General features: G+C 44.0%; 1 protein-coding gene across 6 annotated transcripts; it reads left to right on the top strand.

Moving 5' to 3' along the window:
- Window positions 1-76,700: 76,700 nt before the first annotated feature.
- On the top strand, window positions 76,701-119,861 carry INF2 (inverted formin 2; the record flags this gene model as incomplete). Of its 6 annotated transcripts, none has more annotated exons than XM_083862702.1 (23): window positions 76,701-76,718; window positions 95,403-95,811; window positions 97,161-97,276; window positions 97,819-97,978; window positions 98,974-99,007; window positions 100,030-100,171; window positions 100,275-100,416; window positions 100,917-101,810; window positions 102,978-103,123; window positions 103,209-103,270; window positions 103,893-103,995; window positions 104,079-104,164; window positions 104,657-104,757; window positions 106,069-106,139; window positions 106,252-106,359; window positions 107,241-107,311; window positions 107,953-108,073; window positions 108,633-108,797; window positions 109,494-109,596; window positions 110,424-110,582; window positions 111,547-112,260; window positions 113,731-113,790; window positions 116,945-119,861. In XM_083862702.1, exons 2-22 carry the CDS (start codon window positions 95,418-95,420, stop codon window positions 113,787-113,789), a joined length of 3,951 nt encoding a protein of 1,316 aa, XP_083718828.1. In that variant the 5' UTR covers window positions 76,701-76,718; window positions 95,403-95,417. The 6 variants fall into 6 exon arrangements, with proteins under 6 accessions (XP_083718828.1, XP_083718826.1, XP_083718829.1 ...); XM_083862700.1 differs by lacking the exon at window positions 76,701-76,718 and adding an exon at window positions 77,289-77,388; XM_083862703.1 differs by lacking the exon at window positions 76,701-76,718 and adding an exon at window positions 77,289-77,388 and having other exon boundaries at window positions 113,734-113,790; window positions 116,945-119,858.
- Between the last annotated feature and the right edge of the window lie 24,318 nt (window positions 119,862-144,179).

Raw genomic sequence — 144,179 nt, 5'->3', positions numbered from 1 at the left:
GCAGAAAGGATGGATGCAGGAGGGAGGGATGCAGGAGGCAGGGATGCAGGAGGGAGGGATGCAGAAAGGATGGATGCAGGAGGGAGGGATGCAGGAGGCAGGGATACAGGAAGGAGGGATGCAGGAGTGAGAGACACAAGGGAGTAGGATGTGAGGTGGGACGCGGGGAGGATGGAGGGATGGAGGGAGGCAGGCAGGCTGCAGCAGTAGGCGGTGGGGAGAGATGGGAGGGAGGGAGAATGCGCAGTGCAATGCAATGCAATGCAGGGCAGCCCGATGCCTCCTCCGGACACGGCTGCTCCCTCTCCCGCGGCCCGAGTAGCCCCTGGGAATGGCTTCAGGGCTTGTAGGGGAAGAGGTGAGCGGAGAGAGGAAGATCTGTTGTGAGGGTATCTCTCCCCGGGAAAATCTGGCTGCTACTGCTCCCTGGCGCCCAGGGGGTTAAATCAGTCTGTGAGTCTCCAGCAGGGCTGGGGACCGCCAGTGGGGGATCCCCCTAATGACACACGACACTGGTGTCACCCCCGTTGATGGCCATTAAACACACGCACACAGATACCCCCAAACCAGCAAACTGCCTTCGTCCTAGCTGCTAGATCCCAGGAAATTTTGATCCAAGTTTCTAAAAATCTGTCCACCAGCCTCAGACGGTGACAATAACAGACAGGGTGCACAGCCACCCCGGTGCCTTCAGATCCAGTGATTCTGCTCCCAGCGCAGGTGGCCACACCCCTACCAAGATATTGCAAGGGGGGCAAAGACTCACTAGATGTGGAATAACTTTTTTTGAGCCCTGGTGTCGTTTAGCGGCTGCCTGGGGGTGGGATCAGCTCCGTTATCCCTGGCTGGCAGGTGGAGCAGGGCTGAAAGAAAATAACTTTAAGCAAGCTCCTGCTGGACAGCAAGCTGAGAACAGACCAGCACTGGGATATGCATGGCAGGGACAATGGGACATGCATGGCAGGAACAGATGGCATTTTATTCCCGGGGGTGAGCATCCACCCCGCTCTGCACTGCCAGTGAGCAGCTCCCTGCCCCACACCATACTCGGGAAGATATCAAAGCATCCCTCTGCTGCAGGGCCCAAAACTGCAAGGCGAGGATGCCAGAAAGCAAAAGGTATCAGAGAGAGGAATGTGGGTTGTGCTCGGATAACTCTGGCACAAAAATCCAAATTAAACTGACCTCAAGTTATAGGTTCTCCACAATCCCAATTTCATTTATCCATCTCAGCATGAATCCTCTCTCCAGCACAAGATACTACAATTATGTCCAGTTCCAGGTAGAGTAATTTCCTAATCTAATTTCCTAACCACATCCAGTCTGAGATCAGCTGCAGGTCTCAAATCACTTCTTAATCCCAGGGCTGTTTACAGTCATTTTATCTCTGTGCCACTTCCCAGGCAGTGTTTAGAGAAGCAGATGAGGGACAAGGACCTCAAATATAGTGCACATGGGAATTCAGGCTGATATTTCCATTGGGCAACCAAACAATTATTTTTCAATGCTGTTAAGAGGTTACAGATACAGTCCTGAGGAAGGCACTGGGGAGATTCTCATAGAAGACATTAATTCAGCTTCATTGAAAAACATTTGTAATGCATATTATCTTGAAATCTCACTCTATCTGTGCAGGGGAAGTATTTCTTGAATAAAACCTTTTGTCAGTAGAAATGAAATGTGTCAGGCCAGTTTTCTGATCCTTACCCAGTTCTGATCATCAAGAATTGTATTTCAGTTTTGTAAAGATGAGTTATGGAACACTGACCTGACCCTGTGGGGAGAGATGTGTACTCCTAACAGAAAAGATTTTGTCAATATTTCAGCCTATTGGTAAAGAGGAAAGTTTACTGCTCTTAACTAACCTTGCTTCTGAGAAGTGCCTGTTCCCAAAGGGTTTTGTTCTTTACCTGCAAAGAAATCAGACCTGGATTGAGGTGGAAAACTCCTCTCTTTAAGATGTGGCACATCAGATTTGCCAGATAATGTTTACTTAACGTAACTTGGGAGGTCAGCACCAACATAAAAGCCCAGTTATTGCTCACACTGGAGCCCAGAGAAGGGGCCAGCAGATGCCAAGGGCTCTTTGCCTCGGGCAAACCCAGTGCTCAGATCCTACCAGCAGCAACCACAGGGCTCTGCTGCACAGGGGTTTCTGCAGAGGTGAATGTGGGGGTCACTTGTGGAGCAGATAAAGTTGTCTTTTCTGGCGAACTAACTCAAGCAAGCATTTATTGGAGAGTTTCCGAAAACACAGCCAGGCATTTACAAATGTGAGCAGACATGTAAAACAGCTGCACTTAGCAGGCTGACAGCTACTGCAGCACAGGACTGGGTCTTAAGCTGTGACCACACACTGGAGTGAGCAAAGGGATAGAAATAAAACCTGTCAGCCATCACTCTGGCAGCTGCCTGGATCTCTCATACTCTTCTCTCATGTAAATCCTAAAAAAACTCCTGCTAGGCTGGAATCTGTATCAGAAACATGGAGTTGCTTCAGTGGAGTAAATTTGATAGGCTTACTTTTCTCAGCGTGGTGAAACTGAGGGAGAAAGGCAAGGTGAATGATGATTCATTCATTCTCTTGTCACAGGGAAGGGAGGAAATTATATATACAGACCAGGCAGAAGCTCTGAAACAGAGGAAAAGATGCACGTGTCTCTCACTGCACATAATTATTCTGTGGCACACATCATGGGACACTGCAGAGGCCAAAATTAAATGCTGGTGCCAAAAGATATCAGATAAATTAATGGTAAAAAGGAAATCCATAAGGACCTGAGAAATGCAGACTTGGGGAATTAGCCTTCAGCTCAGGAAGCCCCTTACAGCAGGTTGCTGGGAAGGCGGAGTCACAAAATGATCCCTCTACATCTCCAGAATCCTCTGTTCTTCCCTAAACCAAACACCTGCTTCAGGTAGGCCTTGGAGATGGGATCCCCAGGGAGATAACTCTCTGGTCTGACCTGCTGTGGACATTTCAGGTTCTCATTACAACAGCTGGCAGCACCAGCCTGGTGTCTCAGCTTTCCCATCCAAGTGGGGAGAGCTGTCCCTCCAAAGCATCCCCATGCCTTGGCTTCTGGGACTGTCCTTAGGAGGGAATTACCCCAGAGCAGACACATGGAGGAGGCCAGTGGGGCAGTTCCTGCGGCTGCAGAGCACTGAGAGAAGAGATGGACGTGTGATGAGAGGAGACTGCACATTCCCCCAGCTCTGCTGGTGCCACCACAACAAGAACAGTTCAGAAGTGTTCCTACTGCAGCCCCACCATGAAAAACATCACCCTGACCACAGCATCCCTTGTCACCACAGCACAGAGAGGTCTCACCTGCTCCAGGGCACCCACCCAGGCCTGTTGCACAGGAGCTGAACCCCCAAGAGCACCATGTCCTGACATGGAGCTGAAGATGGCTTGCTCAGCATAAGGTAGGGTGAAGTTCAAAGTTTGTAAATTTTATTTCTCTGGGAAAAAAAAAAGAAATATCACAAAAATAAAACACGATGCACGACCAACTGCCGTGGCACCTCAGTGATAAGCAGAAAACCAACCAGGATAAATCAAGATTAGATATACCATATTTGCCTGTATTCCCTTCAGCCCCATATCTCCTTCTAGCTGTCTCTGGCTAATCCTCTGTAGATCAAGCAACACGTATGAGTTGGGCTGATGTGGAATGACTGATGGGGACTGTGTTTTTGGCTGTGCTGCTCCACGCTCCCTCTCAAGTCATTACTTATGCCATCTGACATGAGCAGTGCTCTCAAGTTGATATTTGTGAGGTATGTGATGAATTTCCTCTGTTCCTGATAGCTCATTAGGACATGTTTTATTATGAGAAAATTTGCTGAGGAATTAATTATTCAGACAAAAACATTTTTGAGAGCAGTTTTATTTGTTTTTATATTTATTCTACTTTGGATATATCATTTCTGTGGTCCAAGAAAAATAGCAGCAGCATGTCTGGAAGGCGGCTACCACCTTGCTACCAGTAATGCACTCCTTATTTCTGGAGAGAAGCACAGGGTCACTGCAGAAGGCTGCCCAGGGAGCAATATGTCTGTATTCCGGGCAGGCCAAATGGCTGCTTTTGAGCCAGTCCTTCAGTCACTCAAAGGCAACTTCTCCCTGATTTACTTTAGCTCAAACATCTGCCTCAGCCCATTTTACCAAATGGTTTAGCAAATACAGTTTGCCCCAGGCTTTGGAGTCCATTTTATTCAGACTCTGTTCTATTTTATTCAGGCTCTCTGGTCTGTTTTATTATTATATTAATCCGTTGTTATTGTTGTTGTTGTTATTCCAAAAGTCTTGACCTATGGTATTTTTCCCCTGAAATTAATGGAAAGGATCCAGGCATGTCACATATCATCTTATGATTGTTGATGTAAACAGCACATTTTGGGAGAGGTTTCTCAAGTTAATCACTGTATTTAAGAATGTCTTTGCCACTAGTTCAGAAGGATTATAGACAAAGTACCAAACTGTCAGCCACCTGTCACATCTGCATTTCTTCACAGCTAACACCACGTCATGAATCCCTCAGGGCATCTCATCTGGGAACATGCTGACATTTTGCCTTTTATTTTTTTTAGATGTATCTCCCTTCTGCTTGGAAAGCTGTCTGGTCTGTGAGGAGGTTATGAGCAGAGAGTGCCATGTCGACAGACGTTAATAGAGTAGTTACAAGGAAGCAACTGAATATCATTAATGTGTCCAGATAGAACAACCTTTCTATTTTGATAGCCAAGGAAAAACAAACATATTCAAACTTACTTACATTCTGAACTGAACAAGTGCAGGCTGTGGCTAAGATATAAATTTTAAAATAACATGAAATAATAGTAATAATAATAATAATAATAATAATAATAATAATAATAATAATGTGCTTGAGATTTTCAGAGCATCGTTAACAAAAATCTCTGAGTGACTTGTGTATGTCAGACCCTACAGCACCTTACAGCCTGTAAGAGCTGTAACAGCTGGCAGGAACGTGGTCCCAAAAGGACACATGAATTTGTCAGCTGCCTCTGCTGTCCTCTGTGGAGGATTATAGAGGTAATGACAAGGGAAGGAAAAACTCTAGTAAGGTTCTGGTCCCAGGTTCTGCACAGGTGAAGAGTGCATTGGAAAAACAGGCTTCAGGAGTGAATGTGTATTTTCTTCTGGCACCAAGGAGATGTTAGAAAAGCATGGGAGAGTTGGAGACTGCTTAAAAGAATAAAAGGAATGACAGGGAGGGGAAAAGAAGATGACAGAAGAGAGATCAGCAAATTAGGAACTCACAGTGTCCAAGCAATCAAAACCCAGCCTGAGGGTAAATATAACTCTGTCCCATTTCAGATTAAATGGGGTCATTACATATTGCATCAATATCTTACATCTGCAGCTTAACCTGTGACTGCCAAGGACTGCAATATCACCATATCCACAAGTCAAGCAGGCACTGAGGTCTCCTGTATCTGAACAGCCCTGTGTCTGCTTAAAACCTTTCAGAGCTTGTGCCTTCCCTACCTGCAGACATTCACTCCCAAAAGCTCCCTGTGTGCTGCAGCAGAATTTGTTACAGTGCTCTGCTCGATTTGAACTGCTCTTTTTAGCCTGTACAATCACTGGAAGGCATTACTTTCCTTGGTAAAAGGGCTGTGCTCTACCTCTTTCTTATTTTTCTGAGGTATGAGGGGCACTGAGCAGAATGGGCAGACAAGGTTGTGCTGCACTGCACGCCCCCCAGGACCAGGTAGATGTTTTCAAATAAGGAAAAGGGGTTTCAGTTTCACCACTGACTTTTAAGGAAAAGCACAGAACTTTCTCTTCTTCCCTCATCACAATTGGCCATCACAAAGGCACCTGTTGGTCTCTGTAGCAGCTCTTCTGAACTTTAGCTAGTTTCTATCGGGCAGCAAGCCAAAAGCCCTCCTAAAAACATTAAGTATTTAAGAAGGAGCACAGAGCTGCTCAGTGCTTTTTGGGGTGTCTTAGCGAGGTGTGAGGGTTTCACTGCACTTGAGCACAGCTTCTGTTTAGTTTCTGTACCCTTTGTTATTTTCTCCTTTATTAAAACCTTTGCTTTACAAAACACACTTGAAGAGCCATCTCACAAATATTATTCTAAGCCATTCTGAAAAGGGCTGGACACCCTCAGAGTGCATTGAACCCTTGTAGAGCTAAAAACATCAGGCTCCATGAGAATTTCAATAAGGCTCTGCCTCACTGGCTGCATGGCAACAAAGTCTCTTGGGTTGTCCCTGATCCCCTCTCACACCCCTCACAGAAAAGTGTGTTTAACCAGGATAACTCTCATGACATGCAGAAGTCTAGGAGCAATTTTAAGGCAGACCTTCAAGCTGTTTTATCCTGAGGCCTTTACTTGTGATGGAAATATTGCAGAAGAGAGGCTGGCACCAGAGTCTGGTGTGGGGGATGCCCAGAACTTGCAGCACTGCTACTCCAACTCTGAACCTGTTCAAAATGATGGTCAGGTTTTTGGCTTTTTCCCGAAACAATTTTTACTGAAACAATTCCCAGCTCTAATATGACTTGGAAAATGGACTTCAGCCTTTGCTGGTTTGGTTTGCTTTGTAAACCCATTTTTGTGTGCAGCAACTAATTTGTATCCTAAGATCGAGTCATTTCCTTGGGAAATTTTCAAGGTCAATAATTAAGGATCTGTTGCAAAGACAGCAGAAAAGAAGAAAAAAAAAACCTCTCTAAATCACATCATGGTTTTAAATGACCTATTGTGATTAAAAAGGGTTTGGGGTTAGGGGGAAGATTTATCGCAGAGTATCTCTGCTGTTCATTCTAATAAAGCGCAGGTTGGATCACATTTTAGGAGGGGGAAAAGGCATCTCAAACCCTTATCCAAACAACTGGGTGCTACAAATCAGCATTCCTCAAGTAGTTCCATCACTGCTGCACAACTTTACACCAAAGGAGGTTCTGACTCACCTGATTTCACCAGTTCCTGCTCCACTCACAGTGGCACACACTGAGAGCAGCCAATGGGGACCGTGCCAATTAATAACGTGGAGTTGCTTTATGTGTGACATATTGTACCATGCACTGATTTTTAATCTGCTCACACTAGCATTTGTCATGCAGGGTGAAAGTCTGCTGTGAGAAATAGCCTCTTCATTTTCCCTGACAACTATTAACACTGAGCCAGTCTTCAGTGCTCGTGCCGCAGGCAACCGCTCCCGCCGAAAATAAATGCAAAGACTGAGGAGAGAGACGTTTTGCAGAATTAAACTCTGCCTCAAAAGTGAATAAATCAGGACAGAAGCACATCCTTAATTCCTGGAGACAAGAGGAACTTCATGGTGACTGTTTAGCAAAAAACTCAAAACATTAAGATGTGGCTTTGCTACTGGTTGTAGATGGGGAGAACTGTAATGGGGGGAATTAGATTTAAGCTGATTCTGGAGCCGTACCAAAAGGGTAAAGTACAAGTACACAATCATGTCACAGCCCACACTCAGCATCCTAAAGACTGAGTCCCATCCTAAAGACTGAAGTCTCAACTTCAGTCCCACCACCAAAGTGAACATTGGGTAGATAGCTGTGAAAGCTGAGAGCCAGCCTCAGTAAAACACAACAGAGAAAGACTTAGTGGGAAATCAGATGAGTCTGGCCCTCAAACAGCTCTGTCTTGTATTGTGGCTTCATTAGTCATGTTGCTCATATGTGAGATAGAGACAGATGTTCCTCAGCTCAGCTTCTCAGCTGCAGGTGCTGGTACCAACCTAAAAACAGCCACAGGAGGTCTGACCTGGTACATCATCTCTCAAGGCTACTGAGGAGGAAATTTTTCCTGAGAAGGAATTTTTTTTTTTTTTTTAAGACCCTCCAGATCACCAGATTCCTGGCTTGGGGCAGTTTGCAACTCAGGTGATGAAACCACATAATCCAGGTGGTTTTGCAGAGATCAGTTTCCATATTTCAGCCCAAGCCTGAAGTAGCTGCCAGCTACCTACACAGGCTGGCCACAGCTTTTCCTGCTCATGGATGCTGCACATAGATCAGTTGCTGTCACTGAATTTAGTTATTGTGATTTAGTTATTTAGAAAATTGGATAAATCTATTTGTTTTGCAAACAATAAACCAAATAATGGGCTTTCTGAAGGTCAGAGGACTCCTAAATTTCTCGTGTCATTAGTGCTTTCTTATCATTAGCCTCTCTTGTAATGTGAGGCATTTGCAAAATGTGGTCCCACTGAGGCTATAGAAACATTAAAGATTCAGGTATTTATTCCCCTTCTCATTAGGGTATTTTTTGTTTGTAATGTGCAGAATGATGTGGTGGAGTTAGTTTAAAGGTCTGTACAGGGAGGAAAACACCCACTGATTGGGTAAATCCTGAGCACCCCAGATGTTGCTGCATGGCTGAAACACAGCTGTATTAGGGGTCAATATTGCCTCAGAGGTTCTCTAGGATGCTAGGAAAAAATTAAAAAAAAGAAAAATAAGAGGAAAAATAAAAAACAGAAAAATAAGAAAAAAGGGTTAAATAAAAATAGAGAAAAACAATGATGAGTAACTCAGAGATTCACATGAGATCTCACAATTAACTACTTTGTAGGTTCAAACAGAGGTCCCACCTTATGTGAGGGACACATGCAATTTACACTGATCAAAGCAGAGCTTTGAGTACCTGACATGGGAGATGAAATATAAATATGTGATTTGTGAAGTAAAAAGACAACACCAACAATAATGAGACATCAAACTAGATCTGAATGTCACACTCCTGGGTGCAACCATAATGATACCTTCTCTTGTGACAGAGATGAAAAGACAAAGAATACAAGAGCATTATTGTAACAATTACTTTAATAGGCATGTAAAACTGGGATTTAGTGGGGGGCTTTGCTTTTTGTTGTCATATTTGGCATTCATATTCCTTGTGATTGTTCAAAGACTGACAAATAACGCCTTTTATTAAAATGCACAGTATGAGGAAGGTTTTCAGAGGTGCCCTGTGATGTTTGGATGTTTCACTTGCACTGCCTCTAAACAGGAACAGGCAGAATTTTGAGCATTTGACTGCCTGTACTCTGAGCTTGCCATAACCAGGGCAAATTTACCAAATATTTCCATTTGAGGATCTCCTGCTGGGACCTACTATCCAGGACATGTTGTTACATGGCTTGCAGGGCAGGGGCAGCCTGTGTCCAGCCTGCTTGGCAGGGAGATTTGTGAACATCTGCATCCTGTGCTGCTGTGTCCTAATGCTCACCCTTCCAGAATGGGCAACTGAACAACCTCCAAAAATAACCCTGTCCAGGAAACTCAGATTGAGAACATAAAAATGCAATGCTCTAAATATCAGTAAACTTGGCCCAAAAGATTTCTCTCCTTCAAAAGCTAACAAACACAGTACAACCCAACTTCTGTGGGAACTCTCATCCCTACCTCTCCCCAAATGTCATAGGAGAAGTGACAAAATAGTGAAGGAAACTAAACAAAAAGAGCAACTGTTGGTGACAGAGCTGCAGGAGGTCTAAATAAATCACTTAACATCAATTTCTCCCGCTGCAAAGGCCAGAAATATCCATTGACAACAGCTGGCTGAACTCACTGGGCTGCTTTTTTCCTGTCCAACTCTCAAGTAAATTTTTGTTGTCTATAAAATTACGTGCTGTAACTATGAAATTTGTCTCTTAATTAGGGAGCGTCTTCATTCTGGAGAAAATGCTATATAAATGTGAAATATTTTTATTAACATTTAATGGAGAATTGAGTGTGATATTGACACTAGGAAATGGACTGTATTATTTCCATACTGCAATATGCAAATACAATCATTGTTATTGCAGATTAGGAGACTGAATCTGCTAATGCTTTTTAATAATGCTTATTATATTTCTCTGACAAAAATACCCATTAAAATACCACTTAAAGAGCATGAAGACTGCAGACATTTTGAAATTAATTCTGGGTTTGTTTTTTTTTTTAGAAAACAAGTTTTAAAAATTCAAATCTGCATTTTTCTGTTTTTACAAATAGCTCACCGAATCAATATTTCAGGAGAGTGAATCAATATTTCAGAACACTGTGATGTAAAAAAAAAAAAAATTGGTCTATTAAAATCTTTTTATTAGCGTGTCAATTGCAGTGCACAAAATTTGCACATATGGGTAAAGAAATTGTTTCCTGAAAATGTGCAAATTGCTACTTCACTGAATGTAAATGAAGTGCTAATTGCTCTTTGCAAACAATATTTATGCAAATTATGCCCTGCCATTACATTGCAGAGTGAAGTTTACATTTACATTTGATGCATTTTTCCCCCATCCATTTGACAGTCCCTGGACAACAGGACTTGGGATATTACTCACTTTTTTTTCAAGACATTTTATGAAGACATGAATGGGTGAAGAATGGGAAAGGACCTGCAGGCAGTAATATATCATGACCTAGAGGGGCAGAAGATCTAAATCTGTTCTGTTATTCTGGTTCATCACTCACTAAGCAAAGTATTTGCAATAAATGATTTATATCAAATTTGCCTTTTATTCTGCTTGCCTTTTGACCTATGATACATTTGGAAATTCTCTACAAAAGTAATTTAATAAAAATATCTGCTCTCTAAAATAGGAAATAACTTAAAGTAGCTGATGCCATCAGATCAAACATTAAGTTCAAGGAGATATGTTTAATCATGGGGGGCTTATTGATGTTAACTTGGTTTTAAGAGCCTTTGGGGTTTTTTTTCCTTTTAATAGATCTCATTAATTTGGAGAAGTCAACACACCTTGTCTATAATTTCCCAGTCATAAGCAAGAAGAGCCTTGAGTCGGCTGAAGAACATCTGTTTTGTAACATTCATGAACATCAATTTAATTTTTTCACTTTGAAACCTTTAAAATACCCTATACCCTTATTAATATTTTATTTCCTGAGGTGAAATTCTCCTACATTTGATATTATTAGTTTTAGTATTTGATATTATTAGTTTTTCCACCACCAACAGGTTAGGTTGGGAAAGATCTCTAAATTCATGAAGTCCAGCCATTAACTCAGTACTGCCAAACCCCTCCTTGGGTTCAGATTAGCCTTTCATAGTTTAGTTTCCTAAAATTTGTCCTCTGCTCTAAGGTCCTCCAATGATCTTAACAATGTTTAAGCCATTAACCATTTTGGTTTCTCACACACACCCAGTCACTTCTTCCTCTCAGGAGAAATGAGAAACAGGAAACTTCTCCCTTTTTCAGAGAGCTTTCCATGATGGGTTACTTGAATTTCCCTTGAATACTGTGTCACTGTTGTTGGTAGAGCAAGGCTGCATAATACAGTTCTTTTCAGACACATAAAACCTCTTCCTCCAGCCTTAGAGACTGCTTCTCTGTCTCCAGAGCTGTGCAGTCCTCAGGTGCATTCCAGGGAAATTCTCAATCATCCCTCAAATTTAGCCCAAGTTCAGCAACTGGAATTTCTTAGGGCTTGGGCACCTAACTAAATTTCTCTGGCTCAGTGAGTTACCTCACCAAGCTAAGCTGCAACAGCCACATCTCTCCAAACCCTTGAAATGCTTTAATTCAAATTTCCTTGAGAGTGCTTTAAGCTAATGTGTTTTATATCAAACTCATCTCCCTCCTTTTTCCTGATGTCCTCATTACTGACATGGAATGCAAACTCCTGCACCATCACCTGCACCTGGGACCCCAGGTAGATTCTCACCTCTTAAAGCAGTGGCTTGGCTTCAATTTTCCCCTGATAACAACATTCTACCTTCAGTGAGTCAGACTCTGTTTATGATCACATTTTTAATTACTCCATGGAACATATGTTAATGCTCATTCATCCTCAGATTGAGGAACGCTGTAAGAGTCAGGAGCCATATGGCTCCCATCTACAGAGAAGGAAAAGGTGTGTCAAATTCTTCACTCCATTAGCTCCCAACAAGATTAAATTTACATCCAAGGCTGGGCACAGCTTTGGTGCCAGCAAGATGAGGGCTGGAAACTTCAGCCAGCTCAGCATGGGCATCCCTGTGAGCTGCAAGGCTTTCCAAGCATGGATCAGAGCCACAGGGCACTGCAAGCCCTCTCTGCCACTTCCAGGGCAGAGAGCACATCCTGGATGCCCATTGGACCTGCTTCAATAAGTTATTGAATTTGAACATGTCATGTCTCTAATGCTCATGAGCTGCTTGAGCAGTCTGTGTAATGGGGTGCCTCAGCCTGTTATCTGTGGGGATGTCTTTTTGGGGCCAGGAAAGTGGTGTGAGGAGAGAAGATGAGCTGCAGCTTGAGGGAGTGTCACTGGAGTTAATATTCCTCAGGTTTAAAGCCATGGATTAGAGGCTTCAGAGTTAGTTTCCTCTGCTCACTGGGCTTAAAAGACAATTGTTGGGAACAGCAACTTTGGCATTTGTCAGTCAAGGTGCACTGAAATGCAAAACTTGTCCCTAAAGACAAAATCAGCACTCTCTCAGCAGGTGAACAACACTGATATAATATTACATCTAGTAACAGTGAGGTAATACCACATGTAATCACATCCCCATCCCTGTCATTTTGAAATTGTCCTACCCTTGGTTTTCTTTTGCTGTCGAGGAAGACACAATGCAAGGAGCAATCTGGGTCCAGCCCTTTCTCAGGCACCCAGGACAGAAATGCTGACAAGATTCCAATTGAGAACTGATCACTGGCAAATAAAGAGGTTGTAGAGGTGTCACCAAGGGCATGCTTTGATCTTCAGGTTTTATTACTGGTGAGGATATGTGAGAAGACAAGGATGTAGTTTGCTCTCAGAACTGAGATTGAATTTCTAGTGCTGGCACTTAGAGAGGAATAAACCCAAACAAATCCTTGGGAACAGAGAGCATCTCATCTGGCAATCAGAGGAATACAAAGGCAGAATGCTATTTTTAAATCAGATTTTCCAAGAACAACTGCTGCTTAAAATACATGTACAAATAGCAATCCCTAAAGCCTGGCAATGGTAGTCTCCTCCTGAACAAACAACTTCCAAATAGTTTGTAGAAGGCATCAGATTCCCTGATACCTCTCCCATTGATGCAAAAAGAATGTCACACACACATTCATAGGCAAAGCAGCTATTTGGGATTCGTGCCTCACCACTGAGAACAAGCTCTGACTCAAGCATGAGGGAATTACACGTCTCCCAGACATGAATATTTTATTATCCCATGACAAGGCCTCCACTCTCATCACCCTGGAGCACGGGGGATGCTGCCAGCTCCCCTCCCAGAGCTGGCTGTCAGTGTCCCAGCCCATGCCAGCTCTCAGCATCGTCACCCCTCTGCTGCCAGGATGGAGGCAGGAGACTTTTAAGAGATGGCAGGCATAAAACAGGTCCACCTCAGTGGGTATTTGATGACACTTTGCAATTAGGATTCTCTAATTCCATCTCTTTGCTCTCTGAGTGTTACATGGGTAAGGATGCTCTCCCTGCAGGAATTACCATCTGCTCCCCTCAGTGCACCAGGAAAGCAGCTTCAAACCAAAGCAGCCTCACCTTCCTTTTTGTTCTGCTAAAATGATTCAGGATTTCAGGTTGTTGATACTTTTCTTTTCTGAAAGAAATCAGGGGAAGGACCTAACTGAGCAATGTTCCAGGGATGCAGGTGTTGTGAGGGAGGTGTTGGATGCCCAGCCAGCAGTGGGATCACCTGCTCCATGGGAGGGTCTGTGCTGCCTCTGAGGAGGGAGGAATGGGATGCCTGAGAGCTTTGAGCTGTTTGAATGAATGAAAACAGCCCTGCACTTCATTGCCCTTGTGTTAATTCCTGACCACTGGGAGAAGAATTCCCTGGCATGGTGAACACCTCCCACCTCCCTGATGGTATTTTTCTAAATGCACAGTGTGAGTACTGCAGAGCCTGTTCCCACTGCCTTTCTTTCCCCTGCCATGCTGCAATTTTACTGCTTTGTTTGACTTTGCAACAGAAATTAACAAAACTGTGATGCTGGTAGTGGTGCTTTGCTGATGTGACTCAAGGTCTTCCATCTAGTGATAACTTCTGCAGTGCAGTTTATAATTTGGAGGCCAATCCTGTCAAAACCCAGCACAAAAAAAAAAAAAAATCCAAGGTTTTGTGTAATTAATATAATTTATTGAAATGACACATTAGACCGCAGGGTTTTATTTATTCCAGTAAAGTCTGCCTCTTTTCTCCATTTCCATTTCTAAACTGTTTAAAAACGGAGATGTTTTCAAACAAACACATAATCCACTCATCACTGCTGGCAAACATCCACCAAAATCCAAATTTACTCTTGGAACAAACATACAAATGACCCATTCCCAAAGGACGGTGGTAGCTTTAATTAGCCCAATTTTTTAGTATTTTACAGGACAGTATTTTCCAAAAGCCACTGTGTGTCTTGTAACCTTTAAATTTCCAGGCAATGATTATAGGCTAAAAACCATTAGCCTAAGCTAAGAAACTTCAACTTTTCCCCAGTGTATCTAGTGCAGTCTGGGAGGGTCCCATACAGCTCCTTTAAGGCACAGTTTGTTCTCTTCAAAGCACTTCCAGGAGAGATTCACTATGACCGGAAAGGGCCACAAGCCTCAGTAAAATATATTTTTCCAGTGTATTTTCTTGGCCATCAAAACAATTCCACCACAAAGCTGCCTCCCAGCATCCCAAATGTTGTCTTCTCAACTAAATTGTTCAGAGGTCACTTTTTCTCTTCCTTAGAGGAGAAGAAAGTGGAAAGAGAGAAAAATGCATAAGCTACAAGGACTGTCAGTGGTTAAGGGCAAACTTGTTGAGATGTGCGATAGAAAATTTGCCTTATAAAATCATATTGGCTGTAGAGAGAAACTATAAAACCTTACTAGACTTCCCTTAGCACCCTGCCTTACTGTGCTTTTATTCTCCCCATAACAGTATGTGGCTGCACTTCAGCCCCACATAGGAAACATTTAAAACAATTTCAGTGATGATTTCTGTTGGCTGAGGTTTGTGGTTTATAAGTTTTTTAATCTCCACAGTCAACTGTTTGTGGAAGAGACCACATTACTCAAATCACAAGGATGTATTAAATTTAAAATATTCCAAATTGACACATATAGGGGCTTTGTTTGTTTTATATAAGGTAATCCAGGCAGGTTCCAGTCTATTTAGTTGTTTTTCTGCTCACCTATTCTTTGTATAAATCTTCTTTACTCTACAGGATGCAGGGCACAAAAATAAAACCTTTCATGCAAAGTAAGACAGCCTTGAAGGTTGTTTCCACCCCAGATCCCCCAGCACTGTGGCAGTATGGAGACAGAGGAGGGGAGGAGACATGAACAAGAGGTTGGCATTTCCAGGATCTCTCCCACCTTCCCCATTTTCAGTGAAAACCTCAGGGCCTTTGGTTACCCACCGTTTCAGAATAGAAATGTCATGAATGAAAGCACATATGCTTTTCCAGCCTGCTCCAATAAGCAGCTGGAGGTAACTACCTTTGCTGAGTTCCCAAAGTATCTTCCTGTACTCCTGGCAAAGAAACTATTTTGCTGTCACTGTTCCTGCAGCAGAGTTCACAAGAAGAATGCTCACCAAGCTTCCTCAATGTGAGTTGGATTTTGTACTTTTTATGATGCTGTCTTCATTTCAAATAAAAATCATTTTAGCTGAAAACACGGAGCTGTTCTTTGTGTCTAGAAAACATAATGTTACAGCACTTTCTTTGACTCTAAAGGTACACCTATAAATACCTTTACACTCAGCACTCAGCACATGCTATTGTTCCTCCCACAGCAGCAGAAACTGCCTCAGATTTGAACCTTGGAAGCCAGGGAAATGTGAAGTGGGTACAGAAAAGGAACATATTTCTCTCCAGCTGACAGACAACTCAAGGTTATTTCTGAAGTAAATAACGTGTTGCTAGAGAGGTTTCTTTCTCTTTTCTGATAATAAAGTTGCAACGTGCTGAATTTGACTGCTTCCCATTAGAGCAGAGCTGAACAGGTCAGAAGGTGGGCAGGTTCAATTTGTTGTTTTTGTGTGCAAGTGTCAAAGAGCTTCTTTCTGCTGAGCTGAGGGACTTAAACCTTCAACCTCCACAACACAGACCACACGGGCCAGGTTTGGCAGGAGGCAGAGGAATTCTCCAAGCTTCCCTTCATACAAAGCATCTCCTCATTTCCATGGTTATAAAAGTTGGAAAAAAAGCACTGAAGATGAAAATTTCAAAGCTGTAAGAGCCTTTACAGCTTTAAATGATGAAGAGAAGCACTCAGAGTCAGTGTTATCTCTGCTGCAACAGGACAGCTTGACAGACTCTTCAAGCACAGCTCAGAGCAGCTGAAGGCCCCAGGTCCTGTTTTGAGCAGTTTGCCAGCATCTGACTGACATACATCATTTACTGATGTCCAGAGCCACAGAACAATCTTTCTTTTGCACCTTAAAGGCTTTTCCTGTAAAAGGGGGAATACATAACCCTTCAGGTTGTGGTGTTGTATCACCCCCTTCACAGCCAGGAGGGAACTACAGGTGAGTATTTATCTCTGAGATCAGTCAGAAGAGGCAAGGAGTGACAAGAAAGCATTTCACATGCAGAAAGACCTCTTGTGAAGGAGTTGGTATGGCCACTTTTCTCCTTTTCTGCAGATTTTTTAGTTACTAATGAAAAAGAAAATTAGCATTAACCTGATTGACTGACTTTTCCATCTAGGTCTGAGTCCCAGCCCTCCAAGTGGATAGATAAGAGTTCAAAAGCACAGATGGGCTGCTTCAATGGTTCACTGACTTGGGAAGAGGTTCTGCAGTGTCCACCCCATGGCTTCTTTCCTCCCATTCTCCTGCTGCCTGAGCTGCCCTGGTCCACAGAGGATCTCTTGCTGATCTCACAAACCCAGCAGAAAATTAAGATGCCTAATTCATAGATATACATCAATATTTGGGAGTTTCTAGATAAGTGGATCAAGTAGGTTCTGGGTCTGCAGCAGCAACAGCAACAACAGCAAGCCAGTCCAGCCGTATTGGTAACCCATCAGAAAAGGTTCTCTGTTAGGTTGGATAACAGAGACAGGAGTGGAAGGTGACAAAAACAGGTTCACAAGGACTTAAACCACTGGCTAAAAGTGGATTCCCCCCTCTCGGCAGGCAGCTCCCTCTTCCACCACACACCAACAGCCTGGCCCTGGGATGTGACTCACTTAACAAAGCCTGGTGCCAACTCCAGGCTGGAAGGGCTGGAGCCCTGCAGTGGGATAACTGCACCAAATTTTCCCACCAGGGAAAAAGGCAGAACTGCCCTTATCTGGGAAAGCAATGAGATTTTCTGTGTAGGGCAGGGCTGATGTCTCATCTGGGAGTTGCCATCTGAGGGAGGAGGGTCAGAGCAGCCAAGAGGCCACCACAGCCCTGCAGTGTGAGTGCTGCCACAACCCTGAGCAGAATCACCAAGACAGGCTTCTAACACCTGGGCTCCCCTCCCTGCCAGTCCCAGCCCTCAGCTCCAGCACTGCTGGGGGTGAAGAACTTTGCTGTTAGTAAAAGGTCAGATCAGGAATGGCTATTAAATTTACAGATCACAATGAAATGGAGAAAGGCAGGATCACTGGAGGTCAAAGATGTGGAATGAGTAATTCCTTACTGAATTTTTTTAGAACGTTCCTAGGCTGCATGGAAAAAACAATTAAGTGGTCTACTTACAGTATCTAATGTTTTAAGTTTGCTTTAATAGTCCTTTAGATCATTATGATCAGTGCTGCAAGTGCATAAATATCCCCATCTCTTCAACATTTTCTTCTTGACAGGTTAGTTTTCTACCCACAGAGATATTGATGAGACACTTTTGCGCTCCAGATATGTGCATTTTTCTGCATTTTCAAATAGGAACCACCATTATCTTTTTGCAAGCTGAATATTTTTTATACATCATTTACTAGTGACTAATGTGTGCTTCAGCCATGGGCTCCAAGGACTGTCATTTATCTTCCATAATGACCACAAGTTCTTAAAAAACCAGTAACACACTGGCTGCAAAGGATGATCACAGAAGACTCTTAGTCAGAGCCCATGGAAACAGAGCAGGATGCATATTTTGCTTTGAAAACAACAAAGAAAACCCTTATTTCTCTTATATGAAATGCAGTACAAACTAAAAGAAGGTTTCAAATAATGCCAAAATATTGAGAGCTTTTTTCTCTTCTGAATTTAGCTTGTCATCTGTAAAAACCCCAATGTCACTGCAATGAAAATCAAAAGCAATCTACAACACTAAACTTTCCAGGGTGTCTGGGATACTGCTGTTGAATATTTTCTGTATCAATGTTGTAAGCAACTAGATTTGTATATTATATCTGGGACAAAACCACTGCAGCCACAGGATACAAATTACTAACGTTGAGCCAATGCTTCTATATGAAAGCAAACTGGATGCAGTTTTCTTCAGGAGAAGATGTATCCCTCAAAGCAGTCAGATCAGCCATTTCAGTGCCCTGCATTGCAGCAGCTGGCCAAGTCTGTGCCAGAGCACACTGCCACATCTCCTGGATGGAAGGTGACAGGCAAGGAAATCTCCCCTTGGGTTAAACATGAGTAAGAGTGACAGTATTGCAGGCAGAGTTCACCCTTCAGGCCACACAAGCTGAATTTTGGGAACTCTGCCCAAGCTATGCCAATCAGAATGCTCAAGAAATAAATCTTAGGCAGTTCCATGGGTGGCAAAAAGATTTTGGGTCCTTACAAACACATTGTATTTCCAACTGTTGTCTGAGTCATTCCCAATGACAGTATGAGCTCATTTTTCACGTGTTTCTAAAGATTTCAAATGCTCTATTTGACCTTGATTTTCATGGGAAGGAAGCTCAGCGCTTGTTTGGATGTCTTCTCATAAGCATTTCCTCTTCTACAGTTTTACTGGCAGCTCAACAAATATTTTCCCTAGTGCCAAATAAGTTCCAGCTACGCAACAATTTTTCCACATGCTTTCAGCTGCTATAAAACAGCTTTATCTCCATTCTGTGTCTTGGGGTTGAGTTATTTTTTAGTATCTTTCCTCCTATTAATAAAAAGCAATGGAGTGATAAATGTGTATTTTACTCAGCACACATCACTGTGCAAGTATCTTGCTGCTTCCAAGGGCTCAGCCAGCTCCTGCTTCATGCAGGCTCTGCTCGGCCTCCTCCTGTCAGCATGAAACTCTGCTAAAAGCATAACCCCCAACCCCCTTTGTCAGTGCTATCACCAGGTGAAGGGGCAGGTTCTCTGCAGAGAGAGACCAGAGCCAAATTAACAGAAACCTCTTTCCTTGGAGACATTACCCTTTAGTAATATTCACAGAAAGGCAGCATGTCTTTCCCTGTCAGGTCTGCCTATAATCAATAGTGTTATAAATAATATTGACATAAGATTATTACAAAAATGTTTTAACATTACCTATGTAAACTTGGCCAGTATCTGGTTTCAAGTTTGATTTGTTACCAGATTGCAGCTGATTGCTGATATCCCTAAATTCTCACCCTCTCCAGCTTTCCAAGCCTGTCCACTGGAAAAATATGCCTGATAAAAACTCTGTTTTTTCCTACCTACACAGACACCATTCATTGCTTTTGGGTGCAGAGGTCCACAGCAGCAGGTTAGGATGGACATTTTCTAAGCTATTTGTAATTCAGAATGATTAATTTAAGAACTATATACCCACATTATCTATGAGACATCTGATTTTTAGAGCCTGAGAATTCAGAAAGTGAAGATCATGGCAATTCAGTGTCCCTGAAATAAACTTTTCCCATCTTTAAAAGTTACTGATTGCAAAATGTAATTGCAGTGAAGCATTTGTTCATATCAGAGCTTGTGAGTGTGTTTGCCCAGGTGTGCTCCTCCAAAATACAGTCACTGATAAAGATAGATGGCTTTTGACAAGGAACATCAGTCATCACCAGAAATTTGATGGGGCAACTGTGTGCTCAAATGGCTTTGCATGAGCCCAACAAATGCTGAGCTTGGAGAATATCCTTGTCTCCTTGTGCATTTTGTAGCATCAGTAACATGTGCCTTGGGAGCATTTAATCTATAGTATCAACAGTATTTATGGTGTCTGGAGTTTTACATGGCTAAAGTAATTACTATGATAAATGCCAGCAATATTTTAAAATTAACATTGAACTTTCTTTCCATTTAGAAGCAGAAGACACTTAATTGGCAAAGATGGGATTACAGTAAATCCTTTTGCTGTTTAGGGTCTGGTTTTGCATAGATAATGTGCAGAAGGAACTGTACTTTCGTCCTGAAGTCAGTTGGTTTTCTTGGTTTCTAGAGTGCTGCAGTGGCCAAAAGACCTGGTTTGGTGACTGTTTTCTTAATTTCTCTCCTCAGTGATTTCAGCTTCATCTTTTCCTCACTGTGGAAGAGTCAAGAAGTCTTCTTTGCCTCAGAGTGTAACCTACAGCATACCTGCCGGATGGACAGAGAAGTCCCACTCCACCTACTGTAATATCACACAACCAACAACAACAGAGAAGCTCAAAAATGGTCCCCAGTTTCATCCAAGCCACTTCCAAAGCACTTGAGTGTAGCCCTAACTCAAAACAAATAAGGTTCTTATCACCCAGAGGTCATCAGAGGATTGGGGCAATTCCCTGGCAATCTTAGGAGCTATCACCACCATCAATGAAAGACCATGACTGAACAGTGCCCTCTCCAAAGGAACAGGCTCAGCCTCTGCTAGGACTGCTCTGGTGCTGCAACAGATCATTTGCAACCCAAGAGAGTTTTTCCAGATAAAAGGTTACAGTATCACAGTCTGATTCTAATGACCATTGCATCCTACCTGTCTATTTTTCCCATTCTCCCAGCTATGTGCTCCTGCTTCTTTGTGACTGGGGTTGGTTTTCCTTGTTGGCCTGAGTGAACAATCCTGGCAGAAAATTAATACAGAAAGAAAGTTGCATTGGTTCATGCAAGAGTCAGGCTGGCAGACCAGGTCTGCTGCTGGGCTGCAGGTAGGGGTGAGGAGGAAAGGAAGAGAGAGGAAGAAGGGAGATGTCTTTCTTTAGTGAGAATTAATAATTGGGTCAGCTTGACTGTGATGTGTGATCATGCCTTCTGTCAGGGAAAGGAAATTTCTGGATGCAAGGAGTGCAGTCTTTTCCACCTTCATGATTTCAAATCTACTGTGAAGTCGAATGAGCTAGGAACTATTTTTTAGCAGGAAGATAATTTCAGGGAAAATTCAATTACCTCTGCAAAAGGTACAGATATTTGTGCTGCAAAGGCAGAATGGGGAACTCTTCACTGCTCTTAGTTCATCTCTTTCCAGGAAGACCTACAGCTGCTTAAAAAAAAACAAAACTGCATTACAAAGTGAATATTAAATTGCATAGAGGGATAATTTCCACTCCCCTGTCTTTACCAACAGTGAGTAAATGGAGCCCATCTTTCACAGTTTTTCAAAGCCTTTAGTCCATGCCTGGGAGGAAATTACAGGCCAGTTTTTATAGCAATTCAGGAAAGCGATCCTCACTATGCAAATAAAACACAGCACATCCATGTAAGACTTTACAACAGCCTCAGCTGCTGCAGAGTAATCGACAGGCTGCAGGTCTCCTGTGGGTTCCTGCATGGAACAACTTCAGCCCAGGGGAGAAGGCAGGCTGCAAAAAGTGGGAAAAGGCAGGGAATGGATGTGACATCAGCTGACCTCACTCTCTGTAGTGCCTGAGCTCAACCAAGGTTTTTAAACATGGAGCTGGTTAAGTTACAGATCATGCTTTCTACTCAGTGTCCTCCATCCCTGGGTCCTGCTCACAGCCCCTGATATTGTGAATAAAGATCTGTTTGTGCTGTTTCAAAATGAGTGAAACTTCAGGTGTTGAATGGAGTCAGCAGATACCTGATATATATTCAGCTACAAGGTCTTCATTTAACCTGAACAAAAACTGCAGGGCCTTTCCCCCTTTTCCTCAGAAATTACTCCTGTTTTGCATTCCAGAACACTTGTCACCCTGGTGAATATTAATTAAAAGTTGCAATTAATTAAAATGTCAATTAATTCCTTTATTTTATTCTTCAGGGTAATCTTGTATTCTGTGCAAGAGAGAGCATTGAGTGAGCTCAACAGAATGAAATAGAACAAATTTCAGTGTAAGTGCTGCTTTGTGGATCCTGGAAGAAGCAATTGTCTGGCCAAGGGACTGAGAGAGGTTTAGGGAGTGCATCCATGACAGCAAACAGAGCAGCACATTGCAACAGTCTGGGGACCACCTATGGCCAATTTACAAGCTCCATCTCTGATTTTATGAGCACTCTGTGCATTCATGAGCTGGGATGGTCATTTGTTGCAGGCTCACAGTTTATCCTGGAGGGATGGGATTGCAACTCGCTGCCCATCTCTGAAACAGGAGGTGGTCAGGACCATGACAACTGTGCTGTAGCAGAGCAACACCTGTTTATGGCCTCAGCAAAAGTATTTTTCTAGTCCTAAATTCTACCAGGGTAGAAACCAAGCAGGAAATCACCATTTTGGCCACAATGATCACAAGGCAGGAAGGGGGTAGAAACTGAAACTAAAGGTTTGGGGTTTTTTCCCACTGGAGCTGAAAACTTTTTTAATCAAGGAAAACATGAATGAACGTGGGAAAAACTGCAAGAGTCAGCAGAAGTGCAGTAGTTACTCCAAAAAGTTAGTTTTGGAGTAGCCAACAGCTTTGCTCTGTGGTATAGACTTATCCCAGGTGTTGATGAAACAAAAAATAAGCTGATATGTTTGCATATGGAAATTGAAAAGAAATTAACTTTTTATTCAGATTTTCACCATGAGAATCAATTTATTTTTTTTGCATTTAATATGAGAATTATGATCAATCCCTTCCACAGACACTGCAGCTAATCTTTAACTTGTTTTGAAAGGAGAAAACAAATCTCAGCATTAGCCATGGGAGTTTAATAACATACAGATGAAAATTCCCATACGTGTAAAATCAACATATTGACACCTTGGTTACCTAGAATTGTCGATCCTCTGCTCTGATATTGTTTAATTTCCTTGCAAAGTTTCTCAGAAACCACAGTTATTGTGTCTTGCTTCCTCCTCTTCCTCTCCAGGGGCAGGTCTTTCCAGATCAAGGCAAACAATGAATTTGCACAGCATCCTCACCAGACACAATGAAAACGTGATGAAATGCTGCTCTGTAAACCTTTCCTGTCAGCTCACACAGATGATTCTTTTGAGAGATCTGAATTGCTTTTTAAAATGTGCATTTGCCTTTAATAATAACTGACCACAAAATGCAGTGCAACATAAACACAGCCTTTCCTTCTCTGATTTGTGTTTTGCTACAGTATTTTTCTAAATGCAGTTACATCACCCCAAGCAGGATTTTTCTTGCCAAAAAAGTCAGCAATGTGAATGTTGCATCTAAGCAAGTAACCTTGACTCTTTCTACAGGCACAGAAATATTTTTAAGACATCACTCATCTCACTCTAAAATAGATTATGTGAACATTTGTCTTAAATATCTTCTTTTCTTTCACTGTGGCTTTTTATGACCAGCTCTGAGGAAGACACAGACATTACAGGCCAGGTGTCAGGCAACTTTTTTTAATAGTCTTTACTGGACAGAGAAAATCCGGGAACCAGCTTCATTTTTGCTTCTGATTTCGCATCTGTCATGCCAGTTCTCTAATGGGCTTCCCACAATATAGAACATAAATTTGAGTTAAAAATCCATAATTACTTTTCTTTCTGCTCGTTTTGGCTTTTATTCAAAAAACGCAGACATAAAAATAATCTGAGGTTTCTAAGGTGGTTTGTTCTCCGTTTCAGACTGTCCAATGATGTGGTTACAGGTCAGCAAGCAGAAATTGTGTTGGGTTTGTCCATGTACAATTTCACTCAGGAATTACATTCCACAGAAACAAAGGGGCGTCCTGTCCAAGGGGGCATTAGTCCCAAAGACCTCCAGTGAGTTTCTCTTAACAAGAGCAGCTCTGTATATTTCCAGGTAAGAAAGAGAGAAGATGCTCTTACAGATGTGACTTTTTAACTGGCAAAGCCTGGAATGGGAGATCTGCTCCAACCAGCCCTGCTGCTAGAAAAGCCACATAAAACTGGACTACATGAGGTGCTTCTTCTGAGTTTTAGTGGCTGAGCATTCCCAGTTGATGTATCTAAACTTCCAGGTGGGATGTCAAAGGATCTCAGGAGCAGCAGCCCTGTGGGTTGGTTGGCATATCCTTTCACATATATCCAAAGGCACAATGCATGTCTCACATACAAAAAGATGATATTTGCAAGTTATGCCACAATTTACACCAATCTCCCAGCAAACTGGAGGCCCAGGTAGCTGGAGATTACTGGAGTGCAGTTCAGGTTGTGTGTTCCTATTGCTGTCATCTCTAAGCACTCTCTGTCCCCACAAGTCTCTTTCCTGCCCTGTTGAGACAATCCACCCTGACAATGCCCATGGAGCAGTGGGAAAGCAAAGCACGGATTGTCTTGACAGAACTCTTTAAATAAAGTCAATTGACTGGAAAAGTCAGTATCTGCCTAAGGCTCCTCACTCTAGAAGGACCCAGACTGCTTTGATGCACATCCTTATCACAGTATTTGTCCAAGCTTCCTCCTGTGATAGCAAAAAAAACGACTGTAATTGGGGAGGGCAGAGCAGCAGATCAGCACACAGCACACTGAATAACATCCCAGCATCTGCTGTCACAGATTTGCTGACAGCTGTTTCTGCAGAGTAGCTGGGAATCTGATAATCCTAAACATGAAATTTCTTGTTATCTGTGCAAGGGCAAGTGCCAGCCTCTAATACCACCCTAAAGGACAACCTGCAGTTTTGAGTAAATGCTGCCAGCTAAACCTAGACATCTTCTTCAGCACCTCCCTGAGAGCACACAGCTGGACACATCTGCACCAGGGCTGCCTCCTACAAGGTAACACTTCTAAAGGCCTTCCAACACCGAGAGGGGCTAAAAAAGAATAGAGGCAGACTTTTAGTAAGGCCATGGAATGATAGGACAAGAGGTAATGGCTTTAAACTTAAAGAGAACAGGTTTAAATTAGATAGTAGGAAAAAATTCTTTACTGTAAGGATGGTGAGAAAATGGCAGATTTTTCTGAGGGAAGCTGTGGATGCCCCATCCCTGGAAATATTCAAGGTTAGGCCGGATGAGGCTTTGAGGAACCTGGTCAAGTAGCAGGTGTCCCTGGACATGGCAGAGTGGGCTGGAATTAAAAGGTCCCTTCCAACCCACACTATCTTAACATTCTAGGATATATGGAGAAGCACTTTTGGTCCTTAAGGGATGTGTTTTCATACTGCACATTTTAATTCTATTTGAAGCTTCAGAGAGGATCCAGGTTGAAGACATCTGCCAAAGTGAACACAGGAAAGACACATGATTGATGTGGAAACTCCATAAAAGTTCTGAAGCCTCTGGAATATTTACAAAAATGTTCCTTTTCACTGAGTCCTGGGTAGCATGTGTGGGACTAAGTCAATGTACTCTCTCTTTAGTGAACCCATGTCCACTCAGACTGTAAGGGACAGTGGAATTAAGCACAAACCCACAGCTGGATTTATTTTGCAGTGAAGACCCAGTGGTGCAGGCACTCAGAGGGTGCGTGTGAGCAGGGATGGAAACCAGACACAGGGCTGTGTGAAGAAGACTGAATTCTGTTCCCCTCAGCCCAGGTTTAGCAGAGATGTGCTCATGGAGTTTACCAGGGCATTAGAACTGTCAAATTCTTGCTTTCTCATGAACCTGGTCCTGTGCTGAGACCCAGGTATAGCAACTGGTGGCTATAATTTTCTTTCAAATTCGATGGTGAAGAATGAGAGCAGGGCAAAACTCTGAAGCTTTTCCCTTACCTGGCATTCTAAAATGCCCATTAGAATGCCTGCTCTTACTGTAAATGTATTCCTACAAACACAAATAATAGCAGAGCCAATCCTAATAACAGTTGGGCACCTTTGCAAATCACAGTTCTCTGCCTGGCAGCCCGCAATCAACAGCAACTTCAGACACTGTGAAATCCTGTCTGCAGGCATTACTGAACAGGCCCATTAAACACAATTCTCATTCTTGGTTTCACAGATTAGTGAGTAGCTGCCATGCCCAGATCTCATTTTATAGCCAGGTAACACCAAGGGAAAAGCACAAGTTCCTTCTGTGGTGGATGAACTGGGCCCTGACAACTGCAATCATGTGTGACACTTTAAAACACAAAAATCCTAAGGAAAAATGTCTAATATCCATGAAGAGCAGTATTAAAAATTACCAAGCAAAGTTGCAGTGGGTCTATCAGATGGACAGACAATGGGACTATTTCTGCTCCTGGTGTTTTGCCAGTCCAGGCCACAGTTCTGTACAGCTGCCTATTTCCACAGTGCTATAAATTTTGGGTTGTTTACTGAAGAATATTGCTCCAAATGCAATTTTAACAACAGGTTGATGCCACAGGAACTTCTAAGTGCGGTTTTAAAAATGGAATTTGCATGTTACAGATCCAATTTTTGTTTCTTCAGGACACACCTCTTGGATGGAGATTGCCAGTGCCCTGTCAACTGGTGGCTTTGTTTCCCCAAACACATTAGCTCCTGTCAACAAGGCAAATCTGACTCTGCCTGACTGCATTATCCATGAAAACTGCTGTCCTTGTGACATTTGTAAGACATCCAATTGATGCATAAGAGACAGCAAGTGTGCTATTTTGTTGCTTCAACAGGTGCCAATTTCAGAAGTCTAAACACTGATTTTAGAAGTCAAATGCGTGAGACTGTTGTATTAAAGCCTGTTTTTCACAGACAAAAAACAAACAAACAAAACCAAACAAAAGTATTTCAGGTGCCTGGGTGTCCATGCCATCTTTACATACACTGGCATATTTCCCATTTCCTCCTTCTGCCAACTCTCCAGCCTTTGCAGGGGTATGAGGTGCAGAACAAAACAACTCACATAGGTGTCTCCTTCAAAAAACAAAGAACTAAAAGATAGAAGGAAACTACATTGCGTGATTCTCATATAGAAATCATTCTCATATAGAAATTATCACTATCTCCAACAAACCTGAATATTTCCCATTCATGTTATAGCAATGGCAGCCCTGGCCAACTCACAAGCTCCACGTGGCTGCTACAGGAGAAGGTCCTTGCAGGATGGATGATGTGGTTTTCTGCATGGACCCCCTCCTGTGCCTTACAGTGGCAGTGATGACACTTGCAACACGTGCTACAAGTCACTTAGGGAATGGGTCCCATGGTCACTATCACTGCAGAGCTCAGTTCCAAAGGTCTCACAGCACATGGCTCGCTTCAAGAACACAACAGAAGAGGATGAGACAGCTAGAGTATTGGGGTGGTGATGCAGAATCACAGGATCAGGTTGGAGTGGACTACAGGAGGTCATCTGGTCCATCCTTTGTCTCAAGCAGGGTTGTCCCAGAGCACATGGCACAGGATTGCATCCAGACAGTTCTGGCATGTCTCCAGTGAAGGAGACTCCAAACCCTCTTTGGGCAGTCTGTTCCCATCCACAGTCACCTGCATAGGAAAATTCTTCCTCATATTCAGGTGGGAGTTCCTGTGCATCAGTTTCTGCCCATTGCCTCTTGCCCTGTTGCTGGGCACCACAGAGCAGAGCCTGCTCCAACATCTGACATCCCCCTTAAGATACTGATAAACATTGATGAGGTCCCCTCTCAGTCATCTCCTCTTGAGACTGAGCAGGTCCAGCTCTCTCCTTGTAAGAGAAATGATCCAGTCCATCATCTTTGTTGCCTTCCACTGGATCCTCTCCCCACACAACAGCTTGCATGTAGTCTATGCTGTTTTCTGTGTCTGGCTCGCTGTAAACTGAATCCTAAAATCCTAAAATTTTAGAATATCCTGAGATAGAAGGGAGTAATGCAGTCCAATCCAACTGGGCTAATGTCCCACAGTAGTGGGGGATTTCAGATTTCACAGATAAATCTGTTGGAAGTGTTATGCAAACATAAGGGTGTATTCCTCATACAATTAAGATCTGACCTCAGAAGCAGAACTGTACAGCAGAAATCATTAACATCACATACCTCACACTGTAATTAGTCCCCCCCACACAGGTTAATGTTTGGCTTTCTCAGCCTGGACTTTTTTAATTTCACCAAAACGTATTTCACTCCATTAGTTTATTACAGTAATTATTTTTGTTATTTCACATTTTTAGTGCCTTGCAATTAATCCAGGAGCTGTGAAAGAGCGTGAGTTACAGCACAGCACCTCATGCTTGTGAGTTCTTAACCGGGAGCCCAAAGGCCATGTGCCACTGAATGTGGGAAGTATGAATTTACTGGGCATTAAATGATACCCTTGTGTGTCTTATTGAGAAGATAAACCAGCTCACAAAGCAGAACTTCTTAGGACTAAGGGTAAAAACCTGTGCTGATCCCTGGACTGAACTCTGGAGCACTGCACAATGAGTCAGAATGTATTAAAAGGATACTACTGCTACCCCAACATTACCACAAACTCCTGTTTTATGCTTTTTTTAGTGGTATACACAAAATACTCTGTGGAAGGAAAGTCATTAAGTTTCAATATGCCAGGTTTTATTTATTGAGCTCTCTGTCTTTCCATCACAGACTGAGAGTGGCCCTGGCCATCCACTTGGGAGGAATATGGTGTCAATCTTTCCAGCTGTGAAGTTAGACTGATTTTCTAATCACAGTCTCACAGACCTGACAGAAGTCAAAGGAAATGTAATTCTAAGGCACATGGACACTTAAATCCCATTTTAAGCACGATTAAGGCTTAAGTGTCTGAGTTCTCCCTGGCCTCACTGGCTTTTACAGGCACTTGGGGTTCAGGATCCTGACAGTGACCATCACTTTATATGTTCCCCTTTAACTTATGCAGCTAGGGGGGGTGTTTAGCCATACTAATAAAAGGTATATTTTATCCCATTGATTTAGGATGATGAGTCTCAGTTTCCAAATCAAATCAGCGCTTAGTACTTCAGCTTGATGACTTTGCAAAGGTTAGAAGTAATGCAAACTGACCCTCTGTGTGCTTTAACCCATTTCTCATGTGAGATACAATCAGACTTTTTATACATCTTTCAGGGAGACCTGTTTCCATGTATTTTATTTAGATTTGTCCCAGTTAAGAGCACTGACACACTCAGACAGACCCTGGATTCCCATGGTCCCAGCAACATCCTTTCCACACCCCTGGGTATCCAAACCACAGTTTGGAAATGAGGCTAAGCCTCCTGGCTGAGCTAAGAAGAAAATCATTATATTGCTCTGAATAAAATGAAAAATAACATTAAAAAGGGGATGTGGTGGGGGACCAATTCCTCTGAAGTTTTGGCCGTTTGTGTAAATATGAAGCCAAATTCCAGTGCTCTGTGATTAACTGCAAATTTTGCTGCAAAGGCCAGCAGCATCTGGGAGCAGCATCTCCATAACCCAGTGCAGGGATCACCAGGATCCCTTCCTGGCAAATAGCCTTGCCCATGTGCAGAGCTGGAAGGATCTTCCTCCCCATCTCTAGGTAATTTCAGCCTTGAAAAAACTCAAGACAAAACAAAGACAAAACCCCCAAATTAAACCCAGGTCTTGTCCCTTCACTGTGTCTCAGCAAGTGTCTGTCAACACTCCTCCCCACAGAGCTGTCTTTGTGGCTTTGGGAAACAAACACGTCATTTATGCTCTTATGAAGTATCCCTGTTTTATATATGATGCATCCAGACCAATCAATCTTCTATCTTGGTGGCCTGTTTAGAGACTTAGGGAGCTGGCATTGATTAAATGCCTATAATAGAGAGCATTAATTTACCCGTCAGTGGAAAAATCACCATTGTAAATTGTCCCAGTCGGTTTGTATTTCACCAAACGATGTGCAGCATGTTCTGGGGGTGTGTGCTGAACTGCTCCTGTACATAAAACACACTCAATTAGCAGCACCAGCATTGCTTCAGCAGCACCAGCACTGCTTCAGCTGGCCATGGGCAAAGGTCTGGGTTTGATTCTGCTGCCCTCTTTAGGATTCATGCCTGGGACTCCACAGTCTAATAGTAGATTAAGTGCAAGATCACTCAGTATCTGAAGACCCACAAGGAGACTATAGTGTCCCATGGGACTGGGGAAAAAAATCAGCATATTCCATTCTTTTGTTTATCATGCTACACTGCCTGTAACAGTAAAGGGGAGAAAAATATTCTGTGTTTTTGGAACTGCTGGAAGTCCCTTCTTCTGTTGAGTTCATGGTCCCAGCTGAAATATCATATATTATGCCCTTGGAGCATGAGGAAGTAGATCACAGTGCTGTAAGGGGAGGCAGGAACGAGTTTCTCTTGAGCAGTGAAGCAACATTAGATTTGCATTGCCCTAATAAAAAAATGTTCAGACAGAATGTAGGTAACTATCTCAAGAGGAGGGGCCCAGATCCTTATTGTGGTTGCACAGGAGGGCATGAGGGTGAGAGAGGAATCAGCTGAGTGAGGAATAACTGATTTTGGCAGAAGGAAAAGCAAGGAATTGCCCTCTATAGGTGACCCAGGCCACTGAGGACAGAGTAGACAACAAGCAGTGTTGGGGGAGAGGTGAGGAGAATGAACCATGGCAGAAAGGAAGAGGTGATGAGCAAAGGAAAATCTCCAGCTGTTTAAAACTCTCCCCCTGAGCCTCTGTCCAGGAAGGTTCATATCCCTGTGGCACTCATGACACTCTCCAGCTGCTGCAGTCCAACTCCCTCCTCCCCAGCCACAAAACAGGCACAACAGCCCCTGGATTGCAAACCTCCACCTCTCAAATCAGTAAATAACAAACAAAACAGAGCTCAGATTCATCCTGCCTTTATTTTCCAAACATCACAGAAGGAAGGGATATTCTTCCTGTAAGCAAAATGGATTTTTCCTGTCTCAGTGTTTCCTTCACAAATGCAATGACTTTGGACCCAACATTGTTTCTCTTCCCAGCCTGACAACACAAGTGTTGCTCCCCCAAACCCACCAGCACTTCCCACCCTCAGGCCTGCAGGGGCTGTGAGGGCTCAAGATTTTAGGATTGCAGAAGTAAAGTTAGTTCATCCGGACCTCCCAAGGACTCCCTTACTCAAATCTCCTGGCACAGGAGCCAAGATGTGATCTTTCTAACTGTCAGCCCAGCAAAATTAATCAAAGAGATGAAAATCCCCCCCTGCCATTCATCACTGCTGATGATGGTGGCTCCTGCCACCAGCACTGAGCTCCCAGTTTTGCTGCTGATGCATGAGTGAGGAGGTGACCCAGTTCACTCTTGCAGAGCCAGTGTGACACTGTCACACAGTGCCACACAAGGATTGTGTGCACCAGAGACTGCACAGGCACAGCTTTGAGCTCATACACCTGGTAGGATTGCCTGGGTTATGCAGAAGGTAGCAGCCTTTCAGATATTTAGGTTTTCAGACATTCAAGGTTTTGAAAAACAGTTCATTATTTCAAGTGGGTCTCTTCCTGGGTGACCAGTTGATCTATTTTTAAAGGCTCATATTTTTTACAAAAAACTGAAGAGGTTTTCTAGAAAGCAGATCTTTCCAAGGGCAGAGGAAATCTTTGGATACAAAAACAATTAAGCTCCACCACTCAGAGCAGGTTGGTGTAAGCCCAGCCTGAGGCTTGGAAGCTGTTGCACATCATTGGTTTCTGGGAAGCAAAGTGGATGGTCCAGCATTGATGTGCCTGTAACAGGATGGGGCTGGTCTCATCCCACTTCTCAGCTGTCTGGGGAAAAGATTAATATGAAGCTCAAGGTGTGCAGTACCCACTCTTGGGCTTCCACAAACCCAGCCCAAAATTTGAGCACTGCATAGGTGACAGGCATCTGTGTCACACTCACCTCAGTTCTCATTCAAAGGGTTAATTTTACTTGCAGAGCTCCCTGCTATGCACAAGTAAATCCCAGTGCATTTTTGCCAGTATGATTTATAAACCAGGTTGAGAAAACTCTGGTCTCTAAAGTCTGTTGTCAGAGTTAATGGAGCAAGAATATAAACTGCAGCATCTTAGGGCTACAGTCACCTCCCAGCAGTGACCTCCTGACAGTTCCAGACCCAGACCTCTGCTGCTTTTGTGGCTGCAGTCACACCCCCAGCGGTGGTGTGGAATTGCCTTTCCTTAGGGACTGCAGGGCCAAGGTGGAGCAGAGATTTCCTCTTGAACTTTCTATTAAAAGGCTGAATCACTTGCAGCAACCTGAGGTTTGTCTGAATTTCCCCCTTTTATTTCATCCTGCAGAAAGGAAGAAAAGATATGTAGTCTATGAACAGCACATTGCTACCCAAAACGAAGGGATGGAGGTGACTGGCATGGAAAGGGGAAGGAGGGTGGTGTTTTTAATTGCCATGCCTTGTTTGTACCCATGGAGAGCAGCATGGCTACTGCCAGGCTCCCAGAGCAGGGATCCCACCTAACAAGACCAAATGTTCCTAGATGAAGGCAGTCCTGTTTCATCTGTACTTGAGGGTGGCTTAAATAACCTCATAGAAACCCACCTAGACAAGATTGTTTCATCAGCTGACAAATTCCCAGAGCTACTAAAGGATCTTATGCCTCCTTGATAAAGGCTTCCATAATAAGGAAAAAAGCACAATGAAAGAAAAGCTCTTTATGTGAAAGAAAAGCAGGGATAAAATGCATATGTTGTATTATCACCCAACTTTGCTCTCTAGCCCCAAGAAGCACAGACAAGATATAAGCAGTTAGAAAAAATGAAACAAGCATCAAAAAGCCACTTGAGTACCAAGAACGAAAAATGTGTGAAAAGCAAAATTCTGGCTAATAATTAAGTTGTTGATATGTCATTTTCTGAATTATCCAGGAGGAAAAAGGAGGAGAAATGTGCCAGTTTGCACATTATGGTCTGTGTTAGGGAGCAGGGGCACGGTTCTCCAGCATCTCATGGTAGTGCTCCCCTTTCTGTGTCAAGATCAAGAAGCTGACCATGTCCTGGGCTTTAAAATCTATTGAGTCCCCAGCCAGCAGCAGTAACAAAATGAGTGCATAATGCCACCTCCTGGCTACAGTCGAGGACACTATAAAAGTGCTGGCAGAAAGATAATGTTGTGTCCCTCCCGCACTCGGGTGGATGATATATATCACTTGCTTGTGGAAGTCAAATTTCTTTTGCTGACTTAATCCCAGAGCCAAAATTAATCAGACATCCTAGCTAACAGGATCAGAAAATGCCATAAATTATGCTGCCTGCAACCTAACAACAGCATTAACAGCACGAAGAAGGTGGAGGCTTTTTTTTGATTAATCACTGTTTAAGTTGCCTAAAGGACCTATGAAACCTCCTGCTGGCTGACACAATGAGCAACATTTTATATTAACCCATATAAGGAAACGTCTTTAAAAGTGATGGATTATGCAGATGTGAGATGGGGCTGTGTGAGGTGGTTACCCAAGAGCTGCAAGAGGCGTGACAGGCACCTCTGCTGCTCCCAGCCCTCCCCACCATGTCCAGCCAATCCCAGAGAGAGCAATTGTCACCCCAGTAGCTGAGCACCCCCAGAAAAAGCCCCACAACACAATGGATTGGGTGAGTTGGCTCCAAGCAGAGCTGGGAAGTTAATGCAACCACTGGCAAATTTTGGCGCTTTTAAAATTTGTTTTTACACAAACCGGCAAGCTCAGTACCTCAGGGAGGGATAGGAAATGGACATTTCATCTATGGTTTCTTTGGCACCCTGAAGAGCAGAGTCACTCTTTTTTTTGTGCATGGACATGTTGAGAAGCCCATCAGCTTCCATCAGCCCCAGTCAGGTGCTGCTGTGCTGGTGCACACAGAGTGAACACAAATGGAGCATCACAACCCTGTCCCAAGAAAATCAACATCCCCTTCTGCAGCCATACACCCAGCATCCCTCAGCAAACCCACTCTTTTCTCTATTCTGCAGGGGGGTCTATACTGAGGAAACCCTGGTTCCTGCTACAAGAGGGTATGTTGATATTCCCACCTTTGGTCAGGATTTTTCAGAGCACCAGCCACCAACCTCGCCCCATTCCCACTGAAATGAGCTGCCTTCCATCCACCACTCCAACTGTCTTCTCTCATGAGATGGCACTCAGAAAATACACTTTTATTTTCGTTCTCTTACTTAAAGGTATCCATTTATTGGGGTGATGGGTTTTCAGAGCCTTCTTCACTGTGCTGATTGCACACCATCATTTTATATCTACATTAAATGGGTGACTAGAGCTTCTCAGGTGGGAAAAGACGCATTTTACTCTTTTTGCTCTGGTACTATCAAACATAATGTACACAAAATGAAGTCACAGAATCAAGACAAACTGTTATTGTTGCCAAAACTCCACTGTCAGATGAGAAAATGAGTGGACAGATTCTTCAGGGATCTGCAAAATTTTAGGTGCACACTGATAGATACTGGCAATCAGTTTTCTCATTCCTCTTTACTGGTAAGGATTTCTACACAGGCTGAAATTTTCCACCAACATGATCTTTGTATGATAATTTGTCAAAATGACAGAGTGAGAGTTTCACAGAAGAGGTAGAAATCACCAGTGGACTTGAAGTCTGAAAAATGTTTTTAAAGGATTTATAGTTAAACTTCATGATCCAGGAATGAAGGAATTATCTTGGTCTCCTTCCTAACCTCCCAGTCTCATCTTTCCTTCCCCTCTGGACATGAGACAAGGCTAGCATCTCCTTGCTCTCTGATTTAATTCCTTTTCCATGTAGGCAGGGTTTCTATGAGATACATTCCTGTATTTGTCTCTTTTTTGGTATGATGTCCTGACAATTATTTACACCTTGATGCCAAGATTGTTACTTGACTTCCCTGCTGTGTCTGGGCAGCTCTGTCTGACAGGCAGCTCCTCAAACAGCCCCTGCTTTCCTCCTGGCTCTTCCAGCCATCCTCACTCCTGCACCAACCTCCCACCCATCCTGTCTTTGGGGCCAGCTTCCAATGCCTCTGCTAGTCTTTTGCACACCCCAGAGAGGAGGATATAATTCCACAACACTCCCAAGCTCTCTGGGAGCTTGCTAAAATTATGGGCTCAGACATGCCTAAAGCAACCAGACCTTCTTCTTGTCACTTAAGGCAATGGCTCTGGGGGCAGCGAGAAGGATCACGACAGATCCACAGCAGGAATGACTTTAATCCTGTGAAGAAAGGAAGTGGCAAGGATATATGTCACTTGGAGCCTGACTGAGAACATCTCCACAGGAACATAACGTCCCTGAAATGATGTGCACCTGTTTCAGACCTGACTCATCTTCACTTTGCTGAGCACTGACAAATCCCAGAGGCTGCATCCTCCACAGAGAAGTATCTGTCTCCTCTTTGTTGTGGGTGGAATCATGCACTTTACTCTCAGGAGAGAAGCAAAAACATGTTTTCTTGATATAAAAGAGTGAGTAAATAAAGTTCAATGCTAAATGCAGCTGGGGTTTAAGAAAATTTGAAGGCAAAGTACAGCTGAGCATTTATTGAGTAGAAGAAAGGGTCAGACAAAGATGTCATGTACTCCCATCACATCATGAGGTTCAGAAAGACCCCCTTATGTTACAAACGGCTTCTCAAAGGACAGTTTGTGTGCAGCTAGATCCATACTTTATCAACAATTTATGTCTAAAGCATTATATAAGAACAATCAATCCTTTGTATCAGCTAAGATTTCAAACTTTCAGTGCACATATTCATAATTCATTTACTGAGTGTCTGATGTGATAAGGAACCTCTCAGCCTCAAGAAGGCACCTTGAAAGATGTCCCTACTCAGGGGAAATCCTGGCACACACTCTGCTCCTGTGCAGGAGAGCTCAACAGGCCCTGGGCTGTCACTGTTTGTGGAGTAAGATCATAGAGTCATCATCGTATTTGCATACAGACTACAGATGATAGTTTCCTCCAAGCTTGGCTTGAGTTGGACCTAGACCAGCACCATAGTTAGGTGGTGGCATTGCTCAAAATAGTCCTTGGCTACTGGGCTCTTATCTGTCTCCCCCAAATCCACTTTGAGCCAGATGCAGCCATCATGACCAGGCACAACTTTTAGGACCAGCACTGGGGGTTAGCACTTGAACAAGCTGGTCAGGTTGAGAGGCAGAGGGAAGTACATCATTATTTAAGGCTTGGAATACCCCAAATCTGCCCAAAAGGCAAAGAAAATAAATAAATCAGTGATACAACAACCTACACTTGCATTAACATTGCCAGGGAAAGGGAAGTGCCTTTTGTTTAAAAGACTGACTTTTCCCTTCTGCAGCCTTGGTTTCTAAATCCAGTATTTTCACTGTGTGCATATTCACCAGCCTCAGGTGAGCCTTCCCAGAGCTCATGGCCAAGGCCTGCAGGGAATTCACCTGCTCCCAGGGCAGGAGCTGCTGCTCAGTTCAGGAAGGCAGCAGTGGGAAAGCAGAAGCTGTGCTGTGGCTCCCTCCCCTCCTGGGACTTCAGGGTCATTTGGGTTTGCCCTGTCCCCAGAGAGGCTGAGGGTGCCCATGTCAGGTTCCCTCCCCCTGTCCCTGCCAATTAAACTAGACAGCCCAATGCCATTGTCTTTGCTAATTGATGCAGCAAGCACATAATTAAAGGACTCCCTGTGGCTTTGCAATCTTTTCTGGCTATTTGTCCAGGTGGAGCCCCACCACGTTCCTGCCTCTCAGCATCTACCTGCCTTTCCTGCTGCTAGTCCTGAACGTCCCCCTGTGCCAGGCTGGGGGTGGTGGATGCTCTGCATGTCAGCACGGAGGAGTCAGATCCCTCCCCACCGGACCCGGCAGACGGATCCCTCGGTGCCTTTGTCTGCCCTGACCTACTTCTCCCTCTCATGTCTGCCGGCTGAGCCTCTGGGGTGTCTGACTCACGGCAGATGTGGGGATGCTGTGCCTGCCCACACACAGCTCCTCTCTCCTGGAGGCAAATTAACCCTTCCTTTGAGGGGTGGGGGCGGCCTGCAGCTGTCTCCCCTGCCAAGCTGTGATCTCTTCCTCCCTGAAGCCAACAAACACCTAAAACAACTGTCCTCAGACCACCTGGACCATGCTGATAATGGCTCTCCCGTGCTTCTCTACAGGATGGTAATATCAGGACAAACAGGATGCATTGTGTGGGATGACTGCTGGCTGAGGAATCCCAGTGTTCTGTCATGGATATCCATCCTTCCCCTGCCTGATATACAGGAGGGGGATGAATTTGGAAAGCATCTCTCATACCCTGCAAGACCATTGGGTGTCCTGGAGGGTGACAGTGAGGTGCAGAGGACATTAAAAACAGCTGTGATTTCAGATACAAGCTGGTCTAAGAGACCCCAAGGCCCCCAGGCAGTGCAGAGCAGAGGCTCCCAGGGTAAGCCTGTATTCTGTACAGGGAGAAACTTATAAAAAGGAAAAAGAGGGAAGAAAAATCTCATGCCTGGGAAAAAAATACCCTGAATGTTTATTATAATAGCAGAGGAGCTTCGAGCTGGACTGGCACCACTACAAGTAGCCTGGGCCAAGCCACCAGACCAGGCTATAGCTGTGGAAGACACATGGCTGGGCTTTTTCTGAAGCTACCAGAAAGGTCATCCATTATCCACCTTGTTATGGCACCTGCAGGAGCCCCCTCATCCCTTACAGCCAGCAGAGAGCAGGGCAGGAAGCCAACAGGTGCCACCAACCTCTTTGCACAGCTGTGCCTTGACTGGGAATCAGACATGCAAAGCCTGCACTGAACTCACCCAGCTGCATTTAAACTGCCCTTAAATGGCAAGGAGAAGTGCTGGAGGAAGGAAGTAATTCTTACTGCTTTACTGGCTCTCTTTGATTTATGCCACACAGTTATTTTGGGCCACTGTGGACCTGAGATGCTGCATAAGCAGCTGCTGCTGAGTCTCAGCTGTGGCAAATGCTCACTCCCTGCCCCACACGACTGCACTTGGTCTAGACATGGCTTTAGAGGACACTGTGCTGTGTGGCCTCTGAGCTGTGTGTGTTGTGGAAAGCAGGATCCATGGAAATCCTATTCTCCCTGCAGACTCCACCACAGCAGGGGCTATTCCCAGCAGCAGATTTGGATTCTCTGTAGAGAGGTGGGAGGGCAGGGTGGAAGGGAGGCAAGGATGAGATCTCTCTCCAAGACACTCCTATTAAAAGGTGAGAGATGGCTTTGAAATGCTGCGTGGTGATATATCCTAATACAGAGAGAATCCACAGAGATGGTTTTATCAGGAGTCTGTGAGTGCTTGCCCCAGTACCATTAAGGGCTGGACACTGACACATGAGCTGAGCTGCAGGCACTGAGCCAGGTCTCTGAAGGATTCATCCCAGGCCTGGGCTTAATTTCCTCTTGCTGAGAAGTGCTTGTGTCAGGTCTTAGCACAGCCACATTTAACAGGAGAGCAACCAGGCGCCCCAAGGCTTAATGCAAGAGCACATGCACAGGGAAAGCAAGTAAGAAGAATGTTGATTAATTGCTATGTATTAATTTGCCTCTGCAGTGGATGGAATATTTGCTTCGACCTTTTCAGAGAGAGACAACATGGAAATGCTTTACACAGCTCACTGGCCTCACAGTCAAGCCCACTTGCTGGTGGTTAACTTTCAGCCCCGCATTAGTGAATGAGCAGGACGAGTAAAAACATCTTTCCACCTCTTAAAACTGCAAAGCTTGATGGCCTGGCATAAAAAGAAGTGAACTGTAACATTGGCTAGTTTAGATAGACTCACAGATTGTACAGTCCCCTTTTTAAAGCTTGTCTATTGCACAAATCCTCATTTTGTGCCTTTTTTTCCCCCCCAAGGAACATTCCTACAATTTATACCCAAACTATCTAATCAGGCGTGGTGTCAGGTCTCAATAAGGAAGTGCAGGAACCCAAACTGAGCACAGACAGGTATGTTGAAAGCAAACACTTTCATCTTGTCAGGAGTGGTTTGTTTGTGTCTCATACAGAACTGCGAGGAACCATAACCACAAATACTTCACACGGTACTTTGAATTTAATAGCTCACATGGGCTACTGTCTGAATTACTGCCTTTTATTTTATGACTAAATTAATATTATATACACAGGAGCACATTTAAAATACCCAACAGGGTGAAAGAAATGATTGCTCTGTTGAAAAATATAAATTTTTATGCACAGAAGTTATTAGTAAAGCCACATTCCCCAGTCCATTAATGTGCACACATTTAAATTTTCCCTTTTTTTTTTCCTTTTGACCTTTCTTTTCAGATACTACAGCATGTTATCTTAAAGCTTTAATAAAACAGTAATTCACTCATGCTTTTTATGGCCTACTAATTTGTCTGTTGTGCCATATATTTGGTTTCATAACTTTTATATGCAAATCAATAAAAACTCCTTTGATATTTCATTTAAATCATTGAATAATTAACGCATCCCAGCCCCCAAGTTAGCTATACTGTGAAACAGAGAACTAGCACACACAAAACTTCAAGTAAAATGGAGTAAAACTCAAGACACCGATATATCGATCTTGTTTTAAAATATCATTGGAGAAATTGTACTTCTAAAAAGAAAAAGAATGGGAGGAAAATCTCATGCCTGAGAAAAAAATATCCTGAATATGTATCATAATTGTAGATGGGGAATAAAAGGAAATGGAAGCAGAGAAAAATATTGGTGTGAACCTTTTTGGATATATTATCTGAGTTCTAAGAAATGGAAAATGGAGCAGAGTGTTCATGGTTTGGGATTTTCCAGCCCCACTCCTCACACCAGGGCTGTGTCTGGGCTTTGCAATCCTACCACTGCATATAGGTCTTCTGGTAGCCTCTAAACCCAGGAGCCAAGTTTACATTCCACAGAGTTGTAAGATAAAAAAAAAAAAAAAAAAAAAAAAAAAAAAAAAAAAAAAAAAAAAAAGGCAAGTTCCTGCAAGTGTCATGGAAAATACAAGGACAAGCAAAGGCAAGAGAAGTGATGTGTCCCAAATGCAAAGGGTGAAGTCTGAGCTCACGGAGAAGACACATAACCCATATGAGAGAGGGAATGTGGTTCAGGCATGACTGGGTGCTGGGTTCATGTCAATCAGCTTTCAGCCTTGTTCCACAGATCTGTAATAAACCCCCATCTCCTGGCTAGTGACACCCCACTGATTCTGAAGACAGCTCTGGGAATGGGAAGCCTGAGTAAAAAAGTCCTGGAGGCATGCCAGAGTTTGCAAATAGCCTGAATCCCAAATGTCAGGAGCTGACCCTTGGGTGTGCTCTGTGCTCAGATGTTGTGCTGCCTGCACAGCCACACAACAAAACACCAGCCCAGCAGGACAGGATCTAGGTGTATGTGTGTATTTTTATTAAAGTGAGAGAAGATCTCATAGATGTTAAGCCTTAGTCATCTGGGAATCCTAATCTGAGTGAGGGACAAAACTTCTTTCACACAGACCAAAGCAACTAAAAGCTGTTCCCATCCTGTGCTCCCTGGACTGTCTGTGTCAGCCAGAGCAAACTACTCTTCATGCATGCAGGAAAGGGGACAGCAGAGTCTGGCAGTGCTGTCATTGCTCTGAGCTTTGCTGGGAGTCACACAGTAAAGAGAGAGTCTTAATCCCACTGCCTGAAGGACTGAGGGCTTGGTCTGTGAGCACCAGATCCCAACTGGCCTGGGAAACACAGCTTCCCTGGGAAGCACAGGCATGTGTGGCCTGTGCATGATGTGCATGATGGCCATCAGCTTGGCCATCAGTGTTCATTACACTAAGGCACTTTCACTTATTGCCTGCTCAAAGGTCCTTGCTGGGCTGTGCCAATCCAAAACTGCCTGGGGAGCCCAAAATATAACAAAAGAAACCAAAATATTTTGAATTCTGCACACCAGTATTGGTATTATCTCCTGACTTTTACCTGCAGTAGCTGTAGAAAGAGTTAACTGAGAAGAAATTAAGGACAGACTTTGTCTTGCTTAAATAATGAGTATTTGTTTAATGAGCATCTGCAACATCCCATTAAAGGGGGAGCACCATACTGAAATAAACATTTGATCAATGAAGGATGCATGGCAGCACCACAACATCTTGTATTTGTTGATGTCAACCACTGACAGAGAAATCCATTTTCCAAAGGAGCAATGGCTTACTCAGGGGATGCTGATTTAATTCTCTGTCCATCAGGAATTTTGCCCATGGTATCAGGAGGAGCAGATATAGAGCAAGCCCCATGTTGGCCTGTCATTTCATCACCTAATAATGGGGTCAAGAACAAGACAGAAAAATCCCTGATCTAAAGGCTGGTCTGTGCATTAGTGAATTCTTATATTGCCAATAGAGAGCTGGGACACGAGGCTGATGGTGAAGCAGATGCATTCAAGGTTGAGGGTGCACTGTAAAAGCTGCCTGGTTTTACATGAGCATTAGGAGAGTGCTTGACTACTTCCCTCACTATCTTGGAATAATTTTATGTTAATTCTTTAAATGTCAATTATTTGGATGTTTCTTTGCTGCACTTCTAGCTCCCAAGTAATTTCTTTTAAATTGTTGCATACACCATTTAACAGGTTCTGTGAAAAAGGTGGCATTTTTTTAATATTGATTTTCTTTTATATCTTTGCAGTACAGAATTATCCAGGGCTTCAGTTCAGACTCCTATCACTGGTTTGTCTTTATTACTTCTGGTACATTTTCAGTGTTTTACATTTAAATTTGTGCACTTTGTTTTATTGTGCTTGTAACCAGCTTAATTTATTTCCTGTCTCTGTTTCTTCTTTCTACTTAAAATGGACATGCTCAATGGCCATCCACTATTATTGAACCAAAGAACACACAGGATCCAGGAGAGTTCATTGGGGAGGTACCTGGGGCTATTGCATAGAACCCTGAGTCATGTACTTGTCTTTTCAGACCTTAGAAATTACTAATTTCAGAAAGTTGGGTGAAACCTGACTGGGTTTAATCAACTCATGTCTTTGTATGCTCCATCAATCTCAAAGTGGGTAAGAAAATTGCTTAATAAATTCTTTAACCAGTAGTGTCCCTGTAATTAAATGAGGCCAAATTAAAAAGTATTGCAATAAATGTTTTATCTGCTCTCCATCCTTATTAAAGCCCTGAGCCTTCAAAAGCTTTTCCAGGTATGTCCCAGGGAGCACTGGGTCTCACCTCTTTGCCTTCCAAGACCTTACCTACAACAGAGCATGTACCTGGTGAATCACAGTGGGAGAGCACTGGGAGGCAGAGCTGGCTCCCCACCAGGATGAAACAGACTGATGTGCTTTACTCAGGGATTGTCTCACCAGCTTAAGTCCATAATTACTGACTTAAAAGAAGAAAGTTGCAAAGCACAAATCCAAACCCAAGCCACAAGGCAACTGCATCTCCCTGACCCCCCCAGAGCAGGGATGCACCACAGGCAGTAGCACCACCTCTTTGTATGAGATTACACAGCAGTGGTCCCATTTTGGCTGGAATATTTTCTTTTCCCTTTAAAAATTCACAGATACCTATAAATCACCTTTTACCCACAGGAGTGTTCAGTTCCTAGAGTGTCTTCAGACAATTTTTATGTTTGTGGCACCACGTGGCATTTTCACATGTTTCACCACCAGAGCTGAAGTGCTGCTGAGGCCACAGCTCAGCAAAATCACCCCTTTCCCAGCTGTGCCACCAGCCATGCTCTTTAGTCTCAGGTCTCTGTCAGTCAGAGCTGCTTCACCTGTTTCCCTCTCCTGAGCCTGCGGGAGTCACAGCCCAGGGGCCCCAAATCATGGCAAGGCATCAACAGAAGCCACTCGGGAACCAGGAAGGTTTCAGCCAGCCTGGATCATGGGGACAGTGCCTGGTTTAACCAGAGCACTGAGAAACCCTCACAAGCTCCCCAGAGCAGTAGGACAACACACAGAGAAAACAGCAGGACTGGAGCAACCAGGGAAAGTGGTTTGAGAAAACACAGGGAAGCCTCAGATCTGAGCCACGGCACTGCCAGCACTCACCAGACTCCCATCCCTCCTTTTTTTTTGCAGAAGAGGAAACCTCATCCCTGAAAACCTCCTTGCTGAGTGGATTTAGCAAAGTGCATTAAAAAGCAATACACGGGGAGGGTAATGCAAAATAACTCACAGTAACCTGCAAAAAACCAGCAATTGCAGGGGAGCCTTTGGGCTGCCAGGAGACACATAAATGGGAAAGTGCCACCACAGGCCAGATAATCAGCTGCTCTAAATGGAGACAGCCACTGCAGGCTGATGGCTGAGAAGCTATCCTCCTCCTCCTCCTTCTCCTCCTCCTCTTTGTATTGAAAATCTGTCAAATATGTAGTGGAGATGCACAACTGGGAGTACAGCAATGCCCCTGTTTTGCTGAGGGCTCTTTTTAAATTTGTTATAATCTCCTCGTGGGATGTTAAAAAAAAATAATTAATTCATCCTCTCTTTGAGCAATTGCAATCAAAGCAAAAAGCATGATTAATCCAAGATGTCCCCTGCTCTAAAATTGTATTCTTGTCACCGCTTGACCAAAGTCACAAACAAACCTAATTGTCCAAACAAATAATGATGGCTTTAAGACATACATTTAACAAACACGGGGGTTTTGCTTTGCTATTAAAATTTAATTAGTAATTAATATTTATGCAGCCATTGGCTGGAATTCTGCAAGTTACATAAATAAATATTAACTTGTGGATGATTTAAAAAAAAAATCCTTGCATCTGTAATTTATTTGTGTGACTCTCTATTACTTATTCATTAATTCATGTATAATTCCAACTCCTCTTCATTCCAGATGGAGTGGGAGGGAAGAGGGAAACTCCCTTGGGACTTACATGCATGGTTTTAATTCTCAATTTAGTCTCCATTGCCACAAATTAAACGCTTAAAAATCCTAAACAGAATGTTTAGCAACGCTGGCATGTTCAAATCCATCAGTCTGCAAGAACTAGCATTTCTTTAGGTGTGTAATGGCACAAGTTGAGAGCAATATGCAGCACCTGAGCAGAAAAGCCACTTTTATATCATTCTTTTGGCTGCTGAAGGAGTCCCTGCACCCACCCTCACTCCGAGGTCAGTGGGTGCTTCACTTGCTCCATGGGTTAGAGGAAAATTCAGGAACTGAGGCCGCAGGAAGCTTCTGAATTTCAAGCAATAAAAATTCAAAGGAGCACTTTTGCAGGGGTTAGTTTGCTATTAATTTCTGGCAAGCCATCAAAAATTCAAGGCCTTCTCATCACAGAAATGCCTGACTGGGAAATTCAGGCTGTTGAGAACAGCCCATCACCCCCAGTGCCACACACGGGCTGCAGCCCAGCCTCAGCCACTGCACAGGAAGGCATTGCTCCTGGCTGTGGCGCCCTGGCTGTCACCTCTCCACCCTCCTGCTGTCACTGGCTGGATAGATTTTGGCAAACAACTCTTGTTGTGTTTTCCTGGCAGCCTGCAACCCTGAGAGCTGAGGGGAGGTGCATGCACAGGTCCCAGCATCACTGGAGAGAGGGAGAGGAGCTCCAGCTAAAAAGCACAAGCATAGACCAGCTCCAGTCTCTCTCTCTCTCTCAGTATTCAAAAGCAGGGATTTGGGAGTGGTTTGTTGCCCTGCTTGCCTGGGCCATTACCAAAGCCCACATGTGATTCCTCTCCCCAGGGTCCCCATAACACTCTGATGTGTGACAGCCCTCAGGAGCCCCTGATTCCTACAGGGTAAATATCAGCTGAAAGAGAACAAATGGTATATGCTTCGTTACTGAAGGGACTAATTAAACAGTTAGAGAACAGTCCTTGGGAACAAATAACGATGCAAGGGATGTACAAGTGTCCCAGTGACACTGCTGACCTCATCTCACAGCTCCAGGACCACGTGAGGAGCAGAGGAGGAGAGGAACAGTGCTATGGCACGTACATCTGGACAGCAGGGATGTTGGCTGAACAGCAATGCAGCACAAAAAGGCTTGAACAAGAGGTGTGGAGTCAATATCTGAGACACCATTTTTGCACATATGTGCATTGCCTCCCTCCTTGCTGGATTTGGAATTGAAAGACTGTTGCAGCCTAGCTCTACGGGACTGGGATGCAAGGAAATCTTAGAATCAAACATGCACCAATGCCAGGCAAGAAGGCAAAACCCTTTATAGGTACTGAAAACCATCAGATTTGGCTTCCCTTAGCGTGGATATCTGGCCATGGGCATGACTATTAAGGCAGCTGTTTAGAGCCAAACAGGTGGACTGAACACAACTCAGCCCTCAAAAGATCTGAAGAAGCAAAGGGGCTACATATTAATTTTTTCCAGCTGTCCTGCTTCAAGCATTGGCTCCTTTCTGGGCTGCATTTCTGAGCTAAATGCAGTAATTTCCAAGCAGTCACCTCCTGCTCTCCAAAGAGCTAGCTTATGCACACAGGCTTGTGTGACCTTAAGACCCCAATAATTGGGAGCTATAAATTGCTAAGAAACAGAGGTTTTTCCAGTTTAACCTATACTGTATAAGCTGCCTAATAATAACACAGCACCATGGGGTAGAACATTAGGCAGAAGGTATGGTGGCATTAAGAGATTATATTGGCAAGCCTTTAGGGTGGATTTTGCACACCCAGATCAAGATCCCAGCAGCTACAATGATGTATCTCTGCTCCTAGAGGAACTGAAATAAATTGAGGTACTGGCTTATACCCACAGCAATCCCCAAGGCACTGACAGCCCTCACTTCATTCTTAACCTAGAAGGAGAGGAGTTCCTAAAAATATCAATAAACTATCCACCTTTTCTTGCCATCACTTGCAGTTTGTCTCTGCAGTTGAAGAGGATTTATGTCTCCTGGCTTGGGAGACTCACTGAGGTAGGGTTGGGGTTGCAGGGTACAAGGAGCACAGAATTGTTTATTTTAATCACAAGGCTGCTGCCTGGCACAGCCAGCTCCCTTCTCTGTGCTGCTGTGGGTCCAGACACAGCTCTATTTCCTGATTTTTCCATCCCATTTCATCACTGCAGTGATGGCTGGAAACACTTGTTAGAGCACAATTTCAGTCCCACACTATCTGAATTCTGCTGATAAGATTAAGCTATAGTCCAAGACCTTATTGGTTTATATTTCACAGCCACCAGGCATGTCCTAGAAAGCAGCATCATATGGATTCCATCTATTACAACTGGGTGGCCAATAAAAATGCAAAGGTACCTTAAAACAATGCAATTTGAGGAAATGTCGAAGAAATTCCATCTAGACCCCTAAAAGAGTTTGTATATTATGGTGTAGGAGATAGCAGATCTGTAGTGTTATTGAGCCATTTAAAGTAATATCCCCCATTACTGCAGAGAGCCCACATTTATCTGAGATTTCATGTGGACAACACTTCCAGCTTCATTTCTACTCACACCTGCAGCATGCTCCAAGGATTAGGGGTACCCCAGCCTGCAGCAAAATGCACCTGCTGGCTGAAATTTTGGAGTGGCTGCATAACTCTTTCTAGGGAACAGGGAAGCAGGCAGAAAGTACCAAGGCACCTTGTTCCTGCCTGAGTCCAAAGCCAGCCCTACAAGGCTGTGCTTTCTCTGGTGTGCTGTGGTCCTTAATCAGCAGCTACTGGCTTCTTGCTACTACTTTTCTCTTTTTTTTTTTTTTTTTTTTTTTTTTTTTCCCTCTCTCTCCTGGAAACAGCACGCTGGAATTCTCCTCTGCCTCAGAATTTGCCTCCCACTGAGATGGGAATTCCAAAACTGTACATAACGATATTAACACTGTGTTTCCCTACCTGACAAAAGTCCCATGTACATGATGCTTGGCACTAGAGACAAGGGCAGTTTATGCCTGAAAAATCAGGCGTGTGTTCATACTTCACGCTGCTGCTGGTCCGTGGTTTAGGAGGGAGCGGAGGGGCGGGAGGAGCGCGGGGAGCGGAGCCCCAGCCCATGGCCGGGCGTGCGTCTCCCTCTGCTGCCACGAGCCGGCTACTGCTGCCTCTGCTGTCGCCTCTGCCACCTGTCATCCCTGTCACCTCTGCCACTGCTGTCACCTCTATCACTGTTGTCACTTCTGTCACCTCTGCCACTGCTGCCACTGCTGCCACCTCTGCCACCTCTGTCACCTCTGCCACTGCTGGCACTGCTGTCACCTCTGTCACCTCTACCCCTGCCTCCACTGCCGCCACTGCGCCTAGTCCAAGGACCGCAGCCACCCGTGTGACAGGCGGGACAGGGAGAGCCACATTCCCACCAGGAATTGCTTTCCAAGGACTAGAAATTAAGTAGAATAAACCCCCCCATCTCTTAGACCATTCCCCATAAATTTCTCGTGAGGATCAGAAGAAGACAACCAGGGCCAGTGTCTGACAGCACACAGAGCTGTGATGTCCCCGTGGTGGCTGCAAGAGCCACTGCCCCTGCCCACAGTGTGGGGACAGCACAGTCCCAGCCTGGAGAAGCAGAGCTCATCTACGAGGGCATGTTCAGTCCCACCCCACTGCCAGCTCTCCCCATCCCTGAATCCCACAAGGCTGGACTTTGCTGCCCTGACACAGAGGACATTGGCTTGAAATGTTTCCTTTCTGAGAAGCAGCAGTTCCCAGTTCCTGCAGAGCTGGGAAAGGCCAGATATTCCTCTAGGTGCATAACTCTCCCCTCTCTCTCCTGTGAGGTAGAAACCAGACCCACTCACTCACCAATTAAAAAGGAAATACAGCTCCTTTCCATTTATTCTACAAACTGCCAACAAAAGTGGAATGAAAACTGATCAGCTTAATGCCCTCACCTTAGAAAAGGACATCCTCACTGGAAAAAAAGGTACAGAAAAAAAATCTGCTGCATACACAACTTGCAGAGTTGCAGGGACTTTACTTCAGAGCTGCAGCTCTGGGCAAAGTCATTTGGTGAAATGTGGATAAAACTTCTCATATCACTTAGAAAGCACAGGAATGTCTCTCAAGAGCCACTTCACAAAGCATTTCCCTGCAGGGTCTGCAGCTCCTCTGGAATGACGTAGGAGACACTTGTGGGGCAAAGCCTGCAGAGCTGTGTGACTTCTGTATGGTAGTAATTACAGAGACTTTGGAAATGGGATCAAATCTAAAAAAAAAAATAAAAATTTACTTGAGACTTTTTTTGATCCATTGAGTCTGAGAGTGCCCTTCTACTTTTACTGTGTCCATGCCCTCAGCATTCCTGGAGGCAAAGGAAGCACTGTTATCTCTTTGTGCACCACAGAGAACTGGGAGACAGAGGATGTAAGACCAGGCTTTTCAGAAGAGACTGGCAATTTTGAGTCCTGTACTTAGGATATAGTACTTTAGAGAGCCCTTCATGCAGAGCTGAGGTTAGCAGCTTTGGCTTGAATCCAGTTTAGTTGCCCAAAGCTAAACAATCAAACATGAAGGTGCTTTTAAAAAAGAATTAAAAAATCACCAGACACAGTTGAAATGTTGACCCAAATTTCTTGCCCCGGGTTATACAGGAGAGATTGGGATGGGGCCAAGTAGGCTGAATTGCCTCCTGAAATGTTGAGTAACTTCCAAAAAGCCCAAGTTCCATCCTTTGGAGCACTGGATGCCCCCACAGGATGTGTGACTGAAGCACCCAGAGGTCAGCCCTCGAGTCCTGCTTGGCTTCCTAACAAAGCACATTGTGTGGGGCGTGCAGGGCTCCATTCAGCACCGGGGTGGCAAGAGGCCAAATTCCCGATTAAAAACAGGGCTCCTCTGAGAGCACAGGGAGATAATCATGAACTTCAAAGCTCCTTTCTTCCTCCTCTCTTTGTATTCCCTGAACAAAAGTTTGCACTTAGTCTCCAGCAACATGCTGCCCACCACTGACTGACACTTACCTGTTATTACAATGCCTTTGCTGTGTCATCCAGAGCTGACCTTGGGAAAGAGATGTTATATATATTCATAACGCCATTTAATTTCATCATTAGTTCTTCCGTGTACCTAATTTATCACCATAACTATGTCAAAAAGGGAAGCCTGCAATTTCCTTGCCAATATAATGCTGGTGTAGTAAGAAGACATCAGCTGAGCAGTTACTAATCTGCTGTTCTGCCTTCCTGACTTGCCACCTGGGGATAGCTCTAGGAGGCAGGTTTCTTTTCTCAGCCCTGCTGGTCTGTTAAACTGTTAAATTGAATGAAGTTGTTGCTTCACCAATTACTCTGTTTATATCTTAAACACATGAATAATGCCGGGCTTGAAGTGGAATACTTCACTAAAGTATCTTTATTGAAAAATTAGAAAGGTGTTGAGAGAGCATTAGGATCATAAATCATAATTTGGATATGACAGCACTTCAGCAAGGAACTGATGTATAAATTCCCCAGTCAATTCCAAGAGCATCTGGATCAGTGGTTAGCTTAGGGTTAGCCCTGCTGAAGGAAACACTGATGAAAGAATAAGATTTATCTTTTGTACAGCTGTCAACCTGCCAATCTTAAAATATACCACCAAAAAGCCACAAAATCCCCATGTAATGGGCAGAGACATTTCAGTCTGGAGAGCACAGTGACAAGACTAAGGACACTGAGCAAGGTGGTAGCAGAGCTGAGCCCAAGTCCCAGCCTCCCATCACCTGCAGGAGTGACCAGTGGCTTCCAGGTCCTGCTCCCTTGTAGTCTTGACTGCACATCTCAGGATCTCTGCAGCCATCATCGTGTTCACAGTCACTTTCCAGCAGTGCAGCCCTGCTCCCAGGAGAGCTCCATGCCCCTCCCCAGCCATCCCTGCTCTCTCCTGGGGCCGGTGCCCAAAGCTGCTGCTTGGATTCACGTCGAGGAGGAGGACCAGCAGCTGCCAGCTGTGTGTGCCTACGTGCAGAGGGACACTGCAGCTCCTCTGCTGCACACACGCGGCCAGCACCCCCCTGGGAGCACCACGAAAATGTGCTCCTGGGACTCCCTGGGTAAGGCAGGGGCACAACCACAGCCAGGATAAATTCAGTCACTCGCTTCAGAGAATCACTTGTTTAAGGATCTGTGGGCTCACAGCAGAGGGGAAAGAGCCTTGTACTTAACAGGCAGCAGAATAGCACCAAGATGCCAAGGTAGTGCCCAGAAATGCTCAAAGGAGCTCTGTTTGCCACACAAGAGCTGGAAATGTGCACAGATGTATTTAAGTCCAGCCTGTGTGAAATGGACACAGAGCTGATTTGCTAGACAGGCCTGGAAAAGCCCAGAAACACGTGGAAAAACAGCACCAGAAGTTATTTACAAGGAAATGCAGAGGAGGACAAAGGACAAAGCAGGGGAGGAAAATCTGGTGGAAAAAAAAATGCACTGCAAATGCTTCTGAATGGTGAAGGGCAGGGTTTATCTGCAAATGACACACAGATCAACAACAGTGAGCACTGCAAGAGAAATAATTATGTCAAAGCTTCAATAAAGAGAGGGGAAAATGTAGTACTGATCTGAAGTGATATGAATTCAGAAGAAAGCAGAAGGCACGGGGACTGATGGTAAGCACGGTGAGCTCCCAGTTATTTCACAGCATCACACAGAAAACAAACCAAACCTGCAATTAAGCAAAGCAAAATTAAAGCTTGGCAGGATCCAAATACCCCTGAGGAGATTCTAAATTACACACAAGATGTTCAGGCCTTCTAAAAGTGCCTTCTTTGGCAGAGCTGGATATGTCCCCGTGGGTGAGAGGGGCCTGGAGAGGTGTCAGGACACACTGCAGAGCTGCCTGAGACACACCTGCCACAAGGGGACCCTGCACAGCTGAGTCCCAGCCCTGGGATGTGATAATCCTGAGACAGGAAGAAGAAGCAATAGGGCTCCCATCGGTGTTGGATACAACAGCTTCAGTAAAATCGTGTAACTTTGCAATCCAAGTGAGACCAGACCTGGGATGAAATATTCATATGGTGAAAACATGAGCAGAATAAAAGCATGCAACCAAAGCAGACTACATCCCCAGACTCCTCACATACAAGCTGCTAAAATAGCTCCAGTTTTCAGGCACATGAGCAGTCAGCAGGCACCTCCCTGAGCATGCAGCATGTCAAGAGAAAATACAATAAAAGCAGCACAACAAATACCAAAGGCAGTTCAAGGCAGCCTCCAGCCATTTCAAGTTATCAGGGCAGCAGACAAGCTGCACTTGAACAGATCCAAGCAAGATAAAAAGTGCACTGAACACACTTTCACCCAGGTGTCTTCCACCAAAGACACCTTACCTGATTTGGCAAAAGTGAAAAAAGGACATTCCCAGTGTTGGATGGTTATGCTGGAGATTGGCATGAGCTCCTAGGCAAGGAAAGTGGACTTCTTGCCTTGTTAGGAGTACCAGGATCCAAGTACAGATGGCTGAGACTGTCATTTGGGGTCAAAGGCAGAGATGCTGCCAGCAAGACACACTAACAAGACTCTCAGGGATCCATGTCACTGCTGATGGCATTTAGGGGTAGAGATGAACAGACAGCTTGCTGGAAGCTGTGACAGTGGCAGGGTACAACTGGCTTTGTCAGCCAAAATAACAATTGGAGAACAAAAAGGAAAGCAATTGGACCCATTTGACAATAGCAAGCTGAAACTGTGTTGCTGCACTCTCCACTTGGTGATCTTCCAAGGGCAGCCTGAGAGAAGTTCAAACCAGGGCAAAACATTCAAGATGAAACCAGCTGCTAACCATTGCTAGATGCCCCGAAACACCCTCAGCACTTGCCACCCAAGGGGTCACATGGAGCAGCAACTGGTTTGGATCAGTCTTGTGAGTTATCCCTGCTGAAGCCAAGGCTGACTGATCCCACAACAAGGGTGACTTTGCCATCCTTCCCAGGAATATTGCATCAGACATGTCTTTTGGCAGTACTCAGCCCTCTGCCCCAGCTGGCAGCCCTGGCACAGGCAGCCTGGTTTCAACACCAGCCTTACCTGCTGCACCATGGGCTGCCTGCCCACCAGCAGCTGGTCCCTGAGGAAGGGATTTACCCCACACTCAGCTGACTCTGCCAGAGCCATCGATGCTCAGGACCTCACCAGCACCTTGGTGAGTGCTCATCAGTGGAGAGCCAGCCCTGGCAGTGCAGCACTGGAGGTTTTCTGCCACATCAGCAGTGGGGCACCCCTTTCTAAAGGATGGGACAGTCACCTGGAAGAGGTGGCTTTGGCAGCAGCAAGAAAGCAATTGAACATTAACCCCTCCTTAGGGCTGGTCCCTATGGAAACACAGGGAATTTTGCCACAGACATCCCCTGTGGGCAGAAACACACCTTTGAAGAAAGAAAGCAAAGTCCTTCGCGGGGCTTTGTTGATCCCCTGTCCAATATCCTCCCAAACTCACCTGCTGTTGTTTTCTGTGCCTATAAGTGGAAAAAAAATGTAAAGTGGCAGGACTTCCAGCACAGCTCAGGGGAGATTGCAAAAGCAGCCTGAGGAAGGGGAGAGCTCCCAGCCCCACACCATAGAAGGGAAGAGGGGAGACCTGGGGGCAGGAGGAGCCAGCAAAGCTCCCTCAGCACCCCAGCAGAAGGGGAGACACTGAGTGCCAGTGAACAGAGAAACCCGTCTGCTTCCCCTCCTTCCCCACAGCGTGGAGCTGCACTGCCTGTTTTAGGCAGCTTTGCAGCTCTGGGTGTAGCTCCCCAGGGCTGTACCCCGGCTCTCAGCAGTGTGAAGGGATCTGCAGCAGCCAGAGGCATCTAATAGCCCACCTGGCCATAAAGCACAGGGCAGACTCTGGGCTCGTTGTTTTTCCAGCTCAAGGAAAGCAGGTGACAGCCAATGTGCCATAAAGCTCATCGGTGCAGTGCAACACGAGCAGTGCCTTCAGTGCACACTTGAGCAAGCAGAGGGAGTTCATGCAGCAATATCAGCACTTTGGGCCATAGCATTTGGTACTTTTGTTCTGGTTCTGGGAACCCTAAAGCTGGATTTACTGTACCATCAAATCACAGTCCACAAGAGGTCTGAAGAACTGCTAAGCTCCTGTGTCCCTGCTGGGAAGGCAGGTATGTTTTCAACCCAGTGAACAAATTACAGCCAAACCCCTGCTAAAGTAGAGATTCTCCTGAGCTGTATCTGCACTTCTAAACTGCTAGCAGGAAATTGCACCTTGGCAGTGCTTTCCCATTAACACTCCTGATTTAAAGCACCAATTGCATTATCCTAAAATAACTCTCAGCGTTCAGGGCTGTTTAATGTCAGGGGTTGGGTTGGGATTCAAGCTGGGCACGTGTAACTGCACCAGCCTCATCAGGGCTGCTTCTGCTCCTCACCCACATAATGGAAGCAGTAATTTTGCTGCCATGAGCACTCTGTGCTGCTGCTCTGGCACGACTGGATACCCAGACAAGTCTGCTTTCTGGGAATGCTGCAGCTCAGCTGAAATCACAGTGCCCACAGCAATGCAACTTCTGAGATGACACTCTGATATTTTTAGCTGAGCTGGTACAGCAAAGCAAACACATGGGCACCTGGATCACCTCTGAACACTGTGAGGGGTGTGAGGAGCTCAGTGATACGGGACCTCCCAGAATGGCATCACTGCCAGCCAGCCCCCACCAGGGTAAATCCTCCTGGAAGGGGCTTTGAACAGGGACACTGCTGTGAGCACTGATAACAGAGATACAGGTTGTAACAGACTGGTGAAATGCAGCGATTGATCTGCCTGACTCAGTGCTCTAGCTGAATACAGATATAATTTCTTTTTATTCTGAAAAAAAAGCCTTTGTGGAGCTAAAAAAATGGGGAAAACTAAAGGCAGCACTTCAACAAAACCCCACAGACACATTTCATCCACCAAAAAAAACCAAAATTGAATCTTTTTTTCAGAAACCAGACATTCAAAAGACACCTATTTTGAGCAAAACACAATTTCTCTTCGCAAAATCAAAAATGCTTGCTGGGGCCCCAGCACCTTATCTGTGGAAGCAAGCAAACACCAGACACGCAGGAAACTCTTGCTTTATTTAACTAATTGTATTTCTTTCCTTTTCCTTCTATACTCTCCAAGGGACAATGTGCATGTGATAGGCTGCAAAAGCCACAGGCATATCCTATCTGTGAAACTGAAGTCTCCAGGCTTCCTGCCTGGTAGTGTATTCTCTCTGCACCCTGGGATCTTCTGTACAGCTCAAGTCTCTTGATCTCATGTGGAAAGTGAAATGTGGATCTCTTGCTAATGCAACCTACCATGGTTTGGTAGCCTCCACTCCATCCTTCTTCCCAAAGACACTCCTCTTGTGAGACAACATTACTAGGAGAAAAAAAAAATTCCTTTCAATAAATGCCCACTGAGGGGCAGGCAGACCAAGACACAGACTGGCAAAGAAAATCTTTTTGATACCTTGGCATCTACTGGTGTTCAGCCAGCCTGTGACCAGAAGAGCAGAGAAGGAGTTTCTGCCTAATTTCTCTGCCCGCCCACAGGACATTGAATCAAAACCACTTACCAACAGTAGGGCCTAGCCCCAAGCAGTTAGCCCATCCACATCACTGAGAGATGGATACTTGTTTGGGTCCTCACCAAGAGTCAGAATGAGCCCAGGTTGTCCTCTTTCAGCATCTTGTTTGCAAAAGCCAGCCTGTTGAACTGGTGTTCTGGCAGCTCTGAGCAGCAATAATGCAGATATCTACCCTGGGAGTGTTAAAAAATATACCCAAAGGGAAATCCTATATTTTTGAGTTTGCCTATCTGCATTTACATGCCATCAGCCAGAACTGCTGCACCCTCCTAGACCCCATGGGTGTCAGGGGCTCAGCACCACCAGCCATGCTCATTTGGATATCTGAGCATTTTCTTCAAATGCTCTTTCCTAGTCTTAGATACACACTGCATGGCATTTGGAATAAATACCTGCAGCTGTCTTTTTGATTTTTTCCCTCTTCTCCTTTTCCCAGTAACATTATGTTCTCCTAGGGAGGAAAAACATTAGCTTGATGCTTGGGATGATTCAATTACTCAGCAGTAGGTCAGAGAAAAAAACAAACATTGGATGATGCTTCTTGAGTCCTCTAAGCAAAAGCCTTGCTGAAGCACGTGTGAACTAGCATTTCACACAGCATCTTAGGATCAGTAATCCAAAAATGCTGAAATAATTTGCACCCTTCTTTAAAATTCTTTGTTTAAAAAAAAAAAAACAACAAAAAAAAACCCAACAACAACAAAAAGTTTTATCTACAACCAGTGGCTATACATTCATCTTCTTTAAAAACATCTGAATTGGTTACTTATTATCAGGCCTAAATATTTTTCCTCACTACTTGGAAGGAGTAGTGAAATTCAGCTAACACATCCAAATCGTGAGTTTCATTAGTAATGATGTCTGGTTTTGGAGAGTCCCATCCTCTGAGCAGATGTTCAGATAAACCAGAGCCAGATATAGACATCTCCCACAATCTTCTTCATGATTCTGTTAAAATGAAGACTGTGTGGCAGCATTTGCTACCCCAGGTCTACACTTTCGGTGGATGTTGGCACACATGAGGCGTTGCAAAAGCTGGTGAGAATTTATATTCACAGAAACATTCACACCAAAAGAATTCATGCTGTCATCACACTGGAATAGAAGAAGACAAAGTGGGAGGCCCCAATCAAGGAACAAAAAAAATGCCAGGCTATCAGTCAGACAAATAATGAAGAAAAAATGCACTTCTAAGAAGCGTGAAAGCACCAATGTGAAGGAAGGGCAGGGAGCTGCACTGTGACCAAGAATGAGGAATTAATGTGACAAAGAATTTAAGCCAAATTTTGGTGCAAAGCCAAGGACCCAGTTCAAAAAAAGCCTTATTTTAGCTTTTACATGACCACAGAAAGCCCCAGACTTTTCTCTTTGGCACCTCGAGGCACCAGCACTCAGCCTTAGTGCCTGGTTGAACCCAATACCTCTCTCAGCTCTGCCAGACCAGGCTCAGCTGCAGAGCCCTGGGCTGGTGTGCCCAGCCAGGCAGAGCACCTGCCTTCCCAGGCTATGGGCACAGCTGCCTGAGAGCTGCCAAAGAGGAATTTGGGTATTTGCAGCAGCCCAGCACTCTCAGTGTGCAGCCAAGGAGAAAAGAGAACCTTCTCCTCACATCTTAGTGCCAGCACGACCCAGGAACTGTGCTGGTCCACTCCAGCTCCCTGCCCTGAAATGCCTCTCTGCTGCTGAAGCAGGAGGGTGCCCACTCATAAGAACACAGCTGGTGGAGACACAAAAGCAGGGCACTGCTCTGCTGCTTCTTGCAGAGCATTCCCCTGCCATTCCCCTGTTCCTCTGGCAGTCTCTGTCAGCCCTGGCTGAGGGTGGGATGGGGATCCTGGAAGATGACACAGCCAGGCTTGGCTGAAGAGTGAGCAGGTCACAGGGCAGGATGTGGTCACCAAAAAGCTCTTTTGCTCAGGTGTGCCTCCACAATGCACTTTGGGAATAGTCTGAGCAAAATCACCCCTGCTTTAAATTCTCCCAGGAGGATGACTTAGTTATTTTTATAAACTCCTTTATAGGACATTTATAGGAAATATCACCCTGAAATATTTGTCACAGCAGAAATGTTCTCTTCCTGGTTGTGTTTGCAAGGTGCACAGTGAACATAGATGTTGGTTTAATTCCAGGGCAGAAGCAGTAAATGGGCTTGCACATGTACTTTTATGATAAACCCAGTGTGAGTTATCTGGGAGCTCCCAGATGGCACACACTTCCCAGTTTGCTATCAGAGCTGGATGTGGGCATGTGCCAGCCCTTCCCTCCCTCTGCCAACACACTCTGCTTCCACAAAAAAAACATGCCAGGGTGTATGACAAAATCTGCAAAGGAAGGCAAGTGTGGACAAGTGGCACAAGACCCTGCAGCAATGAAACAGAGTAGGAGCAGGCTCAGACACCTCTCTGAGTGAGACACACAAAATACTGTGGGTATATACTGACTCCTGGACTATTTTTCTTGATTTTCTGTGTGGGGCTTGGATCAAATATCCCTCAGAGGAACATAAATATTTTTGGAGATTTCAGTGGGAGGCTGAATCAACTTCAAAAACCTTTGTTAACAACAGACATACAGAGAATAACAGAGAAATGATGTATTTTATGGAGATTCTAATTCCTACTTCTTTAGTTTTAGTTTATGAGGAGGTACATTTTTAGGAACGTGCCCATCTTTTCATGTTTCCCCTACTCAAGAATCACAGCAGAGTAATAATACATTAAATTTCACAACTCCAGTGGCTTATTTTCCTGTTGTCATGTCTTAAATCATAAGGGATAAGAACACAAAGAACAAGATTGCCTGAGAACTGAGATAAACCTCCTCCTCTGGTTCACTGTGTGCTTAGCAGGATTTGTAGATACAGACTATCTAATCACATAAATGGAGTGCTGACTACCCACAGGAATGCCAGAGAGAACAGCAGGCAACACTTTGCTATGGAATGATTAGTTTGGTAGGGCTGGTTTGAAAAAGGTTTGGTTTACCTTGGTTTTCTACCCAATATCTTTCCAAATATCTGTTGTTTTGGCTGAAGTTTTATCCTCTGTGTACACATTTTAGGCTGAATATCAGGGAAGCTGGTCTGGATTTCATAAACCTGGCAGAAATTAATCTCTGCCAGGGAGGAGGGAGGACAGAAGGTTTTGCCCATGCAAAAACCCAAAATTTCCTTTCTTGTGTCATTTACAGACAAGATATGGAACCAAGCAGTGAAGTAAATTCTGGGTCATGAATATGGGTTTTCCCAGGCCCATGAAAAACTGTCCAGAGTAGCCAGTTCATAAGTTACCTCCTGACTTTGCTGCTGCTTGAAGAGGGAAGTACAGAGTGCAGGGGAAGAGAGAATTTCAGCCTAAATTAGGTTCTCAGATTCACAAGCTGACCATGAGTGGCCTGGGTTATTAAGGGAAAATCAGCAAGAATAGGATCCCCAGGCTGATGTTGTAGTGTAATGCCTGTCAAGTCTTGTCCTGCCTCTCAGTGGGATTCTTCCTTCCCTGGGAAAAACCTCAAGGTCACTGGCCTTTTCCCAGCACTGATCTTTTCTTACCCTTAGAGCTTCCTAAACCCTAATTGAAGGTGGGTGGATGAAATCAAAGTTTCTGGAAAAAAAAAAAAAAAAAAAAAGGAGATTAAAGGCCTGAAACTTCTGTGATATCAATATATTTAGGAGCTATTTCTGTTCAAAGGTGAGACATGGCAGAGAGATGAGGAAATGTTATTACTGTGGGCAGAGAGGAGAGTTGGAATGAATTGCTCAAGCACTCGTGGTGAGCTGCCACCCTCATCTAAAGCAGCTCTGGGAGGTTTGGGGTGCCCAAGAAGCAAAGAGACAGGGAAGTCTATGAAGTGGGGGTCATTAGCCACAACAGAGTCACCAGATTTTTTCCTGTATCCCTTCAGTTTATTTACCCAAATAATCCACATTTCTGAATAAAAAAGGAGCTCCTCAAGTAACTCAAAGCTTAGTTTTCTCAAGCTGGGCACCTAAGACAATGTTTCATTAGGAATCTAAACCAAAAGCTGAACACCTGCCTTACTGCTGTCAAACAAGCCCAGGTAGAAAGGTTAGAAATGTAAAGAGATCTACACATGTAAAATCCTGAAGTACAAATACTTGTTGTACTAAGGGCACAGGCACCTAAATGGGGGAGAGCACTGCATTTGTCTGCCTGACTCACCAGCAGTACCCAAGGCAAGCAGCATATGCCAAGGTGCCAGAAGTTTGGAGGATGTGTGTGGGTAACATTGGGAGGTCTGATCCATCTCTAATGGTTTTACTTCCTCCTTCTGAGTCCACAGCACTGCAGAATGATCTGATTCTTATCTATTTTGTGTCTCTACCCATTGCCCCCAGTGTTGTCTGCATGAGAACAGCAGGTATCACTTCTCTAAAATCCTGTGTCTCATAAAGGGCATTGAACTAGATACACTATTCTCAAAAAAAAAAAACCAAAACGAAAACAAACAAACAACCAAACAAAAACCAAACCTAGCAAAAAACACTTAAAAATCTCACCCCATGAAACCAGAACTATGCAATATGAAAGTGTTACCTTGTCACAAGTTTGACCCACAGAAAATGCTGGTCACTCGCGTCACTCACAAAAGTCCCAGAGCAGAATCCAGCACATCTCCTTCCCCTTCACCCATGTCAAGGATTGTCAATGCCTAATCATAAAACAGTCTGAAGCTTGAGCCACAAGAAGTGAGGACTCTTTGGAAAGACCTAATATGTCAGTCTTCATATTCTAGGAGGGAAACCTTATTTTCCAAAGGCCCACATACACATATTCAGTGTACGTTCATTTAGCATTTCTGCATAAATGTAAAATTTCAAACATAGATCCTGCTCTGGTTGTCCACAAAAAGCCCATCCTTGGTATCTGATAAACCTTGCTCATTACAGCCTCCCCTGAAAGCTTGGTCTTCTGCCAGAGCAAACACTCTTCAGCCTTTTTAGTGTCCCTTCAGGGAACCTGGTCTGCTGAAATCCAGCAATAGGATGAAGTGCAGAAAAGGTAGACACAGACAGCAATGGTCAGAAAAAGTAGTGTGATGGAGCACTGCTCTGGTCATTAGGAGGAGTTTAAAAGGGCTTTCATGGTTGTGGTCAATTCACTGACAACCAAACTCCCTGAAAAGAGGCAGAATTAGTGTTCCAAGCCTTGCTCAAAACAATTTTCACTCTCAGTGGGGGATGCAGACCATGTAAAGGAAAGCAGCATAGGCAGGTAAAGCTTGTCCAACACTAAGAAATGAGCCCTGTAAGCCAGGTTAGCAATGGTCAGAATCTCTTAACTGCACCTCCTTGAAATTCAAACAAATCCAAAAAGAGGTGGTCAGAGCAGGATGATGCAGCTTCTCACGGGGTTGTTGCACAGACAGGGTGATCTGGGACAGAGCTGTGCCCACATAGTTCCACTGCCTCATTTCCCTGTAAAATGCAAAGAGCACATGGCAACTAGGAAATGCAAGCCAATTATAAAGCAGCAAATCAAATAGCAGTGCCATCTGGTGTGATCAGTGTCAATCACTCCCCATTTGCAATCCCAGTGCAAAAGATAGAGATGGTAAAGAGCTGTCAAAAGATAATCCCATTTGGAAACTGTCATGTTCAGATTTTAAGATGAGAAGGGGTCATCCTCACATCATCTCCAGCACCCTGGGAAAGGGCTCAGAGATGGGGGACATACTTGGTTCTGCTTTTATCTGAAGCAGTTTGAATACTCAGGCCACTCAGCCTGGGAAGTTTGAGATGCTAATACAACACCAAAATCTAAGAAAATGCTCGTGGTCTGAAATGAGCACTATGGCCATTATAAGAGCAGCCTGGATGACTACCTGTGGGGTTTTATCTTCTTTTCTTCTGTTAGAGGCAGGATTAAATGCTCAAGAGATGGATTTTTGTGTTTGGACTCAGTTGTTTATTAATTCTTATCTATGGTACGGTCCCACAAGTTGTGAGTTCTAGCTAACAAGCGGAAAAATGGCTGTCTCTATCTCTTTCCAAGGTCTTTTAAGCACAAATTGTCTAATTTTGAAAGGACACCTAAATTATTTTAATTTTTAACCCAATAACCAAACACCCATGGTCTGCAATGTGGATTGTTCTATCCAATTACAATACACCACCCAAACCCATGAAGAAGAAGGTGAAAGAAGAACTTAGACTATGCACTAAAATATCCATCTTTCTTTACATATATTACCATATACTAAAACCTTAAAATCTAAGTTTTTCCACCCTGTGAGAATATAGACTTCTATTTAACTACACACCCATAATCCATCCCAGTGCTATCACTCAATTTTGGAAGCCTCTTCCATGGCCTCAGGTCAAATGTAGTGTTTTCTTGAGGGACAGTGCCTGTTATCACAGGAAGCCTAAAATTCTCAGCTTCCAACAACTACCCAGACCTCCATTCATGTCTTTAGGAGAGCTGTTTTTAACGGGGCTCTGCCAATCCTGAGGAGCTCCACCCTTCCACTGAGCCAACACAAGCAGAACCTGAATGAGCCTCTATCTCTTTGACAGATCAGGCACTTACTGTTTAATTACACAGATGAGTAACACCAATGAAGGGCTGCTTTTTCCTTCGGAGTTTGTTCCAGGGGAATGGATGCGAATTAGGCTGTTAAACAAAACAACTGTGGTGTAAATAGTGTAATTGCTGTCTTCTCATCTGTGGCAATCAATGAGCTGTTAAGGCATTTTACATGGCAGCCACCAGCCACTTCACCATCTTGCAGTCTCTGGTAATAAATAACTCCTTTGCAAATGAGAGAGGGAGATGTACTCCAGTGTGAGCCCCACAGCTGCACTACATCAACAGGGACAAAGGCAGTGTGGGAAGATGATTGTGAAAAATAACATGATGCAGGCACCCACTTGTTGACCCCAAGAAGGGATGGACAAGTTGAGGCATGCTTCGTTTGGACATATCCTCATTTCACAGCTCACCCTAGGAAAGTCCCCAGAAGGGACGTTTATTGGAGGTCACAATTTACACCCCAGGTTCCTCACAGAGCCTCTGTGCTCAAATAGCAAGTGAGGGGGATTTAGACAGTGATTTCATTTTTCATTTCTCTAGTCCAGTGTTCATCCCGAGCACTACTGCAGGAGCCTTTTCTTTGGTCAGTGGGGTTGGGGCTCTCCTCCCTCTGGGTACTCCTCACACCTGTGCAGCCACAACGTCACAGGTATTAGGGAAGAAAGTCAAACCAAAACCCAGCCTGCCCTGCAGAGAGCTTCCCCAGCAAGTCAGAGGTAGCAAAAAAAAACAACCATGAAGGGCTTTTTCAGCTGTTGCTGCAGGGTCAGAGACCTTATTTGGTGTGTTCTCAGAAAACTGAGAAATTAAATAGGGCTGTGACTGGTTTGTCATGTTTTGCCCCAGGGTGACAGTGATGATTCAGAGCATAAAAGAGGAATGAAGACCCCAAAGGCCCAGGTTTTCTTCTTATCCAGCTGAATGTCTGAGCCTCTCCCTCTCCATGTAGATTGAAATTTGACACTCAAAAATTTGACCGTTGTTTTCCTGCTGCTAAGATCAATTTCACAGAATCACAGATTGGTTTGGAAGGAACCTTAAAGTTCATCTCATTCCAACTCTCCCACCATGGACAGGGACACTTTCTACCAGACCAGGATGCTCAAATCCCCATCCTGCCTTGGCCTTGAACATTTCCAGGGATGAGGCATCTACAAGTTCTCTGGTTCCTGCGTTCCAGTGTCTCACCACCCTCACTGATAAGAATCTCTTCTTAATATCTAATTTAAATATCTCCTCTTTCAATTTAAAGCTATTAAGCCTTGTTCCATCATTATATGCCCCCATAAAAAGTCTCTCTCCAGCTCTCTTGTATCTCCTTTATATAATGGAATGTGCTCTATGTTCTCCCCAGACCCTTCTCCTCCCCAGGATGAACTTTTTAGGAGAGGTGTTCCACCCCTCTGATCATTTCATGGACCTTCTCAGTGCTTATGTAACCCCATGCAACATAATTTTGATAGGAAAGCCAACATACATTTCTACCCAGACCACAAAGAAGGGGCTGTCATGCTGCCAGCATCACAGGCAGCTCTTCAGGCCCAAGACACCCTGTCCTTCATCTTCATTCTCCAGAAGGAAGAACTTTCACCCAAAAATGAGAGTCAGGGCTCAAACCCCTTCTCATCAACTGCACAAGCACAGCCTCCTTCTGCAGCTCTGTCTCCAGGTGCCCTTCCTAAACAGCAGCTGGGGCTCCTTAGAGCAGCCACAGCCCCCAGCAAGGTCAGCCCTGCTGAGAAATGAAACCAGAGCTGCAAAAACGGGAAGCAGAAAGAAAGCACTCAGTCTGTGGTCACTGCAGAGCAGATGAGAGTGGGGAATGAGCACCTGCACCTCTCTGCCTGGAGGTTTCTGAACCTGGATCCAGGTTTACTGTGCTGAACAAAAGCCCTGAGCGTGCTATGACAGCCTTCACAAACAACTGAAGGACTTTACCTCCAGCTCCACCCTATTTGGATCCAGACCCAAAAAAGACATGTGGATGTACCATGAAAGAACTAAACCAGTGCTTTTATTGTATTTATTGAGGACAGCTAGAAAGGGGGGTTTTTCTCCTCTAAATCAGCATGGATTCAGAAACTAGATGTGGTTCACATCTAGTTACAGGCACAAGAAACACATGTGCTTGAGTCTTGGCTAGAAACAATGGCCCAGGTCTTTCCAACCTCACTTTTCCATTTGTGGCATGAAATTCCCACCTGTGGCAGCATGGCTGGAGTTACTGCCACTCTTAGGTTGATCCTCAGAGAAGGATTTAGTGGAATCTCTGCTGATTATATCGACTCCATATCTGGCCTGCAGAGAGCAGAAGCTGAAGGCATTCCTTAAGCTCTCCCCATCTAGTGTTTACTAAATGTGAGCAACCCCAAAAAAAGATAAATAACTTGTGCAGGCATCCTCTCAGGCCTCCTGGTACCACAGCTCACAGCTGTTCATTTTGTAACTGCCAGCAGCCCTTTTATATCTTCCTTCAAACAACAGTCAGTCATTTGTCCAAACAAAGTTCATCACCGTCTCTGATCTTTACATCAGTGCCTGGTTTGGCAGGTCTGGATGTCCAGATCCTCCCAGGGCTAGTGATGACTGGAGCAGAATGAACACAGAGTCTGTAAACAGGCCCTTGCACGTTCCCCAGAGACACTGGCAAGGATCATAACCCTAAACTAACCAGCTCAGCAGATTTCAAAGCACTTAACACAGACAGATCAGATGTATCTGTTCAGTGGAAGGACACAGTGGCAAAGACAAACATCTCCAAAGGCCTTTGCACACTTAGTGGGTTCAGAAAATGGAGTCACTCCACTCTCCACAAGCATGGCCAGGTGTTGGCCCTCCTGGTTGGCCCCATCATTTGCCCAGTGGCTGCACCACACCAATACCTTCTCCAGCACAGGAGTGTGACAGCTCTTCCTTCATGCAAGCTGAAAGCCTTGAAAACTTCTCTGCCTTTTATCAATAGCAGCATCATCCTGCACCCTCTTGGAGAGCACCACAGCTGACTGGCAGTCAGAAGAGCTGAACCTTCCTTTCCACGAGTCCTTGCTCACAGACCCTCTGTGATTCTCTGTTTTCAATCAGATCCCAAATTTCCTCTCTGCTATACTGGTTTGTGATTCTAAAAGTGGCCAAGATTCACAGGTTCCTTTTTGACTTCTCGGGGGTGTAATCTCCTCCACAGCAGAGAAATCTAATAAACTTCATTCACCTGAGTGCAATGACACTGCCTTCAGCCAGCATCAGCTCCACAACTGGCCACTCATTTCACACCACATTTTAGACACTTCAGCACACTTTGCTTCTGCTTCCTTTTCTCATTTGACCCAAATTACTTCTCCTTTCTATATTCTGTTCACATAAAACCTGCATTTAAAAAAAAAAAAAAATTAAAAAAAAAATTAAAAGACACTTTTTTTTTGGCCTGAAGAAGGCAAGGATTGAGGTTCTCAATCCCACCTCCAAGCTGAAAATTGGAACACTCTACAGTTCCCCTGTCCCTGACATGGCAGTGAGGCCACCTACACTCCCTCCTGCCCCTCCCAGGCAGTCCTCAGACTTTATCTGCCCCCTCCCATTCCAAGTGCCTGACTCCTCTGGCATTTCTGCTCACCTCCCACATTACAGGCGACCCAGACCTTTCCATGCTGTTCTCATTTGCTCCCTTCAGTCCCAAGGAACTGCAAATGCCCAAGCTGTGGAGCTCCAGGGCACAAATAACACTGCCTGGCTGAAAGCTGGTGCTGGGCACTCTGAGCATCCAGAGCACATAGCCCTGTTGAACATCTCTAATTGAAAAGCATTTGCCTTATCTCCCTTCTCCCTCCTCTCACCATCAGAAAATCAAAAAAAAAACCCAACCCTCCAAGACCAATCAAGGGTACCTAACTAGAGTTCATCCTTGTAAAAGAGAGGTGAGACAGCAGTCCAGAGACCTGTGACAGCTTTAATCCAACTGTTTGAAGAAGCAGCTCACCCACCAGATCACACCTTTCTTCTGGCTTGTGCTCTGTCGAGTGTAGCTGTGCCTTCACAACTCATTAGACCTTATCACACTGCTAAGTGATAAGAGGCAGCCAGTGTAGACAGGCGTATTTGCACAATGCTGCATCCAGGGTGTCTCTCCATGGGCCAAAGGCAGCCCCCTGGCTGGGGGAAAGCTCCAGCTGCCTCACTAAGCACAGGACCAGGCCATGTCCCCAGAGAACTGTGAACCTGCTGGCTGCCAAAGGCTTCCCTGCACTGATCTGCACAGAGCTGTGTGCACAGAGCACCTACACAACCCTTCAGAGCAGAAGTGCTGCACTAATGAACTCTCTGTGGGTATGTCCAGCTGTGGCTATCTGGGACATATCAGCTGTTCCCATCCAGAGGGCTGGAGGCAGCTATCACTGTCCTGCTTGTTGTCAAGCTCCTTCAGTGCAAAGAGACTGGAGTAGTTGCATGTTGCTGAGGACAGTGCAGCAGCAGATTCTACATCTTATGAGTAATGCAAGTTTGAACTTAGTTCTCAAAATACATGTCTCACCAACTAGGAACTGCTAGACTCTAGTTATTCTTAGCCCCCAAGTCACTGTGGTAAGAAACTAAATGGAAATGATTCCCCACAAAAAAACATACTGAAATCAAAATATTTATCATGCTGCTTCTGTAAATGAGAAAAGGCTCTTCATTTTCAGGGCAGACAACATGCTGTTTTTATAAGAAACCACTTCATGACTGATGTTAACTCATCTGGAGTTTCTGGAGGGGAAATGAGTGCAAGGTGCTTGTAGGGACGCTGCCTCCACGCTCCCATCTGGGATCGCCTCTCCGTGTTTGATGAGGAATTCACAGAACAAGCACAGCAGCTGCACCAGACACGTGGGATCCCAACAGAGAGAAACTACCACACTACAACAGTGCCCATCAACACACTGCCTCCACAGGGAGGGAATGGAAAGAAGAAGTCAAGTCAGTAAATCCCATGCTCAGCATGTGAGATGGAACAAATCTGCTGTTCTGACTTGGCATTGTCCTGCACCAGCTGAAGTACCTCTAGTAAGGTGAGCTCAGTGGAGGAACAGGCCCCTTCCTGTCAGAGGTGGTGATGCAGGTATGAGACATGAGCTATCCATTCCCCATTCATTTACAGCTTCATTCATGGAGTTGGAAAACAGAGCTCAGCACCCACACACCTCCGCAGCTTTTATTTTACGAGTTCGTCAGATAATGCTAAGCTGAAGCTTTTGTGCTTGTCTTTTAAAAGCTGATGACAGCTTTAAAGACCAGTTTTCCTAAGCCCTGCACAGATTTCTTAATAAATAAAAGAAAACTGAAGTCAATATAACAAAAGATCTCTCTTCCTGCATGTTTCATATGGATTACATCCTCAGCGTGTCACAGCAACAGGCAATTCTTGGCTGCATGAATATTCAAGGTTCTCAACAACTTTCAGCAGCACCTACAGAATTTGGTCTGACTTCCTACAGGATGGCCTTTGGAATTCAGGTCTTTGCTCTGGAAGAGTTACAGGTCTGTAGCCAAGTACAGCCAGCAGTGCTGTGCTCTGCATGATCTGTGCTGTGCAGCTGGGAGACACGACATGGACTACTTATCCTTCACCTCTGGCAGCCTGAAATGAGCCATCTTTGGGAAGCCCTCTTGGGGAAAGCAGGCTCCAGTGCTGTGAAGCCACCTGCAACCCCTCAGCCATTCCTCTGAAACCTGTGTGAGACCCAAGTGTAGAAAGACAATGCTGGAAATGTCCTTCCACCTTTCCCTCTCATGCCATCTTCTGCTGCCTGCAAGGCAAGGACCAACAGGCAGCCAAGCTTCTCCCTCCTGTCTTTGCCAGCTTCAGCTCCCCTCTGGTCTCTCTCTGCCAGACATGTAGGGGGCAGGGAGCAGTTAAAATTTTACAAAGAGGTAGAGACAACCAGACACAGATGAATTTCTCAGTGCACACAAGTGCCTGCACTGCTTTGGCTTTGCAGCTGCTGACAAAAGCCCCCTGCAATGACCCATCCTTCATTCTGAGCCTGGCCTTGGAGGAGAGAATAGATTTGTCCAGCCTGAAGCAATTCACTGCAAAACACCAAGGACAGGAACATGATTTTCACTCTTTATCAAAACAGTCAGGCCAAGGGCAAGGCAAGACAGTGCAAATGAAACAAGCACGAGGCAGCACAGGCTGCAAGGAAACAAGACCTAGGCAGTGATCTGAAGTTCTCCATCAAGTAAGGGGTACATCCTGCCCTACCCTAATACAACCCTCTCAAGTCTTATGACTCAGATTCACCGAGAATAACCACTCCCTTTTTGTTTTCCTCCTGCAACTGAAAGAAGCATTTTCTGCTGGCCCCTGGCAATGTTAAGTAACAGCCTTTCTCAGGCTGGCTCAGCTGCCTGGCCCCAGAGGCACAGGGTGGGGATGTGGTGTAGTCTCCACACAGCTCACCTGCTGCAGAAGGGATCACATCAGCCCATAGGCAGGTCCCTTGAGCAGGGTACAGGACTAAGCACACTGCTCCCTGAGGTTAATCTAAACCCTCAGGGCTCAGTGCAGCTCTGGTGTGCCTGGAAGGAGGAAGGGTTTATTATGAAAGCAGAAGCTTCCACCGGTGAAGTGTGGAAAGCTGTCAGTCCTCCTTGCCCCATGTTATTGCTAACCCCAGCTCTGAGTCCCTGCCCCAGCTCCACTGTTAAGATATTAATCAAATTTAGCTCAAAATTAGTCTTTTCTTCAAGCAGTTTTCTGATGAGTAACCAAGGTACATTTGTGGTTGAGTCATAAGGAAGCAAACCTTTGTGCAGCAAGAGCAAGCTATGGAAACTCTCTGTCACATCAGCTTTGTGACTGCCTTCAGATGTTTCCAAAAAAGCAGCTTCTCTGTACCACAGTTAGCTCAAAACCTGTCAGTGGCAGGGGATAAATGTTTTGAAAATGTTAGCAAATTATTAAAATGCTGTCTTAATTGCAAAGAACAGAAGCAGAACTGCACATTCATAGGCAGGTTGCCTTGTCCCATGGTGCATGATCCCATGGGAACACAGGAGATTTGAGTGCTCTTGCAGACTCTGTTGCCTCTTCCTCTGTAACCTCAGAAAAATCTGAGTTTCAAAGTCTAGCACCAATCAGAAGGTCAGTTTTTAAGAGAAGTTTGGCACTAAAATTGCTGAGCTCTTTACAGCTTTGGGGGAGAAGGCAAGAACACTTGTTGTGGGACCACACATGCTCTGTGTCCAATGGATGGACCATAGCCTGTCTCTGATAGCAGTGAACACTTGGGCAATAAGGACATGGCATTCAATCCAAACTTTTCTAATCTATGTGCATCTTTTGGACTTGCTGCTCCACACTAGACCTTTGTAATTAATAGCCTCAATGGACTTTTCTCCCTTGAATTTCTCTAACCACTTTTTGAAGAACTTTATTCTTGAGCATGTACAGTGAATTCTACAGTTACCTGACCATGTAAAGAACAGGGGTTTTGTTTAAAAACTGTTACTGAAGAAAACTGAGTTAATCTTAGGACCCTGAGCTCTCATTTGGCAAGGAAAAAGATGGATAATTTTGTTCACTATTGCACCTTCTCTATTGCACTTATGACATTGCAGCTTCAACCACAGACCCTTTAAATCACCCCTCTTCCTACTCAGTAAAAAGTCTTCTCATGAGAAGTCCTGTTCCTATTATTATTATTATTCCCGTTGCTTTCTCCACATATTTTCTACTTTATTTTGTTTTGCTTTTTATTTCAGCAAGGGAGTTAAGAATGGGTCTGGGTGTGCAGCCTTCCAGCTGGGAGTGCAAAATGTTTTTAAAGTAGCTTGTTATGTTTCTCCTTTTTTGTGCACTTTTCCTGTTTGAACAATACCTAACATCTGGTTTGTCATTTTCTAATTGCTGAGCATTGAATTGACATTTTCATAGGGTTATACATGACAAGCTGAAGCTCTTCTTCCTGAGTGGCAATAGCTAATTTTAGACCTTACTGCTGTGTGTGGTTAGGATTGTTTTGTTTTCCTTAAGTAAATGAATTACATCTGCTATTCTCCCATTCATCCAATAACATCTATGAGATCTTTCTGTTAATCTTTACTGTCAGTTTTAATTTTTATTATTCTCAGTCAACTCTGTATCATCAGAACTGCTGTCACTTCTTTATTCACTCCTCTTGTAGATCACTTATGAATATGTAAGAAAAGCAACGCAAGATAAATCTCTGTAGCAGTCTGCTAGAAACCTAAAATATCCTGAGCTGGAAGGGACCCACAAAGATCATCGAGTCCAACTCCTGGCCCTGCACAGCCACCCAAAATTCACACCATATGCCTGAGAGCATTGTCCAAATTCTTCTTGAAGTGTCCCCCTAGTCTCCTCTTCTCCAGCTGAACCAGCTGTAAGTCCATTCCTCCTCAGCTGTGAAAAATTTTTTTGCTACATCCACCTTAACCAATCATTAATCCATGGACGTGGCATCGTATTTACCCCTTTGACTACTAATTTAATCCTCTGTTTTTCTTTCCTACCAATTTTCCAAGGACAATCTGAAGTTTCCTCGCATAGTTTTCTTGTACTTTTCTGACGTTAAGATCTCCGAAAAATCTGCCCTTTCATCACTCTTGTGTCTTAAAATATTTGAGAAATGCAAATAATAAATGCTAAAAAAATGGTCAATTTATAGAAATGTCACAAACTGTCAGGGTAATTGCTGATGATAATCAAGTGTTTTTGTATTTAGAGGCAATTCCATGTACTGAGTCACACATTTCATCAGCTCTTCTGCTGAAATAGATCTCCTGGCCTAAATATTAAAGCATTTGCAAAGACTTTGACGTTATTAGAAAATGTTTGTGTGTTGTTACACCATGTGATGTTATGCCATAGGAGACCAGTCATGCCAGGCTCTGACAACAGTTGCTGCACAAACTTTTGCCTAATGCTAATCAATGAGCTGAATGGGATAAAAACATCCAGGTAAAAATTGTTCATCCAGTAAAACTACTGACAATTAGGCAAGACTCTCACTATGGTTTCTTTGTTTTCCAGTTACAGACAATTATATGAACAAGGGCCCAAATGTTTACATTGCAAACACACTGTGTCTTAGGCCAGTGGTTTGCTATGTTTCCAAAGCAACAACCCAAATTTTCCTGGCATTATGAGTATAACCATAAAATGTGCTGAGCAAATATGTTTCATGCCCACAAAACTTTGTGGACAATTTATAAAAACTATCACTAATCTGCATACTACCACTGCCTTATGTGCTTGAGCCAGAGACATTTTTCTATTATAGGAGTACCTCAGGCATCCAAGGATAGGCTTTGGAAGTTGTATCTTCCTCCTTTTTACACACAAGGAACAGAAGTGGAGAGTTAATCAAAACACAATATAATTTACTACAGCATGGGCCTCAAGTTACCTGTAAGATCCAAGTTCTTCTTGGCCTACTTGTTTGTTGGTCATGAATTCAGCCAAGAAAAAATCCTTTAAAAACCCAGAAGTTACAGGGATTAGAGAAAAAAGTAATGAACCAGTTTGGCACCAAAAAAATGGTGCCAAAACATTTTGTGCCTTTGTTGCTGGGCTTTAAACTGAGACTCTTTGGTCTTGGTGACAAGACAGACATCCCTCAGCCAAGAGAAGGAAGAGATTCAAAATAAACATCTCCTTGAAACCAGAGTGGTTTCAAGGGGAACAGGCTGATTTTATCCTCACAGTGGATCAAACCATGGCCTTATTTATTTAGGGCCAGGCATGATGTATGCATGTACAATCAAATCAAATATCCCAGGCTATTGTTGAGTAGAGATTATGGGGTCAGCCTTTGTTCTGCTGCATGCACCAGCCTTCAAAGAGAGCCTTTGTGGAGGAAAATGGCCTGCTGTTCATATCAGTTTCCCTCCCCAAAACGAATTCTGCATTTCTCCTAAAGACGTACACTAGGCCTAAGTCTTGCTCTCACAAAGGGGCTTTGTCTCAGTGCCTTTGCTTAGAACACAGATTTTATTTATCAAAACCGCGCATGAAACTTGGTGCCATGTTTATACTTAACATGCAGAACGTGCTGCTTCTCTGGGAGCAAGGGCAGTGAAAATAGTGATCTTAGAGAAGAAGGAACCTTGCCTTGTCCTGCCATGGTAACACCATCTATGCACCATCTCAGGCTGTGTCACTGTTAGCTTAGCACCAATCTCTCTGGAAACAAAACCACATACCTTGCTCAAAACCAGAACAAAGATCTTCTGGGAAGATATGACAGCTTTTTGCAGCTACCACATATTTGTAATCAGTCTGTTTCTAAGTGACTTAGCTAAAACTTTCACAGGCATTGATTCAAAGAGGGGGCAGTGAACCAGGGTCTGCAGGTGGTGGGGGGCTACCTCCACCTATGAGGAGCAGCCTGGAAGAAAGCCCAAAATATAAGACAAGCTGTACTGGGCCACACCAAAGCTTCCATCTAACTAGACCCACATTTATTCTCTGTAAGTGGCCAAACCAGACACTTTATAGTTGCTAGTCCTGTCTAACAACTATTAATACCAAGCTAATAATAAATAATTATGCTATAATTAATTATAGCATATAGTCATATCCACCCATGACACCTCCTCCATCTCCAGCATTTTGCACCGTAGGAACTTCCAGAGCCAAAAATATTATCTCCATAGCCCTCAGTCTATTTTTCTTCCATTAATTGGTCTCCACTGATTTTTACTGCTGATAACATCCTGCAGCAGGGAGTTTCACTACTTTTCTCACCTTTTGTTGCGAGGAATCATCTCTTGTTATTTGCCTTGAACTTGTCTTCTGCTAGTTGGCTGAGGTTTTTTTCTGAAGTTCTAAATCTTTACTGGATAAGGCACAAAATAGCTGAATTCTGTTCTGCTGGATCAAATCACAGGGCTCAAGTGCTTGCAAAAATCCTTCCCCCAAAATGTGGCATTATTTTTGTCATATCTGCATGTCTAATATTCTGGGAAGGGTTAAGAGGTAGGAGTTGTGCCATTAATGAAGTAATTTTGTTATAACCACTTATACCCTTATATACCCTTAACCACTTATATCTTAAGCTGGTCCTTCTTTCTGTGTCAGTGGATTGGTCATCCAAAAGCTGATGGAGGGAGTTTCCATTACAGGAGACAGGCAAATCTACAGAGAAACTCCTGCCTCAAAGTGTATAAAACACCCCAGGCATTCAGGATGCAAAAGAGAAAGGAAGCCAACAGTGAACCACAACCAAGGGAAGAGATGGAGGCTGAGCCTGATGTGAGTATTTGAGGAACAAGGAGGGAGCCAAAGGAGGGGTGACCTATCTGAAAGCACCCCATGTTGTGGAGCAGCTGTCCTGGATAACTACCCAAAATGGGAGGGCAAACTATATATCACAGCCTTTTCTCATTCTTTCAAAATAATAAAGTCTCCTTCCTATAAACCAATGTTTAAGTAAAAGCAAAGGAGAATTTAGGATCAAACCCCTTTGTGGTCACTGAAAGTGGCATCAGCTATTGCAGACAAATCCCTCTTCAATCACTTTTCATAAAGAAATGAAGTTCCCTTTTAACTCAGCCTAGAATTTTTGCCTTTCATCTCCTGACAGAGATAACACTTTTCTGACCATTAAAACCCTTTTTCTCTTCCCCAGTGTAAATGGGTTTATTTCTCATTAATACCCATTTGTTCTTGTGCCAGCACAGTTCACACACTTGAATAGCCAGGGGGTATTTTGCTCTTGCATGGCACTGACACCTTTCCTGAGATATTCAGAGCTGATCACATCCCCTCTCAACCTTCATTTTGTTATGATTTATCATCCAAAAGTCTTTTAATCTCATGATGTAAAACCCCAATAGCATCCCCCTTCTCAGCATCTGTCCCACTTTAAATTCACCTTTCTGGGAATTATCAAGAATTCTACACAGGATTTCAAATGATGCTCTGAGGTGAATTATTAGCAATGGGAACCTGAGCTCCAGCCACTTGGGCATAAAAGCAGAAGGCTCTTCTGACAGAACTGGAAACATTTCCAAGCTCTGGAAGACTCAGAAATCTTTACATCATCTGGATAAGCGACAGGAGCAGGGAACCACAACATCTCCTGTCCACCCAGTCTGGCTGACAGATGTGTATCTCACCAGGGAATGATACCTGGATAAATACTGTCTCCTGAGTTTGCAACCAGTTCCCTCATCCATAGCAAGTGACAGCAAGCATGGCTTTACTGTGTACCTGGAAGAATACCAGGAAGAGCAAAGAGGAAGAGATTTATAATAAAACCAGAGCACTGAATCAGTACAAAATTACATCCCGTTAGTCTGGGCTTTGAGTGTGCCTGAATAATCAATGCCAAAACCACAGTGCTTTAAAAATCCATTACATGGGAAATACAGCCATTAATCCTAAATTGCTATGAAGGGAAGAAGACTTCAGTCTCTGCTGTTCTGAAAGCCCTTAATCTCTGTGAAGTCATGTTTGAGACGCAGTTGCTGTTGCTGGGGAAGTAAACATGATGGCACATGAAGAAAAAAACGTTGTCAAGTGGGGAGGAGGCAAAAGAAGCAGATGAGCCCTGATGAAACAAAGGGCTCCTGCTCTCCAAGTGTAGCCTCCAACAAAACAAAACATGAGGCAGAGTGACTGAAAACATCTTAGAAAAATTGACTGTGCTTAGCTGTGTTATATAGTAGGACATCTGTGAGTCTTTATCTAAATTACACAATCTGAGGCATTTCACCCATTCAGTGTCTCTAGGCTTCTTAAATGAGAGGGGAGGTTTATCTTCCTCCCATTACAACTGCAAATGTGTGCTTAAATCCTCGTGTATGTATGCACCATTACTGACTTACAAATCCCACATTGCTTGTCAGTGTTCTAACTCAATCTCCTGTGGTTCAGGGAACACTAACGCACGAAGATTATTTTGTGCTTGATACTATAGATAAAATCTTTTCCTTTAAGGTTCCCAACTCTCTTAGGGCCTCTCCCTCAGGAAAATTCAACTCTTTGACAACTGCTTTGCGACTCAAAACCAAAAAGCACTTTTCTTCTGTGCTCTGACCTTCGCTGTAAGCGTTGCAAAGCTTAAGTGAAGAAACAAAAGATCAGGAATCCTTCTGTGCAGTAAATGCTCTTAACCTTCACCACCGCTGGAAACGAGTCCTGCTTTAATCTGAACAGGGACAAACATAAAACCAACCCTCGTCATCAGACCTTGGGACAACAATTCCTGCACCTGTGTAGAAATGACATTCTCGGCATGAGAGATCTCTGTCTAAAACTCTGCTGCTTAGAAGGAAAAGGAATGTCTGCACAAACACTCACGTCTCTACATTCCTGAGCTCTACTGTAGCCCTGCCTCCACATCAAAAACACCAAATAAATGTTTCAGCCCTCCTGAAGGGCAGGGCACAACTGCAGGTAAAATATCAGGACCCTGACACAGGTCTGTGGACAGCAAGAAAAAAGAAAAAAAAGATTTAAAAAACTTCAATTCATATTTTTGGCATTTAGACTAGATGGTCATTGTAGGTGCCTTCCAACTGAAATTTTTCTATTCTCTTCTATCCTATTCTATTTAATATTAGTGTAGGTAGTGAGAACACCAAGTAATACAAGCCAAGAATGATTTGGAAGTAGCTTGCTCCATTGAAAAAGTTGCTTTTTAGGACCTCAATCCAGCCAGAGCAACAATTCCCCTGATCTTCAAATCCCCATCTTCCAGCTGCTGTGGTTTTTCTTTCCAGCCCTTTCACTGTGGGACCGAGCAGCCAAGCACAGGTATGCTGTTGAATAAAAATGAATTCACCATCAGCTCTTTTGCCCAAACCAAAGGAAAAAAAATGGCCAGCTGGAGGTTACAAGAGCAAATAGTGGCTCATGGTGTAACTATGAAGAAACAAATAAGAATTTGGTTCATGTGGTGGAGTTCTATGTACATTTCTGACATAATTGGCAGTGATTAAACCAAATAGAAATGGCAATTCAGACCATCCAGCAATAAATTCAGTGATCACAGCCCCTCCAGGCAGGCAGATGGAGAGCCCAGGGAGAGTTCAGCCTGAGTTTTGTGGGTGCAAGTTTCCAAAGTGCAAAGCACACTGCAGATATAAGTCTGGGGAAACAAACCAGCTACTGCACGCCCTCGGTCACACCATGTGTGCACCCAGCTCTGGACACACATGCACAGTGTGGCTTTATCCCAACAAAAGAGCACTTGTGTGTTCACTCCTCACCCCCGCAGTCATATCTGCTTTGGTCAAAGGGGATTTGGGTGAAAATGCAGGGCACTTACACAGAGTTTCATTTATTCTCTTTGCCTTGTCTTTTCTGAGCTTTGCCCCTCATTCCTACATGATGAGGAGTTATGGCCCAGCAGCTGCAATTTGTCCTCCATAAGTAATTTTTACAGCCATGTGTATGGTCCTACATCCAAGCAGGACTGACAAGTGTCAAGCATTACAGTAAGAATGAATAAAACAGTGAAACACAGAGAAAGAAGAACTCCCTGTCTCTCATCTGCCCTGAGCACAAGGTGACTGTGAGCTGCAGGTCTCCTGTGTGTGACCCAGCTCCCCCATGGTCACACTCCCTGTTACCCCACGCTCCTATGGACATCACTGACAAGTGGATTAAGGGATCTATTGCCCAACTGCCCCAGCACTCACAGTCACCATGTGGGACAGAGGCCTCAAACCTGATGCTGAAAATGCCTGAAATAAGTGTATGAATGAGGCAGCAGGAGGGGAAGCCACGTGGGCCACATCAAGGTGTCCCACCTGTCTGACTTCCATATGGCAAACCCAGGCAGGGCTGCTCCAGAATACAAAGGCAAAAAGACAAATAAGTAGAAAAATGCTCTAAAGCAGGAAAGACTTGGGTTCCCTCTTTTTCATACACCAAAGCAGCAAAAACTTGCAGAGAATGGAAAAAAGGCTAAAACAAGAACAGCAGCAGCAGCCAAAGACAATTACTGTTTTCTGAAAAACAAACAGTTCTTTCAAAAACAGTTTTAGACCCTTCAGAGAAAGATTGCAGGGGACACATCCATTTGTAAAGCTAAGTAATGTACCACCTGAGTATTGCATAAGACACCAATTAGAAACATTTGTTTCAGGCAAAAGAAGAAATGATGAGCCACTCTGGTTAACTGCCATCTCGGAGAGAGGCAGTCTTTTTCCATTTGTCTTCTCTTCCACTAAAAACAGAGGAGTGTTTTACGAGCAAACAGTGAGAGCTCAGTCTCATTTTCCGATTTGAAGTCTCAGAAGTACTCAGCCCTGTGTTCTTACCCGGTAACTATCCTCCAGTTGCCTGTAACCACTCTCAGTGGTCTCATCTCAGCTCTCAGTGGCTTGCAGCAGCCCTTTGCAAAACACTTTATCAGTTATTTCCCGCCGTCCATGATTTTCCCTGCCAGGTTTTCTCTGGATGGCAAAGCTGAGTGACTCTACCTGAAATCAGAACTGACTCATGGCCCGAGTGCCTATAGGAGACAGCACTTCTGACCCAGGAAGGGAAACACTTTTCCACCAAATTCTGTCCACTTGGCTGTTAATATTTAGCTTAACTCCACTGTTTCCTTGCTCATCTCTAGAGATGATGTGTTTCACTAATGGGAAAGGCATCCTTCCCTTCTGCTGGGTTGGGTGGCACTCTGTGCCCTTCCAGCTGAAGCACCATGAGATGTTAAACTACTGACTTTAGTTTTGGGCTGTATCTGACTAGATATTTACATGGTGATACACTCAAAATCTGTGCAAAATGCTCAAATATTAGCTTTACTAGCCCAGTGCAAAGTACAATATTCAAGCACCGGAACAGGCTGTCCCGGGAAGCGGTTGAGTCACCATCCCTGGGAGTATTTAAAAGACATGTCGATGTGGCACTCGGGGATGTGGTTTAGTGGTGGGTTTGGCAATGATGGGTTAACGCTCGGACTCGATAATCTTAAAGGTATTTTCCAACCAGATCGATGCCATGATTCCATGGTAAAAGTGAAAAAAATTCTATGTAAAAGCCCTTACATTGCAGAGACCAGTGTGCTCGGTCCCTGGAGCAGGGTGCAGCATCCCCTGGGTCTCTGGCCGCCTGGGCAGCCTGTCCCCAGCTGTCGTGATTCCCCTCTCGGGGATCCAAACCCCGGGGCTGGGCTGAGTGTCCCCGGCCGGGGAGGGGCTGTCCCGCTCACACGGGGCTGTCGGGCGGGGGCAGCGCTCGCCTCCAGCATCGCCCAGGGGACACAGGAGCAGGGGACACACCGGGGAGCGCTCGGGGTGGGCAGGACCCCCCTGCAGCGAGGGGGACACAGCGGAGAGCTCTTCCCCCGGGGATGATCTGAGAGCGGGACACGGCACAGGGCTGTCCAGGGAACACAGCGGGGCGCTGCGGAGGAACCCCCGGCCGGGAGGAGACAAAGTTCCCCGGCGGGGCCGGTCCGGACCCCCCGCCCCGCCCTTGCCCCGCCCCGGAACGGGGGGCGGCTCCTGCGGGCGGGCAGAGCCCTGTGCTGCGGGCACGGCCCCGAGGAGGGTCCCCGGCAGAGCCCCAAGGAGGGTCCCCGGCAGCGGGGGTCCCTGCCCGCAGCAGGGTCCCCGCCGTCCCCGCCGCAGGAAAAGCCGCCGCGGTAAGGCCGGGCTCCGCCGGGGGCGATCGCGGGATCCTCTGTCGGGAGAAGTTGGGCTGAACCTCCTCCCGGGGCTGCAGCCCGGCCGGGCATCCCCTCGCCCCGCCGTGCCCCGCTCCGGCCGCTGCGACGGGACGGGTGTCCGCGGGGAAAGGAGCTCACAGGAGCTGCGGGAGGGATGGCCGGGCGCGGGGGGATGGATGGATGGATGGATGGATGGATGGATGGATGGATGGATGGATGGATGGATGGATGGATGGATGGATGGATGGATGGAGGCGCCACAGCGGCGGGGAGGGGGAGGTGGGACCCGCTTTGGGCTGCAGATGTGGCGGCATCGCTGGGACGGGGCCCCGCAGCCGCTTTGGCGGCTCACGGGAGAGGAGGGGGCCGGCCCGGGCTGCAGATGCGGCAGCAGCGCGGTGTGTACGGGTGGGATAAAGCCTGGACTGCAGCTGCCACAGCGGAGCGCACAGGTGGGAGCGGGTCCGGACCGCAGCCGCAAACGCGCCCTGGGAGGGAGGGAGGGCTGCCTGTGCCTTGGATTGCCGGTGCTGGATGTAGTTTGGGTGGCAGGTGCAGCCACACGCTGTTACAGGTGTGACGTGCTCCAGCCTGCACGTGTAGGTGCAACGTGGTGCGGGATACAGGAGGGATGTGCGGGAGGGATGTGCAGGAAGGATGTGCAGGAGGGATGGGGTGGTCCTGCTGTGCCCGGGGCTGGCGGAGCATCTCCCGCCATGGAGCGGATGGATGGTGTCCCTGCGCCTGGGCTGAGCCACTTTCAGGCTTTTATTTTGACAGATTGTTGTTATCCAGTGGTTTTCAAGACAAGGTCTCCCAAGTCCTGCCCGGTTTTCCCACATAGTTCTCTCCAGCCTCATCCTCCCTTTTGCTCAATAACTCCGCAGTGATTAAATGGCTTCTTGCAACATCAGTATACAGAGCTGAATTCCAGAGCTCGTGGGCGGGGAAGGAGTGCTCAGACAGACTGATTTTAGAAGAAATATCCCAAAACGGTGCTCGTGGTCGTCCCTCCCTGTACCAGATCAACACTGTGAATTGTGTGCTCTTTTTTTGGCTTCTTAAGACTGAAGAATTTCTCTGGGTAAACACAGTGCAAAACATCTCAGGCTCCCTGGTAGACTGCAGGGAAACTTCGGGCTTAAGTTAGTTAAAAAGGAAAGTTGGAGTCAGCAGAGTTACAGTAGGGTTGCCGTCGTCCTACTGAACTTGCTCAGAATTTGGGCTGTCTGGCCACTAATCTCATTTCTCTTCCATCGACTTAAGCTTATTTTTCCACTAAATAGAGGCTGCCAAAACTAGAGGGCAGGGGGGAGGGGATTGCAGGAATCTGTGAGGATATGAGATTTTTTTTTTTTTTTTTTTTTTTTTGTCCTAAGTTAATAATCCTATTCTAGGCTCTCATCCAAAAATATTGCTGAAAAAAATGCAAGCAGTGTGCAAGACCCATTGTATAAAAGATAATCTAAATGTAGGACAGGAAGAGACCTGGCAGGTCAGCAAATCTAAACACAGAATGATATTATTCCTTATTGCACACAGCAAATGTAATTCATTTGTTGCCAGTCTTCTGGGAAGGGGAATTTTCACAACTTTATTGAATTCATATTATAATTCTTTCTCTAATACATGGCTTTCTCTTACCTTGTATTTGCACTATGACTGCTCAGTTCTCCCTGTCTGGTGTTTTTCGCTTATCAGTGTAGGAATAGGAGTTGCATGCTTTTCTCTTCACTGTGCAATGCCAAACAAGCTACAACAAGCTACTTGCTGTCTGCTCTCATGGAGCAGGCTCCAGCTTCTGCTGATCCCTGGCAATTGTGAGCTGGCCTTCCTAATCTCCAGCTTCCCTGTGGATGAGCAGAGCTGCAAGGCTCAGAGGGCTGTCCTGTGCCTCTCATGCTTTGACACCTCACCTAGAAATAAATCCCACACCAGGTAGGTGCTGCAATTAACCTCCTCCTCAGGTTCCTCCTGTCCTGTGATGTGGGGTGAGGAGCTGGGATTTTCCTCTCCAGGTGTCCGTCTGACTTTTGTTTTCTGCTGTCAGTTCTCATCATATTCCACTCATTTTATTAATCTAATTTTTATTGCATATCCCCATGTTCTGTGCTGGTTCAGTATTCCCTCAGCTTTCTCCCACTTGCTCTGGCATGAAGGGAGAAGTTAAGTAGGATGGAGTCTCGCTCACTTGCAGTAGTGACCCCTGCTCGACTCAGGCTGACCCCTTCCATTTCATTGTCTGTCTGATCCTCCTAGCTCTGTTCCCTGTTCATTACAAATTTTTATCTTTTGTTTGCAAACTTCTGATTTCACTGGACTGCATAGAGAGTGGCTTCGTATGTGTTGCAAGCTGAACTTTATCCCTGTCTTGTGTGCCAGGTATGCTGGATAGTTTTCCCAGAGTAGCTGAGCAGAAAATTTTTCTTACCAAAGGAAGCTAAGATGCATTTTGTCCCTCTTTCCACCCGATTTACTTCCGTGGCATCGAGTATCAGATGTGGGGTTTTTCTGCAGTGATTATCCTGTTGGTGAGGGATGTTTAATCCCCCCATTGTCCTTTAACCAGCAGTGAGTAGAGGATGGGTGTAATTCAGCTGTGGGTAGCAACACAATGCTGCAGATTGGGCAGTGAACAACATGCATAGATCTGAAAAAGCTGAAGGGACTTCAGTGCTCATATCTGAGCTCAGGTTAAGCTCCCACTTTAATATCCTTGCTCTTAATATTTACAGTAAGGTCTATCAATAATGATTCAGAGAAAATACCACTGAATCAACCAAGTCAGCTCATGGGGTCGCACAGTGACACTGAAAAAATCCAGCTCTGCTCCATCCAAAATTGGTAGGTGCAGATAAACATAAGGAGTTATCCCTGCTCCATTCATTAACATATATTGGTTTTTATATAACCAGGTGAAAAATACCTAAATATTTTGCAGAAAGTAGACACAGCCCTGCAGCACGATACCCCTTGTGTTCAGTGCATGACTACCTGCTTCTGACCTAATGTATTATAATAATCCCTTTGGCATTATCCACCAAGCTCAAGTCTATTTCTCAGCATTGCCTGTGCAGCAGTTTATCACACGGTGTTCATGAGCTGGGTCTTGCAGAGGCTGCCTTCATCTCCCAATGGGCAGAAAAAAGACTGAGAGCACCAAGTGCTGCAACAGAGAGGGCAAACAATCTGTATTTTCATTTTACTGAGATCTCTCCAATCCTGTGCTGTCACCCAAAATGCTAAGAACAAATCTAGGGAAAGGAACAAGTCACATCAGATTTTGAACCTTGACTGTCTCCTTGTAACGAAGGGCAGCTTCACACTCACAGGTCTGGTATGGGATTGTCACACCATTCCAGTGGTTCCAGTTCTGCAGGCATGCTTTAAGGACTGGAGTGAAGCACAAATTGGGAATGCTTTGAAAAGCATTTGAATGACTTTTCATTGCCTCTCAGATTCCTTGTCAAGGGCAAGTATCCTCTGGCTCCTTTTTCCTAGGAAAGAAATAAGTAATGAGCAACAGCCAGGCTTTATGATTGTTACCAGATAATGTCCGTGGTGGATGAGCTGATTTTATGAAACTGAATAAGGAAGAAAATAGGGTGTGGGGTTCAAGCATGAGCCCCTGAGTCATAGCCTGGCATCTACAGGAGTGCCCAAAATTAAAAGTAAGTGATTGTGTGATGTGGCAGGTGAACATTTGTTGCTGCTTTGTCAGATAGCCTTTCACATCTGCAGAAAGCATCAGGAGAGCATCTAACAGCATGGTGGGTTTCTGTTTGATGTAATGAACACGTATTGTTCACGGATTCAGCTGTTTCTACAATTTTAATACCTGAGCTGACATTTCAAAGTGCTGGAAATGCTGGAGCCACAGATCAATGAGAATCTTAAGCAAACAATAGTGTTTGCAAAAAGCTCTGTAACATTTGAGGCATATTTCAAGGTCTCTGAAAAGCCAGCTGAGCTGATAAATGACACCAGACAAAGCCAGAAAGGACTGAGAGACAGTGGATGAAGTCCTCATTCCAGCACTGAAGTCACTCAGCTGATTCCAAAATGTTTAACGACCTCAGAAGAAATGGCTCACTTCAGAAGGGACATTGCTCCAGCACCGTGTCCAGTATCAAGTACAGACAAATGAAGAGCTGCCAAGTGCTGTAGCTGGTGAGGTCTGATGTTGAACTTGGCATGGTTGTAGTAATTATCACCAGGTGGTGTTACTTGGCATAGGCTTCCCACTTGTTATTTTTACCAGGACCATTATTCAGCCGAGGTGTGAACAGTATTAATTTTGTGGAATGTTTGAGGGCAGAGGAGGGATTTTCTCTTTGAATTGCTGCTCCATTAGAGTTTGTGAGCAGGTGTCCTCTGTCCCTCCTTGGTGCTGAGAGGACTTCCCCACAAGGTACACAAGGGAAGTTTCAGCTGATGGTTTGCATTGCTGCTCACAGAGAACCTACAGGCTCTCTGACACTGATTTCACCCCAAACCCAACTTGCAGAGCCTTCTGTTGCCTCTGCTGCTCCCAAGCTGATGGCTAATGCTAACACAGGGCATCACTAGTGGCAGCTGGCCACCTTGGAACTGTGTGGGTCTCCACTTTTCCAGATGGGAAGGCTGAGTCACATTTTAACAAGCAAGGACATCAGAGGAATTTGGAGATCACTCCAGGAAAGTGTGGGAAAGCCTGCAACCATAAAACCTGTATATTTAGTTGTGCTTTAAAATGGAAAATGTTGGTGATTTTGCCATTGCAGAGGTCAAATGAGCTCCACTCCCATCTGCTCTGCACAGGGAGCCATGGCCACCTGTCCCACCCCTTCCCTCCCAGAGGGAGGGACATTCCAGCCTCACTGGGACTGCAAGACAAGGAGGCACAGCCTTACCCCAGCATACTCTGGCCAGCAGAGGGGTTGAAGGAAGGGAAGCAGCAGTGGTCCCCAGGGCAGCAGCAGCAGAGAGCCCCTTTCCTCTCTCCAGATCAGTGAATGAGGTTGGCATCATCTTGATTTATTTATTTATTTGTATTTTTGGTGAGCAGCTCTGCTTTTGTCTGTGCAGCTAAGGCATAACTGTGTTACACTCCCCTCCGAGGATTAAATTGCATTATTTTTAATGAGACAGCTATCTCCACACTGCTTCTGTTCTGCTGGTTTCCCCTTTCTGGGAGCTGTCTGCTCTTTGCCTGTCCTGCTTTTCTGTTAAGTCATTGCTGAGCATTGGCTGGAAGCAGTGAGCTAAGCATTAGCTTTATTTTCCTGACAGAGGCCCCAGTTGGAAACAGAAGTTCCCCTAGTACACGGCAGCAGCTTTTTGTGAGCAGTGCTTTTCTTCGCACAGCCTACTGAGAAGTCAAACTGTGGCAAATCAACTCATTCCACCGCCTGGCGCAGATCAAGGTACTTCACCTAAATAAAAGGATGGCCCCTGCTACCAAAGGATTTACTCCCAGGAGTGGATGCAGCCCCTCACAGGTTGGATGTGCCACCCAGGGAGCTGCAGGAGGAGAGCCAAAGCCACAGTGCCCTCCCTGGACCATTCCTTGGGCACTGGCTCATCTCTTCCATCAGCACTGCTGTGCTGAGCCCATTCCCTCTGTCCTAGCAGGTCCTTTGGGGACACAGGATGGCACTGGGGGGTTCTGGGGTGCAGCAATGGGGTTTTTCCCCCCTCTCAGCCCACAGCTGTACATCCTGGGTGGCTGCATCAGCTGTGTGAGTAAGCCTCCCTCCTGCCCCAGAAACAGCCACAATCTCCTCTGTGTGTTTCTAGCTCAGAAAAGGCTGATTCATTCTCTGAAGCAGATTAATTACTTCTGCTATTTAGAAAAAAAAAAAAAAAAAAAAAAAAAAAAAAACAAAAAAAAGAGAGAAATCCTTTAGAATTGGTCGGCTTAACTTTCAACTGTGTGCACAATGCAGTGAAGCAAATCTGCTCTGAGCCAGAGCAGAAAAGTTCACACGGAGTAAGAAACTGGGGGTTACAATATTTACCTGTCGTGTCAGCATTGGGCTCTGCAGTTTAGAAAGTGTTTGTGAATATGTCTTCTTCTTGACTTACATAACAAATGGTGCAAATGTGAGCCTGCCATGAAGGTGAACTGGGGAACAAATGTTTTTATTCCCTGATACATTTTATAACTCGTTTCCTTTCTGGTTTGTGTCACGCTGATGTGGCAGCGGGCTCCCTGAGTAGCTCTCATCCGAAACCTGGCTGAGCTGCTCCATTTCTCCCTTGGAAGGCTGCTTTCCAGCCTGCCTGCCTGTGCTCACTTGTTTATGCACTGATGGGCTGTAGTTCCCCATTTCAGAACAAGCTGTCCAATATTCATGAGTTATTTTATATTTACCCAGTCCTGAGGCTTCTTTTATAAGCCTGGGGATAAATTCTGGGTTTTGTTGTTTCCATTACTGGAAATGGACTGAACCTCCACAAACATTACCCAGCCTTAAATAAGGCCTCTATTTATCTAGGAAGGGAGGGAAAGGACTAACACAAGGCTAAATTGATTTACAAGCCAGTAATTCCCAAACCCCTGTTCTGATAACACGTGTAAGAAAGCAAGCCATATGTGTAGAGATGAATCACTTATAAATTATATCCCAATATTCATTGTATATTAACTTATCAGACAAATATAGTGATTTTCCTCTTGAAGATTAATGACAGCCACATGTTCAGCTGTCATAAAGCACTGCAACTCTTTGGACTACAAACCTGAGGATATGATTGAACAACTGGTTTCTTTGCAAAGAACAAAACAGTGTCTGAAGTGATAAGGAAAAACTGAAAAAGGTCAAAATGATAATCATAAAATATCCTCCTGCATGTATATAAGGTCATTTTGACCAAGCATGAGACCTTTCCCTTAATCCCCAGTTGGTTGGGCCATACTAAAATCTCTTCACATTAATACAAAGACTGAGTTAGAACTGGAAAGGTAATATCTAGGAGGACAATTTTAGGTCCTCTCAAAGCAGCTGGAATGAATACTGTAGCAAAATGAAAGGTTAAGCCCCTGAATGTTTTAGGATTACTGCGTTATAAAATAGGCTCTTCAAACTTTTTTGCCCAGCACTAGAGAAAATACTCTGAAGGCATCTTTGGAGTGGATTAATGTTGAAATCATGCTAAGCCAGCCTTCTTCAAGCATTTATTTTAAACAGCTCAAATGCTTAACTTCTTGCATTAGCAGCTGAGCAGGTTCTCTGATTACCCTTGGTAATGTTCATATTCACACAAGCACGCAGGGAAGTACCTGGCAGTATCTACTGCCGTTCTCCTTAATGTGTGCAATAGTGCTTCGCCCATGCCATTAGGAATCCTGGCTATGGTCAGCCTTATCTGAACAAAAACCCTCAGGATGTTTGCGTTTGGGCTGTTCACTAGATAAGACACCAAGCCCTGTGATTCAGCAGCAGCTGAATGGAAAAGCTGATCTTGGTAGAAGGGAATCACATTTGCAACCTGTTTGGAGAACAGCTGGAAAAACACTCCCCCCTTTTGTACCGTTCTGGTGTCTTGGTAGCTTTGTTCAGAAGGGATGTCTGTAAATAATGGGGGTCTGGGTAGCTCTTTGGGGTAGTGATGCCCTCAACCCTTTCCCCTGTGGACCTCCAGCATCAAACTGCTTTTTAGCGAAGAGCTACTGTCTGCCTGAAGACCTTCACCCTTATGCAGGTGAGAGGGGTTTGTACTTGTGCTGGAAGGATACAGTTAAACCCTGGACAGGACCTGCCTGCCTCTCTCCCTCTGGGGCAGGGCTCAGAAGGTCTTTTTTCTGTAATTACATCTTCTTGCTGCTGCAGCACCAGCATGTGTACCAGGGAGCAGAGTTCAGCTGCTGTAGCGCCCTTCATCCTGGCAATGCCTAAGCAGTTCCCCTGCAGCCTTAGCATGGGTGCCATATATGTAGGCAGGATAAATGAACAATAAATATTAGGCTTCTTACCTATGCTTAGGAACACATACATCCTTTAGAAACCTGCATGTGGGTCTGTTCTTTGGGCAGAACTGCCAGTGCAATTTGGGGTTTTGACATAGGTTTTTGTCAACACCTTTCCAAATTAAGCTCCAAGTTCCTCACAGTTCATGGTTTAATCTCCTCAGGTGGAAGCACCCTCCCCAAAACAGGGTGTTTCTTTCTTGCAGAAGCTTCCTACCAACAGAACCGCAGAGCAAATGTTATGGGTGTTTTAAGCAGATCAACCCCATTAGATACAAAGTTCCCAGAAATATGCTACTGGCAGCATCAGAGTCCTTTATTTTTGTTATCTGAAGTATTCATCAGATAAAGACTACTTCAGAAAGCTTTTTGCTTCTCCTTTTAGCATCCTCTAAAGCGAGTGCATTCAGCTGCAAAGCAATCGGAGAGCTGCTCTGTGAGGAGAGAGCTGGAGGGATGTCAGTCTTCAAGGAGAGTAGAGAAATTCAGTAAGAGCCAGCAGCAGTCAGCTCTGCAGTTCTTGTCTTGCTCCTGTGGTTTCCTGAGGATGCTCAGATGTCTCTGCTCCCCATGAGGGAGCAAACTGGCTGTGCTCTCCCAGTACCTGGGAAGGTCATAGTTAGTTCACCCCAGTAGCTCTTCTGACATCTCCTGCTGCCCTCAATGCATAAGGTTGTGTTGCAAAGGCCAGATGCCTTGTGGGCAGGGGGAAGATTTGACTGTCCCCCTAAATTTGTATGTCTTCACCCATGCCTAATTCCCCTTCAGAGCCATTTCAGCTCTTGGTTTGACACTGGTCCTTCTGCATACTTAACTCGGAGTTCAGTCCTCAGATGAACAGAGAAATTGAATTATCCAAGTTTATTGTCCTAATTTTTCCCCTGTAGACGTACTTGTTACCACTGGCCACATAGGTACCAGAGTACCCAACAAAACCCATCACAGAGATGCAGAGAGATCTGAATATCTCTCTGTGCTGATGTTTAGTGATTTAGAAGGAAGTGATATGAGGCATTTTAGGCAGGATCACCTAGAAAGAGCCATTGCAGCAGACCTCTGGCTGGCACAGGTCTCTCTGTCAGCCCAAAATGAGCTGGGTGTTCCCTTTCCAAAACCCTTGACATGACTTCCTGAAAAGACACTGGCATGGGAATAAATTTGTCACAGAAATGTAAAGCAGCAAGAAGACACTGATTGCTGTAATTAGGAATAATCTAATTCCTAAAGGCAAATGGGTAGTATTTATGTCTGTTTAATTGGATTCCTGAATTTTGTGGACCAGCCATGTGGGCAGTGAAGTCATTGCACTGTGATTCAGAGGCAGCAGAGTGATACTCAAAAAGTAGAGGGTCTCAGTTATACTTTACGTAACATGGAACGAAACTCTTAGTTATTGATGTAATCTGTTTGAATTTGGAGTAGTTATTATTCAGAGGAACACCAAATCATCTGCTAGAAAATTGGGGTAAAATTGGGCTGATTTGCTGGGGGAAAACTATTTAGCCCTGTCTCTGAGCAACTTGAAAGTTCATGCCCATGAGGAGATGAACTACAGAGGAACAGACCAGCCTGAGAGATGGTTTTCCTGCTTTTCAGCCCAATTTCTCTGCTTCTGCTTTTTTGCTTTTGGGTTTTTTGAGGGTTTTTTGTGGGGTTTGTTGGGTGGGTTTTTTGTCATATCAGAAATGATGGAACCTTTTTAAAAGGAGAAACATTTCTGTAATTTCTCAGATTCAGGCTTCAGATGAAACCTGATGGGACCTGATTGATAACCTTTTACATTGCTTCCATGGTTTTCAAGGGTAGGAATTTGCACCATCACAATTCTTTCTTTGCAGGGGTTTTTTTTCCTCTTAAATTTTATTTTTTTTCCCATAAAAGCTGCTGTGAACCTGGTCTTGTTCCCAAGAACCAGATTAACAACTAATCTTTTGAGGACTTGGGGATTACACTTCAGCAGTGCGTGCAATGTAAAGGGACATTCATTTGCTGTTGTAAAACCCATCCTGAATTAACAATAGTCTTGGATTGTATGGACACACCCCCGGAGTGTTTCCTATGGCAGGATGGGGAATTATGCAGAGTCATTTCCCTGGACATTACATTGTTATGGTGAAAGTGTTTTATTTAGAAAGCATGTGGACAGTTTGGTCTCTTAAAGGCCAACTGAATTTGGACCAAGGACAGATAGATCAGTGTATTTCTAATGCTGGTGGAGTCGTGCTCATGTACACAAGGGTTAAGTTTCCCACCTAAGGCAGGAAGACTCTTGATGTGGGTTCCACCTTTGATCTGAGAGGTTCAGTTCAGGGTGGAACCTCAAAGAGTAAGAAATAAACATTTGAAGCCTACCTGCTACCCCTGAGCCAGGCAGGAGGCCTATGCTGAAATGGGCCATGTGAAACACTGAAATATTCACAATTTAATAATGGCTGGGTTTCAGTTAACACCTCCCAAGAGGCTGAGTGGATGCATTTTGCAGCTGTGGCTCACAAACTAGTTTGCTCATGAAATGTCAACCAGAAAGGCACAGAGATGTGTTCTCTTTGAAAGAGCTTTTAATGCTTTCAGAGCCTGCTCAGCCCATAAAAGCTGGGCTGGACTGAAGCTCAGCAGGACCTTAGTGGTGCCTGATGAGAGCAGAATTCTTGTCAATGAGCCCCTGCTCAGAGGACACTGCCTGAGCTCCCAGCCTTTGCTATGTGGCTTCTCTCCCAGGATGGGCAGCCTTGGGTTACAAATCCTCAATATTTTAAGCTGTCCTGATTCTTCCAGCATTGCAAAGACCCCTGAGATCTTGCACTGTTTAAAGCTCTGGTTCCACAAAGCTGCAAAACCCAGCACAGCTTATGCAAGATGCAAGGGGCTGTCCCCACCCACACCCATGCTCTCCATCCCACAACCCTGACCAGCCTGCATCCTCTTTTTCCCTTCTCATTGTTTTTCCTTTCCTTTGCCAGATCATCACCCTGCTTTGGTCATTTCCCTGCTTTGAGTCACCCCGTGCCAGGAGTGCTTTTTCATACTGGCAGGCAGACATGGAGTGGGGGACAAGGCTCCCACCTTCCCAGCTCATGGGGAAGTGACACAGTGACACCCTCCCAGCCACCAGCACAGGGTGAATGAGAAGGATGACAAATGACATGCAAATGCCTTCCCTGGAGGCTACAGTAAAGTCATTTCCTTGCACCTTTCCGAAGAGTGGTATTTGCATACTATCAGACACTGACATCCTGTTGGACTTTCTTAGAGTGTGTGAATTGCAGACACACTCTTTTGGGGATTTACACTATGTTGGCTGAAGCTTGCTTAGTGGAGAGGAGAAAAGGAGCTGGCTGGGGAAGGGAGGGCTCACACAATTGGTTAAGAAGTATCCTTCCATGTGGGAGAGACAAGGGAATAATTTGGCTTCAGCTCTGAGGAGGAATTCTTCCCTCTGACAGTTTCCTATGTCCTCTTGGCATCCTGGGGAGGTTTTTAAAAACATCATCAACAACAACAAAAAAAAGTCAATAAAAGGCTTTTGGCTCTTGTATCTGCTTGTATGACAGCTTCTCACAGAGCAGAAGCCAGGAGTCTTAGAAAGTTACCACTGCACTGTCCATGTTGCTGGGTAACAGTTTCTGCTCCTCACATGACCCCAAATAATAATAATAAATTGCATCCCAAAATGCTGAATGGTGCTGGAATTGCTGCCAGATGGAGCTGCTGCCTCTGCCTGAGTATGGGCACTGGAGCAGGGAAGTTTCCAGACCCACCTTCACCTCACATCCCTCCAGTGTGGAATCCACTGTGGTAGTAGGTGAGGGTGTCCAGGGTTCACACCCACCATGAAAACAAAATCTGACAGCTGCACCAGTCTGGTTTAAACCTGGCTCACCACATTAAGGGAAGTGATTATTGAGTGTCTTCACACTTATAGTAGCAAAGAGTGGTTTCAAACCCATTTGAAGCTAAGCTTGTGGAACCTCTCATATAAATAAGGGTTTAGAGGCCACTGAAGATCCTTACATAAACGTCCTTGAGCATCTCACTTGAGCTTGATTTGTTTGTGGTCCTGTAGCAGCTGAGTGAGAAGTTTGTTAATTTACTGAGGAAGAAGGCACCAGTGATTTTATTTTATTTCTTTTATTCTTACTGGTGGGGTTAAAGCTGGTAACTCCACTGCTACCAACACATATTGAGTGGACACATTTACCCATTTTGTGAGACATCACACAATGCCATAGCTTGTATTTGCCCAAGAGAGAAAAGCTGTGCTGGCACACAGCATTCTGATGGTGGTGAATGAGGCTGAATCAGAACACGTTTTTCCTTTATTTGTGAAAGAATAAGCTATACTGGCAAAATACATACAAATTTATACCAATATGGCCACTCTTTGTCTATGCATGAAGTCCTTTTCTGGGGATTTGCTCCCAGCAGAAGGCAGTGCCAGCCCTGTGCCAGGCTCAGTCAGAGTGTGGATGGCACAGTTCCTACCCACCAGCTGCAGCAGGGTGTGTGTCCATGCTCCCTGATTTCCTAAAGAAAAAATATTCTCATAATGGTTTGCAGCACTGCTGAGGCCTCTGCTGACCTGGGCTGTGTTGTGAGAGCTCCTGTAGGCTGTGCCAAAGCAAAGCACAGTGTGCCAGAGACCTCATGAACTTCTTCAGTACTGAAGAGCAAGAGTGGGCACTCATTCCAAAATCTCTTCATTTTTTGATCATAAATCACACATTCTGGCCTCTGATGGAGGTGATCTACAGAATGTGTAGATCTAAAGACTGCTGAGGCTACTGGCCATGGGAACAGAAGGATGGAGCAGCACCTGGTTTACATGCTGGGGCAAGGTCTGTTGTGCCTTTGGTTTGCTTGCCTGAATTCCCCACCATGCCCTTATCCTCAGCTGCCCTGGGAGACTGAGAATGCTGCTGGTTCCTACAGACACTAATGGGCCCACACCAAGGGATCAGCCTGGTGTCTAAAATAGAGATTTGTGGTTTCCCCCAGCTCATCTTGGTTCGTAGGAGGATGGTTTGTTGGCCTTTATGTAGGTGAGCTCTCCCAACACTGCATAGGAAAACAACAGCACAAATGAAAGCAAAAGGAGAGGTGGAGGAAACACATCACACTTCCAGAAGTGATTTTGGAAAGCACAAAGCCAGGATGTTGTTTCTTTTTGGGACTGAGTAGTCTGACATGTTGCAAAATACAAAGGCTTGGCATCTTCCCAGCAGCAGAGGGAAAACTGGAACTACCCAGAAGCGAAACCTGTCATTAGCACTCAGCCAGGCAGAACAGGCTCCTGAGTGCCAGGAACAGCCATGGAAGGGAGGGGGGACTGAACAGCATAAAGGAGCTTTTCTCACCCTGGCAGCCTTGTGGAGGGGAGCAGAGAGCTGTGAGGGCAGTGTGTGGGATTGGGATGCTCCCAGAATTCTTCAAAGGGCAGCAAGGAGCTGCTGTTCCCCCTTACACACAGCAGCCCCAAAGTCCTGTTCTTCTGCATAGGCAGCGGGTCTGCTCCCCAAAAAATCAGAGTAGTTTTGACCTTTGCAGTTTTTCTCCCTTTTGTTTTCACTCAATTATACTTAGCTGCCCTGAGAAATCTCTTTTTACATGTCCTCCCCAGTCCTTGCTGTGATCCGTGTCATCCTGGAGGCATGTCATAATTTAGACTGAAAGCTGTGCTGTGCAGCTCTGCTTTCCACAGCTTCACAGGATGGAGGAAGTATTGATGTGCCCTGATTTATCTCCCACAGATGTCATCTCCCTAGGAGTGGACTTGAAGGACAGAGAGGCACAGAAAACTGAATCTGGGAAGCACCTGATTTTAGAAAGAAAGGAGGAGGAAATTTTACAGACCAAGTTGGATGGATGCAGGGAACATTATAACTTTGCAAATCCAGTGATCCAAGGAGTTCACACCATGAATTGTGATAATGCTGTTGCCACATGCAAGAACACAAAGGATACCTTTATGTTTGCCAAAGGAATCTCCTAAAATTAAGAGTACTTTTACATTGATGCTGCATTAGGCCTTATAGCAACCTTTCAGTATCTCAAGGGGGCTAACAGGGAAGCCAGGGAGAGACTTTCCATCAGGAACTGTAGTGACAGGACCAGGAGTAATGGGTACAGATTGAAAGAGAGGGACATTTTTTACTCGGAGGGTAGTTAGACACTGTCACAGGTTGCCCAGGGAGGTTGTGGGTGCCACAATCCAGGCCAGGCTGGATGGATTGAGCAACCTGGTCTGGTGGGAGATGTCCCTGCCATGGTAGCAGGAAAGGGACTAGATGATTTTTAGGGTCCATTCTAATCCCTCAGCATTCTGTGATTCCCCATCAGGGCTATCCAGCCTCTCAGGGTGAGAAGATGAGGAGAGGATTGCATTTAAGACATGTAGATGTGGCACTTGGGGACCTGGTTTAGAGGTGGGCTTGGCAGTGCTGGGTTAATGGTTGGACTCGATGATCTTAAAGGTTTTTAATTTAACCTAAACTATTCTGTGATTCTTTGTTGTGGCTGTGAGTGCCCCCACAGCAGCAAGGACAGACACTCTGTCAGGCTGTGCCCAAGGGAGCAGCACCAGCCCCAGTGCTGAGCAGGCAGCTGGGGAGGCAGAGCGTGGGTGCTGCAGGCATGGTCAGGGTCTGGAGACACTGCTTCCACCATCACAGCCCCCTCTCTGCCCTGGGAAACAAAAAGCAAAGCTCCCTATGACCTTCTGCTGGCAAGAGGTGAGGTGTATTCAGCTGTCCTGTCTGGTTTTGTCTGGGCACTTCCCTTCCTTCAGCCAGCATAGTCTAAATAGCCTCTGTGAGCCAGCCAGGTGTGTTGCATTTCAATCCTTGTCTGTCTCACTCTGCTGACATCATTTACCTGCTAACAAGCTTCCGTGGTCAGAGATAAAAGGCAAAACCAGCAGCCCTTTAAGGATGTATCTGAACATCTTTGCAACACTTTTCCTCATGGAAAAATATGGAAAGATGTTGCATTCACAATATATCACTCATATCTGTGTTTGTAAACAGATTTATCACACCATCTGCAGAGTCGTATTGCCATCTCCTCCATATTCATTTCCTTTCCATTTATATAGTACAGCTCCTGTTTATTTTATTCCCTTTTTACAATTAGATACATTAGTTACCTTTATCCTTTCCCACAAAAAGAGTGTACTCTCTGTGGAGAAGAATATTTAATCAATCCAGCTTGTTAATTTTAGAGCATAAAAAAACAAAAGCCAGGACTGTTTGGAGAGGTGCTGCCCGGTTCTGTTTCTCATCTCTTCACATCTGTGCAGAGCAGGTGGGAGGGAAGGATAATTCAGAACAAATCTGCTTGTAAACAGGATGCTCTCTCGGTATTTCCTGTCTCCTGTTGCACTGGTGGAGCTTAATTTTCAGGAATCAGCTAAGCCTGAGGTCAATAATTCTGTTGTAGTTTCTCTGACTTGCTGTAGCTGAGAGGATGTAATGCAAATACAATGCAATGAGACATTCATACATCTGGGAGCACAAAGTCAGCCTGCTTTGTTACCTGGCTGGATAAGAAATGTTTAGTCGTGTTCAAATTAAAAAAGTGATTTGCTGAGTATAAAAAGAAATCACACAAGAGAAGGGGAGCTTGCAGTTGGCAGCCACTTGTGCAGCCCCATGTGTTGACCAGCACCCAGGTCAGATGGTCCTCAGTACTGCCCTGCTCTGAAGGTCCAGCCTGGCCCAGAGGTGCAAAGGGATGGCCGGGCTCCATGCACAGCCTGGAGGAGAATTTGACTGCAGGTGGACCTCTGCAGCCCCACAACTGTAGATTTCCAGTCACCATAACTGGTGAGAGGTGTAGGATGCTGCCCCATCCCCAGGGCTGTGAACCTGGGGCAGGAAACTTTTGCTTCTCTCCCTCCAGTGTGGAAGGATTTCTCTTCACCTTTGCATTAAGGCTAAACCAAATTCCTGGGCTTGAGTACAGGGGAGGGACTGGGGTTGACTAATCCCCAAAGGAATTTTACCAAGAGTGAGTAAGGGCTCTGGGCTGCAGGGAGTGATGACAAATCTTGGAAACTCAAGCCTGTGCTTTGGCAGGGAGGTTTGTTTGGGGATTGGTTGGGTTGGGTTTTTTATGGTCCTTTTTATCACTTTTCAGCTGTACAGTGTGTTCTCAGATGGTGTATTTGCCACTTCATGTTTTTGGATCGTGACCATCATCTTTTCAGCTAACAGAACAGGGAGCAACTGGGTGCTTGGCCAGCTTCTTTCCCACTGAAGCAAAAGAAAACTCTGCAAGAGGGTTTCTCCAGAGCTCTTTAAATGAATTTTCTGTCACCATATCCTGCTAACTCTTCCACCCCTCTGACCTCTCAGTGCAGACTTTGATGCTGTGAGTTGCCAAAAAGTCCCACCATCACATTTTCTCTGGGAAATTTTTCAAGTGTCCTACCTCATCACACTTTCCATCTTTCCAAGAGGCATGTTTAAACCTATAATATCATGCCTATCACTAATCACTGAGGAAATCTTCTGGCTGTGTATTTGCCAAGGTGAGATTGCCATAATTACTCTTTGGGTAAAACAGAAGCCATGCAGCTCTGCTGTGGAAAAGGAGCCAGGACCTTTCTCAATGGCACAGTCCTCAGAAAAAAATCCCAAGGCCAGCTTTAAAATGAGATTTTTTTCCAACCAGTGTAAAGGGTCCATCCTTTATCTTGGTGTTCTGGAGGATAAATCTTCCAGTGATTACTTTGTTTAGATTTTTCAAGCATTTTCTCTAGTCACTGCTGGGCTAGAAAGCCTTGTGCTTGAACTGAGAAGGGAAAATAAGAGTCTCCCATAATCCCTTCCATCCCCTAAGTGCTGAGTTTTTGGGCCAACTGGCCCCAAGTTATTTTGAGCTCTTTGCAGGCTCAGCAGCCCAGGGGAACAGAGGTACTGGTGGTGTGGCAGGACAGGGAGGTAGCATCAATTTTTGTGGGGCAAACTGTCACCTATGGGAGCAATTCAGATTTAAAACAGAATCACAGATTCACAGAATATTCTGAGTTGGAAGGGACCCCCAAGGATCATCAAATCCAACTCCTAAGTGAACAGCCCATATGGGGATCAGATCTACAACCTTGGCATTATTAGCACTGTGCTCTGACCAGCTGAGATAATCTCAGTTGCCAGAATGGTTACATGCAGCTTTGAAAAGGACCTGCATTGTATGACTTGATCCCTGTGAGTCTGAAAAATAATAATCCTGCCTAAAACCATGAAATCTGGCAGCAAGAGTTACACTTGGCTTTGCAGTTTCTCTGTGCTGAATCAGTTCCTGGCCTTCCTTGTTGCTGATGGCCTGGGACAGGCCATGTTCCCCAGGGGGACACCTCATTGCTCCCCATCTCCAAAAAGGTGCTCTGCTGTTTTCATAGCAAGCCTCCTGCTGTACCTGCACTCACAGCCTGTCAGGCTCTCATATTATCAGGCATAAACACCATGTGTACAAACATATTTGCTATTACAGCAGACAGGAAGGGATTAAGTGAGTGCTATAAAATTAACCTCAACATCAGTCAAAAGAAACAAAAGCGGAAAAGGAACAGAGTAATCAGATGCTCTTATGAGCAGGATATGCTCAAAATTATTTCTCCATCCCATTACAAATGCTTAGAAACTGCACAGCCTCTACAGCACAGTGAGATTTTGAAGTGGTTTAATGGGCATTAGGAGTTCAGAGCTGATAATGCTGCTTCCAACCTTATCCTTTCACTGTGTGAAAATAGGTAGTGGCAATTGACTGGTGTAAATTGACTACTTTTAAAACTGTATTTGCCAGCTTGGATGTGCTAAAAGTCTCTCCACAGAGTCTTCAGAGCCTGAATGTAATGTGTGTGGTTAAGGTGGGGATATATTGAGTTTCTTCAACAGAGGACTGGTTGCAGTGTGTGCCCTACGTGCTGGAGAGCTGGGACCTGCTGTAGTCGAGCTTTACATCCCAATTTCTGGACAAAAAGCAGGGCTACTGGATAGTTTTTAGTCCAAACTTCTCACTTTGTCTTTTTTTTTTCTTTCAGAACAAACCATTCACAATGTCAATCAAAAAGGAAGGTGCCCACAAGAAGTGGGCTGCCCTGAAAGAGAAACTCGGACCCCAGGAGACTGACCAGTCAGAGGCCAACCTGGAAAATGCAGAACCAGAGCTGTGCATCCGTCTCCTGCAAATGCCCTCTGTGGTGAACTACTCTGGGCTGAAGAAGAGGCTGGAAAACAGCGACGATGCCTGGATGGTTCAGTTCCTGGAGCTGTCTGGGCTGGATCTCCTCCTGGAGGCCCTGGACAGGCTGTCTGGGCGAGGGGTGGCCAGGATATCCGATGCCTTGCTCCAGCTGACCTGCATTAACTGTGTGCGAGCCGTCATGAACTCCCACAAGGGCATAGAGTACATTGTGAGCAACGAGGGCTACGTCAGGAAACTCTTCCAAGGTGAGAAGGCATCTTCCTGCTTCATCCATCATGTGGCACTTTCCTGTTGCTTATCCTCCTGCCCCGCACCATGCTATTTGGAAATGGTTGGTCACTGATTAATGAGATTGTTTTCTTCATTAAAATAAAAATGCTATGAAATCACCTTGCCTTTGCCACCCAGTGCTATTTCCACACAAATGTTGTAGTTTACTGAGAAGCCGGGGGTAAACCCAGCCTTATCTGTATACAGGCATAAGAAATCTTCAACCCTTTGGTTGTCAGCAGACATTTCCTATTCAGTCTTTGAGAGTTCCAAGGACAGAGGAGAGGAACTGAAAGGGCTTGGAGTCTTGTAGCTTGTAAAGAGGAGGGAAAGTGGCATGTTTGGACTCAAGAGAGCCTGCTCTCTGTGCTGCTCACTCTGCTCCTCCTGGAAGATGGTGGGTAACAGCACTTATATTCTCCTGCCATTCACTTGGCTGGTCTTTAGCTTTGAAAGTCATTGGGGCATCTTGTAGAACTTACTGTACAGCACTTAGTGGTGGAAGGAAGGATAACTTCTGTTATCCTGGAAGGGTAACTTCTGTGCTGCTCCACAGAGATCACAGCTGTACCCAGAAACCTTTATTAATAGCTTTTTAAAGTGCATTTAGTCTAAAGGCTGACTTGCCTCCCTCTTCAGTTTTGAAGTCCCCTTCCTTCCTCTTCACCCTGTGTTTTCTTAGCCTATATAAAATATGGACCTGGAATTTTTGTACTGTGAAAACAAGGGGGTATCCTGGACTTTTCAATGTTGGAGCTGCTTTGTGCTCCAATATAGGAAAAAAAAAAAGACAGCCTAACACACTCCCTCCTAGCTCTCAGGGCTCATAGAGAAAGAGTAGTGCAAAAAGGGAATGCATGGGGACCCATTGGAACAATTGCTCTAACTCATATGCATATTGAGCTTTTCTGCACTAAAAATAAGAGTCATTAATCAAAGAAAATTGTTCAACTGCTGTTCTAGAGAATACTCATACGTGAAACTGGGAAATAAATTTTGTGAGTGCTGAAAAATCTTGGCTGATGAAGCTTGTCACTGGGACATAGAAAAAATGAATAACTACAAGCCACACCAAAATGCCAATGGGATACCTGTAGCATTTACTGTTCCCATTAGAAGTTACCATTGCATAATGCAATTGGGATGGGATATCAAATTAAAATATTTCTGTAAATTAAAATATTTCTCTTCCCATCATCTATCGTAATGGGTCCTCTCCAGTCTCTTTTCTACTACTGCTCATAATCCATGTAGCAGAAAACACTATTTAGAACATAAACATCATTATAAATTCTACTTTGTTTTGTTCTGTTTTTTCCTACAGCACTTGACACAACTAATGTCATGGTCAAAAAGCAAATATTTGAGCTCCTGGCTGCGCTGTGCATTTACTCATCAGATGGCCACTCTTTGGCTCTGGATGCTTTGGACCATTACAAGGCAAGTGTTTGGTTGCAGCAGGAAGAATGCCTCAGCTTTGATCCATGCAGACAGATGATCCATATACCACAGAAAAGGGTGGGAATAAGGCTTACTTTGCATTGTTTTGGTAAGAGAAGTAAGGGTTTATAAAGTGAAAGCTGTAGGAAGTTTTTTGTGGTCAGCGTAGGTCTGTGGTGCTGTTCTGTGACTTGTGTGGACAGCTGACTGCCAGCCACAAGGTGCTTTCTGGCAGCAAGTGCACCACAAGCACAATAAATGTCACCACATCCACAGGTTTCACTCCCACAAGCTCAGGTACATGCATCAGTTACCAGAAAGCACAAAGGGATCCAAGAGGTGTTTTCAATGGCTTTGTCTGCCAACCAGCCCCTGCTCCACAGTGGAGGAGCTCTGCTTTTACCTGTGTCCTCCTGTCCTCGTGCACAGTGGGATAAACTGAGGATTTCAGATGCTAATTCCACCTGCCCTGCACTACAGTCCTGGGCATTTATGCCTAAATAGACCATTCTTGATCATAATATCAGTTGTGTTACCAACAGAGTGTGAAGAACCAGCAGTATCGATTCAGCATCATAATGAACGAGCTCTCCAACACAGACAACGTGCCGTACATGGTGACACTGCTGAGTGCTATCAATGCCATCATCCTGGGGAAAGAGGAGCTCAGAACAAGGACACAAATCAGAAATGAGTTCATAGGTAAGGATGTTTGTCACACCTTTCCCTGGAGAAAGTCAGTTACCAAATGGCGTTTTTTTTTCAGATGTATCTTTATTAGATATTGGATATTAGGAAAAAGTTTTTTACAGAAAGAGTGATAAAGTTCTAGAGTGGCTTACCCAAGGAGGTGGTGGAGTCACCATCCCTGGATGTGTTTAAAGACTGAATGTGGCACTCAGTGCCATGGTTTAATTGAGGTGTTAGGGCTGGGTTGGAGTCGATGATCTTGGAGGTCTCTTCCAACCCTGTGATTCTGTGATAAGGTGCCTGAGGAGGCTGGGGAGCAAAACTGCAAATATTAATTTTCTTCTTTCTTTTGACCTTTATTCTCAACAGCCTTTCTGTCAACAGATTGTTTTAACTTGGCTGCTTTCCCATAGCTTTGATCTTTTCTGGAATCACTTGAATTTCTTCAGAACATTTCTATAACCAACCATCTTATGTGCCCACATTTACTGCAACTACTTGTAAGAGTTGATAAAGTTTCTTCACTCTGTGTCTTATCAGTCGAGCCACAGAGGCTGTCCTATGGTTCAGAGGTTCTTTCCAACTGCTAGAATCTGAGGCTCCCAGGTACCTTTGTTGGGATTCACCTCACATACTGAATGCATCTGAGTTGGTGAGCCTGGGCTCCATTTCTCTCCATGGACATCAAGGAACATTTGACCTTGTATCAGTAAAATCAGTATCAGACTGATTTTAGATATCTAATTTGTACTGAGGTCACTCATGCCCCAAAACTGCCTGTGTCCCTCTGTAACCTCAGGGGGATTGTGCAGTGGCTCACACAGGTGCTGCAGTGTCTCATCATTTACCAGATTGACTCTGCTCACTTTGATAGATACATTTGAAGATATTTCCACTACTTTTTCTCTCTACAAAAAGTATTTATGAGCATAACATATATAAAGATCATACCAAATAAGTACCAAGTGGGTCATAATGCAACTATATGTATTTTTTTCACCTGCCAGGGCTTCAGCTGTTGGATGTTTTAGACAAGCTAAGGTAAGGATCTCTACTTAATATTTTTTAAATGAGATTGAGAGTGAAGTAGCTGTGGAAACTTCATACTTATCCAACCTTCTGTAGCGTGAAGTACAGTGTGCCTGGGTGGAGTGGACCATGCTTGTATGCACCCATTCCATGGGAGCTAGAGGCATTTGGCCAGTGTTAAGATGCTCTTGCCAACCACAGTGTCACGGGGACAGCTGTTGGCACAGATGGCATGCACAGAGGCTCTGGGCACAGATGGAGCAATGTCCTCATTGAGGCTGTTTCAGACTGAATCTGAAGCAATGCTGTGGGCTCACTGAGCAGCTCACTGTGTTCAAAACCACTTCACTGCTGCTGTTGGTCCCAGAAGCATCCAGCTAGAACAATTTACTAATGCATATCTGAATGTAAGTTAAAAATTATATTCTATTAGGAACATCTGTGATAAATTCTAGAATGCAGTTTATGTGAGTCGCAGTTATCCATGTAACTGGAGTTGCTTCATCCAACACCATAAAAATTAGGGAAGAGATGATCTTTTAATAGAGCAGCAACTGTAAAATTCTAACAGAGTGGTCTTGAGAGGGCTGAAAAAGTCAGCTTTAGAGTGTCTGTGTTTTTTTAATCCAGTTTTGAATAACAGAGGAGATTTTTCAAATAGAAACATCACTGGAATATTTTTAATTAGTCTTGACTTTAAAAAAATAAAGGTGGCAGCCTGGTTTCAAAAAGATCAGAATGCCACTCTGTTGTTACAGCTCCAAGGAGAATTCCACAGCAAGCCTATACAGGGCCAGGTTATGCTATGAGAAGTCCCATTCCTTTGTATGTGTTGATTGTAGGAAGAGGTACATTCAGTTCAAGAAAGGATGCACTGATGGCATCTCATCCTTTATAAATAAGGCAGAGTTTCGTACTTTTAACACCAACTGGCTGAGTCTGAGAGGCAAAGAGATAAAAGCCATTTAACAAAAACAGTCAGCTGAAAATTAGTGAAGGGCTCACCAATGAAAACGAATGCTGTAATATTGCAGAGACATCGAGGAGGAGGATCTGCTTATCCAGTGTGACACATTTGAGGAGTTCAAAATTGAGGATGATGAGGAATTATTAAGGATATGTGATGGGATAAACATGAATGATCATCATGAGGTCTTTTCATCCCTCTTCAATAAAGTAAGTTTCCCCTTACATGGGGTGCGAGGCCACACAGTGGCAAAATTAATCCACTTTGCTCTTGAGCCAGCCTTGCTGTGACAGAAGCTGCTCTGTCTTCCAGGTGAGCCGCTCTCCAGTCTCTGTCCAGCTGCTGTCCATCCTTCAGAGCCTGCTGCACTTGGAACCATCTCATCACTCCAGCCTCCTGCTGTGGGAGTCCTTGGATGCCGTAGTGAACAGAGCCCTTTTACTCGCCAATGACGGTAAGAATGACATATCCATCCAGCCTTGCATTCTCCTCCTGTTTTCCTTTGTCCCATATAAATCTTTCCCCAATGTGCAGGAAATAATCTGTGGGACTTGGTAAGAGCTGAACAGAGGTTGGGACAAAGCTACAACTTCTGTATGAGGTCAAGTGAAGCTTCATCCATGTGGGTGGCCGCATTTAGCAGTGGGCTTCGGATTTCCAGTCTTGTTTTAATGGTTAATCCCTGAGCTTTGGCTCATGGAAGTCAGTAGGAATCTATCCTCACTGGCATCCTGCCACTGGTGCTGGCCTGTCTTGCTGGCAGGTTTGCTCAAAAGTGTTTGTGGACTGGGCACATGGGAAGAAAATTTCCTAGAAGCCAAAAGAGTGGTAGTGTAAAGCGACACCAGGAAATGGGCTCTCCATGGCTCCAGATTTGCTGCTTGGTGAGGGATGAATAGCATGACCCAGCTTGTGGGCCTCATTCCCTTCCCTGACCCTGACTCGTTTCTCTAGTCCAAGGGAACACAGTTGAAGAAGTCATTGAGAGGCTGCTGTCTATCAAAAAACATCCAAACAAGCACAAGCGAGCTGAAAACCGCCTGTCTGGGAGCGCAGCTGGAGGCGTCCAGGGCGAACCAGAGCCGTGTGCACGTGCAGCTCGGTGTCCAGTGGGATCATCAAACCCCACCAGGCCACCAGTGACATCCTCAGGGCCGCTGACCAATGAAAAGATCTCATCCTGCCAGTTCACAGCCTGCTGTGCTCTGCCAGAGAAATCTAACCCTCCCTCCAACACTGCTCCCAACCCAGCGCCTCCAGCCCCACCACCTCTACCCTCTGGCACAGCAGCCGTGAACCCCACATCCCCCATGACAAATACACCTCCAGCCCCTCCACTCCCTGGCATCCCTCCACCTCCACCCCCATTGCCTGGCATGGGGGGCATTCCCCCTCCTCCTCCTCCACCTCCTCCACCATTGCCTGGCATGGGGGGCATCCCTCCTCCTCCACCTCCATTGCCCGGCATGGTTGGTATCCCTCCTCCTCCACCTCCATTGCCTGGCATGAGTGGAATTCCACCCCCTCCACCTCCATTGCCTGGCATGGGTGGCATTCCTCCCCCTCCACCCCCATTGCCTGGCATGGTTGGTATCCCACCCCCTCCACCCCCATTGCCTGGCATGGGGGGCATCCCTCCCCCTCCACCCCCATTGCCTGGCATGGGGGGCATCCCTCCCCCTCCTCCCCTCCTCCCTGGCATGACAGGAGATCACATAGAAGCTGTAGTGGCCTCCCAGTTCAGCTGCTCCCTGGGCTTTAGCAGGCCTCCCCGCAAGACAGTGAAGACACCAACACTGAGAATGAAGAAGCTGAACTGGCAGAAGCTGCCCTCCAATGTGGTGAGAGGTGGGTGCTTCTGGCATAAAGCCACTGCTGCTTTAGGGGTGCTTTACACTGCTGCTTTTGATTTCCAGGGGAAGAAATACTATCTTAAAGTTTGTCAGATGTAGTTACTCTGTTTAGATACAGAACTTCCCTGCTTTCCTTTACTTTTGACCTATAGAGCTGATATAAAAGTAACATGAAACTACTAATGTAATAGTAACTATTCCAACTGAATTAGTACTTTGGAATAGCTTGTTTATAACTAAAATACTTTGAAGTAAAATACTTTGAAGAGAAAGGGATGGGAATATTTTCCTAATTCACCATGACATGCCTTAGATCAGGCTCTGATCTGAGTTCCTCAAACTTCTATTACCCAGCTCATCTGTGCTTGTATCTGGGTATATTAAAGTCATGAGTAAGAGTGCATGTGAGGATCACATCACATATCTCTTGATTTTTGGGTTACATTTCCCTCTACTAGTGGATTCAAAGTGGAGCATGAAATGTGAGAAGAAGCTGGTACAAGCTGTGTCAGCTTTGTCCTAGACAAGTAAGGAAGGCATCCACTGCATGAAAGTAGGCAGAGGTGAAATCTAAATAAGGCATGTCTTCAATCACAAGAGCAGTAAAATGTTGGGATTATTTCAGTAGAGGCTTCTACAGGCATGTTAGGGTGATGATTTTTTTTAAGATATATGAAATTGCAGTAGAAATAAATTCAAGCAGTCCTGTAGCTAGCATTATAAAGGGAGACTTGAATATAAAATGAAAAATGGAGAAGGACGTAGTCAGAAAATGACCAAATTGTGCCCAGTCCCTCTGTTAGGACACAAGGAAGCAAAAATAATATCAACCAGGGCATAGAAATGAAATGTCTGAGATCCTTGTCCTGCTGATGTAGTTTGCCCACCATGGAGGAAAACACAGTTTTACAGGGAGGGATGGGGCTGTACAGCCCCTGTATTCCCAGTGCTGCCTCCCCTTACCAGGGCCTTTGGATCCCACCTGTGGCACTTGCCCCTCCTCAATAATGACCATTTATCCAGGACTAATATGTCTCTTTTTATTTCATTCACGTTCTGAAGAGTGTCTCTGCTAGCAGCTCACCTTGCCCCAGGCAGCGGGAGCTTTCAGCTGTCCCTGCAGCCAGTCTGAACACTTCTGAACACTTTGTCTCTCTTTCAGAGAGCCACTCAATGTGGGCTTCTGTGAGCAGCAGCAGCGAGGAAACGATAGAGCCCAACTACAGCAGCATTGAGCAGCTGTTCTGCTTCCCACAGCCAACCCCCAAGGAGAAGACAGCAGCACCAGTGAAGGCAGAGCCGAAGGAGGTGAGGAGACCCCCTCGTTTTTTCAAGTAAAGATCCCTGCAGACAGCTCATCTAATATGAGATATCTTCTTTTTCTTTAATGAAGATCACATTTTTGGACTCCAAGAAAAGTCTCAATTTGAACATATTTTTGAAGCAATTTAAATGGTAAGATATGGCCAGTTTTCGTGACAGTTGACAAAACTTTGAGCAGGTTTTGCAGTATCTGGAAGGTCCTCGCGAAATCTGTTCTAGGCAATGTGCTTTGGTGTCCATGCTACTAAATCATCTGAACATTCCCCATTTTGTCCTACACTGTCTTTAAAATACCGAGTTTAGGGGTTTATTTATGTTTTACATACAACTTCCCCATATGTTGGCAAAAGAGTTACATCTCCATTTTACAGATAAAGTTGTGGCACAGACTCTTAGGGCGACATAGACTGTGAGACACCTGGAGGTCAAATCCCTCCTCAAGTCAGGGCCAATAGACAGATGAAGAGTTCAATTTTCTTTTAAGATAAAAAAAAGCTCAGAGACAAGATCTCAGTTGCAGGATTCATCTCTGGCCTTGAGTCATTTGATTCAGGGCAGAAATAAGATTTGAGTCATAGCAGGGATCCAGGTCCTGACTCTAAGTTAACTGTGGGGAGATACCTTTCCTTTTGGATTATTGTGACTCATTACTAGGGAAAGCACTGACTGCTTGCACAGATAAATGTCTTGGTAGTGTGTGATAGTTGAAAAGTGGTCTTTGGTTGATGGCTGGCTCTGCTCCTCCTTCCTGCAGCTCCAATGAAGAGGTGACTGCCATGATCCAGAATGGGGACCGCACCAAGTTTGATGTTGAGGTTCTGAAGCAGTTGCTGAAGCTGCTCCCTGAAAAGCATGAGGTCAGAAGGAAAACAGAACCCTTGGTTTATAGAGCTGAACACATAGTGCAGCCCTGCAGTCTTGATTCTTTATTTTTCATTAGATAGAAAACCTGAAGGCCTTCAAAGAAGAGAAATCAAAGCTAGCAAATGCAGATCAGTTCTATCTTCTCCTCCTTCAGATTCCCAGGTAAGGTTGTTGGTCATGAACTTCAGCCCAGTCTGTTTCTTGATTTACCTCTGGGAAATTTAAGTTTCTTTATAGGAGCCTCACAGACCAACACTGATAGATATAAATGGTGGATTCCCCCTTCCCCCTTGGAGCTATCCCTTCCCGTGTTACCCTTAGATGATCTTCCTGATCCAATACCTCCTCTCCCTCTCAGGGGCTCAGGGTCAGATCTGCCCAAGGATGCTCCATAACTTAGTGAAAGGCAGTGCCAAGAAGGGGAAACTTCTCTTTGCTGACCACGATGCATCAGCAGAACTTGCATCCCTGCTGGTCTTCAGGGCAAGCAGCAGCCCCTTGCCTCCCTCCACAGGCCACACCAGTGGTTTGGTGTGGATGTGGTTGATAGCAGTGTTGTAGGGTGGCATGGGCTTGCTGGTGCTGTGGGAAGGGGGCTGCAGTGCTGGCTGAGATCCCAGTGCCTTTATGCTGTGAATCCATCTCCACCCTTAGCTACCAGCTGCGCATTGAGTGTATGCTGATCTGTGAAGAGACCACCGTCGTGCTCGACATGATTCAGCCCAAAGCTGAAGCCATCCGGAGAGCCTGTGAAGGTACAGATGGCCTGAGCTTATTTCTGCATCTTATTTAAGACAGGAAATTTTAACCCCCACAAAACTCCCCTGGAGCTCTGCAGTATTAATACCCAAAACCCAAAGAACTGCTGTGTGGTCTATTCACTGGTTTGCTGCAAATGGGATCCAGATTAGGTATCTCCACTGATGGTCAAAGCCCTTAACAGGACCTAAGATAGTTTTCTCTCACCCTCATCCTTTTCTTTCTGTAGCAGATGTATTCCTCTGAAACACTTTGAATGGTGAAGTGCTGGAAGTTCATCAGCCCTTTCAAAGGAGCTGAATTTAGACAGCAGAGCTGGCTGCACTGCAGCTAATTCATCCATCCAGCATTATTTCCCAAATTAAGAGCTTCATACAGCAATTTTCTCTGCTGTCAGAAAAGCCTACCCCAAACTTCCCCTGAAAGTAGCAATGCTTTAGTATTTTCCTGCCTAGAAATGGAACCAGAAGAAAAAGATTGTTATTTTGGGTTATAAATTGCTGATGCTCCCATATGGTGAGTACACAGAAAGTTTATGCAATAGATTTTGGTTTCCTGTGGCAGAAACCTTTGGTCCCACTCCTCTGAGAGCAGAGTGCTCCTCTTGGCACTGTCAAGTGTCGCCTGTCTTACAGAGCCAGTTCCCCCAACTCCTGCTGAGGGTTTCTCCAGCTGGCATTACAGCTGTCTGCTGGGATAAATTGAAGAATCCCCTGAAGTGACTTCCCAGCAGCCCAGTTGTTCCTTTGGAGCTGTTCCTGCCTCAAAGCTGAGTGCTTCAGAAAGCACAGCACTGCAGCAGCCTGTCATAAGAGCAAGGACAGGGACTGTACCCTTCATATCTGGTCGATAATCACCTCTACCATGAGAGACCAGGAACAGGGTGAGCGTGTCTGGTTTTAGCAGCTGGCAGGTGATCATAGGGCAGTCAGAACTGGCTTCACAGCACAGCTAAATGAAGTTGGCAAGATTAAATTCACAGCCCAGTTACCCTTGCCCACACTGGGAAACTTGCAAGGAAGGCAGGACTTTGATTGCTGTTAGTGAAGAGGGTCCAACTCCAGGTTATTTGCCATTAGGAAATGAGAGACCAGTTGTAAAGAAAGAAACATAAATCAACAAAGGCTTTTACAACCCATAGAACTGAAATTTACATAGAATCAGTTTCTCTGCTGGTTGGGCATTGGGCTGCAAAGCCAAAATACCAGATTTGATTTAGTGGAATTCAGAATCCCAATTTCAATGCAGTTTAGGAAATGTTCTGGTGTAACACAGGCTTTTGATTAAAAGGCCCTTATGTTTCTCAGATCTTCTGACCAGTCATCGCCTGCCAGTCTTTTGTCAGCTGATTCTCAAAGTTGGAAACTTCCTGAACTACGTAAGGACTTTTTTGTCTTCTCCTTCCCCCATTACAGTCTGTGAATGATCTCCTTTAGGGTTGTAATTTGGATGGACACAGGAGTTATATCTGCTTTTTTCCTCTCTTGCAGGGAAGTCACACAGGCGATGCCGATGGGTTTAAAATCAGCACTTTACTCAAACTAACAGAAACCAAAGCAAACCAAACCCGCATTACCCTGCTCCACCATATTCTAGAGGTACCACTGCCAAGTCCTGCACAGTAGGGAAGAGGGAGGGTTTTATGACAGATGAGACATTTCTCCTGCTCTGCTCTTGGCTAATGCCACATCCTCATACTCACGTCCTCCCTGGCAAACCCCAGAGTGTCACAAGTCAGGAGTGTTTGAATCACTTTGGTGACTGTGGTGGAGGCTGCTTGTGGGCACTGCTCCTTATTTTAAGACTTGCTCTGCTTCCCTCCAGCATCTTTTCCCACAACATCTGCAACTTCCTTTCATATTTGTGCAATCTGCACATCAGCAGCTGCAAACCACAGAGCACAAAGCTGTCCTGGCTCATCTGTACCCATTCAGCCTTTCTGCCTTTCCATGGACTTTCTTTCCAGACTATGCTCAGGTTTTTCATGCTTCTCTCCAAGCCCCCATGGCTTTCCTATTCTCTGCAATGCTGTTTTTATCTTTTTTATCCACGCCCTGCTCTGCCACCTTCATTCATCAATGTCCCTTGGTTTCAGTTATGCATGTTCAAGCCCCACTTTAGCTGGCAGTAGCTTCAGCAAGGACAGCTGTGAAAGTAGAAAATGCAATTAAGATTCAAGGCCTCTTAGTACCCTTCTGGGACCGTAGGAAGTGACAGATTGCATCAAACCACAGTCCTGCCTCCCTCCATGCTCAAGAAGAGCTCTGCTTTGCTTTGAACTATGAGTATTTCTCAGGGTTCAGCATTCTTCTACGTTTTTATAGCCAGAGTAAATGCCTTTCCTCTCTAAATGTGCAAACTACAGAGAGGGAGGCAGTAGCAGAACAAAGCACAGTCATCCTTCCTGGACATTTCTGTCCAGCTTCCCCTCAGCTCCTGCCACACACCAAATAACACTTCTTTCTTTCTTCCTCTTCAGGAAGTAGAAAACAGCCACAAGGACCTACTGGAACTGCCAAAGGATCTTGAATATGTTTCAAAAGCAGCAGGGTAAAATTGTGTGTCACTTCCTTTGAATTAAAAACAAAAATAAATCCCATGCACATCAACAATGTAGCAGAAATTAGGACACACACAGCTGGTATACAGATTAACAAGATGGCATCTTACATAGTTTTAACTGAAAGATTTAGTTGATTAATGTTGAAAGCCCTTTAATATATAATAATTCTACTACAGCTGGCAACACTTAGGACTGAAATTTGCAGAACAGTCAGTTAAGACTGCCTCCCAGACCCTTCTGAAATGTGAACTGCCGTTGTGGTGGATGGAGCTGGTGAAGGCCAGCTACCCAGAAGCATTTCTGAAGTACCTCCAGGCAGAGAAAGTGAGCTAATGCTGGACATGGCAGGTAGAGAACAGCCTTTTGAATGGGTGAGCTTTTTTTGGCATTCATCTACCCAATACACAAAATTGTAGGTAGGCCTGGCAGCCTTTCCATAAGTACTGTGGAGGGGGGAAGAAGTTTTCCATGAGTTTGGGCTGTATAGAGAGTTCAGAGCACAGGGTTCAGTTCAGTGAAGTGCTGGGAAGCAGAGGGGTGGCCAAACCACAAGTTCAGACTTGTCCACTCCTTGGTCAGCTCAAGATGCAGGAGTGTCAGCTAATGGAAGGGTTCTGTGTGATTTCAGGATTAATCTTGATATTATACGCACGGAGTCTGGTACCAATTTAAAGAAGCTGCTGGAGCTTCAGCGGAAAGTCTTATCATCAAATGAGGATGTGAAACAACAGTATGAGAAACCCATCCAGGTCAGTAATGGAGCTGCCTCAGATCTCCCCCATTACACACAGAGAGGTGCTGCATGGTACATCTGCAGCTGAGGAGCCTCATGAGAGGGGAGAAAATATTGCCACATCCATGCTCTCAGATTTGGAAAGGGGCTGCAATGCCACACAACCCAAATGTGCATTTGCCAGCTGCACCCCAAACCTAGATACCTTTGGTGAGGCCATTTCTTAGGGTGTGTGCCCCAACTGCTCTGTCCATGCTTTTGTGTGACTCCTTACTTTAAGAGAAAATGGTCATCTGTGTGGATCACCAGAGTGAAGCCCTTTGCTTGGGATTAAGCTTTGCATGGAGCTTTCCATGTCTTACTCAAGCCACCCATGTAAATTGGCACAGCACAGTTGCCAAGAGTAAAGATCATCTACAAATCTTAATTTCATCCCACCTGTTTCCCTAAAGCTCTGCTGCATTTAAAAGCCAAGACCCAGAGTCCTGCTCTAAGCTCTAATCCTTTCTCTGTGAGTGCACTTCACTCGTTGTCCTCTGGATGGTGTTTTACGGTGTGCATTTAATGTGTTTCAGGACAGCATCGATGCCTCCAGAAAGCTGGAAGAAGAATTTGAAACCATTGAAAAGAAGAGAGAAGAACTTGCAAATTATCTCTGTGAAGACCCAAGCAAGTTGTCCTTAGAGGACATATTTAGCATCATGAAGACCTTCAGAGATCTCTTCATCCGAGCCCTGAAGGTTGGCATCTGCACACAGGATGCTGAGCATCCCTAGTGCTGGTAGCTGCCTCCACTCTGATGGACAGGGGTGGGATGGGCACCCAGTGCAGGGGGGAACCTGGTTACGGCCTCCTGCTTTTGGCACTTGGCATAAGGTTCCCCAGTGAAGTCTGATCCCTCCTCCACTGCATCCTCCTGCAGTTCTGGTGCTGCTGGGCCTGGCCCAACCACCAGGGATTTGTGATTTTGGTGCAACTTTAGCCGCAGAGCCACAAAGATTTTGTGACTTTTGGGCCAAGCGTGCAAGTTTTAGAGAAAGGGGCTTACAAAACTTCACCCTTTGCTCCTACCTGAGCAAACAGGCTCAGAAGGGGGATATGTAGTAAAAAAGCCACGTGTTTGGGAACAGTATTTGGCTTCAGTATCTCCCATTTTCACCTCAGCTAGAGGTCAGGCAGATGAGCACACTGCAGGGAGCTGTGTGAGGCATATCACCACTGCCACTTCCACTTGGGACGTGGCAGAGTCCTGGACAAGTCAGTGGTCCCCTCTCACCATTTTGGTAATACAGCCCCTATTCCCAATGCCCATTTTATTTATTGCCCAGAGTGAGGCCAGAATTTCTCTTCCTTCATCTATAGCTCTGCTTTCTCTTCATCAGCTTCTCTAGCAGGCATTTACCCAACCTTCTCATACCACTGTTACCTCACTGCAGGAAAACAAGGACAGAAAGGAGCAAGCTGCCAAAGCAGAGAAGAGGAAAAAACAGCTAGAAGAAGAAGAGGGGAAGAGACAGAAGGGAGAAAATGGAAAAGTCAGTGAGTATCTGAAATGGCTTCAAAAAATAGAGATGGAGCCCTAGGAGCTCTTTGGTGGTCCTACTTTAATGGACCAGTAGTGGTAATTTATTTTGTAGGCTTCCAGGTGCTGGCTGACTAAAGGCTTTTAGGTGTCTTACAGCCATAGCTAAGAAGTGACTTTCCACAGTTGCAGCTGGGCAGAGAAGTTAATTTTAGGTTTGCTGACTGAACAGCAAAGAAGAAAGAAAACCACCACAAATTAAATATTTCAGTTAACTTTTTCAGTTTCTAAACATAACTTTTGAATCCCAAATCTAAAAAGAAACATTTGACTTATCCACCATCCAAGATCCCCAAATACACTTGAATAGTCTATCTTTACCACAGTTGTCCCAAAAATCTTGCATGTTACTTAAATATGCCTTCTTCTGGATGAAAATGAAAGGCTGAAAAATATAATTGGAAGAATCTGAGAGGTAAGAAAAATCAGAGTTATTTTTCCTCAAAAAAAAAAATAAAAATAGTTCCCACCAACATCCATAAGAAACAGGGAATAAACATTTCAAGGTCATGGTATAACCAGGGACATGTCCAGGCAGAGCTGGTGCCACTGGTGCCAGGCTGTAGCACCAAGACTTGGGAGCAAATTCCTTGTCTTCAGCCAGGATATGCTGCTGTGGGATCGTGGAGCACGGGCTGCTCCCAGGCCTGGCGTAGGTGCTTTGCTCCTGCCCAGTGGTTGCTTGTTCTGGGACAGCAGTAGCCACCTCCAGCAGTGGCATCACTGCAGTCTTCTCCTGCCGTGTCTCATGGGCAGATTTAACACCCATCTCTCTCTCTCCCAGTCAAGAAGGGGCTGATGAAGCAGGAGGAGGTGTGTGTCATCGACGCTCTGCTCGCCGACATAAGGAAAGGGTTCACGCTGAGAAAGACAAAGAACAGGCACGAGTCAGATGCAGTTCCTAAACCCTCGTCTGCAGAGAGCTCAGAGGAAAGCCAGTCTGGTAAGGACACAGACCTGACTGTACCTGCAGCTATTCATTCCCATGTGCCTCTGAGCCTGAGCCAAGTATGCACCAGCAAGAAGCCTTTGTGTTTGCATTTGGGGCATTTTATTTAAGAAGACATTGCAGCCAGTGCCAAGCTGTTGCTAGCCAGGTCTGTCACAAAATTAGCAGGAATTTGGAGCTGCATGGCCCTGCATCTGTGTTGATAAACCCTCTGAGATGCTTGACCCAGGTGTCAGTCATGATACCATGCTGATGGGGCACTGCTGTCATCCCCACATAAGTCCCCTCCATGCTCTCAAGTCTCAGTAGCACAGTGTGTTTCTGCCTTGGAGACAGCTCCATCCCATCTTAGTCTACACTTGGGAGACTGAAGAAGCCCTTTAAAAAAGAAACCTTATTTGCAGAAGTACCCAAGTTCTTTAGGTGCTTGTGAGGAGACAGCCCATGGGTTTAGCTTTTCTTTGGTCTCTTGACCTTGATGTCAGTGCAGTTAGGCAAGGCCAAGGACATTGGTCTATCCATGGCTCTCCTTGACCTGCTCTGTAAGGGCAGGTTAAGGCTGGCTCATGAGCTGCCTTGAAGCCCTCACACAGCCAAGCCAGCAGTCCAGGCTGGTCCAGAACCTCACAGGCAGCTTCTCTCTTCCTGATGCAGACTTTCAGGCTTCCTTGCAAATCCCAGAGCTTCCATGGAAATGAGCCATTTTGCAGAAAACACACATTAACACCTGCTGAAAACAAATCAGGGGCTTTGCTGAGCTGGAGCCTGTGAGTCCAGCCAGGGTGACCACATGGGTATAAGGAGAGGAGGTACAGGGAGGATAAACTGGTGCTGCCTCTGCATAGCTGCTTTAGGGTCAGTGCTCCCTCCACAGGCAGCTGCTAACCTGTAACCTCTGCAGGGTAGGTGCATCTTGGTTGATTTCTGGTGAAACTGATTGAGTGTTTTCTGTTTGAAGGAAAGAGCATTAAGGATCCTCAAGCAGCAGAGAAGCAGGTTGATGACAAGACCAAGCAAAACAAGGATGATCATCCCTCAGAAAGCACTCCTCCCTCAACCACTGCCCCGATGGAGACAGGTGGAGGTGTTACAAATGGTTCAGCTTCAGGCCAGGTATTGTCTGAAAACAGTGCTGGAGGAAGTTTGCCACTGGAGTCCCAGACCAAAAGCCCCTCAGTGAGTATGGTGGAAGCTGATGGAGCCAGTCAGACCATGCTGGGCTCCGGGATGGAGCAGGCAAACAATGTGGAAAGCCTCCAGCCCAGCACAAAGAGCGGCTCCTTTGCCTTCTCTGTGGCTGACATAGGCACAAGGATAAGCTTTGTAAGCAGCAGTTCAGCCTCTGCTCCAAGAGACCAACTCAGCTGGACTAACGGGTCCATGTCAGGAGGCCAGGACAAGGAATGCCCCGCTGATGGCTCAGAGGGTGCTCAGCCTGCTCCCTGCAGTGAGGCTCAGCAGGCAGAGTCAAAAGAAATGGCCAAGGAAAATGAAGACCCTGGTACAGACTCGCTGTTGGACACCTCTCAGGACAAGTCCTTCTCAGAGGAGCCGGCCACCGACTCCTCTTGTTCAGCAACACTTCCCCCAGAGCAAACCCACAGCGAGAGGGAAAAGCAGAGGCCATCGGGGAAAAGGAAGAAGAAGAAGAGGCACAGCAAAAACTACTCAGGTACCTATTTTATAAATAGCCCTCAGGGACTGACTTAAATGTGAGAGCCTTCCTGATATATTTGTATGCACTTGTTTCTTTCCATTTCGAGGCCCAATGCCCCCTGCCCCTAGAGTCACACTGTTTCATGCAGCAATTATATTTTTTAAAACCTGAAAGAGCTTTAAGAAGAAAAACACAAGCACAGTTCATTCTGGTGACATGTATAAGTAGTTTATAAAGGAGTAATGATGAATCAATAATTAAAAAGCCCATTACACATACGCAGTAAAGATGGCAATAAGCACATCTGTCAAGTGTGCTAAAGACAGCTACAAGGCACGGTTATGTGCAAACAAGAGCTCCATTAGGCTCCAGAGCAGTGATTAAGAGCAGTTAATACTGGGTACTTAATCAGCAATCACCCCCTCTGAACTACTTATAAACACATAAAAGCAGTAACATCAATGCTGCCTTGGGGTTGTTTGGTTTTTCCCCTCATTGCAACAGCACTTTGCCTGACAACCTTCCCCAGGGGTACTTTAGGTGGCTTCTAAACATTAGGCCCTCAAAGCATCGCTGCAGAGGGAGGAGGGAAGGTCAGTCACTGAAAAAGAGCATCTTGCTGCTGCTTCTACCAAGAATCCATCCTCCAGCTGGGCTGCCCTGCTGGGGCTGGGAGGGAGCTCAGCTGCTGGAGCCACACAGGCCCCCTCTTCATACCAAAAATCTTCAGCCAGTCCCAAACCTGGCAAGAGGGTCCAAGTCCTTTAGATCCTTTTCCCCTTGGGTGGGTACCTTAATCCCACATTGGAGATGCCTCGTAAGGAAGACAGATGGGTCTGTCAGCCTTTAGAACTTAAAATGTACTTTCCAAAGCCTGTTTCCTGCAGGATGCTGAGGTCAAACAAATGGGCAGGCAAATGGGAAAGTCTCTTTTTGATGTTTTTCCTTTCAAGGAGAGTGGAGGAGAAGGGAAAGGAGGGTTTGAATACCTATTGCTGAGAAAGACAGCATAGATTGAGCAGCAACCACAGAGGGATTTACCCTTTTAATGCAGCATGCCCCAGGGCTGTAGTTATTTACATTTCCAAACATGCTACTTTCCCCGAGTTAAAAACAAGCCAAGCCATTTCCTGTAACAGTGCTTCCCGAACTTGCTTCTCAGAAGGAGCAGAAGCTGCAGCAATAGGAGCATCCCATGCTCACAGCCCTCACAATTCTTTCCTGACACCTGAAATTAGGAGTTCTGGCTTAAGAGTTGACCCCAGCCTGCAAAAGACACAGGGTTCCCTGGACATCCAGGGATGGCATCAAGGGGGTTGGAACTAGGTGATCTTTAAGGTCCCTTCCAACCTAAACCATTCAAAGATTATATGTTCTTAGGAACCTCTCTGCTACTAGACAGTATTTTCATCATAAAAAGTTCCCTGTTGCTACCTTGGCCTTGCCATGATCAGATATATTTAGTGTCTCTCTTTTGTTCAAAAGCAGAGGTTGAGACTGATACTGGAGATAATAAAACAAAAAAAGATTGTGTGGCACAATGAGGTATGTAAACTCACAAAGGTCTTTTTTTTTTGTGAACTAACCACAGCACTGGGACTTCACAGACCTAATCTGTATTCAGCATGTCACCGAAGCTTTGTCTTTGTGTCTAATCACAAACACATGTGAAATAAATTTGTTACTCTGATTTTTACTCTCCAGGGTGTTGATCTTGCGTTGAGTAGAGTCAGTGCTGATCTCCATTCAACACAGGGTCACAGCCCACATGTTTGTCCTCTGTGTCAGCAGCAGCCAAACTGCTTCTCCCTGCAGATAATTAAAAGCCATTATTCTAACCAAACAATCAAACTTCATGTGATGAACAAAGTCCTTGCTTTGATCACATTATTTTCTCAAAAACTGTAAAAATGCAATTTCAGTACCTACCTCCAGCAAAGAACATTTGGTTTGCTTGTGGGCACTGTTTAAATGTGGGTATCTGGAAAAGGGAATAAAACACTGGACCCAGGGACAAATACTAGCTGGAGCAAGATACCAGCTCCCACTCAAAGCTAAATTCAACTCCAGAGTTGCACACAAGTTCCCTGCATCCTTCACTGATGCTGGCAACATATGGTTGCCCCTCAAAAGGAGTTCCAGGGTGAGACTTTCATTTGCAAAACTTGCCCTGTTTTTACAGCAAGTGGAAAGAAAAGCAAGAAAAATAAACAAGTGAAACCCCCACTGTACTGAAATTGCATAGTTACGCATTGTCCTTTCCATGCTGATGAGCATCTCTTATGAACTAAATCAATATCATCAAATCGCTCTTTGTCTTGTTTCCTGAAAGGAATGTATTTATTCTCCAACATCCCCAGTTCCCTGGGGCTAGGAGCCCAGCTGGGAGTCCTGCTCTTGCACAGAGACAGGAGGAATCTGTGCAGGATTTCCCCACAGGACTGCTTTTGTTCCTGCACCTGGAGCATCACTTGCCAGCAAGAGAAAATGGGATATACATTGGGCAGTTACAGTCCTGACTACTCCTGCCCTCCTTTTGACCCTGCAGTGCCATAGGATTACATGAAGTGGAAGTAGCTCTGTTGGTTTAAAAATCCTAAGGAAGATTTCCTGCAGGAACAGAAAATAGTAACAATGAAGTGAAAAGTACACGAGGACCAGTGGACACTCTGCATTGGAAGCGTAGCTGGAACCATGAGCTAAGCTTAATTCAAGGGGTTTTTAAAGCATGCAGGCTTAAAAAATGTCATATTTGGAAAACAAACAAAAACAAACAAACAAACAAACAAAAAAAAAAAACAAACAGTTTTGCTTTGTCCTAGGAAGTCATAGAAACACAACACAGAGGAATGCATAAGCATACAGTACTTCATGAAATGACCAAGTCAGGCAGGAGTTTCACTGCATCCTTGGAATGCTGTGCCTGGCATTGCACCAGCAGAGCCTGCCTGGGATTTGATGCCAGGAGGGCAGAGATGAGCTGCACCTTGAAACCTGCACTTCTCTTTTTCCTCTTCTTCTGTATGTCACACAGCAAGGGCAGCAGAAGCAAAAACCTATTTGCTTCTCTTAGTCAGAGAGCTTCCTCTCCCAAATGCAGCTCCAGTCTTGAAGAGACAGATAAGACAGAACTTCCTGATAAGACAAATTCAGCAAACCTAGAGTGTTACCAATCAATATTCTTTCCTAGGATCTTCCACCTGATTTTTTTTTTTAATTTTATCTTTATTTTATGTTTTGTCCCAAGCATACATGGTCTGTTCAAGTCCCCACTAGTTCTCTTTTGGAACAGGATTTTTTTTTTTTTTTTTTTTTTTTTTTTTTTTTTTTTTTTTTTTTTTTTTTTTTTTCTGATGGATTTGCTGCTGTGGAAGTTAATGGGTCTCAGTGAAGCCACAGGAATCTTCTTCTTTCTTGTGCAGATCCAGATGCAGGGATCAAGACTCAAGCCCCTTATGAGTTTTTAGAGCTTCCCTAACAGCAGCAGATGGCAGGAGCAGCCTGTGACTCTGGGATAATATTTCAGAGCAGTGAAAGACTAATCAGCTACTGGGTTCTTGCCTCACCTTGACCATATCTTGTTATGCAGCATTTTCTGTAATAATGTTAATGTCTTTAAATGTCAGATTTTGCACCTCAAGAGTGGTATCCCACATTATATTCATGTTCTTGAAAGAAATGGTTTAGCTGTTTTTCCTCTGGAATCAAGGCATTGGTGCTCACATTGGTTGTGTGCACCCTGGTAACATCTCAACTTATTTCCAGCCAAGTCCAGAAAGTGCTTGAAGAATCATTTTATAAAGGTGACAGTAAAAGAGAGGAGAGACTGTACAAACAGCTGAACTCAAGAGAGCTGCTCTTTGAATTTGCCTGCCTTAGACCCTAGAGAATTCCTACAGAGAAATGTTCATATCTGTTCATCTCCCCTTTTTGTCCCATCTTCATGTCACTTGGAATGGTTAAGGGAAAGAAAAGCCTTGAAAGCACAAGTCCAAAAGCAACTGGGCTTCAACAACTGGGCTTTAGCAATTTCCCTGCTCAGAAATCTACTTGATTTATTCCTTAGAAAATAAAAGAATAACCAAACACTGAGTACAGGCCAGCTCAGAGACCACAGCCTCATGAAGAGTGAGGGAAAGGGCAGAAGGGCAGCTATGACATGTACATGGCACAGTGGCACATCAGCTTCCCCTGCAAGGACACAGAAGGGATTGGGAGTCCAGGTTTTCCTTTTGTTCTTCTGCAGACCCAGTATTGTCTGTGGGCAGTTTTTAAATGGACTCTGAGAATATCATCAATCTAATGCTCATCTTTCTGCTAGGCTTTTGCCTTCATGTCTGCCTTTAGAAATGGTATTTGATTCAGTTATGCAGTGAGACAGACTACAGTGTGCTGCCCCATCCTTCTGACAGCCCTGCTAAATCCTCTAGATTTAGTTAGTCCAGCAATTTAATAAAAGGATATGTGTTATTGGACTAAACTTAAAAGTAAAGTTGCCCAAACTCTGGAACATCAGGATTGGTTTTGGAAATATGAGGCTTTTATTAAGTACATCAAACTACCTTTTTTTAGGTTATCTGCGGAACAGATGAAACTGATTTCCCTAGTAGCACCTCAGCCTTTAGATACACATGCATGCAAAAACACACTACTTTTGTTCATGGTTGCAAATAATTTGCATTTCCCCCTCTTCCTGCAGGTGTCATGGCAAGGCAGAAGGTATGAGAGAACCTTTCCCATGTCCCTGGAGTGCTGCCAGCTTCTGAGACTCCAGGTTCTGCATCAATGAAATGTCACCATGGACAACTTCTGCCCCATCAAGACCCACAGCCTCTGCTCAAGCAGCCTTTCACTCCCCTCCCCAGGACCTAAAGAGCCTCCCCAGAGACTTTGGACCCCTCAGCCTGTGCCTTGCACTGGGCACCTGTGGGGTCAGGGGATGGTTCTGTGCATGGTGGGGATGAAAGGGTCAGACCTGTCCTGGAAGCCAAGTCTTTCAACCTGCTCTAAGGCCAAACTCCTCTTGAAATGACAGCTGAGTGTGGCCCAAGAACAGACTGCAGTATTTACCCCTCAAAGAAGTGTTAAAAACAGCAGTGCCTCAACTAAACTAACAGTATAAATTAAGCAGTGGCTGTACCATCACAGGTGAAGGTGTGTTAAGTCCCTCTTCTCATCGCCCACTGACAACTTACATTGGACCAGGTCCAAGGCCCAGATTAGACAAATGTATTTTTACTCTCAATCACTGAAAGCAAAGGAAATTGGTTACAGGGGGGAAAAAAAAGTAAAACAAAAAGTATGTATTTTAGTAAACATATGGCCATATAAACAGTGTCTGGTTCTTACATGATGCTTCTGTGCAATTATGTTGAAGTGCATCAGTAGTCTTAAGTAGTCTTGTAACACATGCTGATGCATCCATCAACTTTTGCAGAACCAGAGCCCTGGTTTCTCTTACTAAAGCAAAAGGAAGAGGTTTTCCAGAGTGCTCTACTGGACACATCTTCAGCTTATCCTATAGCAAATCTCTGGGTTTGACTTCCATTGTCAGCTGCTTGTACTCAAGAGTCTATGTCCAAGCTGCAGAACATGTGGAATCATGTTACTTTGGCTTTAAAACTGGGACTGTGCAGTATTGTGTTTTCAAAATTCAGAGCTTTATTTCTCAAGTTTTGTAATAACACTGTATAATAATTTTGTACATAGCTGTCCATTTAAAATGATCTGTGTTTGTTGAATGGTGTGATATGTGCTGAAACATAAATCCAGTGGAAGAGCTGGGTACATTTCAGAACTGTTCATTTATATGGTAACTCACTGTGGCTAAACTAATGTGCAGGCTAAAGCTTATTTTGCTTTGCTTAATAGGACTTGTCAAGGCTATTTCTTGTAATACTGAAAACTTAGAAGTGAAACCAAGAATTAAATCACTGGTTTGCTTTAACCAAGGCATCACTATGAGCATATTGAGAACTGGTCAACAGAAGCAGAGATGAGTTGAAAACAGACACATGGGCAGGTTCAGTGCAGGAGACACTGCAGAGTAGCACAGCCCTGTTGCAACAGAAAACCCCATTCTTGATGGCAGAAGCAGGCATACTCTCAGCATTCCCTGTAGAACCATGTCACCCAGGTTTCATTTGCAGGACTGTCCCTATCACATCTGAAGTTTACCCTTTTTTCCAGTCTCAGACCACATCACCCAAGCACCATCCTTTTCCTCTTCAATCTTCTGCTCTTAGTTTAGACTCCAAGCTGCAAAAAACCTGAGTATTAAAGACAATTAACACATTTTCTCAGCTCTGTTTCCAGAAGAGCAGCAGGCTAGCAGTGCACAGGCAGCCTCCTCCTCACCACCCCACTGTTTGATCAATAGGAACAACATTTGGAGATGCAGGACTGAGGAACAAACTGAGGTTTTCTGGGTGTTACCAAGGGAACCTTTCCTGCTGATGCCCCACTGGCTGCTCACTTCAGATGGTACAGGATGTGTCCACTTCTCCATCTGGGTGTTTTGGCTTCCCTCATTTCTACCCAAAGAGAGCAGCTCATTTCTACAGCCAGAGTTTTTATTAATCTGTGTGCTTACCTTGGCCTTTAAAGAGAGGGTTTTTGACATTATCTTTCCCTTGCTTTCAAGAGTTTATGAAGAAATGGGTTATTTTGAGCCACCAGAGGCTCTTTGTTCAATAGTCATCTGTAAATTATCTGTTCAATCACATTCCAATCAGCAGACTCAAGCACAACATTTATAATTTATTGCTCCAGAGCAGCTCTGCTTCCATTACAGTGATTATTTAAGACAAACAGAAGAAAAGAATTAGAGCAGGTCAAAGATTGATATTCAACTGAGATGTGCATTTTCATTCCATTTATGAGCTTGAAATAAAGCTCATGATGCTGAAGATTTTTCCGTGGTTGTTAGACCAAATTAATTGCTGGTGAAAAGAATATCAAGGCCAATTCAACAGAGCTGTGGTCACTTAAGTCAACCATGAGTACAGACCTCAAAATAAGAATTCTTGTGGTGTATTACAGGAACTGCTCATGGAGTCTGGTTTGTAAACCAGGCTGTGACCACCACAGACTTCTTGCTGCCAAATAAATGCATATTCTGTAATTAAGCATTGGCTATATGATAAAATGAAAGTACAGGAGAAATCAGCAGAATTCCAAATATTTCACATCAAAAATCTGCTATGCTTAGTGAGATGGATTTTCAGAGTTAGTTTTTGAGGAGTTTTGGTTGGTTTTTTTGGGATTTTTTTTTATTTCAATACTGAAAATATTTCAATGTTTAGAATAAAAATAAATAATTGGTGAGTTTCCTTTCTCTGGTGAGGATGGGGAAGATCTGTGATTCATGAGAATTTATCCATCATAGCCCAATATTTTCCACATAGCACCTAAGCATAACTGTCATATATGTAAGTAATTGTCATATATGCTTAGTAATAATTACCAATGGTTTTGCTCTTCTGCCAGTTCCCTCAGTACTCTTGGGAGGATCCCATCCAGCCCCATGGATGTGTGAGTGCCTAAGTGGCACAGCAAATCACTGACCATTCCTTCCTGTAATGTGGGGGACCTCTTCTCTCTTTCCCTGACTGCCAGCTCAGGGAGATGGTTGCCCTGAGGATAATCAGTCTTACTGTTAAAGACTGAGCCAAAGAAGGCAGCTTTTTCCTCATCTGTGGTGATAATGTTCCCCTCCATATCCCATAAAGGATGGGGGTTTTCCTTGTTCCTCTTTTTCTGGCAGTATATTTATGGAAACACTTTTTATCATCTTTCACAACAGTGGCCAGATTGAGTTCTAGCTGAACTTCTGCCTTCCTAATTTTTTCTCTGCATGACATCTCACCATCCCCGTAAGTGTTCAAGAAACAACTTGATGTGACACTTTTGCTGTGGTTTAGTTGGCACAGCAGTGTTTGGTCAAAGGTTGGACCTAGTGATCTTGGAGGCCCTTCTCCAACATTAATGATTCTATGAAAAAAACAGAGATATATAAATAGAGTTATATCTAGTTCATGAGCACCACCACAGCTTTGCACTGTACTTGGAGCATGGCTGAAATCTCAAAGCTATGCCAGTGTCTTTTGGGCTGAGTGTGCCATTTGGTCCTCTCCTACATTCCATACAGCCAAGGGGGTTGAGAAACACCTTCTGTTCCAGTCAGAAAGAGGCAGGATAAATGGAAATAAAAGAAAAATGCATAAGCCTGTTTCAGCAAAATTAACCAGCTTCCATTTGTCTAAACATAAAGCCTGGATCTACAGCTTCATGTTTCTGGTACACAGTGATTAACCAAGTACAACATGCAAGCTTACCAATGCTAAACATCAGCACTGTAGAAACCCTGGCTCGTTCTGTGTGGTAATAGACATGGGTGACTAACATATGGGTGAATATGTTAGTCATGAGGTTACATCCATATAATGTGTGTGAAAGGAAAAACAGTCATGAACCAACTCCATCAAAAAGCACATTTTGTTTGGTTACCTCACAATCAAAACTAGGCAGGATACGATAAACAGCTTCCCCATCACTAGAAGTTTGAGTACAGAGGGTTAAAAGGGGGCAGTGATAGTGACAGGACCTCTCTAGGTGTTTGCAATTACTGCATGGTGTCAATCTTGCAAAATAACCATATGATTTGCAGGATTTGCAGTGGAAATGAGGTCCATAGTAAAGAAAAATGTTTCCAGTTCCTTAGTTCAGAGCAGGTACTAGACCTTAAATACCAGGGGAGAATTTGATCACTGCAAGTTAATCAACATGCTCAGTCAGCTCTGGAAGTAACTCACCCCTTCATCCGTGCTGTGCTAGCACTTAATTCACATTAGGAACTCTCTAATGCTCTCTTTGGTGCAGCATAAACAACTCCTGCAAGAGCTGTGTGTGACAATTCACACAGAGCCAGGTGTCAGTAGGAATTAGCAGGAGCCCTGTGCTTCCTTCCCTAATGGAGGTTCAGCTTGCATTACTCAAAGTCAGAAGACAAGAATCACTCCGTGGCAGTCAGCTCCTATCAAGTCTGTTTAGATACACTCCCAGCCTGTCAAAGTAGTTTTTTTCTAAGATCAGCAGTCTTTGCTGATGACACCTACATTATTACAGTTATGGTTGGTTTGCCCTGCTCATGGCATGCAGAACCTGATGTGTTTGTCTGGTACTTATCTGGTAATTATGCTTCATACAGCATAATCTGCTGTAAGTTTAGTGATGAATTAGTGACAATTAATGACCGGATCAATCAGTCAGAATAGATGAAGAAAGAGGAAAAGCAGAGGCAGCACATGCAAAAAGGGTAACAGGTCTATGAAATCTGGTCCTGTCATCCTTTGAAACCCACAACTAGATTTTGTAATTAAAATTAAACCCTCAGGAGCACACAGGACTCATCCATTGAGACCAACAGGTTTTTCTATACACTCTGCCATGTTTTGTACCTCCATTCATTCAGATTTTCACAGCTCAGACAAAACCAGAGCAATGATGATGGTCCTCTGAAAGGGAGCTTGGACAAAATAATTTCCAGGGTCCTTTCCAACCAATGTTTTTTACGATTCTCTGTTCAGCAACAAGCAGATACAAGAGAAGTAGAAAAGATAGGAGTGATAAGAGTCTAGAAACCCTTTCAGGTCTGTCTGTTAATCCTCTTTGGTGAACCAGTGTCATACACAAAAGAATATGCCCCAGGGGCAAGTGACTGCATTCACCATACCAGCAGTCTACAAACCCATCCTGAATCTCAAACAAATGGTTTGTTTTTCTAAAATACCTCCTTAATTGGAGAGACCCCAGAGAGAACAGCACAAGAAGGAGGTTTTTCTCCCTCCAAGTGTTTTCAACTGCTCTACCTTGCTAGAGGTCGAGGACAGAGAAGAGACCTGATCTCCACAAGGCATGTTCTGTGACATGCACAGCTGCCTGCAGAGGTGTGGGTGGAAACTGTAGCACAACTGTGTGTAGATCAAATGAGAACCAACACAGCAATCTCATGGCCTATCTCAAACCTAGCAAATATCCAAAGATTAAAGCTATTATGTCCTGTCTTTAGTCCCTTCAGCTATACAAGGCCCAACTAGAGTAACTGCTGACATTTCTTTCAATTTTGAAGAGTTCATCCCTATTCTCTACAAGTTCCTCTGCTGATGCTAACACACATCTTCTCCAAGCCTCCTGCTTTTCACAGTCCATCCCCATACTCCACAAACACCTTTCCATGGTTCCTTGAGCTGCCTCATCACTCTGCTGCAGGGCCCAGAGACCAGCAAAGTGGTCTTAGCAGCAGTGCCTCCTAACACCTGCTGCTGCTGGCCCAGGCTCCTCCTGCAGCAGATCCCAAGGTTCCTGCCTTACCACTAGCTGCCAAAAAGTGGAGCCAGCTCCCTTAGAGGACTTTTCCATTAACTCCATCCCTAGGACAGAGTCCACAGGCATTGAGCACACACACATCACACCCACATTCCTGCCAGCAGCAGGGGTAGTTACAGAGTGAAAAGGGAGTGCTTTCACTTTGTTTTCAACTTTTTCCAACTGCTTCTGGTTTCCAAGAGCCCCCAGCTTTTTGATATGAGGAAATGGAGGCACAGCAGTAGACCTTAACGAGAAGTGGACTGCAAAGACTAAAGAGGGTTTTGACAGACTGAAATGAAATGCCAGCAACTTGGGCTAGTGAGATTACACATTTTCTGCCACTGGCTTCCTAAGAGGCCATGGGCAAGCACAGAACTTGTGTCTCAGTTTCCCCATCTTTAAAATAGAGGTAATGGCTTCCTTTGAAACACTTTGACAAACATTGATGAAAAATACCACAACAGAAATATTGTTAGCAATAAGAAAGAAAAAAATTCCCTTTTTCTCTTTATTGTTGCAGTCATACTAAAGTCAAAACAAAAGGAAGAGGGGAACTAGCACGGGATTACCATTCCCCAAAGGCCTCTCTTACCCCAGTTTGCAGAGAAACCTTGAAAACCCCTAGAAATGTATCTGGAAAAAAAAAAGAGTGAATCTTATAGCAAGAAGATTGCTTGTGCAAGAAAGGATTAAGATTTCTATTTTCTCCTACTTCTTATTTTTATCCTTGTAAGAATCATAATCATCAAGAATAAATTATGAGAGTTGCAAAGTCAACAGTGAGGAATATTACACCAGAAGCATCTTAATGCAAGTCAGTGCCTGAATCCAAAGCAGAGCAAGTGGAGCCCATTGGGAGCTAATGAACAACAGCTTTGTTCTGGTTTGGGAGCAGCTGTCTGCATAAACAAGTGACTAACCCTCTCCCCAGTTAGGTTATACAGCCTGCTGCTCAACTCCAGCCATTAGGTAAGAACATCTTCATATCCTCAAAACTATCCTAAACTGCTGATATTGACTCTGTGCTTACACTTTTGGTGGTTACCTTGCATGTGTGTGGCACACAGCTTTTAAACAACTTCCCCCATCAAGAGAAACCTTTTAGGTATTTACAGCACACAAGGGGAAATATCAGGTCTTCTGAAACATTCATTGAAATCCCTGTTTATAGTATAATAATGACCAATAAATGAAATTCCCATTACAAAGAAAATCAAGTTCTGCAAAACTAGGTAGCCCCATATCAGTCCATTAGCAACACAAGCAGTGAAAAATTGGGAGGGTTTACATGATCCAAATCACAGAGGTAAGATTTTTTTTTTTTAAATCTGATTTAAAATTCTAAACCTTATGCTGTCAAATTACAGGTCCTCTTTCAAGGCTAATAAGAAATGTGCCAATTTTTAGCATGTCAGTCATCTGATAAAAAAGTGGAAATGAAAGCCTGTATTGTGGTGGTCCTCAAGCATCATCAGCTTTCCCCATAAAACAAAAGGTGTAGTAGTAGAGCACTGAAAACAACTTCACAGTTAATTGCAAGTTAACTGATTCAACAGGATCATCAGAACTGAGATGGTGTATTGAGTCAATCTCTGTTCCCTGCCCTGCCTAAATTGTGCCAGTGCAAGTTCTTGTCTGGCTGCACTGAGATGTGTGTACATTTATGTTTGTATTCACCGGGGAGGGGAGGCTGCATTTCCTAAGGAGAAATTTCACACTGAGATTTCTTTTTAAAATATACCCACAAGCTCATTTCAACATTACCAAATATAAGTTACAGCTGCCTGGAAGTTATACCAAAGCTTTAATCTTTTTAAAAGCATGGATTTCTCTACATAGTCTCTAAAGTATAATCTTTGGAGATACATTATTATAAGCCTATTTATCATTCAAAGCATATTAGCTGTTCCTTGTATAGCACTACTTGTTAGTAGGATTTTTAAAAATAAGACTTTTCCTTACCCAAACCCTGTAGCAATTTAGATGAGCACTCTGATTAAAAGAAAAAGAGCTTCCTAATTAATAGTCTTACTGATTCTCCCTATAGCTTAATTAAAATAAACAAGGAGCAGAATTTTAACATGAGCATTTCTAATAAGATTTTTTTTTTAATCAGCTCATTTTGTTCCTAATACTTCTAGTAGAAAATGGCTTATTTCTCATTAGGCTTTCTCATTTCTCATTAGGCTTTTTCATAGGGCTGAGTCCTTCACTTGTCCTGTTAGGGTAATTACAGGCATATGTACAAGTTTACCACAAAGATTGTGAAGTCCTAAAGGGGGTACATTAAATTGTTTACTTAAATTAAATGCAAGCCTGTTTTTACCTTTGGGGAAACTGCTTATTTGTGGGGTGAAAAAAAAAAAAAAAAAAAGGAAGCCAACAACAAATTAATTCAAGTAAACTGCAAATGTGGTTAATATTAATTTTCTATTATAGGCCTTTGACTTAGCTATTTTAACTGGTACCATTTAGTATGCAAATCAAAGGTTATTTACTGGCTGTTTTAACATTTAATGTTTTTAATGTAAGAAATTCTTACTAAATTAAGACTGGAAAAAAAAAATCAAAATTTATTGCTTTCTTTTGCCTTAGAAGCATTGGTTCCCAATTTTGCTGGGGCTGTAAGAGCTGGAGACTATCATCATTATGAACTGCTAGGTTTCAAAGACAAACTGTTCCAAATTATAGGAGATGCTTTACATGTATACTATGGACAAGAGATGCATCAATTGCAGGTTTTAATGCAGCTCTCTTAATGAGTTTTTTCTGTGTTAGTAACTGCCCAAAATTGCTGTGTCAGGAGGAAAATGGTCATTCATAAGTATTAACCTAGCTCTTTGAGAGCATTAATGTGGTATATGTACCAAAAAAATCTCTCATGCTCCACTGGTAAGGAAAGTCCCCACTTAGTTAAAACTGCTGATGCTATTATTGTGTGTTTTGCTCAAGAGTGGGATGACAGGGGGGTTTGTTTCTGCCTACATATAATCCCTAAAATGCTGCACCTACTGTGTCACTTTTGGAGCGTTGATAGTTTGCTCCCTGCTCCCCTTTTAGCATGTGCTGCTTCTGCCATTTTTGATGGTCATTGCTGTAGAGGTTATAAAGAGAGAAATCACACAGCAGCTCCAGCTACTGAGAATAAGTGTCCCAAGACACTGCTCATCCACAAGAAATGCAATTGTTTGCAAAAGAAATGTTTGCTCAGTCAAGCAAACAAAGCCAAGAATTGAGCTAGTAAATGCTCTACTAACTTTGGTAGGACTGTCTCCATGTTTAAAACTGGGCATAAATACAGACAGGGACTTCTGCAGTCTTTTGAAAGAAGCTCTGAGAGAGACTATATAGTTTCAAGACAGATATAATATTTTTCCCTAGGTTAAAATTTGATTTAAGGGCAAAATAGGAAAGATAATCTTATTCATTTAGATGCTTACCAGTCATTTCCATGTGTAGTCACAAACACATAAGCAGCTCACCCTGAATCCTCCTCAGCTGTAGCTTGTTTACTTTATTAAGCTATTTTGAGAGTTCCTCTTTAAATCCCCTGCACCTTTCTGTACTCAAGGTAAATTGTGGCAACATGGATTTCCAGGGTTAAGTGACTGTGTCTGTGCTGTCTGAGATGTCCTCTCTATAGAACAACTGTAGGAGGCATTCTTTTACCTCTTCATTCATCCCACTGAGTCAACACGGGGGAAAAAACAACCAGGTAGGGGTTTACTATGCTAATGGTATTTGCTCTGTCTTTTTAAATGTATTATAACAAGAATGTAGAAGGATCAAGAGAAATCAAAAATGAGCCTTATGGCCAGGACTGCCTTCCTCCTGACTCACCAAGGTGAAACTGTTACAAACTGTCAGTTGTAAAGCAGTTAGAAATATTCCTGTAGCTTACCTTAATATGAAGGTCACTGTTACTTCTGTGTGTCTGTAGAAATTATGAGTAGAGAGCAGTCATGAGGGATTTTGCTAATCCATGCACCTTCTTGTTGTCTTTAGAGCAGGAAAATGGGACCAGGACAAGCCATGGAGAGTCTGCTATCAGGCATGCACTGCTCAAGTCACCACAAAACAGTGTCTAGAAGGTCTCTTCCAAAGGTGAACAAATGCATTCAAGTTAATATGGACTTGGAAGAGGAGAACCCCAGTGCAGACCTGAGCTTTTCTCCAACAAATGGCCTTTCTGGAAAGTCAGAGCATTGTCCAGGGAACACATCACCTTCCCAGAAAGATGTTTCCTCTTCCTCCCAAGAACAGTCTGTCACGCCAGCTCTGCTACCACAGCCTCCTGCACCACCACCACTGCCTCCTGGGTGCAAGGTGCTTCTTCCTCCTATTTCCATGCCTGGCATAAATGCCCCATTGCTCCCATCTCCTCAGCCATTCAGCAATCCTGAGTGCAGTCACCCCAGCTGTGGATGTGGGGAGCAGCCCCACACTAAGAAGACACCGATGCTGAGGATGAAGGTCCTTCACTGGCAGAAGCTCCCCTGTGACGTGGTGAGACGTACGTGCTTGTTTGTAACACTGGGCTGATGGGTTCATGCACTTTGCAGCCAAAGGAAAGCACTGCTCTTGGAGGACTGAACTTTCACTCGTAAGTCAGGTCACACGTGTGGTCCCATTGCTCACTCTCAATCATAATCACAAAATAAATATGGAAAGGTAGTCCTCTGCCAATTAGTGGAGGAAATAGTAGTTTGGGAGAAGCTCTGAGCTGGGGCTCTGTGGCTGCTGAAGTTACCTTCTGTTAACCTCTCAATCTCTATTTGCTACTCGTTAAAGGGGTGTTGTGAGTCTGCACTGATTAAGGTTTGCAAAACAACTCTGAGTGTGTGGAATGGAAAGATGCTTTGAATGGTCATGTTCTGTGGTTCTTCTTAACAAACTGCTGGCACATCACCAGTGAGTGAAGTCTCAGCTGAAGCTTTTGCTTTGCTTTTTGTGTTCTTGCACAGCCAGAAGATTCATCAGCCAAGATGTGAGGCCGAAAACTCTTGTCAGTAGGGCTGGGGAATGCGTACCCTCAGGGTAGCCCCCAAGTTCATTTCATACTGATCACAGCTACATGATTTGTGTGGTGTTTCACACACACACACACAAAACAACCCTAAGAGTCTGTGGTTACCATGTGCCAAAAGGGCTTGAAACTCTTGTTCAGCTTCCAGCAAAGAGGCTGGAAACATATCTCCAGTTTTGCTGCAGTTTTTAATATTCAGTTCACACAACGCAGATCTCAGTTGTTCTTCCTTCCTTATCTTCAAGAAAAGGGGACATCAGGGGCAAGAACTTGCTGCTTTGATAAAATATACAACCACAGATGTAAAAATCTGAGCCATGGACTGCTTTCCTGTGTAGGGACACAAACTGAGATTTATCTCCAATGCATTCAGGATCACTGTTGCAATCTCTCCTATACTAAAAGGAGGTGAGATCCTGTCTTAAAGGTTCCTGTGTTGTACAAGATCATGTTTTGAAGTTCTATTTGTTATTTGGATAGGTTCCTGTGATTCTGGTAATAATGTTGGGCTTGGGAGTCTTAATCCCTTGCAAAAAGAGATGTTTACCTAATTGGATGCAGCATCCCCTGTTTCAGTACCACAATCCTCCAATGTGTAGCTGGTCAGCAGTAGCAAAAGCAATTTGGAGCAGCACATAAAGTTCATCTGCTGCCTTCAGCTCAGTGAATTGAATGCAGCAGTAGTCTTCCAGGTTTAGTTAGGCTTCACACCTTTGGGATGCTCTCTGTGGGAGCTGTCATTCTTAAATAATTCACATTAGTCCAGGGCTAATGAGCATCATATTTCATTCATCCTCAAAAGTGTTTTCCCTTTTACAAATCACACCACCTTGAAAGTGCTCCTCAACCTCTGTGGTCCATCTTGAGCTTTTATTCTCTTCCAGAAAGCCACTCCATATGGGCTGTGATGCCAAGCAGCAGCAAGGAGCTTGTGGAACCAGACTACACAAGCTTGGAGCTTCTTTTCTCTGTCCCACCAACAACACCTACAGAGAAAACAGTGCCAAAAACAAAGAAAACAAAAGAGGTATTTGGACTGCCCACTTTTTGTAGAAAATGGCAAAGTTCCTGGAAGTGAAAAGTTTATTCATTCTTTATTGTCAGTCATTTATAATAAGAAAATTTGAAATATTATGAGATCCACTGCCTGAGACAGCCTTAAAAAAACAGAGGGGAGGTTTAGAATTAAACAAGTTGAAGTAACCCTGCCGAGGGATAGATAGGGATAGGTTTTCATCTGAGACAGGGAGGACATGGGAATTTCAATATTCATTCTTATAAACTGGAATAAACAAATCAATTTCCTTCTCTATGCCTTTGCCTCTTTCTCCTTTTGAAATAGATCTAATAGCATGTATTGTTATCAATTACTTGATTGATAATTTTTGAGCAATGAAGGTTATTGATAATATTTTTACCAAAAAAGGAATTAATCTCAGCCAATAAGCAAACAGAAGCTCTAGAAAATCTGTAAAACCCAAGGTAAGTGTATTTCTAGCTGATTGATTGTTTTTTCCTTTTTACAGATCACATTTATAAGTCCAAAGAAAAGCCTCCTTCTGAGTATATTTCTGAAGCAATTTAAGTGGTAAGATTTGGGGAATAACATCTGATTTTACTGATTTGATGTGTCTATGTGTTTATTCAGATATTAAATTGATTTAGCAGAAAGACTTTGTGAGTCCTATCTTTCTTTAACAAGGAGTCAAGTTGTTTTTTAGGGGGGGTTTGTTGGTTGTTTTTTTAATGATGAGAGGTGAAAGTCTCTTTCCAGACAATTAATATCATTTTTCAAACTGGTATTAAATCTAGAATGGACTACTAATTCCTAAAGAGACAATATTCATAAATAACAGTACGATTATGTAGAAATATGTTTTTCTTTGGCCTTGTTGTCATAAATATCAAATTCTGGCAGGAACTGTTAGTGGAGATGGTTGAATGGAAGTTTCAAGTCACTTAATTGCTTTTAAAGAGGCATCTCCAGGGATTCAGGTCGAAAACCATACATAGTTTTTATGTGCAGTTTTTCTATAAATAGGAGACAGTTTGAATAATTAAACAAATGGAAATTTACGAAGTCACAGCCCTCATGGAGGGGTTGGGGAGGAAAGGAATCTGTACTAGTCTTTTGGAAAATATCTTCACTCTTAGATTCCCTGAAACTATGGCAGGATGATGATGGATGTTCTGCTCTCTGCCCTTTGTGTCATGGGCCATGTTAAAAAGGTTTCAAGAATAAACTCAGCCAGGAAGTCCCTTTTCATTAAGAATAAATCAGAATCAGTCAGAGTGATGTTTTAAATTATTGTTATTATTCTTTTTCCATTACAAACTGCTTCTCAGTGGGGGAGAACGGTGCATAGCCTAATGCAGATGCTATTTCCTCTCCCTGCATGATTCCCTGGGCAGTGGTTGAGCTCTCCTGAGAGCAGCTGGTGACTGTGGGATCAGGGAGCTGAGCCCCAGTGCACTGGTGAGGGATGAGGCTGCTCTGGAGCCGGGGGCTGCCTCTGTTAGTGCTGGTGGCCGAGGGAGCCCAGCTCTCCAGAGCCCAAACCACAGCAATTTGGAATCATTTCAAACATGTTGCCTGCCAAAGTTTCAGGCAAGGGTTTGAGTTAAAACCTCCTGGGTGCCATTGGTTTTATCCTTGTCTTTGCTGCAAATGGTGAAGGAATTCAAATGTAAATACCTTCTCAGTGACACTGGGTACCCACAGAAAAAGCAGAGCTTTGGGGTTTGTTGTGAAATATCAACAAAAGCCAAAAAGCACACCTAAATTATAAGGAATATTACTTTAGGCTTAAAAGTAAAACCTTTGCATTTTCATATCTCCACTGTATTTTTGAGGACTAAGATCCAAACTGAAATGGGAGTCAAGTATAGTATGAATTATTTCAGTTGCTCATGGAGTGCCAGCAGAGAGATTGAGGTCTTTTTTGCCATTGTTACTCCCCCAGTGCTCCACAGCATTTCTCTCCTTCTTGCAGCTCCAATGAAGAGATTACTGCCATGATTCAGAAAGGGGATAGATCCAAGCTGGATGCTGAGACACTGAAACAGCTACTTAAACTGCTTCCTGAAGACCAGGAGGTATCTATTAACGTGTCATTCTGGTGAACCTCAGTGCTTTGTGTGCTCAGCTTGAAACATTTGCACTGCTAAAGCAAGAAGCTGTGACTGGATCCCACACCCTTTTGCTGCATCTAGGGTAATGATATTTCAAGGCAGAGTGGTGGGAAGTCCATCCCAGCAACAGTCTGGCCTCTTCTCACAGGGGTTGAACAAGAGCGTGTTGGGAGACCCAGCACAGGTGCAGACAAAGTGCTGCTCTCTATCCTGTTATTTTAATTAGGTGGATGAAGCATGTTAGGATTTTTGGACTTAGGTGAGCAGAGAGCCTTTCAGAGCAAGTTTCAAAAAGGAGAAAGGGAAAGGACCCATCTTTTTAAAGAAGCTTCTGTGCATTATAGCTTGCTGAATCCCTGCCTACAGATCAGGAATTCATCCTAGAAGATGCCATACAAAGGGAAAAGACCTTCCAGTCCAAACAAAACCTACATGTTTGCCCTTGCAAACTAGTTCATACCTAGAATTTATTGTTCATCTGCTTTACACTTTACTCCCATTGCCTGTGCACACAGCAGGTTCAAAAAAGTCAATTTCTTGCCTGTAAGAAGAAAATGGCACCAGAAATGTTTGTGTGGCTATTTTCCGTGTTAAATTAAATTGTGTGGTTATTTTGCTCTTTTATCCCCTGTTAGATAAATAGCCTGAAATCTTGCAAAGAAGAAAAATCACAGCTGGCAAATGCAGATCAGTTTTATCTCCACCTTTTGGAAGTTCCCAGGTAAGCAAAATCTTCCTCATCTCTTTTCATGAGTGTGGTTCTTACAAGCCTTGTCCGTAAAAATAAAGGCCTCTGTTTCTTGTGCTAGAGGCATATTCCTGACATCCAGTCTTCAAGATAAATCATCTGACTGCTATTTGTAGAGCTCATATGAGTTTTTTTTTTTTTCCTTCTCAAAGGCCAGGGAGCCTTTCAGACACCTTTGCCAAACTACAGTTAAAATAACGTTGTTATGAAAAAAACCCCTTGAGTGTTGAACAGCTATTCCTGTGTGGCAAGAGGCTGCAGACTGAATCCTGTCACCAGGCTGCTGATTCACTCCACCCCTGGGCTGCAGATTCCAGTTCACCCACTGGAGAGCCCACAAATCCACGAGTGAATCACAGCAGTGCCTGTGCTTTCACCACCTCCCCAGTTTTTACCAAGTCAAATGAGGTGCACACAGAGGACTCTTTCTGCTGTTCACAAAAACATGGTGATATGTTATAATTAACAGCAATAGCCCTCCATAAATCTGGTCAGTTGCCACACCACAACCAGAGACACTTTGTTGAAAATGTGGGGGTGAAAATGTGGCTTTTAGTTTTCTCAAACTTCTAGCTAGATTTAAGAGTACTTTAGAAAATGTTTTCCTTACACAATATTAATCTGTGATGAAACATAAATGTCATTAAAGGACATCACTGCCAAAATATTTCAATTTTCTGTTTGCGAAGTTAAAAAAGAACTAAAATCCTGGCTGGTGTTGCCTGGGAATTGTAAAAAATTATGGCATCATTATGCAAGGTAGTCACTGCCAGATGTCAGTCCAGCATTGCTTTCTGAAAGAGGAGATAATTGTTTCTAGGACGTCTTTGGAAATATCTGCATTTGATTTATTTATAATCCAGTTCTCATGTCAGAGCATTAAAGAGACCATAAGAATGTTGGTACTGCTGTTTGCCTAAAATGGATGATACTCTTGCTGAACACAAGTCAATTAATTAGGCATGTGGGGCTTGTTTCTTGTGGTGTTTGTTGTGGTTTTTTCCACTGATCTCTTTTTAGCTACCAGTTGCGGATTGAATGTATGCAGATTTGTGAGGAAACAAAAATTCTGCTGGAGTGTCTGTGGCCAAAAGCACAAGCCATCAGGACAGCCTGTGAAAGTAAGTACATCAGTGCTGCCCCAGTGCCTGGGCTCAGCCACTTTCTTTTACTTGATTAGCATCAGTGGTAGCCTATGCTATAATCTAATCAAAATTAACCTTTTAATTGCTGAATGTGTAGCGAACATCAAAATTATTCTGCACATTCTTGCTCCCAGAATACATTCTGAAGATTTGCAGTTTGTGCTGTTCTGCTTTAAAGTTGCAGTTCTGCAGAGAAAGAAGGAAATTTCCTTTATCAGACAGTCACAGAATGGTTTGGGTTGGAAAAGGTCTTAAAGATGATCCCATTCCAATCTCCCTGTAATGGGCAGGAACACCTTGCACAAGACCAGGTTGCTCAGAGCCCTACCCAACTTGGCCTTGAACACTTCTAGTGTTCACAAAATCATTTGGGTTGGAAAAGGTCTCTAAGATCACTGGGTCCAACCTTTGACCCATCAACACCTTATCAACTAGACCTTAGCACTAAGTGCCAAGTTGTTTCTTGAACACCTCCAGGAATGGTCACTCTGCCTCCCTGGGCAGTTCATTCCAATGCTTAACAAATCTTTCTGTGAATAAATTCGTCCTGATGTCCAACCTGAACCTCGTGGGGTGCAGCTTGAGGTTGTGTCCTCTCATCCTGTCACTGATCACTGAGAGAAGAGGCCAAACTCCTCTTGACTACAACCTTTCAGAGACTTGTAGCCAGCAGTAAGGTCTCTCCTGAGATGGAGATATCAGTGCTAGATCCTGTATGAATATAGGCTACATTTTTGTGTGCAGCAGAGATTTTTGTCCATAACCATGAATCAGTTCCAGTTTTTCCTGAAGTGTGCACTGATGCAGTCCAGCTTAGCTCTGTGGTGGAGCTGTGTGTGACACACCAGAGTCTGATTTGGCTGCCAAAAAAGGGCATCCCCTTTTTTGCTCGCCAACATTTCAGGAGACCCCTCCACCCAAAATTAGCCCTGGTTTTAGTTTTGTTTCTTTGTTGAAGGTGCTCTCACATTCCAGCTTCAGTTCATTGGTTTTAGAGAGCCACTGGTCTCCTGTTAAACACCTAAACTGCAAACTTTTATGTTTACACACAAAACAGGGCTATACCGGGATGTCTGATGTCAGTGCTATGGGGTGCAATCAACAGCTCTCTGCAGTCAGACCCTGACATCCCTGTTCCCCCTCCATCCCATTGTGAGGATCAGTGTTTCTGTTCTAATTCTGCCAAAAACCTTACTCTTATCCCAGAATCCCCTGCTAAAATGTACATCTTTTGATTATCGCTCTCACTAACAATGATAATGAGGCACAAAGCCCTTTGCTTTTCTTAACTAGGATAAAATGTGCTGGGGAAAAGGGCTATAGACTTTGACAAGTTTATACAATTTCTTGTATGTGGTTCTCTTTCATAAGGCAGCTGCAGGGTTGACACATCTACACTCCAAACTTAATGGAAAAACTAGTTTTCCATCTACTTGTAAAGAAGAGATCACAATAGAAAGTTACTCATTCCACTTCCATTCAGCTGATTTATTTCTGTACTGGTATTTTTCCAAATCCATAACAATGGCTTGACATAGTCTTGGATGAAAATTTTGTTACCATGACTGTCAAACCGAAGGAAAATCCTATTTCAGATAATTTAATTTAATTTATTGAAAATGTCTCTCTTCTTATTCTTTAGCAATTCTTACCAGTCACCGACTGCCAGTTTTCTGCCAATTGATTCTTAAAGTTGGAAACTTCCTGAACTATGTAAGTAAACTGATTTCTTTGCTTGTCATATTCTAAAGATAACAGAAAATAATGCAAGACTTGAAAACTGAAGGAAGGAACTTTTTTCTGTATCTTCTAGGGGCGTCACACTGGAGATGCTGGAGGTTTTAAAATTAGTGCCTTGATCAAACTAACAGAAACAAAAGCCAACCAAAACAACATTACTCTGCTTCACCACATTTTGGAGGTACAGCAAAACTGAGAAATTAATCCTGTGTGCATTATTCTCAAATATGAATAGTCCCAGAAGCTAAGGGGCTTTTACCTCAGTAATAACCCACTATAGGTACCCTGAGGGTGAGCCTCTGTGCCAGAAATACCACGAAAACTTTTCCACAGCTTTCTGTGCAGATGAGATCACATCCATATACAGTAATATTTACAGAGGTAACCCTAGGCTTCCTTCCTCAAGTTCACTTGACATATTTGCTTGCTGTTTTCTTTCTTTTCTTCAACTGCTCTCTTGTGTTGACACATATCCCAAATGCATCTGTCAAGTGAAATTTATTTTTGTGGTATGAAGACAAAATCTCAGGTCAGCCTGCGCACTGTGGCAGCCCATGGGATGTCAGCCTGAGCACTTAAAATTAATCTTTACCTTTCTTTTTATCTGCCTGTGGATGCCAACATGAGAAAAATAATGAACAAGAAGAAAATTAGCCCTACACTTATAAGAACGAAAGTGGAGTCTTATTTTTTCAGTCCTGATGATGTCCAGCTGAAAAACTTTTGTACTCTTTGACAGCCTATATAAGATAACCATTTTTTTCTCTTCAATTTTAGGAGGTTGAAAAAAACCACAGAGATCTCCTGCAGCTTCCCAGAGATCTTGACTTTGTTTCCAAGGCAGCGGGGTAGGACATGATTGTTTGTTTTTGTCATGTATGAATTGCCAACCTCTTTAAAGCCAACGAGGAGCTGAGTCATTTTATGGTGGTATAAAAAGGTCACAGGATTTCTCTGCTGTGGGAGAGAGTGGTTCCCTTCAACACCAAACAGTGTTGAGATTTATATACCTGGTTAAGACTTTTAGGTGGGGCTCAGTGTGATTTTTCTTTCTGTGGGTCCAGTACTACTTTAGAAGGAAACTGTACATGGTGAATTTCTCTCATTTTCAAGGACCAGATTCTTCTTCCACTTACTGTAATAGAAACATATCTGCCCTGAATTTTCTCAATCAGTTCAAGAAGTGTTTGGATGATATTTTTGGGGCACACAGTGTGATTCTTGGGGATGGTCCTGTGTGGGGCCAGGAGTTGGATTGATCCTGGTGGATCTGTTCCAATTCAGCACATTGTGTGATTTTAAGGTGAAAGCCCATCTGGAGGTACAGAGGATTATATAAGGAGGGAATGATGGGGGTGATTTACTGGCAATTGGAGGACCTCAGGACTCCCAGAGTTGACTATCAGCACGTGTTTCTAATATACATGAGTAGAAAGAAAAAAACTGTTTATGGAGACTTTTGACTTTCTCCTATGTGCCTGAAAGCCTCATGAGTCTACTGGCAGCTCTTTCTCTTTAGCCCAAAGGAATCACATGGAGATGCGTTCTATTACACAAATCAGAATCCACATTTGTAGCACCAGGATTAACATTTTTAATCCTGTTATGAATTCAGAGGATTCACAGAAACCTTGTAGTGATTTAGATTTCTTTGTAACTTAAAGAAGGAGTAACTTTTAAATCTTTAGATGGATTGACATTTATCACACAAATAATTTTTTGAAAGTATTTTAATTCCATAATTAAATAGAAAGATGCTATGGCTTTTGTGAGTTATCTTTACAGAAGCTAAACTGAATGTTGTTTTCAACCATGAATTTCTTTTTGGATTGTGCCATAATAGAAATACTTTTCTTGACTGAAACTAGATCTTGCTGGTCAATGATATAAATGCACTCTTTGTATAAAATAATTTCCCTCTACTTTAGTCAAACTCTCAATCTTACAAAATTACTTTGCTGATCAACCTGTGGAGAACTGTGCATGGTGAAAATCCTGCAAGGGACTCCAAATGCTGCTCACATCTGGATGCACCATGAAACACCAAGCCAGGTTTTGCTGATTCAGAAAATTTTGTCTGGCCCAGAGAGCAGTTCAGAACTACAGAAGATGTTGGTTTGGCATTGGTTGTGTTTGGATCTCCACACAAGCTAAAGTAATACAGAGAGGAGATACAATTTTGGACTATAAATAGACTGGGGAGAAAAGGCAAGGAGGAAAAAGAACCAGCTAAATAAGGACAATATTGGCACAGGGGAGATGAGCTTGTGTTGCCTATGAATAAAAATAGGGTGGAAATTTTTTGGAGTTTTTTGAATACTAGGACTGTGAGGTACTTCCACTGTCCATCCAGGGAGACAGTGAGGACAAGAGCACAGTGTCTTTCTTAGATGAGGGTTTGCACATATGAAAAAGAATTTATTCAGAAAAGAACTACCTGCAAAAGCAGGGTCTGGGCTGGACAATTAATTCCATTGTAATTTGCAGAGATGATAATGTTTATAATAGCCTTTTAAGGTAATGCAAACAAAAGACTTACCCTTTCAATGTACTGTCCCTTTTGTGGACCTTTCAGAATCCGCATTGACGTCCTGCAGGCCGAGGCAGGTGCCAATCTGAAGAAACTGTTGGAAATAGAGAAACGTTTATTTTTGTCAACAGATGATTTAAAAATACAGCATGGAAAATCTGTGCAAGTAGGTAATGTGAGTGTGACACATTTCCCATCCTTCTTCCTAAACACCCTCTTCTTAAAGGCACTGTGATTCAGGTTACAACGGGACGTAAAGCCCTGTGGGAAAGAAGGTCATTACTACACTCCAACTGTGCCCTGATGGAAGGAGTATTCCAGATTTTCCTCTGTTTCTGTGATGTGGTACTGGGATATGGAAACAGCTGAAAACCAGACATATTTTTCTGTGGGTAAAAGAAAGGAAGGTGCTAAAAATTATATGTAGGATGCAACTATAAATGTGTACAGTGCGGCACAGAAACATGTTTTGTCTCACTGTGCTCTATGGGGGAAAAAGTGGATAGATTTGCAATATGCTCTCACCTTCCTCCGCACATATTTCCTAACAATTTAGCTTTTCATATTCTCAGAACAGGTCACTTAATTAAAGATATAAGGTAGAAATCCTAGTGCTGCATGTCCATTGATCAGTCATCCCAGGTTGTGCCACATTTCCACATGATGAAATGAGGTGAAAATGCAGATGATTCAATTCAGAAATAAATATCACACATTGTGAACCAATCTTAGTTGTTAGTTTTTTAAAAACTGACCTCTGTTAAGTGGCTGAAGTCCTCTGGGCAGCTCAGAATCTGCTACTTTTTAATATGCATAAATTGTCTTACAAAATGTGTCTCAGGGCAGCCTCAATGCTTCAGAGGACCTGCAGAAGGAACTTGCCACCATCGAAAAGAAGAAGGAAGAACTTGCTGATTATCTTTGTGAAGACCGAAAAAAATTGTCTTTGGAAGATGTATTCAGCACAATGAAAACCTTCAGAGAAATCTTCCTCAAGACCTTACAGGTGGTTTGCCCTTGTGACTGTTTAGAAATAGATTGAGAACTTTTTTTTTTTTAATCAAGCAATAATTTTTATTTTCTTCTACTCTAAGCTGGGCTACCTAACCCTGGTCGCAGAAGTAAATGAGAGTAAATTTAAGTGCTTGCAAACTGCAGTAGAAAATGAGTATGTGGGCAAAGATAAAATTTGGGGCTTATTTGTTTGTTTGTGGGGTTTGGTGTTGTTGGTTGGTTAGTTTTTTGTGGGGGTTTTTTGGTGGGGGGTGGTTTCTTTGCTGTGGAGAATGGTTCAAGTAATTTTTCCCACTGAAAATTAATAACCAGACCTCAGTATAATAGGACCTTTGTGGTGTGTGAAAGAATGAGCAACCTGACATGCTTTATAGACTTTGTTGATAGACAAAAGGTAAATTTTCCAATAGGCAAAACCTAATTGGAAGATGTGTTTATGTGTTGGTATTTCATTGTACTAGTTAGCTCCAAAGAGTGTGTTTTATGTTCCAAAAAACCCTTCCAAATCTCCCAGTGGATTATATTTCTTAACTTTTTGGACTTTACTCCTCGCAATAAGGAGTAAAAGAACAGCAACTTCACCATAAAAGTTGTGTAGAGCACCTTCCAATTAGTAAACTCTCTAGTAAACCTCCATTTCACTTCCCTTACTACACACTTCACACCTGGACTAATGGACTTCCTTTAGGGTTTTCTTAATGCCAGAGGATAGTGGCTTCGCACTCATTTTAACAGCAAGAATCACCCATTCCTGTGCTGACTCCAGGGGAGCCCCAGCCTGGTAATCTGTTTGTAGAGAGAACCATCTGCACTACAAGAAGAACTGCAAGAATACAGAGAGCTCTGCAGCCAAGAGAGACTGGAGATCATAGATTCAGATGAAAACAATGAAGTTTCTGAGGAAGTGATAGAAGTGGAAGGATGAAAATTATATCCTCTAATTGTTCCCACTACCTGCTTCTCCAGTGAAGCACTGAGCTGAAATTTTCCAAGCAATGAGGCTACCCAGGCTCTGAAATGGTGTGATACTGCCACTGACAGTCTGGAAAATTAATCCTATAAACCACAGATGTTTTGGCAATATGCTCGATCCTTAAAGTTCCTAAAACTCTAGGCATGAAGGAAAGAATTAAGCAAGTCAAGAACGTAATGGCTTGGCATCTGTGGAGAGCTATACTGGAAATTTACTGTGAAGGGTAATCCCAACAACTGCAGTTCTTTCAAGAAACAGTCCCAGTAAAGGTTATGTAGTGTTCTAATATAGCTGTAGGAAATTCAAACTATGTTTCTGGGTGCTTCTTGCTCACAGCCAGGTCAGAGCAACTAGAAAGAAACTTCTTCTTTTATATCCCGAAATGTAAACTCCTTTTAATCTTATTTTGAGTTCCATTTCTCAGCAGCAGCTCACATCATAGGTACCACAGCTGTTAGCCATGTTGTCTGCAACTCTCTCCTTCAGTGCAGATCTAGAATTAATCTCCTCTTCCTCTTGCCTTGCCTTCTTACTATTACTGCAGTAGAGATACTATTTGTACTTGAAACAGCAATACGCTGAAAAGGTGAAGGTTTTAATTTTTAAAGCTTCTTTTTGTTCTGTGATTTTGAGTTTTAGACTAGAATTAGCCACAGGCATCATCTCTTCCCAGTATCATTTATTTTAAGCTTTAATGCTAAGGTGTAACTTTTCTTTTGAGTCTTCTGTGTAAAGCAGGTCTCTTGGCACTGTCAAAATCGTTAGTGCTATCTTTCCATTCCCACATCAAATAAGAAGGGAAATGGTTTTGATAAATAGTGATCCTTCATGCCTCCTAAGTATATCTACAGAGATTTGGGGTTTCAAACAAAATCTTTCTCCCTTCCCTGAGGGTTCTTTCTGATCTCTTATCTTTCAGGTAACAAAAATTGAGTTACACAAATGGAATTACTTTAATAAGACTCTGCCATCTTTCTCTCCATCCACCTGGAGGAAAAAACCTCAAATTATCAAAGCCCTTCCAAATACCCAAATGATATCCAAAACTGACACAGTGAAAGGAAGCAAGGGAGCTGGTTTGTCACCCAGGGCTGATGACTGTTTCACCAGTTCTCAAAAAATAAAAGAAGCAGATGGCAGGAGGAAGGAGATGGAGAAAATAGCTTCTCAGCTCAAAGACAAAAAAATCAGAATTGGAGTTTTGCTGAGAATTGAGTGGTAAAATTGTGGGGAACAGAATCACTGTGTGATTATAGGGAATTGTGGGAAGCATTTGATCTCCCTTAACATTTGCAGCTGTTCATAGAAGGGAGGTCCCAGCAGATTAGACCTGAGATGGTCTAATCTCAGGAAAAGGAGAAAAAAATATTCCACAAAATCTGCTCTAGGAAGTATTCAGTTGATGACAGAGGTTATACAGACAGCTCTGCAGAGGGATAGTTCCTCTGTGTGGTCCCCTAGGACAACCAAGCTGGAGCAGCTGCTCCTCAGTAGGGTACATATGATGCTGGAACAGGATGTGCTTAGATAGTGTGGGGACAAACCCTGGAGCATCTTTTAATCCAAAAATCAAGCAAGTATCAAACATCCCACAAAGTGCAAATCCAAAGCGACACCCTCTTTCACTGAATCTCATCCCTGCAGCTGTTTTCACTGATCCAGGAAGGTGGAGAAGGGATTGTGAGTATTCATTGCTCTGCCCTACTACCACTGTACTTTTTGGGCTTTCCTGAGCTGAAGAAGTTTGTTAAGTGTGTTTACATTGAACTGTTATGTTGTTTGTGGTTTTTTACAATTTTTCTGAAGAAAAATTTGGTTCAGGCTTGCTCAATTGATAAATGTATTCCTAATGTGTTTTAGCTTGTTCTCACGACTGTGTATGCTGATCAATTAGCAGAACAGCATATCCCTGAATCCACCTCCTTTATTTCTTATGGCATATTAGAGACATTCTTCCAGGGTCCACAAATCTGCAAGTCTCCCAACAGCCACAGTATCTCAAAGATGTTATGCTAAGACACAGCAGGAATTTATCAGGCAAGCACACAGGAGGCATATACTGATGGAAGATTTCTAGCCTCTTCATAAGACTTCACCATCTGTACCCCATTCTTTCAGAAGCACCTTCTATTTGGAGTAAATGGATAATTTTCTTTCTCGGTCAAGAGTACACGGATTTTTTTCTTTTCAAAGCACCCAGTAAGAATTTCCATAACCTTGAACCTCTAATGCTCCTCTATTTCAAACAGATTAACTCTGTTAATGCTCACAAGTTTTCTTTATTTATTTGAAAGTTCTTTTGGACCAAAGGACCCTAGACTTTTACTTTCTATAAAGGCTGGTTCTATAAACTTGTGCACATTTTCTGGGACTTGGTCGGTTCATCTTATGGAAATAGTAGCAGATGATTTGTGGCAATCAAACAGGTTTACCACTATTGTTGGAAATTGTGTTTTCTGCTTGAAACTCCGCAAAGGAGACCACACATATCTCATAAAAAAATCTTATTTGCACCAAATCATCAGCATCTTCCTGGATGTTATTAGGTTTTGTCATATGACACAGCAGCCTATTAAGTACTGATCTACCTGCAATGTAGATTATTCACTGGTTGCAAGCAAAAGCAGGCAAGCTTTCAGGTGGGATGGCAATGTTCTGTTGGCAAATGCAGCTCTGGCGCAAGAACTGCAGAAGCATTTAAGAAAATGGCTTTTGTCCTCTTTATACTACAGTTACTCAGAGCTACCTTCAGTTGTTCAGAACTACCTTCTCCTGCTGTTGTGCTACTTATCAAAAGCCAGAAATGCTCTTCCACTGAGTAATGGCCTTCTTTTGCTAGCAGTAATCATTCCAATCCTTTTTCTTCCTCCATTAATCATATCATTCTGGTACCAGCAGCTCTGTGGAAACCAGAATCCTGTCTGTCTACATAAATCCCAACAGGATTTATGCCATTCTGGCAATTGTGTGAGTGGTACCAACAAACATCCAGCCTGGACTCTGGCCCTGAACTGTAGTGCAGAAATACTACTGGCAAATTTAATGAGAGCCTGAAGAGAAACTGTGAATTGCTGTTTAGCACAGCTGAACAGTTCCTGAAAATTCTGGTAGAAATCCCTGAATACAAACAAGGTTGCTATGGGATAAATCTCTAGAATGCTAATTAAGTTAAACTAATGTTCTGTTTTGTGGACAAAGGGACTAATTAAGAAGAATGCATTTCAGTCCATAGTTGAAAGTTGCAGTTAAAACTGATGAAATAGTTTGCTGGTAACATCATTATATGGAGAAGGCCAAAGGGATTGACCAGGAAGCTCTGTTCTGCTATTTACCCTCAAACCCCAGCGGCTGAGAGCTTTAAAAGCACACAGGGCATGTTCAGAATACCTATTCATTGCAAACTGAGAGTTTTTTAACAAGCTTTTTCTTCAGAAACTCTTATTTACTTATTTATTTGTCATTCTGTCTGAATGCAGGAAAATCAAGAAAGGAAGGAGCAAGCTGCAAAATCTGAGAAAAGGAAAAAATGGTTTAAAGGAGAAGATGCAAAGAGGCTAAAGGGAGAGTATGGAAAGTGTAATACATCTAACAATTAATTCTGGTTTTATTAGCCAATCTTTTGTCAATTAGAAGGAATTTATCTTTTAATTCTGGCTGATCTGATACAATGAGAGTGACTTAGCCATCGATGATGTAGTTTTCAAGCAGACGCATAGTGAAACATCAATTACCAATTTTCAAGTGCAATTGAATGCTTGGAAGAAATCATGATAGGGATGTTAGAAAAAAATACCACTCCCAATGAGCAAGTTTGCCCTACTTTGCTCAGAGGTGGAGGATATCCTACTATTGTTCTGAATAGTTGCTGGGAGACTTTTAGGGTTCTAGAAAGCTGCACACACTTGAACTTCATACAGCACAGTAGGCAAGTTGTGTCCGGTGTTGTTGTTACCAAAACCTTTGCTTTTTCCTGATCAGAGATCTGATTTCTTAAAGGAGTTATGTCTGTGCTGAAAGAAGTCTGTGCTGGTTGATGCAGAAAACACTTGCTGTGCTGGGCCTCCCTGGGTGTGAAGCATGTCTAGTGCAAATATTGGCACATGTATATTTTAAATTTTTATTTTGGCAAATACTTGGCATCCACTTTTATTGAAGATTTCTGCCAAAAACATTTGATTACAATTCTTGGCTTTTCAGAGAACCACTGCAAAGAAGCCATTTGTAAATCTGAGTGAAGTTCATGTAAATTTTACACTAGGTGTTCTACCCTTGGAAGACTGTGTTTTTTCTTGTATCTGGTGTCTAAATAGATGGCCTCCTTTTAGCTCCTCTTTCACAGTTATTCACTTTTAGAAATACATTTTTAAAATACATAAAATCCATTGAAAACTGACCAAAACAAAGTTTTCAATATTGTCTTGTCAAGTTCTACCACAAATGTGTTTTACATACTTTGCAATTATAACACACTTACTGTAAATTTGCAAATTAAGATAAAAAAATAAACAAACAAAACCCCAAAAACACAACTACTTTTTTGCTATAAATACAAAAGAGTAAGCTAGTACATGATAAAATAAAACTAGGAAGCAGCACTTATCAGCTGTACAAATTAAAGGTGCTTCAACCCTGTAAAGAAAAAGAGCACCATAGCAGAAGAACCTTCTGTACTTCCAGGAGACAGTTTAGGTGGAACTGCCATTATTTTTATTCCTTTGTGAGAAGGTGAATTTAATTATTGGGGAGCATAAACTTGAGCATGAAAGAGCATTTAGAGTCTGAATTATTTTTCAGTACTGATTTTAGAGAACTGTGCATAGCAGTGACAATCAGGAATTTTTAAAATATACTTTAACCTCAATCAGGATATGGTGACAAAATAACAGAGGGCATCAGCTCTGGCATGGCAGGATGCTGAAGCTCATCTTAGTATTCTTTATTCTATGTAAAATAGGAGTTTTTTGGGGTTTTCTAATCATATAATCAGCAAGTTAAGTAATTATTTTCTGAAGAAGGGAATGAAAAGACAGTAAATTTGATGAAGCCCTATCAGCCTGTGCTTACAGGATTGTCAGGGCCTGGTTCTACAAAGAATGAAGTAACCTTTTAACTTTGCAGGTGCCAGTGACACACAGCACACAGGGCAGTCCTGTGCAGGGATCTTTAAAGATCCCAATCCTGCAGTCTCTGAATCTCTGACCTTAAGTCCAGTCACATGCTCAGTCAGTGTGAATATCTGGTTTGTCCAGTTGTCTGAG

The sequence above is a fragment of the Zosterops lateralis genome (genome assembly GCF_965231275.1).
Source record: "Zosterops lateralis genome assembly, chromosome: 6".
Lineage (NCBI taxonomy): Eukaryota > Metazoa > Chordata > Aves > Passeriformes > Zosteropidae > Zosterops > Zosterops lateralis.
Note: the sequence above shows the minus strand (reverse complement) of the source record. Positions and strands in the feature narration are given on the sequence as shown.